The following is a 144,179-nucleotide window of genomic DNA, read 5'->3' as shown; positions in this document are numbered from 1 at the left end:
TTAAGGTCATCTATCTGCCAGTTTCTATGAGTCTTTTCCTCACTGCTGACTGTGGCACGTCTGCCACTGAGGAAAATATGAAACCTGACAAATGGATACAGCCAGAGAACTTCTGAAGCAGTGTATATGTCTTTCTGCATCTTTTCAGAGAAAGACATAAATCCAGGCTTACATAGGTATATATTTTGTGTACATAGAGACAGTTAAAATGTACCTAATATAGACAGGACAGAAATTAATGTACATTTTAATATACGTTTCTCACAAAGCAAGTTTATATACATTTTATAAATGACACAGTTTAGACATATGAAAATATAAATAGGTATCAAACAAAAAAAAATACCGATTTGAGTTCAAGCAAGCACAATTTAAAGTCTTCTTAGACATGCACTCCCCCAAAATCTGCCAGGATATAGAGAAAAAAATCTTTATATAAATTTTTACTACGGTCACAAGAGCTAGTGAAGGACCATACCAAATTGTTCTGACTTCCCAACAAATCAGAATAAAATGCCTTTTGAACTAGATGGCAATCCATTGCCTTAGAATTATACATTAGGGCTACAGCTACCATGTTTGGCAGAAATTCAAACCCTGTAAAGTCACCTTCAAAAACTGGGCATGACCTCCGTTTTCAAAAGTAAAGGGTGCAATAATTTGGGCTGCTTCTTTGATTTGTTCTCATGTGCCCCGAGAGCTCCAAAGGGAAACTGCAAAGGCAGCAGGACTTCCACCATGCTGATTTGCTGACATCCTACCGCTGATAGGAAATTAGCTCGTTGTAAACCAGCCACAGACTGGCCTCCAAGCCAAGCCTCTGCATGGCGGGCAGGCAACGTCACTGCGGCCGTCAGAGAGGGGGCTGAGTGGCAAAGATCAATGCAAATCTGATTCTTCCCAAAACTAGGAGCTGAGCTCTGGGGTGCTGGTTAAGATCTTGTTCTGGTGACTGTATGGTCGGTTAGAGCTTTCTCTCTTCTTATCCTTACATTTGGGAAGACGGGAAATGAGAAAGACGAGCAGCAAAATTCATGCACACAGAAGAGCATATTTCAGACCTCTCCCATGTTGGCTCCTCAGGCTTTTTTTATAACTCTACTGACAAGTTAGTTTTACAATGTTTATGCTACCTCAGTTTCCTCATAAATACTTGAACTGGCATGAGCAAGACCAAACCACCGCAGTTCAGACCAATGATCTGATCTTCAGTTTGTCTAGACACAATGCATGTTACAACCATTTGCAACTGCTTGGTGCAATGACATTACTGGGTGCGTTCATGAACTAGGGGCTTTCTCGAATGCTGGAAGTAGCTGAGATTATGCAGGGGCTTAATAGTTGGGACTCTGAAAGAAGGAAGTTCATCTTAAACTTGAAAAATGAGTCTTGGTGTAATTGCGATGTTGTGGCTGAAAAGCCCGTGGAGAAGAGGTACTGGTAGGATCCTAAGAGAGAAGCCAGGTGATTAGAGAATGAAGTGCAGCACATGGAGGAAAGTGTTATGGTCTTTGTAAGCAGATGATGGGAAGCTCACATGCAGGAGACAGTCAGACAAGGGCAAGAAAGAAGTTTTAGCCTCTGCATGAAGACACATGAATACCAAAACATGACGTAAGATTAGGTGCTCGCTTTTTATTGGGGAGCTCCTTGAGTTCTGGTCCCACCTAGTACTGTAACATCTTCTAAATACTTTGTTTTCAACTCAGCCTCTGTGGGACATGGAAAACGCAAATGAAATTACCTCAGAAATGAAAGAGTCCCTATTTGTGTAGTATTTGTAGCTGTTTAAAATACTTCTTATGTCTGTGTTTATTTGATTCCAACTTGACATGGCAGTTACTAAGAGCAGCATTTAAATGACTAAAGCATTTGCAAAAGAGACTGCATGCATCTCCATTTCTTTAGGCAAAACAACAGCACAATCTTCATAAGTGTTGGAACATCTAAACTTGAATTTCTATCCTAAAATGTCCAATTATTTCTCACTAATTTGTAAGAAGGTTTTCTAAGGCAAAGTCCTTTGCAAAAGGTTCTCAGATAACAAAAAGCCCCATAGCTCTGTCGGATTATTCTGTTTGCTGCAGCTTGTTACACCAAACACACACTCCCAGACAGGTTATGCAGCTCTAGGGGCTCCCATATTTAAATATTCTCTGCCCGTAGTTGATACTTCTCTGCTTTTAAAGTGTTGTAATGCTGCATTCTTTTAAGATCACTCAGAGTTGAATCATACACTCTATCACTTTAGCAAAAGAATAGTCTAATTAAAAAGTAAAAGGTGTTTTCTGCTATTTCATCCTAGACTAACAACAGAAATGGAAAAATGAGAAGTTCAGAACAGTAAGACAATGTAATGCAAAAAAAAAAAAAAAAAAAAAAATTTAAGGAATCCAACTTACCCCTCTACATCATATTTCACAAAGGAAAATAATCTATTGTCTTTCCAAAGACAATGGCCCCAACTGTACATCTCTTGTACCACAGAAAGAATAGCAATCCTGAAATTATTCTAAATGTTTCGCATGCCTATCGATTCCTTCAAATTACAAGAACTAAACAAAGACAGAGAATCACACTCTGACCCCTTTAAAAACATCAAAGTGCCACACTATCAGTCCTGAATCTTCCTTACAATCCAACCTTTGGTGATTATGTTACAGTGCAACTGATTATTCATAATCTGTCCTGAAACTACAAATTATTTATTGATTTTTCTCTAATATTATCAAGTTCTAAAGAATAATTACTGGTGTAATAGTTAGCTGAGTTGTTATGAGAATTGTAAGCCCTTTTGGTTAATGCATGGCATATGTCTGAGGCATTCAGCTAATTCACATATCTGTCTGCACTATTAATAGAGAAGGTTACATGCCAATTATCCAGGGTTCAATCAGCCTGTTAGGATACAATAGCTGCAGTGTTCACACACTTGATGTGCCACATTCCTCACAGACATTATAAGCAGCTGGTCCAGATAAGACCACTGGGGCTTTAATATTTAGGAATCACTCCTTCGTCCAACCTGTATTGCAATTTTTTTATTGTTACGTTAACTGTGGTTCTTTTGTTACCTCTAATATCTTTTTAAAAAATTATTTTTAGATTCTGCAGTAGCGAAGTCAACTGACATTTCCCTCCTGTTAGGAGGGAAAACAGACCATTGTAAATGGCTGTAGCAAACCCGTAGACACAATAGATTCGGGAGTTCTCCAAATTCCGCCAAACTAACAGCATTCTTCTGTCGTGAGGAGGCATGTTAATACCTCCCGTATCACCCAGATCTGCAAAAAGAAGCACGTTGAAAAGACTGTTCCATACTAAATGCTTAATATCATTTAATTATTTTGCCTGCTTTACTTAAAAATCAAAACAAATTTTAAAAAACCCTCGAAAACATTATTTTAGGTTGATCTTTGTCCTGCATTTTTATTTCATTATTATATTTTGGTGAATAGTAACTTTGGAAGAAGTATTCTTATTTAGTTCAGAAAAAGGTAAGAAACAGCATGCAAACAACCAATTTAGAGTGCCATGTTAGTGAAGCCACTGTGAGCTCGATTGGGGATTTCACCACATGAAAACCAGACATTCATCTGTTCCCATGGAGATACTCCTTCTCCCAGTCAATCAGGGAGCTGTTCAGGTCAAACAATAGGCAGTGGTTCCTTCTCTCATCCTACAAATAGATACCCCCTCCCTCCTCCTCCTTCTATTTATGGGTATTCTTGATAACATTTAAACACCTACAAAACAAGCAATTATATTTTCGAGTGATTAGGAAAAAGTGTTTACCGAGATTTTTTTCAAGCTTACAGAAAAATTAGTAGGAGCCTGAATCAAATAAAAATGAGGCCATCTTGGACTCTCGCACTCTAACCTTACATGCACCCTGAACTTTTTTCCCTGTAATATTTACAGTATTTATATGCAGATAAAATTAAGATTATCTTCACAGAACTTGAGCATCGTTTGTTACCAGGCCATCCTAAAAGTGTGTGAAACAATCTGAGATAATTGCATGTAACTTTTTCGTTGTCAGAACAAAGCTAAAAGAAAGGCACCACAGAGTAATGCTGGGGAAAATGCAAAGTGTGATTACTTACAGAGCTATTAGCTATTTCCTTAAAAAAAAAGGCAGCACATAGAAAGCAGTTCTACAAAACAGAACAGAAGGTGGAAATTATGTTTTTAACAATGCTGCTCCTACTCATGTATTTAGGGCAGGCTAAGGGACACCACATCAGAGCCTGTGAGTGGGATGCTTCGTTACGAACTCAGTCAATTTAGAATTATGTTTTTTCATCACTGTTGCCCATTCATTTCCACGAATTTGTACATTTAAACATATTATTATTTAATTCTATGTGTATTGGTAAAATTATATACTTTGATATGTTATTACTTAGGAAACTACAGGTGCACTTTTTCTACTCAAAACATTCTTACCTTACACATGATCAGATATTAAATTTTCCTCTCTCAAAATGCCTCTGTGTTACTAAGCTTTGCAAATACCCTAACACTTGAGCATGTACAGTCACTCCACCTGAGGAGGGTTGCTCATAAAACTAAGCTGTTTAGCACCCTCCTTCCCTTTATTGACAATTTCAGAACCTGCAGACCATTTTTGGCAGAGCTGCTGAAGTTTCTTAATTAATTTCTTGATTAATTCATCACAGTGATGATTAATCCCTTGTTTTTTATGCAAATGTATGACTTGGCAGAGGGGAGAGAGCACCCAGACCAAGGGAAAGGCAAGTCAAATTATATAGTTATTTAACCATCAGGTAACTAATCAGCACATACCTGCCAACAGCCTAACCCTGGTGCCCCTGCCCAGCCAGCAGGCAAAAAGACAGATACAAAAAGAGATGTGCTGGAGTTGGATGGGGAGAAGACTAGGGTTTATTGCACAGAGAGAGAATCAGAGTTGTGTCTGGTGTTATGTTGGCAGGATAGGGGGATATAAGAGTATGTAACACAAATACATATGAAACTGAAGTTCGTTAATTCTCCCCAGAAAAGAAATTCCTTAAAAGAGGGTTTGCACTGAAGCTTGTGCCTGAAAAGCAGTGTCACGGCTTTGCATATACATGTGTAAAAGTTAAGTGTCAGATACCGACACCCTGATATCTGGCTCAGTGGCCGTGCCTGTGTAATGGCAGTACTAGTACTTAATCACTTAATAAATATTAATGTGTGAAGGGAACTTCCCAGATTAAAAAGAAGAAAGGAATCAGCAAAGATGCTACCCTACTCTCCCCCAAGTTCCTCCTTAAATACCATCTCTACTGGGAGGCACCAGCATCTGTTCGACTGGACTGCAGAAACAGGCATCCTAATACTCTCGCTGTCACGTTGTGCTTCCCCTTGTTTTATTCACTAATTGTCTCCCACACTTCGAGGCTAAACTCCTTAGGAAGGCTGAGTACACAATGCCTGCTTTTATGAGGGATTCATAGTGGGCCTCTTGGTGATACTGTATTACAAATACTAAACAAAGGTAATCGGCTCCTGCCAAGGGTATGCTGAGACACAATCTAGCCCTTATAAAGTATGGCAGCGTTCGCCGATGCAAGCGGGTAGAATTTCAAAGTGGCATTAACCGAACTAGAAATGCATTCACAGCAAACCATGAAGTATGATTTTCCAACACGCTCTCTTAAGAAAATGATAGGAAGGAAATCTCACAGCATAAGGAGAAGATTTTTGTTCAGATGAAATCTCAAGAAGTAGTTTAAAGAATTCGCCTTCAGCTCACTGAGTAAGAATAGAACAGGAAACTGCAAATGACACCAGTGGTTTGGATTGTACGATTAAGTAACTGCCCTCCTTTTTAATGAAGTCACTCAAGTACAACTAAACAGCAAAGCAAAGCAGTAAAGTCAATAGAGTTAAACTCTCTTAGCTTTAAACAAGCCTGGCCAGTTATACAGCTTCTCAGAAAATTGCATTTCCATCCCCACACGGGGAGATTTCGTTTCTCTTGAACGACTGGGCTAGAACAAAGAAATGTGAGCTCGGAACTGGTCCTGAACCGACTCTGGAAATAACCGGGGCGGGGGGTGGGAAGGAGGAATAAATTATAAAGTCAGAGATAGTTAATAAACAAACAAAATTAAATTTCACACTGCAAATGTAACTTGGTATTAACTAGCCTTTGTGCCATTTAGCAAGAGCCCAGTGACTACCTATTCTTGCCAGTGATTTCTCACCTATTGAAAGAACACATTTGCAAGTGACTTACCCTTTGAAACACTCAGCACTGCTGAAAGGGGGCTGATGGGCTGGCACCTGTCGTTAAAAACGCTTTTATCTATTGAATAAGGCTTGACTGAATTAACCGTTTTAAAGAAGAGCTCTGTTTTCGCGTACTGTAGTTAACCCATTAAAGGAACAATATTATCACTCATGACTCTCCCTACGGGTTTTTTTTTCTCTTTCCTCCCTGTTTGGAAGAAACGGTCCTGTACAAAACGGAACTACTTCCCATAAATGCTGAGGGCTCTGTGTAACATCCTACATCACCTTACTCAAACCGAATACTTCCTACCGAGTAATTCTTGGTCACATATTCCTCTCGTGCCTTGATGCAAAGCTAAGAAATTAGATCATGACCTTTCATATCAGCAGTGTGGTAAACAGATACTCTGTCTGGGCTCACTGTCTGCAACTCGAGGGATGTAAATGAAAACTCAGATAAATATGTGTGTGTAAATATATTCAATGATATGTTATTAAATGATATTTTATGATAAGGCCAATGGTTAAATAACATTATTAAGATGGAAAATACAGTTGTGGATTTTATTTCCTTTCACTTCTTCCGTAGAGTATTTCAAATACAGTACAGTTTTACAGACAGCAGAAACTGTTTATCTTGCCATGGCAAAGCAGGAGGAGCTGACAACCATAAAAAGGAAGTTGCATGTCATATTAAAAATGAGCTAGAACTGTCTGTAGTATTAATAGACAAACAGAAAAAGGGAAAGTAGCAAACAAAACATTACCTGGAAAAAAAATAAATGTTCTCAAACCAAAAGCAGAACTTTTGAAGAGCTAGATCTTCAATTTGTGGCCATACCGAAGAAAAGACAAAGAAAATCAGTGGACTAATTAATTGATTCTAGAAGCAAACTGAATCCTCGTTAGGGATTTTATGCTTGCAAAAGAGAGTGGAGGGAAATCAGGCAAAAATAATCAGTAGCAAGAAACCCTTCCCCTCCCAGAAAAACCTGTATCAGGTCTGAAATGGAAATCATAAGAGAAACCCTGCTTCCACTTAAGTAAATAAGAACATGCCTATTTCTTTCACTAAGATTAAGATCTCAGCCTAGGTGGTGGGCTCATTTCTGTACGTACTGTCCTTAACATAGGAAAAAATCCTAAAATTACTAGTGTGCTCCAAGTGGAACTGGTGGAATTCTTAACATTCAACAGCAAAACATCTATTTGATGGAAGGAAACAGGCACTGCCATCAGAGGGACCAAGTTGGGGTTTTGCCAGGTGCAGTGTCTTAAACTATCGACGATGTCCCGATCTAAAATTACAACTGCAGATCCCAGGAGAAATGAGCAACAATGAAGTAAGCAGCCAGCAGAACACATCGATCATTTAAAAATAATATTTGCAGTTTTATTTTGCCCCCGTGCAGCAGAATAGCAGCAGGAGTGTGAGCCATACATGTTTAGTCTGGTGAAATGGGGGGCTAAACTGCAGGGGCCCAAAACCACACACCACCAGTGATTCGTATGAATTAATTCTTGTATGCAAAGTTTCTGATTTTTACTATTCCATTATCTGGGAAATTCTGGGGAAATCCTGAGTCCTTTAGCATCAGTAGCAAAACTCATTAATTTCAAGAGGACAGAGTGAGTATTTATACTAAAGCCAGATCCCCACAGTTACCATGTTCCATATTCAAGATTGTATTTCCAGGATGATGAAAATTAGGCTGAATTTAGGTATCTTTATCCCTGTGTGATATTCATTCAAACCAGATGCCTCAAATTCCTTATGAATGCTTACAATAACTATTAATCAAGTATTCATATTGTACAGTTTGTAATCGAGTGTTCAGATCTGCAGTCTGCTTCAGATATTAAGAAACAGTGATTTTTTGAAACTTCCTTCGCCAAAAAGGGATCAAAGAAAAATACGGTAAAGAACACGTAGCTCCCATGAGCTATCACACAGAATCAGCCTGGAAAATTCCTACAGAAGAGAAAATATTAGTAGTAATATTGTATATGACTTGTGCTGGGTAGTACTCAGGAATCCCAGTGATGAATCAGGATCTCATGAGAATCCTAATGCAGACTGAAAAGGTCCTGTCCCAGAGGCACCACAGTTTAGAGATTACAGGGCTCTAAATATTAAACTACTTACTGGGGTGTGTTTTCTTTAGGAGGCAGATAAGAAAATAATACTACAAGACAAATCACACGGTATGTGTTCTTTCCAGTGACACAGTACCCTACAGAGCACAGCTTCTGCAGCATGGGCTTTTCATTGACCAAACTGCGATGCTGAGGAGTCTTAAACTGAGTAACATAACTATACCCTGAGATGAATAAACGGGGCTGACACATACCTTATTCACACCCTGATGCATTGTTTGTGCAATCTTTAACTTTAGAAACAGTTTGAACAATAATACTAAGTGTAGTAGCATAGGGAAGAAGTATGCCATGGACTGCAGACCAAGGGCAAACAACAGACCTGATGACTGTTCGTGGTTTAGAAGAACATGTAAACAAAATGGCCATAAAGACCTGAGTTTGTGTGTGCTACATATTTACCTAAGCATAACTGCTCTATGGAACAACCAAATCCCAGTGTATGCAGGAAATAAAGTTGTCTAACAGGATATTATCAGAGGGAAATAAAATAACTCAGTTCCTTAGCTATACTTACTGCTAGCTGCTATTAATTTTCCTGAATACACACAACTGAGGCCTTCAACATCAGACCTGAACAGAGTGCTCTAACACATGCATTGATTTACTTTCAGGGAAAAAGGTAGTAAGTCAATTAGATGGCTAATTAGTAAGTTTAATTGTAAAGCAAGCTGTTTACAGTAAGAGCATTTCATCCAAAATATAATGAATAATAATAAATTATATTCACTAATTCTTTAAACTCAGATAATAGCCTAAAGAAACTGAGGATATTACACAGTAACAAAAACCCAACACTGAAAAAGCTCCTCATTTCCTCTCAGACCTTGACCCTCTCTTTGGAAATGTGGAAAAACATTTCTAAGATGAATGTCTTTTGTTACTGCAACATGATTACATGATTCTAGTGGTACTGTGAGAACAAGAGGAGAAAGAAGCAGTACTAACATGTGGTGGCTTTCATCACTTGCATGAAAGTAATTTTTGTAATACACATTTGTGTGAAGAAATTAAGATACTTCAGACAGGTCATTGATTGGAATATTGTATCTGAAGCCCAATTGTTACACTGAGGGACTTTTTATTCTAATTCTTTTGTTGCCTCATAGTCACTGTTTTTGTATTAAAAGCAAAATAAAAAAGATTAGTCTTCTTCTGAATTTTCTCAAGCGGACTCTTCACCCCATGAGTGATAATTTGGAAGGTTAACTTCTATTCAGCTGGTTTGGTTTTTTGTTTTCTAATTTGTACAACTGAAACTCAGTCAGTCGATAAGCTGGTACACCAGCCCTGACTCAGCTCTCAAGTACGTCAGTGTATCTTGGGTGTGACTCCACTGAAGTCAACCCAGTATAAAATTAAAGCAAAAGTGAGTGTGGAGGGTACTCTGAGTGCTCAGTGCATAACAGCCAGGGCAAGGTAGCAGTGATCAAGCCCATCCCAGAGGGTCCCCTCCCTGGTTTTCCTGAGGGGTGCAGTGCCCCTCAGCCTGGCAGAAGTGTTTCCCACCTCCCCAAGAAACAGAGCACGGGTGTAGTGGCAAGCTCTCAAACCCAGAGGATGTCACTGGTAAGACACGCACCTAAGAGAAACTAGCCGATAGCAACAAAGCCTGCTGAGTTTTTTAAAAAAAAAAAATTCTGCAAAAGGTCAGGGACAGAGGAAACAGGAATCTGCCAAGTCTGGCCTGCTTGGTGGCAGACACCCTCGTTTTTTGGTTTCATCTTCAGGCAGCTGTAAAAAACAAGCGCCCTCCCTCCCTCCCCCTTCCTGGCGATGCAGGCGTTTGCTGGGCCTTCTGCTGGGACATGAAGAGTCTTCCTCATTCAGTGCGCCGCAGCGGGACGCCGGGAGAAGCGGGATCCAATTAAGGTGGGGCCCAGCCTTACCCAGAACATGGGATTCATGGGAGAGGCAGTGACACTATTGAGCTCTTGCAAAATCATTAAGGAAACTTTTTCATATGAGAGGCTACTCCTGGTTATCAGAAAAGAAAAAATAAGTTCATTTAACAGCACAAGAAAGTGAAGATTATTTTAGTTCAGGCCTGCCAGTGTAAAACTGTAAGCATTTTAACTTAGACCTGCTTTGAAAGGCATAAAAACTAAATAGGATCACAACTTTTCATTAAATTGTTGCTTAAATTGTTCCTGTTTTCTGGTCTGCAGTTGCTCAGGCCCCTGAAAATTTGGCACCAGAAAGAACTCTCAAGAATATAGCTTTCCACTTATAGAAAGGCTATATATGTTCCCCACAGAGAGCCGAACCTAAAGCTGAGAGCATGCTCTATATTGTCATTAGATTGTCATCAGTGGTTGCACTGGGAACCAAAATGGGAGGAGTATGCCAACTATTTTTTTTTTTACTGTTTTATTTAATAAAACCCAGTGAACCATGTGCTTAAAGTTAAGCACATGTTTAAAGTGCTTAAGGAAATAGGAATGGCTTAACGTATGTCTTTGGAGGGACAGAGTTGATAAGACAGATTACAGTTTTACCACAGAACTGACACAAAAATGGATTCAAAACCCCTTTTGAACTAAAACCAGCTATAATACAACCTTTGTCTACACCAAAGACTTCTGGCTTTGTAACCAGCAAACTGGATTTTTATTACATAAATTTCCCCCAAAAATGTTAACTGTGCCCTCATACCATTTTTGTTAGCTCTTCTGAAAACAAATCATAAAGTCTGTTTTATATGGTTCTGACATCCTTGGTACGGACCAAGTGGTGACTTTAAACTACTCCAGTTATATTAATATAACTTCATTGATGACTCTTCATTTTGGAAAACAGGCAGTCAGCTAAGTACAGTTGTGTAATACTAATTCAGTAAGCTAGAAAAATTGCCCATGTAGGCAAGCCCACATGACTTAGTCTTGGCATATAATCCCGTAGTGTTGGCAAACAGGGTTTCTGGGGAAAAGGACTTGTCTTTCTCTTTTAGCATTTTACAGTGTCTAGCTCAAAAGCTCCTGATCCATGACCGCATGGATTAATTAATATTAATAATTTCATTATTAATAACATTATTAATTGGGAAGCTACAGCTAGTCCCAGCACATTCTCTCCACTGCAACCTACCAGAAGCCCTGCGGAGCTTCGCGCTGGCGTGTTCCAGAGGGACAGCACAGTATGTGTGAATAGAAAACCACACACAAAATGAGGGGACAGCAGGGTACCCTAAAGGAGCAATATAAGGAGGACCCACCTATTCAGGCCAAACCTGCCTGTCTCCCCTACTTGTGCTGCCAAAGCAATAGTGGAATGAGAATTTAAAGCATGTGGTGGGGTTGCCTGGTGTGATGTCCAAGCTCAGCAGGGCATCAAAAGACAGCAGGCACAATATGCCCAGCCCAGCCCCAATACACCAAACTGACCCCACGTAAGTAAGGAGCAAGATTAAGGCAGTTTGAGAGTGACCACACGTGCCACTATCTGGCCAGGAGAGAGCTAGTAACAGCCTCAGGTAAGAGGTAAGGAGCCTTGCCCACCAGTTCAGCCACAGCCAGAGCAGCACATTTGTCCACAACTTGAGTTTCTTTCCTTTTCTGCCAGCCCTCTCTCTCCCCTACCAACACCAAAAAAATGTCAGTATTAAAATTAGAGGTTGTTAGGCAACTTAGCTAAATTTATATCCATACTCAGCACTCTACTTCTTCCTTAAGGGAACAGCTTTCCTATCGGAGGGCTGTTGGCTTATATCTATCATTCTCTTTTCCAGCCTGCACAATGGTAAACACCTGTTCATTTAGCAGCTGATGGAAGACATAATAGCTGTGTAACTGTAAATAGTCAGCAGCTGTAAACGTTGATGCAAATCATACCTAAATGATTGAAAGAGCTGACAGAGCCTATTATGCATCCTGCGAGCAACGCCGCTCTGCTCTTGTGGCATTTCATTTTTCCTGAGCAGTGACAAGCCTGGTTTTGCTCAAGTTAGGGGATGGAAGTACATTCTTCATTAGATCTAAGAATCTGTAACACCTTACTCCTGTGGTTAAAGTTTTAAAGTGATCTTTTGATAAGAATTACTGTGCTCTGGCTCCTGTCCCAGCTCTGCTGAGGGCAGAGGCTGAAAGATATATTTGAAGTTCCAATGCTAGAAAATTAGTTGCGGGTGGAGGAGAATGGCGAAACCGCCTGTTCTAACTGAAAATGACACTAGTTTCAAAAATATCTATGGTAACACCATTCAGCAAAATCATTTTTAAAAACAGATCAATGCAGGCAAACTACCTCTCTCAGGAGTTTTTTGGCTCAATGCTTACTATGCCAAAACAGGGAACAGCTTTAACTGAAACACACACATGCACACACATCCCCTCCTGGCATACTGCTTTTCACAGCTAGTAGGAAGTAGTATGGTTTAACAGATAAATCACTAGAGCGGAGTTCAGGAAGTTTTAGCTGTATCAGTGCTATTAACTCGAGTTGTGTCCCGCTCCTCAGGAAAGAGCCCTTGGGGTGCTTGTGATGTGGGGGACGGGGCAGCACTCGCTCTGCTATCCTGGCTGCCTGACACTTATCCTACCTGTCTGCCTTGTCTCCTGAAGGCAATACTGGCAGGTTTTTTGTACACAGCAATGTTTTGCTGCTGAGGGTCAAACATGTTTTTCAAGCAGTTCCTCAGCTGTGGCCATGGCGTTTGTCTTTCCACGCCAGAGCCACTGGAGCTCACCTCTGCCAAACTCCTCTGCAATGAGGGGAAAAGCTGATGCGGCATCGCCAAAACACACTGGGGAGTTCACGCAGAGGGGACAGTGGAGGTGTGTGGCATTCTGCTGCAGCAGCTGCTCCCAGGGAAGCCATCCAGGGTCTGTGCTGCCACTGGGAGCGGTGGCACCACCTCTCCCTGTCCCCTCTTTCTTATGCTTGCGGGGATGCCAGACCAGGGAACTGATCTGGCAGAGGATGAACACAGACACAGGGAGGATTTATGCCAGATTAAAGCTACTGTAAAACCACAGCCTGAAGGCTTATGTTTACATTAAAAAAGCCACCCAAAAATGTCATAACCCGATTCAGCACGACTACACTGAAAAGTGTTTCTTCTGAAGACCTGCCCAGTATCTTGTAAACACCTTATAGAAATTAACTAAATTAATCTAAATTCAGAGATCCAGGTTCAATATGTTTCTGCATCATTCATTGCCCAGATAAAATATTTATGAGTAGGGATTTTATTATTGCATTACATGTTTTTATAAAGTCTATTTTAAAGAAAGAAACCTATAAAATAGGAAATTACATTTTTAAGCACACTTCTTTAGCAATGACTTAGAATCTTGTGAATTTTACCTTTTAACCAATGATACAATGTTATCTGTGACAACACAAAAACCTGTAAAACATAATTACTTGCAAAACATGACTTGTAAATATTTTTACACTAAATATTGCTTATTTAAATACCGAATAATTAATTTAATGTCATAAAATAATGTGCTACGTTATAAATAACTGCTTTGTCTAAGCTGCATGTCTTCTTTCTTTCTGGCTCCCTCTTCCTCCTACTCCAGTAGTGTCAAATTGCATTGAAGTCAATTAAGAACTGCTCATTTATTATACACACCTTGTTAAAGCAAGAAGGATAATTGAATGCCAAGACTCCCTTTCCTTCATGTCCATGATTTAAAGTAACACGATAGGTAATAAGGATTTTTGAGATTAGATGGCTTATAAATAGATGTATAGGATTTTTTTTTTTTAAAAGGCCCCATTGTAAGAAGGCCCATTTCTTTGATTTTAACTATTGAAGTGTGCATTAACCTGTGGGGCTGATGTTGCAGGGACAGGGGGATTAAGCCCTTTTTTTGAATTTCTGTAAGTGAAAGGTTTTACTGGAGGAGGAGAACGAGGAGGGTGGCAAAGGCAAAAAGACAGCTGGGGAATGAATGATGAGCAGAGCCCTTTGTGCCACCATTTGGTTTTAACACTAGGATTGCTGTGAAATGGTGGCTCTTGCTAATGCAGTGGCAGCACAAAAATATCCCAGCTGTGATCCCTTCTGGTTAAGCAAGGTGACGAGAGAAAAAGAATCTCTAAAACATCTTTCTGACAATTCTTGCTTTTGACAATTATGAATACAGAATGAAAAATAAACTTCTGTCTCTTATGCATACATGGGTCAGTCCACCTGTACTATGTCAACATTACCAAAAAGACTAAGGTTGAACTATTAGAAAGTGCTCTGTTGCAACACCCAAACCTGGATTCCATCTAACAACTTTGTATTATTAAATAATAACATCTAAGAGATTCTGGAGAGCTACCTTGGACCCAGACAGCCAGACTCATGGAAACAAGTTTAGTTTTACTGGCCTGAAAGCAAATGGAAAGCCCTGGTAGCCTTATCCATTGTAATGGAGAAAGCTGCATCTGGGCAGTGATGATTTGTCTCTGGGTATGCATGAGGAAGTCTCCCTTTTAGGAAAATCTCCTATTTCATAAGTGTCTTTTGCCAGAGAAGTAGAAAGATTTTAAACATAAAATAAAGGCATTTCCCCGCCCAGCATCTGTTTTCATACTGCTTTCTTTTAGACCACTTTCCTGTACAAGCAAAAATCTGAATAGTGACTCCCCCCCCCCCCCCCCGGAATGTGCATACAGATCAAATAAAATAAGGTTCGGACTCCTGAAATTTGCACCCATAAATTACAGTTCAGACAAGAAAGCCTTGCCCAAGCCACGGTGAAAAACATATCCTTAAACGTTTCTTCCTTCTAAGCAAGAGCAGTCTGGTTCATTCAAGGTGACTCATTTAAATACATATTTAAGGCCAAATGTCATTCCACTATTATTTATTAGCTGAACACAAAGTCCCCAAACAGAATTGGAAAGCCACAATCCCAAACTAGAGGAGTTTGCAGTGCACTCACTACAGATTTATTCTGTCGTTTCTGAGAGAGAAATTTACTCCAGAGGCTTTAAAATATTAATTCTCAGGTGTAATAAAAAAACAAATAAACAAACTTGAAGAACAGTTACCGGTTCCACATACCAGCTGTCTGGTACAGTTAAATATGTTGGATGTTTTCTGAACCAATACGAAGCAATTAGGCTCGATTGTGGTTTAATGATTCTCCAAATGCCTTTTTTGTTCTGTTCCTTTGTCCTGAGGGTTCTGCCTATCACATCGGACCCAGCCGAGGGCGGATGATAAAGGGCACATGTTTGATTGGGAGGTTTGAATAAGAATTCATTCCTCACAGCTTTTTCCCCTCAAGGAAATAATGGTATGAAGTAAATAAATAAACAAGCAAACAATTAAGAAACTGCCTCTGTCCTATTTCCTTCAAGAAAGCAAAGTTTTGGGTTTTTTTTTTCTATATTATTTTTATTTTCCTGCTTTTCCTATGGGCCTCTTCCCCCAGACAGCCCCTCCTGGGCAGCGGGGCAGTTTAGTGTATTAAAGGTTTCAGATGCTGATGTTTAAATGTTTTCAACGAATATGTTAATTACAATGGACAAGCCTTTAGCACTCTGCTGAAACAGCAGCCTGAACATTGTCTATTTAGCAGATCCTATAAGGTGATGACAGCTCACTAGGAGTTGATAAACGCCATTCCTTAGGAAGATAAATGTAAACCAAACCTCAAACCTCTGGCAATTTATTCACAAATCCAATTATTTTACAGTAACGTTTTACATTTAAGGGATTGTGAATTTTAAAAAGCAACAATAGAACTTGGGCTTGCCTTTTATTTGTAACCATTGAGAAAAACGTGATATAAAATGCAAAAGTCAAAACAAAAGAAGGTTAGGAGGAAGACATTAATATTCTCTACTTGTATGGGTCCCGGCTCCCTGCTGCGATGACTTCACATGCTCGTTGTAATAACTGACTCCAAGCAAGTCCAGAACTGCAGAGCAAGTCCCTATCTTTTTCAAAGTAATAATATCTTTAAAACACTTGAAGGAGCAGATGGATTTCGGAGCTTATCTAGCGAGAGGGCTACCACATAACTACCATGAGCACACTCACACGAAGGTGGACTCTTAGCTTCGCTGGGATCCCCCAACCCAGATACCCCACAGCCGACTGTAGGATTTGGTCAGCCACATAGCTTACAGGTGTCAGACTATGTTCATCAGACCCTGACAAACACAGGAACCACGAGAGGAGCAACTGAGCATTTTTTAAAGTACAAAACTTCAATTAACGTCCCATGCTACTGCAGAAGCAGCAGTTGCCCAAGGGTGTGAATATCCTCTCACTTTCCAGGTGTAAGGTCACTAGGGAGCTGGTGACATTACAGATCAGATCTTTCTTGCATGGATTTGCACATCACAGCATCCCCACCCAAATCTCTGGTCCTCAAGAACATTCGGTGGAGTTGGGGCAATACCTGGAAAATTTAATTCTATAAACCATTTTGGCAGCTTGGTACAGGACCATAATTCTGCTTAAAGATGTTTCAGGGCCATTATGCCCTTTTTACAGATAGATTCTCATATAATATTATGGTTATTTTTAAAAATGAGACGATTCATATTTTACTAGCAGACTAAAATATGCTTTAGTGGTTTTAACTTTCTGTGGAAACCTCAGGCTTTGGTCATGAGAACGCTAGGTGCAATTCTCTGTTAACTTTAGAAAATGACATTTGTGGGAGCCATGAAATGGAAATTGCTGACATGCACACCACACAAAAAAAAAAAAAAAAAAAAACCGACCATAACCCCTGCTGTTTTCTTTTTGAACATAACTGCATGTAAACACAGCGAGACAAAAGCCCAGCACAGGCACTGGAAGATGTTTGGTCAGTTGTGCTGTGTAATACTGTTGGCACATACAGATCTGCTCTTTTTTTCCTTCTTTTCTTTCTTCTCCAGTGTTCATGCACTAAAGTGCTCATAGTTTTTTGCATACCTGAATCTCATAAACTAAATATTTGCTGTGCACATACAATGTGGGTCAATGCAGGATCAAAAAGTTAAGGGCCTCAATTCAGAGTTTTCCTTTGTGAATCCTGAAGTTCAGTTAAGTGATATTTTTTGGCACTAGTTCTAAAAGAATAATCCTTTGGATTGTATATTTTCAGGAATACATCCCCTAGCAAAAAAAGCCCACTCCAAAAACAAAATGGGCTGCTTCTTGAGAATACTGCTCTCAATTATAAGAAGGATAATTGTGTTTTGGGATAAGCAAGGAAGCACTTTGTGCTGGGATATCAGGAACTGAAACCATGAATAAATAGAGACCCAAGATACATATAAGTGTGCCTCAAGTCATGACAACACGTTATTCTGTTATAGCTTTGATGAAAATTGCACCACAGATAAATCTGGCACACTGGAAGGACACATACTCAACCGGCTTTGGAAACCCTTCAACTGGTACTGAAACACTGGGATGTTCCACTTGTATATGCAATACACCATCACATAATTGCACGAAACTTTCTCAAATTCATCCTGCGCTATATTTTTTTACCTACTAAAAATAAATGGAGCTACATCTGTCTATCTGAGCCTGCTGGGAAAGGACGTGTAGGTGTATGAAGCTGTAAGGCAGTCTGCGCTTTGAACAGGTAGTGCTTGCTGCTATCCCAGACCGGCAGCTCAGAAAGCACATAAAAGAAAACCTGCCGTCATCCAGGGATGAGGTCCCTGAATACTCTTGCTTCTGCAGTGCTATCCCAACCACCAGCTATACCTCAGTTAAAATACGCTTTTTATTGATTCTCCAAATTGACAGTTATATATAACTGCATTTATATGCTTATATAAGTATAGAAGTGTTCATGCAGTCTCCACGTGAGGCTCCTACAGTGAAAATTCTATCTCAATTGATAAATTGAATTTAATTACTATATCTGTTGACCAAGCAGAACCACATCTAAGGCAGAAATTTCTTATTCTGATTTCAAGAAGGAGCATGTGATGAGAGAATCACTCGCTCTACATAGTTTAAAATTCTTTCATACCAATTGCTCTACTTGTTCGGCTCTCATGGAGGTTTGAAATAGGTGCCACACGCATGGATTTGATTCATACAGATTTCAGACACACATTGTGTGAAACCATTTAGAGAGATTCAACACTTTTTTTTTTAATCGGCATCTTAATGACTCATCTGGAGTGCTTGCACACAAACTCACACAAAAACCCCTCAAGCAATGACTTACAGTAAAAATGTTTAGGGTATGTGTCAATGACTGCAGAATGGGTAGCATTATAATTTGTTAAAAGCTATTTGGTGTCTGGGCAAGATTTCTGACTAAGAAATACTTCCTATTAACTAAAATATTTTGGGGTATTTTCATTGGGAAAATTTGAAACATATTGTCATCTACTGCATCGGCGTACAGAAGGGAAATTTCATCATTCCCACTGACGTTAAATTTGTTCATCTGCATGCATGAAAGGTGGGAGTCCTTCTTTAGCCAAAGCTCTACTGATTTCAGCATTTTTATTCTATATCAGCTGCTCTGACCATAGGCAGCAGAGCCCAGTTCCTCAAAAGGTGCTATGCAGAATTTGTTATTAAAGCAGTTTTATCAAGGAAGTTACCAGTGTCCCCATGGCTGAGGTAGAAACATTGAGGCACAGATTACATGATTTTCTCAAGATCACAAGTTAATTCAGTATCACAGAACAGAGACTTCCTAACTCCAATTACAAACCGTATGTAGTAGCCTATTTCGAATTAATTTTTAGTTGGTGCAGTTTCTGTATTCTGAACAATGGAGGGTCTCCCAAATTCCAGCTAAATATTTTGTCCCACTCAGGCACATAACTGCTTTCTAATTATCCACCCCATTTCTTGGTGTAATATAACAGCCAAATTATCTTCAGTTGTAAGCATCCTATTTCTGATTGTTGATTTTTTTCCACATATTAACACTTCAAACTTATGAAACTTAGAGTAAAAATTAACATTTATGCCCTGATTTATATTACATCTATTTTAATTGTAATGTAAGAATGGCAATAGACAAATAGCAACAAGAGCATCACAGCTGTAAATAGTATATTACTTTGCATAAAAATGTGTTATTTATTGTTGTCCAAAAACTCCCACTCATTAAAATATTTCTTAACCCTACTATCTTACAGAAAACATTTATAGAAAAAGCTTAATTTCTAAGAATGATATGTTACTTTTGTTTCATGCAAGTACTGTATCTAATACTGTTGCTGTTTAGGTCTTAGGTCATGGAAAGAAGAGAAAAGAAGATATTAACATATGAATGAAACACTCTCTTCAGGAGCCATGGAGTGGGAACAATATTTGCATCTACAGTTTGTTAACAGCACAGGCAAAACTGCTAGTGAAAATTCTTAAATTAGGGTTTAATGTGATGGTCTCTGTTTTCAAAAGAGAAACAAAAAGCCACCACAAAACCTATGTGCTCAGAAGTGGCTTGTTCTGTGTAAATATCACCATAAATCACCAGTGAAGACCTGAACCCCTTTTGGTTAGGTAGACAATGAACTCCTATAACAACAAATGAATCCAGAACTGCCTTGCTGCAGTCTTGGGCTCCCAACTAGGCAAATTATGCAGCTAATCAAAAGTAGAATTGCTCAAGATGCAGTAAATTCATTATATTATTTATCTGAATAAATTACTGCCTCATATAGGTACACAAATCACCATATAAAATGAGACCTCACTAGGTAAGCAACTTATCCCTAATGTTGGCCAATCTAATGTTTGGGATATTCAAGGATCTTGCAGAAGATCCCATCAATAGCAGATTTGTTTTCTAACCCACATCTGTTAATAGTGTCTTATACCTTGGAGCTTGAGAAGCTATCATTTGTTTTCTTGCCCTGTCTAACATACCTGTGGCTATTTCTGATACACATCTAACTTTTTTTGGCTTCAAGAACATCTTGTGATAATGAGTTCCATGGAATATTTGTGATGCACTGCAAAAAAGTATTTCCTTCAGCCATTTTAAACATGTCACTCATCTCTTAGCCACCTTTATTTATGAAGTACTTCTTCAAAATAAGATTGAACACAGTATATTCAGATGACATCACACTTGCTGAAATAAGATTGAACACAGTATTCCAGATGACATCATACCATTAACATTTTATATTTTATTTTCTATCACACTCCTTATATGGTCTAATATTTCAAAAAAGAAATTGAAATCCTGACTGAACGCTGAATAGAGATCCCATTAAACTGCCCTCAATAACGCTTAGGTCTTTTTTCACACTGGTAGAGCTCACTGGAAAAAATGGACCTTTTCTGTGGAACCATATGTCAATGGAATTGTTAGTGTATTCACCAACTGTAATTATATTTAAGGATGTTGTTAAAATGAAAACAAATATGAAGACATCAGAATTTTTCACAAAAGGGAACTGTTTTCTGGAGCACCCCGTCAGCTTGCTTCCAGCTTCCCAAACATTATCCTTTCCTTAGGACCAAAAAGGAGCAAAAGCTGAAGGGAATTCAGTATTTCTGAAGTTACAGCCACATATTTAGGAAAATACATATGGAATTAGGGACTATGCATTGCCAATCATTTCTGAAACTGTACGTAACGCCAAGAACTTAACTAAAATTTTAACTTTCAAACTCTGAGTTCGGGGCCCAATTTTCAGTGATGAGCACCCTCAGATTCTACAAAAGCCACTGTGGGCTATAGCACTTCATAAAAATCAGTCCCCATGTTGTTTATTTAATTTATTTTTAAAAGATTTTCTTTGCTTTAGTCCACTAACAACTAATTAAGCTGCCTCCAGATTAAGAGGCTGAGCCAAGAATTACAGGATATACCACATGCTTTCTCAAGGCAAATATTTACAGTTGTTTGTTGAGTTTATGTCTTTGACATCTATCTTCTACACATAGGCCATTAAAAAATGCAACATCACAAAAATCACCACATGACATTATGTGAAAGATTTGCTTTTTGAAAAGCAAGATGTATTCAACGCCAGCTTGCAAATTGTTTTGCAGATGCTATTTCTATAATGCTGGCATGGCTCCTTTTAGCAAGGGGGGTTAGTGGAGGGGGGAGAGAGAAACATAAAAGACTTAGATCAAAGATTCTTTTTTGGTAGGCAAAGGCTTCTGGCTTCTTTTTCCTAATAGAAAAAGTTTGTGATATCAGAGGAGACCGCACATCAAGCAGGGTTATGCAGCCCAGCTTTAGCATTCTCTTTATTCGTGCTTTGTGCTTGCTGCCGCTCCCTTGTCACTGCGTTGGTGTTCATGGGGGCCTCTGCGGGATATAGAGAGCGCAGGCAGAAAACGCTGCAGAAATAAAGACTTCTAGTAATTTGTTTATCATTCCTGTTAAACTAACCCTATGACTGACTGTCCTCAATAAGACTAATCCAGTGAAAGGCTCCAATGGCTTCTTGATGCTTTCAGTAATCAGAATGGTGGCATGGCAAATGCATCGCTGTGCAGGAGAAAGCAAGTTCCTCAAAGCACTGCCTGTCCTTTCTAAAATCACATACATCTCTGATTTCAACAGAAGTCAGTAATGGCTTGCTCCTTTGGAAGAATCAGTCAGTTGTGCAAAAAGGAATTTAAGGTAAGCAGACATATGTATAGCATGGGGCTGCCCAGAGCACTCCTCATTGCTTCAGTTCTGCAGCCATTCAAGTTTAGGGTAAAGCTCCCATTTTCTCAGTGGGCAATGCCTAGTGTTCACGTGTCTGACTGAGGCGGTGACCAAATGCTTTCCTGGCAGGTTGCAGACACGCAGCATGAGCAGATCAGGCAGTTCCCAGCATTCCTATGCTGACTCCCGCCGTGGGACTAAAGACTTGCTGAAGTCAGGCAGCTCCACTCAGACCGAGCCTGGATAACACAGGGGTATGTGCCTCTTCCAGCCAGCTCAGCAAATGGGGTTTGTCAAGTTACTAAACATATTAAAGTATTGACTTCAAAAGCCCCTGATCAGAAGATGGCGACAATGAAGGACACCATGCAAACAAATAATCTAACACTGTAGACCTGTTTAAGAGCTGGAAGAAGTGTAGAGAAGATTTTCTCTCCCTCACCCCCCTGGTTTTCAGGAAAAGGTCTTTGAACTTCTTTATCTGAACACTTATATTTTTATTACAGGAAATTAAGAGGCTGAATGATGTGTGATTCAACTGTGGATCCCTGGACATGAAATGAAGCCATAATAAAACATTTTAATATAAAATCAAAACCATAAGCTTGACTCTCTCCTACTTCTGACCTCTGCTCTAGGCAGGGGCAAGTACATAGTGGGAGCCAACAATGGCTCCTTCGCTGTATTTCCCCAGTAAGTCTTTAGACAGGTTATGTGCTGCTTTAAATTATAATACTGGCCATGAGGTTTCTAAGAGCAGATTTGTGCTGCATAACAGAAGGCAGCCCAGGGATGCCTGGCCAGTGTATGCCCGTGACAAGGTAGGATACTAGTGTGGTTCTCCATTAGCACATACAGCACGTGCACTCAGATGCCTGACTGGTTTTGAAACTCAAGCCTGTGAGTCCCAGTCCATTTAGTTTGCCTCCTCCTACCACAGTAAGATGAGACAGGGAGAAGGTCTGAGATACGGATTTTGGTCTATTCTACAGAAGGATAAAGTCAAGAAATGAGATTAGGCAAGAGAAGGTTGCTTCAAAGATTTTTTTTTTGCTTTGAATATCACTACTTGGGAAGAACAAATGCAGACACTCAGTGTCATGCTGCTGCTAGCTGAGCTGGGAGAGAAAAACATGTGAGAACTGTAAGCATTAGTCAGAGAAATCAAGCTAATGCTCTAATCAAGTACAGCTAAAATCTGTAATGTCCAATAAAAGACAATCAGCATAATTGGAAGAGTGCCAAACAACTGAACAATACAAACTTAGTTTTCCAGGGAGGGCCTCTCACATTAAACTAAAAAATTAACAAAGACTGCAGTCTGACGTTAAAGCTAAACCAGTCCAATGGCTCACCCCACTGCAAGCTCCCTTCCCCTTCCCTGTGCCAGCTTCTCTGACCACACTGATCTGGTTCAGGGAGCTAAACTAGCCAAATACTAACAATTTTTTCCTGACACTCAGGCTCCATGAAATGACAAATTGTCAGTGCCAACACAGGGAAGTGGCAAGAATACATATCTGGGCACAGATGAGGAAAACCTTATCATTAGATTTGGTACACTCTGATGTTACTGGCAGGGCAAAGAGGAGAACAGAAGCATCCTGCCTGTACATCGTTTGGGAAACTGAACTAGAATTTGCAACAGAACAGGCCACAGCATGTGTGCAACAGCACAACAAATTTACACTAACTGCTTTGAATTTATGATCGAATTGCAGTTTTAAATCTGAATAACTAATGGTAGAAGCAAAAAAAAAAAAAAAGGGGGGGGGGGGCGGAGACTTCCAGAACAGTTCTCCAGTGGGTCATTTACTTCTGGCTCCCTGGGCTGCCTGACCTCCAAGGGAGTGTTTGGAGTCACACTAACATTGAAATAGTGATCTGTTTCCAGCAGCCAAGCACAGTGTTTCTCTCGGTCTTTGGAAGTCTGAACAAGCCACTCTAAGAGTTCTCTGGCAAATAAATCAGGTGTACGTCTGTAAACTGGGTCCCATTTATTCATTAATTAAGACCGTAATGGAAACACAGGGGAACTCATGTGATGGCAGGAGGTTAGGCTAGATGGCTTCCTCAGGTCCCTTCCCATCTGAATTATCCTACAGCCCTATGATCCCATGAGAGTGATTTTTTTTCCTCCCTTTGATCACAACAGCTACTTTGGATAGAAACTATTCACCTGCCATCCTAGAGAAAACAGCTCTTCCACCCTCTTCATGCAAGTCAATGAGGCATACAGTGGTGAGCCTGAGGGAAAAAAAAAGCAAAGATTTTCTTCAGATACCTTTTACCAGGCATGGCTAGCTAAATGGGACACCTTGCTCCAGCTCCTCACTCTTCATAGGGCATTGCTCATTCTGCCTTTCATATCAAATTTCTGCTCAGAGATCTGCTCCATATTCATGTACCAGATCTTTAGGGCAGTCCCTTCCTTATTTTTTTATTAAAATGGAAATAACAAGGGTAAACAGGGATACCAGTGTTAAGCCAGTATTACATCACCTATACTGAAGAATTAGAAAGTAACAGTTCAAAACACCCAGGACAAAAGCCACTGTCTGGCACTCTAAAATGGAATAGTCACCTGGGCACATTATACCAGAAATGTAAATACAGGTGACACAATGACACGGAGTGGGACAGCCATCCCTTGTGCAAAAGTCCGTACTTCAGCTCACGTGGTATCTACAGAAAGTGTACATTACCGACATTACGAGCCTTGGTTACTCAGAGAAGCAACACCACCAGACTTGTCAAACCTGGGCGACAAAGGCAAGCTGTACACACCCTCTGCGGGAGGGATGGCAGGGTGAGAAAGCAACGTGAGAGATTGATTAGCACTGAAAAGTGATACCCAAAGACGGCAGAAACAAGACATGGAGAAGTGAAGTGATACAGAAACAGAGAGAAGGAAATAGAGGAAAACAAAAAACCCAAACCCAAAGGTTGTTTTTCTGTTACTCAAATCTGAAGTGAAGTTTGTTCTTGTTCTATGTGGTCTTTGCCTTCCTTTACACTCCTGCCAGCACATATGCTGTCCAGAGAGTTCAAATTTATGGTCAGAAGCCAAGAGGATGCAAAGGACAGCAGAACAGGGACTGTTGATTTTGATGCAGCACCTGCAACAGTGTGTCCAACAATTAAAAAAAAAAAAAAAAAAAAAAGACACATCTATTGAAAGAGCTGATACTACAGCATCTTTGTCACTGCTTCAGAATCAATTCATCCACCTGTAGCGTTTAGCTTTCCATTTACATTTAAAAGGATGTGAAATATACAGTAACAAAACAGTATTAGAACAAATAAGCCCAAGGAGACAACTGAAAGAGGAAGTGAAAGTCTTGAAAAATAAAAATGAGACACAGCATTCGTCTCTGACAGTATTTGCTGATACATTCAAATTGAAATGTCATATGGAAATGGTGCGATTTTTGCCTTAGATATGAGTGAACTTGTCTGTCAGTGCTTTCCGCTTATCCTCAGTAGTCCACACGTGAATGAAACTGAGGACTTCGAAGGTGGGTAACCTGTTATCAGCCTTCCAGACATAATGCCACAAAACCAAAGCTCTTCTATGCTATGGGAAATCTTGGAGTAGTTTTTATTTCCATTCCAAATTAGAAGTAAAGGAAATTTGAAAACATCAGAAGTTTGCCATGAAACCCAATAAACTCTCTATCAGCCAGCTGTGCTAGAAATGCTTTTCCCAACCATCCAACCAAGAAGCTCTCATGTGTAGCTCACTTAGTTATTTTTCCGAAGACCATAACCGTGTTGGACCACATGAGCAGAAGCACGTGGTGCTATGCTGGTTTGCGTAACTGAAACATGCCTTCTTCGCAACCTTCCGCTCTCACATGGCAGAGAAAACAGTGGCAGCTACTGAGCCAAGGGTACTATGTGGCCAACTCCCATCTCCAGTGGGGAGAAGATAGCCGGATACTTTATTTCCTTGGTGTACCACTTCGAAATGGCTTGTGTATCACTAGCAGATCTGGGCTTGTGTTTAGACATTCACAGTTTAGTTTACAACTACTAAAATACTACAAATAATACTATAAATAAAACACTACAAAATAGCCCCTAGAAGCCCTGAACTTGATTGATCAGAGTCCTAAGATATCCCAAGTCTTTCACGATCCAAATGCAGATACCAAACAGAAGGTGAAAGTCAGATAACAACCAGGAAAAGGAACCAGTCTTCCCCAAATCCCGGACATCGCATGTTGCCTAGATCATATCACCTGTGCATACAGCTTGCACGGACCAATCACTACAGGCCTTTTACTTCATGTTGGAGCATCTACAAGCTGTCATCAAGTATTTATAGCTTCGGCCAGACTTTAGTGCAGTGCGAGCAGATTGTCAGGTATTAGAGTGAGTTAATTTATTCAGGAGTTGAACTCTTCAAAGTCTGGGGAATTCTTCTCAATTCATCATCCAAACATCACTTCAATTCATATTGTGTATTTGAAGCCTCAGCCTGTTATCTGGGTTATCAGAAGTCTGTTGACCTTTTCTAAGCACCTCTAAATCTATCAGCAAAACTCAAGAACAGAACAATGACAGCTGTAATACAGAAGTTGTCTTTAACTTCCATGGATACATGCAAGATATGGCCTTTTTATTAAAAAAAAATATTTTAAGAAGAGACCTGAAAGCGGTCTTCTCCTGATCACTAATGCTATTTAGAAATGCATCTCCTAAACCTCAGCACTTTCTGATAGATACAGGCTTAATGAAGTAACTATCAAAATAGCCAAGAAGACCAAAGTGTAACAGTCAAGAAGAGAAGGGATTTCTACATCTAAATAACATACAACAAATGGTGTTAATTTTGTTAAACACTTTAAAAAAAGTTACTGACTTACATGTTAATGAAGGGACATCCTGGCTATGTCCAAACTGCCCTGCCACTTCAAGTAATGCAAGAAATTACAACAAACATTTTCACACTTCTTCAGACAGGACAAAAGCTTTGTTGCTGTTAAAATAAAAGCAAACACAAAACCAAAAAACCCACAAAAGAGAAGAAATTAAAGACAAAATATTTTTTAGAAGTGCCTAGTTCTTCTCAAAATAAACACAAACAAAAGCTCAACAAGCCCCTTTTGCCAACTGCCACTTTGTAGGCCTTTATAATTAGAAAGAATAATTTTAAAAGCCATTAAAAATCCTTTGCTGATATTTTCAGTGTCTTTTCAGTTATACTGTATAAATCGCCTGAACAAATCTCCTACATTACCCACCATCTTTATTTAGGAAGCTTTTCTGAGGTTATTTCTAGGAAAAAGAAACTAGGAAATTACAATATTTGCTGTTGTTTCAGTACCGTGGATTTTTTTTTTTTCCTTCTTCTAATGTGGTCATCCAGAGATGAGTGGAATGTACAGGAGCAACCCAATACTCAGAAGAATAAAGTTCAGAAATAATTTTATCACAGACCCCAGAAAAATGCAAGCCTGGTAATTTTTCCTAATTCCTTCTGCCACGAAATAGAAATGCTTTCTGGTTCATTGAGCAAATTGGTGGGTCTGAATTCCAGAAATTCAGATATCCTCACAAAGGCAGCATTATGACCAAACAGGTTACGTGTTCAGAATTCTGGCTGGCTGCCACTTTGTTAATAAATACAAGTGTTGAATTCAACTGGATTTAAAGATTGTGTTCTTTGCTTGAGCAAGTCTGAAAGTGCCAGAGTCGTAAAATTATCGTTGTAGCTCGCGCTTTGAAACTCAGAGACACCATCGCAGATAAAAACTGTCTCTGATCCTGCAAAGAGAATCAGATGGGCAGGTCTCACACTGAGCCCAGCTGACTTCAGTGACCTTAAACAGAGGTTTGCTGCATGGAACTATAAAAAGATTGCACAACTTGTAACAAATTAAACACTCAGATAAACTACAAAACATATTTAATCTGGATTTTAATTTTTTTACTACTAATTTTAAAAATAGACAAAGCAGTAAAAAACATGATTATAGATCAGAGCTAAAGATGTTTCTTTTTGGGTTCTCTGTGCTCTATTAAAAAGAATTTAATTTTATTCAATAAAATGGATTATATTCCATCATCAACAGAAATCAACTAGAGCTTCAATAAAACCCACCCAACAGTTGTTTGGTATTTTGTGTGGGGTTCTTTTTTAGTTAAAATGTGAATAATTGATTGATTGATTGATTTTTAAAAAATTCTTCTGTGTCTTAATTACACAGGATAACATTTATATTTTATATTATACAATGGCAGTTATCAGAGCTGAACAATTCCAGGCAAGTGATCTATTTTCCTATCTCCTCTAGTTCATCAAAAAAATCTGACTTACTCAAAATATATTCATTATTCAAAATTAGTCAGTAAGTACTATTTGCAATTAGTGGTTAATAACTAGACAGATTTTTTTTCCCTGTGTGCAGAATTACCAGATCCATTTTACAGATTAAAACCTGAGGCACAGAAAGGCATCTAACCCTGCACAAAACCAGCAGCAAATACCATCTTCCCGTTGAAGCACTGGACCACACTGGTCAAGAACGGTCAGATTCTTTGCAGGTAACTGCCTGTGCACATTTACTTAAGGATAGTCATATGTGGATTTTATGCATGCAGGTACACATATATACATATATATCTGTGCAACACTCAAGTTTTATCAATATCAGTTTCTATATATGCAAGACTGTTAACAACTCGAGCTTTGTTTTTAATTTTTGTTTTTAAACAAGTTTAAGTGACAAGGAAGTGCCATCACCTAAGTAGCCTAGAGGCAATTCCTCATTCATCGTACATCTCAGTTCTTCTAAGTGCTTTATGCTCTCTCTCACCCTTCCTAAAAAATTGAAACTGTGCTGGTATTAGCAAGAATGAGAAATTTTTGCCCCTCCTCCCCCCGAGTTCTGGTACGACTCGAGTGAAAGCATTGTTTCATGAGAAAGACAATTATTTTATTTGAAATGACTCAAATTAAGAACTCTGTTCTGAATGGCATTAGGGAAAACTGTTCATAAAATCCTCTTGTTATTAGCAAAGATAGTTTATTATTGGCATAGTGCAACAAAAAAAAAAATACATCTGGACTGTCACTGCCTGCAAGAGAGATATATGGCTCTTCCATCAGGTGCTGAATGCTCTGACTTCTAGATTAAAGCATGTTCAACACAGCGTAGCTCCCTGTAGAAAGCTGAACCGAATCTTTACAACCTGTAGTAGCAAGATGCAGACAGGCACCTAGTGGGAAATTTAGAAAATTCCTACTTTTCCTTACCCTTGAAATGCTTAAGTACAACAAGGAAGGGATACTGAGCATCTCCTAGAAGAATATGGTGAAAATTTCTGTGCTGAATAGGTCCCAGTAGTAAGGATGCTAGCTTAATTTTTTTTTTTTTTTTTTTTTTTTTTTTTTTGCTTTAAAAGTGGCTGTAAACTTAGCAGTGCCCTGATTCCTAGGACACATGAACTGGCTATGCACCAACACCATCCCAGAAACAGGCAGAGTCTGTCAGACTAAGAAGAAAAGGTTTCTTCCTTTGCTGGAACTGAGTTTAGAGCAGGAGCAAAGCCACCGTTTGAATTCTGTGTTACACGGACAGCTCAAGCCATTATTAACATCTCAGAGGTTCCTCACAGCCACTGAAGGATTTAATTGCAGCAGTCTAATGAAACTCTGCCATGCCCCCTTGCTTCTTCCTAGGGTCGGGACACATGGGGCTGGGGGAGGGGACGAGAGGAAGGGAAAAAGGAGGAAGACAAAAAGATCAGAAGTACATTGCTTATCTGCACACTTTGCTAGGTGCTTTTCATTACGTTGTGGTAGCTAATCTGGTCAAAATAATCCAAAACATCTAGTGAGGGAGATCACTGTTTGCACAATGAAACCTTGCAAGACATTTGCTCTTCTTTCAGACACCACCCACATACACCTTTGAAGATTTCCACACTTTTTCCCCAATTAAGCACATTTAAAGTCACAGATCCTCCAGCTGTACCACATCATTTACATTGCTACATGAAATCAACACTTTATTTGTAAATGAAAGTGCATGTAAATATACATATGCACATACTTACACACAAAATGAAATACGTTTGCAGCACTGCATGCATATATTTACCAAGCTGTATATTTTACTTCTGTATTCGTATAGCTGAGAAGGAACAGTGTAGCTTTAACACGGTTATCCTTACGATTTTAATTCAAATACTTGGGAGATGTGTATATTACAACATCTCATTGCAGACATGTTGTACTGTACTGTCTAAGAAGAGTGGGGAAGCATTTTTATCCATAAAAACATCACTCATGAGAGCTGTCTCACCAAAATGGTTTGTGCTCCTCAGGTGAGGATCAGTCACAAACAATAACTGGTTTGATAATTAATCAATGTCAAGATGCTGCTGGAAGTTAGTGTCTGTTCACATCAGGGATCTAATGGATCTATTTCAGCATTAAAAATACATGGAGAAACTTCTCTTACTCTAAGCTAGAACAAAAAGCTTTTAATCGCTTTACAGATGACTTGACGTTGTATACCACATCAGTGGACAGAAAAAAACCCCTGTAATGACAGCTCAGTGTCTATTTTTGTTCCAAGATACACTTGAACCTACAGGTTAAAGTTCTCAGATCTTGCTTTTTCCTTCCTAATTCACCTTCTACTGCTTGGTCTTTGCAGAAGGCAGTAGGAACTGAAAGGGGAATCAGATATTCCATGCAGCCTGGATGGAAGAATTTTGTTGCGGTATGCCTTTAGATAGAGCTTTTATGGTTAACCTTCAAAAATCTCTCACTTTCTCCCCACTTCTTATCCTTAATAAGATTTTCAGTATGAGCACCCTTATATTTAATTGCTGTAGTCAAAACAGAACTACAAGGATCTTAACACAGTCAAAAGAATGGTTGTTCCTTCTTTTATCTCTACATCTAAGTAGTAAAATGGCCTTAAACTAGTCAAAGATCATTTTCAGGGATGTAAAAATGTTCTGAGGTAAAAATAACTTTTGCCTTCTCTTGACTTCAGAAGGATCAGATCAATTTGATTCAATTCACTGTGAGAGAAAAGGTTTTGCAATGATTACACACACTGCAGACCTAGATGTCTTTCTCCAGAGTACTTCCTTAACATCAGACCACCCTTCTAGCTGCAGTCTGCTTGCCTGACAATTTGCTATATTTACTTTTTGCTCTTTTCTTCCACTTTTTCGCTGAAGTATAGCCCACTAAACCCAGATGAAAGGAATGAAGTTATTTAACTTTTGAGAGATTTACCAAATATAATGAGAGATTAACCTACCAAATATTCAACCCCTTAGCCAGCTGAGCACCAAGCTTCTGGTTTCAGCTGTTCTGCTACTTCTTCTTCAGGAAGTGCAGATTTTTAAAGTTTGGCAGATAATAATACACCGACCCAGGTATTTTTTTTACCCAGTGATACAAAGGAAGTGGTTTCGTTGCTAGCAGGTACCTTGTTTGGGATATTAAGATAATGAAAGTTCATCACCACAGACAAATTGTGACTGCACCCCATCCAATCTGACCTCAAGCTTGAGTTACTGAATGAGGAGACATCCATTTATAACAACCCTCCCTAATCCTCCAATAAATCAAATTCACCCTGCCTAAGCTGTTAGAAAAAAGATTGAACTTCTATATACGTAGATTTAGAGGAGGAAACAAAAAAAATCTTTGAGAGAAGAGGTTTCAGTGGTGCTATATGCACGCAAATAAAAGGCCAGTTCAGACTTTAATCACATTTAGCTTTTCTTTCTTCCAGCAATTGCTTGTTACTTTTAACAATTATGTTTCCAGAAAGGATGCACTGGGAAGGATATCAAGAGGCTCATTTATTCGGAGAGATAGGAAACATTACACATTGACTCCCAATTCTGCAAGACCAGTCTCTCACCAAAATATTAGCTGCTTCTGCAGAAATAATAGATTTTAAACTAGTATAGGGAAATACAAAAACATTAACATGTGTGTTAATCACAGCAACTGAATAACTGGGCTGAATAAATACCAATCAAAGCCACTCCTAGATTTTGCAGGCACGCCTATAAAAGGTCTTCTATTCAGTCAGTGCTTTTCTAGGTATTTAACAGTGTGTTTAGTGCCTTGCTGGAGTGGGTGTGGTAAACACATTGCGATCTTGCAGGGTAACCTGGTCACCTTGCTAAAGACACTTTCTAACCTGAAATGTTCACTTTTCCTGATTAAAATGGGTAAAAAATAATTTATGTTGGTGGTTACAGATTAAATAGTCTGGTATACTTCAAAAGCTGGTTTACCTGTGATTTAAAACCAGTATCTTTTGATCAAAGAGATAAGCTGTCTCCATGCTGTCTGGTGATCACTACTTTCCTAAGGCCTTTTCCCCGTTTAGTTACCTTCTTTTAGTTTTACTGAAGTATGAAAGGATGCAAGTTTCAAATTTGTCCATGTAAGTTTACATACAGTTTTGCTAGGGTCTATCATACTGCATCGGAGATAATGTTTCAGCAATTTAAGATTTAACAGCTGCTGCCAAGAATTGCAATTGGATAATCTCACGGCTGCTGTTACTTTGAAGTTGCCAAGTCACAATAAAACCCACAGCTTCTTGCAAATGCTGCGTTTGAGATTATTACTGCTTCATTGGAAGATCTTTTGAAAAGGCTGAAAAGAAAACACAAAAATGTGTTCATATTTTTCTGCTAAATTCAGCTTGAAACCTGCAGCAAAAGGAATCAAAACTTTATTCTTCTTAATGACAGCGTGGAGTAGAAAGGAAGAGATGAGAGTTTGACCTGACTTCCTTTGGTGCTTGTTTATATCATTGGAGCAGAAAGAATCTCAGTGCCTGGCAGCCCACTTCCTGAAGGCAGAAAAAAATAACCTACATTTACTGCAAATTGTATTGAGATTGTGAAGCTCTGATATCACAAGTCATTGATCTGGTCAAGTGTTAAAAGATAGATGTGAGACTTCCCCTTTTCAGTTACAAATTCCAGCATAGGAGACAAGAAAACAACTATTTTCCTTGCCACCAGAATGTGTTAAGTACTAAGGGAGGAACCCTGGGATGACATTTTTCCTCCTTGGGAGAAATACCCACGTTATTTTTTCTGATAGCAACAAACAAATTGTTAAATATAAAATGCTGTAATTGAGCCACTCAGAGGGCATCGACACTGATAAATATTTGCTTGAAAATATCCTTAGAGTTGAAACTTAATTGAAATGCTAAAGCTTTGTTTGCTTCCCCTGCTTCAGCACAGCTGAAACAACAAAACCAGTCAGACAACTTTTTTTTTTTTTTTTTTTTTTGGTCAGGTATGTGCTGAATTACTGACAAAAAGCTTTGGGGTTCTTAGAAGAGCTGCAACACCCAAGGGATTTCTCCCAGCTCTAGACAGAATGACTTTATTTAACTATCTTGGGTGCTCTTTTTGTGATTGCCTTTTACTGGCTTGGACTGAATGTGTATCTATTTTGTGGGCACACACAGAATTTAGTGTGAAAACACTGCTGGAACACTATTTTCCAAAACATTAAAAGGTTTACGAATGAGAGTTTAAGGTTTCTACATAAGCAGTTTGTGAGTGTAAAGGGACTGGGTTTTGTTTTTGCTGTAAACCTCCCCCTTCCCATAAATGAGTACTGTGGAGATAAAAACTGTGTTCTTTATACTCCACTCCCTATTTTGTTTGTTTTCTGGATAAAATGAAATTTCTGAAATTCCATGGTGGGTTGTAACATTTTGTAGAATCCTTATGTTTAGTAGCTTCGGTGTTTTAAGCCTTTAAATTTTTTTCTATAAAGCTTCTTAAAGAGATTATGTGGAGTAGCTGTAATTTCACAAGTGCAGACTTTCATAAAGTACTTTTACACCTCTTCTGCGTAAGTGTGTTAATGTCAAATAAATGCTACTGTCTCCACATTACAGATGGAAAACTTCAACACAGATCCTCAAAAGCTACCTAGACATTTATCTGTTCATCTGCTTCCCAGACTGTATGCTGTGAGTGGTTAGGCAAACCTCCACTGAGCTCATCCGGACAGATCCCATGATTGGGCATTTAACATCCTCCTGACCCTACCTGACTCTTTCCTTGGGTCTGGGGGTTCCAGCTGGAAACACAGCTTGATGGACACAGATGGAAGAAGAGGTTTCAGTGTGTAAAGGAGAAGGAGCAATGCCTTAGAGTGTCCTGAATACAGTTAGAATACTTTTTCTTCCTGCTGATTCTTCACATTGCTATTGTTTACCTGTGTTGCCTGAATTAAAACTAGCAACAGCTACAATATACTATGACACTATTCTTCTTTCGCTCTGGTGTAAATGTAGACTTAGTTTCTACGCCTCTAATGCTTAAAAAACTTCACTATCTTGGCCTAAACTAATCCAAACTGGAGAAAGCTTAAAGGTCAAGAATCAGGAAAATGAAGAAGTCTAAAGAGATGAACTATCCCCAGTATTCCTCGACAAAGTGATCTTCCAACTCAGATGAGGGGGAGTAGACATGTAACCTGCTGAGATGCTTGAAAAAACCCAGAACTGATCAAGTTCCAGAGTGTGGGAAAAATATATCACACTCTGAGTGTATTGTATACCCTGGATTCATGTTTTTTAAGTTTTCCTTTTAGCTCTGCAATACTAAAAACATACATAAACAACACAGAGACACAAAAAATCAAACCAAAAACAAAAAAGATGTCTCAGCCACAGCAGATTTGCTTTAAATTGAATACAAAGAGCTTCATGAAATGGTATAAAAGTCTTGAAAACCATGACAGTTTGAAAGATAGCAATCATTTGCAACACTAACGTGGGGCGTGGGGTGGGGAGGACTACAGCTAACAGAGCTTGTTTTGGCTTCTATAGCAGTTACAGTAGGTGAGAAAATGAAGAAATTGGAGAAATACAACATTTTTTTAAAGAACAATTGTATCTGAACAGCACACACACTAAATGGACTGAAGAGCATGCCATGTTCCACAAACAATACTTTTTCACAAAAGTTTTTGTGTAAGATTTTTGCAGTACAGGTATCTCACCCCCCTTTTCAGAAGGAAGGAGGAGAAAAATACAAATTATTACTCTGTGTGTGTCTGAGAATATATAAAGATTCTCTTCTGTTTCATACAGAAAATGTGGCGATGCATACCAGGATGTGGGTGACTCAAAGGTTAGCATTAATATTATGCAAAAAACACATGTAAGAGATGGGGAAATAAAATGTACAGAAAAGATGTATAAAAAAAAATTCTGGAACCATCATTAGAAATTCTCACCCACACAAAACCAGACAAATATTCATGTTTTCGCCTATTTTTCGATACGCTTTTTTTCTGTAAAGAGCTTTTTAAAAGCTGACAGCGTAATAACCACCATCATCAGAACGTGTCTCTCTGACTGCTGTTCCATGAGCTCTCAGGTAAGAGTTTTCAAATAAAGCACAGTAGAGGCATTCAGAGCTTCACAAGGCCATACTCAGCACAGTACAAGACAGGCCAGTAGACTCTGACCCTACAATATGAAATCATAAATCGAGATAATTTAGGGACAATTGTAGCATCTTATTCCGCATTTGTTGCCACCAACTGCAATAAAATATCTTAGCAAAATGATTAATGGCAGGGATGAAGGGCTTCTGTTGTGAAGTGCTGATCATATCAATGCCTGAGTGTTAGGCAGTGTCTAAAGAAAATGACAGCCACAAGACCTGGATAGCCAAAGGGCAGCGGAGGTGTGCAGAGGCAGGGGATGTGTCGTCTGCCTTTTAGACAAAACTTTTGGTATATTAAGAACGCTTAGCATCCAAAAAAACTATCTTTAATTCTCCTTATGAGACTTCCTCTTAGTGTATTCACACCTCATTCTGCACATTTACAATCTTCTGTATTTAAAAATGAAACTACAAGATTAATGCTATATTTGTGGCAGTTTTTCAAGAACTAACAGGTTGTGCTGGGCCACATCAGAAACTTGAGAGCAAATTTATAGAGCTCTGAGTTTCTACTGTTATGTTCATAGGAGACTGTGATATGTTTAGAAAGTGGAATAAGTGCCTTGCCATTTTGGAGAATGGCTGTAGAAACCTACTGGCATTTTGATATACATAAATGTATTTGTTCTCTGTTTTGAAGCACTTCAGATTTCTGAAATGGTAGTGTAATGGTGGAAACTGTAGCTTTATGTTGTATTTTTGGCCAAAGCAAAACTAAAACCCAAACTATTTATTGGTGGGGGTTTTCCCCATCCACCCAATATACTGGGGAGATTATGGCGATATATAGCACGCTGGAAGATTCTCCACCTGCAAGTAAAAAAACTAAAGGTAATGAGTGGGTGTAAAGAATCACCACTGTAAACACTAGACTACAGAGGAAGGTAGTCCATCTTGATAAGAAAAAGTGAATCAAAAAGCACAATTTCAGAGGGTTAAACTGTGCAATCTCAAGAAAAAACAGCATGTTGTAACACTCTCTGAACACTGGCCCCAGAACAGGGAAATCTGTACTGTCTACCTACATCCTTCTCCTACCTTCTCTTTTAAAGCACTTCGTTTGCCATTCTTAACAGAGTGAAAGTCAACCTGCAAAGAGCTCCTGCAAATCAATCCCCAAGCTAAACACCAGTTACAGCCGTATGCATCCTGTAGCACAGGGGTGAATTTCACTCCCATTGCTGGGCTAATCAAATAGTGTGGCACAACTGGAGGCTGAAGAAAGGTGTTAGAGCCCCTTTGTGATATATCATTTGTCAGCAGGGTCTCATGTGCTTTTGATGCCATGAAGATGTAGCTAACAGAGGATAAGGAGGGCAACTAGGCCTTAATGATTTATTTTTCATAATTTGAGAATGTCAGTTGTACCTTATTTTCCCATGGTGGGAATCCATTATTAATATTTACAAGCAATTCTCTAGTAAGCAGGTAAAGGCTCATAATCAGAATCAAATTACTGTACTCCTCATGATGCTTCACGAGATGAGCACTTTATTAGGAAACAAAAGCTTCCAGAGAGACTATTTAATGATAAGTACTTCAGTTTCTTTAATACTCTAATGGTAATTGCTAGTGAGACAGTTATTTTTCTTGCCCAATGATTTTTCCCCCCCTAGTGAGAATTGTTGTACTCAATGCTTAGAGCATAATATAATTATTCTGAGTTCATTAATAGTCAATATTGCTTTTCCTTTCATTAAACCAGATTTGTGTATCTGTTTGAATAAGGATATGTAAGTCATCAACTATGCAGTACATAGTTCTTAATTTTTTTTAACTGTTAAGGAAGGAACGATGTGAACCTGGCACTTACTATTCAATGAATTGAGGAAACCTGACCTCTAGTTACAGCTTGCCATTCATGGTAGCGTGAGCAAGTCTCTATCTCTCAGCACATCTGCTCCGCTTCAGTTTCCCACGTGTCAGACAAGGACAATTCTTTTCCAGCTTTGTAGGAAGCTTTGGGAATTTAGAGATGAACGATAGTAAATGAGTTACACTCTTTTTAAACTTCTGGGAGGCAGTATTGAGGACAACAAGAAGTGAAAAGGCATGATAATATGGCCGGAATGATGGGACGAGCCTGGTGGCTCTGTAATCCCACTGGCCTTTTGGTAGCAGGAGAAGAAGAGCTATGGCAGTGGCCATCATTTTGAAGTGCCTTTTGCCAGTGGCACTCCTTTCCACCACAGGATTGCCTTATGAAGTCTTCCTCAGCTGGATAAGCCCCTGTTATGAACACAGTGGTTAGGCTCCTGCACTGGATTTAGATGGATGGAAATAATAGTCAAACTTTTCTCCCTTGGCACACCAACTCCACTGTCAGCCACCCTCACATTGGGTGATACTAACGAGAAGCAAGGGCTAAAGAAAAGCTGTGTTCAAAAAGGCAATAGGCAAATCAAGGAAGTGCCCTCATGGATAATAACAGCACAGTGTGCCTCTCACTAGGGCATGAACAGAGTCAGCTATATACGTAATTTAAGGGCCCGGCCCTACTTCACCTTGAAACATCAAAACAGTCTTCTCCCCTTGTTTGAGCTCTCCTTGTGGCAATGCAGATTAGCTATCGCTGTATGATTAAAGACAGCGTGTACCAATTTTTCTAAAACCTTATAATTTTTCTTAAAAGAAATGTATTCATTCTGAAGTCCTTTGATTCAGTTTGGCCTGTTTTCCCCATAAAGCCCTAGTCTTATTTAAGTCAAGTTAAGCAATCAGAGTAGTGGGAAAAGCAGTTCTGACGCTGAGCAAGCGGACCCAGGCAAGTACTTTTACTGAATGTTCAATGTGGTGTCAGTAATGAGGGAAAACAAGCTAACGCATCCATCTGCAGTTGTATGATAGTACCGCAGCACATAAAACTGTTTGAGTTTCCCTTCTGTATGTTTTTACATGTTAGGTGCTGATAAAGATCTTTTCCTCTAGTTTCACATTTGCATTGTATTCTTGTGTAATGGCCAAACCTGTTTGGTTGCAGATTCCTCTGTCTGTCCAGATTAATGTCCTCCTCTTTGGACCCCATGAGGGAATCTGGGAAGCTTTTGGTGCTTTTTAGGCCATTTGTTGCATTATCTGGGCTGTCATTCTCTATTTCAGCTGTGGATTGCTCAAAACCCAGAGGTCTACACTGTGCATTGCTTGAGGTTTTACTTAGCTTCTCTGTTCTCCAGAGCAACTTTTCTCTGAATTGGTACTGAAACCAACTTTAGGAGTAATTGCTGTTACAAGGGTATAATGTAGATAACCTAATGTCTCTTCAGTCAAGAATTTCCAGTCCCATATCTGCAGGGAACCAAGAAAAGCACAGCTGTTACAAACTCCATATGATTCTGTGCTTGTGAATTCCCTATCATCTCGTAGTAGTGAACAAAAAGTCCTGGATGCTTGTCAGTTTTTTAAATGAAGAGACAACATCTAGTATGCGGTATAGCAATGAAAGGAGCATAATGTGCAGGCATTCCAGTCCCAGTGTGAGGCAAGGCAGTGGTAGCAAAGTCTCTCCTGGGGGACAAACTACCAGAGTGGTTAGATATTCATTAATTCCTATCAACCTTAAAAAAATAAGCTCAGTGCAAAATGAGTTACACCTGTCCTGTGGAGTACTATTACTTTAACCTGAAGAACCTGGCTGTATGGGAACACTAGGCACAAAAAGGTGAATTAAATAAAGTTACTTTGATGTGACATCCCCATAGAGACTGTTGCTACAGCAACAAGACCTTTAGTTCCTCAAGTCATTTAAAAATAAATAATACTAGGAAAAAGAGACTTTTCTTCCCTAGCCATTATGAAGTTTTCAAAAAAGAAAATTTCACTTGAGAAGAACTCAGGATGAGTGTTGTATTTGCTCATAACACATCCAGCAGGTGTACAGCATTGCAGCACTGTAATCACAACCTTTTCCCTGATCCTTATTCTGAGGCAATTCATCATCCTTTTAATTAACAGCATATATTACACCCCCTCCCCAAATACAAGAGGAAAAGAAAACAATGCATTTGGCTACAATGTACCATTTTGAATGGCTAATAGAGAAATGGGGGAGGGTGCGCGTGTGAAAAGTGAAAAGTATATTTATTACTGATGCTCGCTATTAAATTTGACAGATAGCATTTGCCTCCAACCTTTCAAGCCAGAAGTGGAACAGATGTTCATGAAAAGCCAGTTAATTTCCTGCCATTTGTGAACTGATTAGAAACTGAAACATTAGCACACTGACACTTCTTTATTTTTAATCTTGCTTATGTTTTGAAAGGAAAAGAAAAGAACCACCAGGAGCTAAGGTCTGGTTTTCAGATAGGAATGGCTGCACATTTTTGTTTCCTCTTTTAACCTAAACCCTCTCTGTTAAGGAAATAGAAAAAAAGCAAAACTGACGCCACACAGCCAGTAGCAACTTGGTGTTGCAAAGTGCCTTCTTCTGCATAGCTGATGCAGCGCTGCCAGCACAGCGAGTGAATGAGGAAGAGAGCAGCTGCTGCTTTCTCACACACCTATCTATTGTTACAGCTGCTAAGTAAATGAACAAAGGGTCTAAAGCTGTTTTCCAACACTGCTAGTAAACAGGCAGTTACGCTTGTACAGGTCATTGTCAAAAACTAAGTGTTCTGCCTTATAAGAGGAACAAGAAATGAGGAACTTTTCCAGTTTTAGTTTTCAGAAGTGTTACTGAGCTGCATTCATAAGAGGCCAAACGTCTTCTTTAATAGTTCCTAGAACAGAGATTCACACCCAAATACAAGTCTGGTGTAAGCACGTTCAATTCCATTCAAAACTGAATGGTGTCTCCAGATCTAATTCAAGGACAACTCACTTTTGTTATAAATATTTATGTGCTATTATTAATCCCAGTGGGAGAACTTTGGGCATGCATTATCAGTTATTTATATACTCCCTGCCCCAAGAAAGCCGAGGCTTTTACTCTCTTGGGTCAGATGTAGCAAGTTACTCAAAAGTAAAGCCGGTCAGAACCTTCTGACAAAGCGAGGTTTTGTTGGATAAACCAATTTGCTAAGCCTGCAACATGTTATTTAAAACATGGTGGGGTTTGATGAACAGCCAGCGAGGCTGGGGCAGGGTGCAGCCAGTTTCCCCGCTGTGCTTGGCCCTTGCCCCGGCGGGCAGCAGAGCCCAGGCCGGGCGGCAGCGGCTGGGGAAAACTTCATCGTCCCAGCACCCAGAGTGAGCTCAGAACGAGCAAGCAAACAAGGGAAGGAAAGAAATCCCTGCAAACTGGAAACCCTGCTTTTCAAGCCAGCTGTACTCAAGAGTAATTAAAACAAAACAAGATCTCGGTATTTGAAACCAAGATTTAAGAGGAAAAACTGACAGGAAAGATTCTCCCCCAGGTCAGCACGCTGGTCAATATTATATATCCTCTGCCTATGTTGTGTGTACATCTACAACTGCAAAAGCACATGCTTTCAAGCATGTAAGGTATACTTTGCTTATCTACAGACTGAACAGTGCAACTATGCTCAAACAGAAGATTCAGCAAGCAGTGATTTTGTCCGAGTGTGTGCATGCACGTATGTGTGCGCACATGCGTGTGCATAAAGTCAGAGTACAAAAATCACAGAAATGCAAAGCTGGCATACCGTGAGAGCTGTTGGAAAGGTTTCATGTTGAAAGACAAAAGCTGATGTGCTCCCTACAAAAATTTTCTTGCCTCTGCAATTATTTCACCCAAGGTGTGCCTTTCTGTATGCATCTGGAAAGGTATGTAATTGTTTTTCTGACTGAGTTTCATGTTTTAGTAACAGGTGGTTGGACTAATCCTCAGTAAATAGCATGCAACACACAGAGCTTAACTCATTCTGAATACTGCTTTTACCATACTGAATCAGCACACACCCAGCTTAAAGGTTATGAAACCTCTTAAGTGAAACTATTCAAGTTACTTACCGCTCTCCTAATATATGAACAGTGAGGATGTTACACGAATATTCTCATCTGTGTTTTATCCTAAACCTTTAGGCCACACCTTCAGTTAGAATAAATCGGAGTAACTAAACTGGTATCAGCAGGACAATGCATATGCTTAAAAATAAAGTAAATGGCTAGCTGAACCCAGAGTTTTCATTATCTCATAGAATTTAGCTCTCTTTCCACAGATTCGCTGAAAAGTGTACAGTTCCCCTTTAAATTCCTTTCCTTACTCCACTTTCAAGTTTTCTTTACTTTTTAATTCCTTTCTTCTTCCTACTTCTACTACCACTCCTCTGCTTCCTCCCTCTACTGGGGGAGGGGAAAGGGAAGAATAAGTGCTTTGTTGTTACTCCCCTCCCCCAGCTTGTAAAGTTTTCTTCTCATATCCTACTGGAAAATAGCATTTTCCCAAGCATTTGAAAAAATACTGTAATTTTTAATTGACAATTAGATGTTTGAAAAAGAGAAGAAAAAAAATAAAAAGAAAGGCTTTGTGGGGAGAAAGAATGCATAATTTTTTTTGTGTGTGCCTGTGTGTCAGACACGTGACGTGTAACTCCGCAGAGTGGGACTCTGCACCACGGTGTCTACATTTGTGCTCGTATCGCTCCCACCAGTGAGAGTCGAGCAAACTGAACTAATTGAACATTGAGAGAAGCCACTCCCTCCAGCTACTGCAGCTCCATCTTTCTCAATTACTCGCTTTTGAGGCCTTTTAGGGTTTTACTTCTCTATTCTCTATTCTGCAGGAATTTCCTATTCCCAGCTATTTCAGTCCCTTCCCCTGCCCTTCCACTTTATAAAGTGATCAGCTGTTAATTCCCACTGACAGGAAGTACCATTACTACACTTGAACACTTAATGTTCCAGACACGGAGGAAATGCAGGGCAGCCTGCACCAGCCTCCCTGCCTACTCAAAGACCATCCTAATATCAGTTTAAAATCCCAAGCAGTCTCTTCGGTATTATCTGCTTACTCCTCTTTCAGCCTTAACTACACTCCAAAAGGCAGTCAATTGTTTGAAAGGGGCAATTTATTGTCTCACATAAGGTCAACTGCATAATTAATATTTTCACATAAATCATAAATGTGCTAAATTAAATCACCATTGAAGACCCTGGAAAAAAATAACATAAGTCACCAACTAATTTCAGAATCATACAAATTTAACCACTGAAAGGAGCTCTGAACTGACGGGGAGATGTTTAAAAAAAACAAAAACCAGACTTAATTTGCACAACAGTTGTAATCTTTATAGAGAGCCTTTTATCTAAAAAAACCCTTAATACTTTCAATTAAAAATAGTTTATTACATTGATGAGTATATTTTAATATTTCTGTATGAACTCACTTTGATTTCAAAAAATACCCCCTTCTCCCCCTGCCCCCGCAATGTCCATCTGTTTATAGGGTTCTATTGCTAAGTCAGGGAATAGAAAAATAGGATTCTGGGTAAATTAATTTAAAAATAAAAGAAAAGAAGACAGCAGAAAGGTTGAATGCATGTAATTTGGTACAATTATGACTAAGGGAGGATATGATAACAGCCTAAAATATTTGACGTGTGTAAACATTAAAGACTGGCATGAAATAGTGTGGGCTGAAATGAAATTAGACTGAATAGCAACGCAGTCTCCTAGACTATGGAATATTTTTCTAACAGGAGTGGTGTTTGAATCACTTAAAACTAGACTGGACAAGGAACCGGAGAACATGCTACATGGCTAGAGACACAGCTACATCAAAGGGTGATTTTCAGTCTATGAGTCACCGTGACAGCTGTGCCCCGCTGGGAAAATGCAGATCACAAAGCTCAGGATGAAGCACATGAGAGCCAGAGACAAAGCTTTCTCTGTCAAGGGGAGCTGGCTACACAGCGGTCTTCAACGAAGAGATCAGGCAAATCCAGAGTCTGAGCATCTTTAGGACATGCTGCAAAACTGTCTCCCTTAAAAAGTCTCTCCACTGGTAGACAAGCACAATATTGATACTCCCAACCAACTAAAATGAAGGAAAGAAAAAGAAACCCCAAACACACCACGAACCCAACTTCTCTGTAAATAAAGATCTTATCCCAGAAGAACTTTGATCCTGAAATGCAAAAATGACCAACACTCTATGAAGTCCACTACAGACTCTCCTGTGCAGTGGTACCCCACATACTGACCTCTGAATAAAACTCCTTAAGCCAAAAGAAGACTTATTCCAGCAAAATTGTTAAGTACATATTTTCTAACAGTTGATTTTCTCATATAAATAACCTCACAGGTTCAGAGCACCATTTGCTCAAACTTCTTTCATTTTTTATTTTAAATAGCAATTTAAAAAATCACACATACAGTCTGCCCAGTAGAAACTGCTGTTTAAAATCAGGGTATTGAATGAAGAACTGAGGCATATACTGATTTACACTCAGAGTCTACCTATCTGTCACAAAATGAAGTTTGCTAGCATTGTTTTATTATATTCGTGTTGTATAAATCCAGCCTAGTCATCAAAGCCTCACATAATCAGTAAAGTTTGCTGTGATGATTTGTGATGTTTATATACTTCAGGTAACTCTCTCTCTGTTTAATTGACCAAAGGGAAAGCAACTGTTCCAAACAGGCTCTACAAAACTAAAAGCTGTAACAACAGAAATCCCCTTTCTTCATCCAAAATAACTGCAGCTGGAAATTACCCATGACCAATTTCATAATTATGAAATTCACTTTCATCTGAAAGCAAATGGGAATTTGGAAACAGACAGTGGTCATTCTTATTGTTTTATTGAGACAGAGCTACTCCTGGTGCACTCCCAGGAAAGCCCACCCTGCTGTAACAGTGATGGACATGGCCATTTAACAGGCATGAATTTGTGCAAACAATAATATCATGTACTAGCAAATTCAGCTAAAAACTAGAAATATTTATTTCATACACCGTAGTTTTAAGTGGTAGCATTCTGTTCTAACCAAATGATAACAAAATTCATTTAGCCCTTCCTCCCTTCCCTAAAACCACCTAAAACCAGAAAATAAAACTACAGTTCTGCAGAAAGTTTGACTTGACTTTGGGTTGAGAGATACCGAATTACTGGATTTATTCCAAATGTTAAAAAAGTCTCATATTTTTAGATTTGATAACTCTGTTTTTCTTTTTAGAATAGAAAGTAATGTAGTCGAAACTATAAAATAAATAGACAAAACCAAGCACCATGTTTTTCTCCTAAAATTAGTTTAAATGTAGCCTTGTCAAACCTTTCTGTTCAGGTCCAAACCAACAGAATTCTGGTTACATTGATGTGATTTCATAAAGCACTTTAACTCCAAGATCCCTGCATATAATCAGCTCTTGATTTCCTATAGGTGAATTATCCAATCTGCAGATTAAAACAGACTCTGCCATCTCCAGGAACACCCCTTGCTGCTGAGTAAGTGACAGAGGGTATGTGCTACGCTGACTGGCCTTATTTACTGTTTGATAATTTATAGGTTGTTAAAACAGGAATTCAATGGATATTATTCTTATAACCTTATAACATGATGGGTTTTGCTTTATGTAGATGTCTCCTCCCTACCCCTTAGCCCCCTTAATTTCCAAAGGTAACAGAAAGTGAAATACAATCAGCAAGTATGATTTTGTCTAATGACTGTGAGTTTGCTGACAGATACCGCTTGAACATTTGCTTTTTTTCTCAAGTATCTTCTTACTAAATATACCTTTATAAAAACGTCTTTCTATTAGCAGACAGAATTAGTTTAGCGACCTTTGTTTTTTGTGTGATCTTATCTTGCAGTCTTTCATTTTCATTTAAACTAATGTTAAACGATGCGGCTGACATTAGAAGAAGTGTTATGTAGGCTACAGGAAACAAATGTGGGATTGTTTTAAATCTCTTCCTCAACCATCATTCATTTGTACTATTTTTTTTTTCTTTTTTGGATCAATTACTAATAGAAAATAATGCTAGGACCATAACAGCATGCCCACTGCAACTGAAAGGTACTGGTTTTGTATGGTCTGGCAGGCCTGCAATGTTTCTCTGGCCTTTGCACAGTTTCATATCTAATTTAAATTATATTAGTGCATGCAGTTAGTTCCAGTGTGGCAATGCATAGCCACTTATGCATGTAGCTGCACAGTCTTTATATGAAATCCTCGAACTGCATTTCTACAGGGAGATGAAGAAAGTGGCCCATGTTGATACATCAAATGAACAACTGTCCAGCTCCAAAGTTTCAGTGTTTTAAACATAAAGCATTATCAAAGAAATAAAGCAAGGCGTATAAATGCAAAGAAGAAAGATTTGTGCATCATTGTTCTCCAGAATACTGGAGAGAAGCGTCATGATTACTGATGCAAAACGCATATTGGGTCGAACTGTCAGAAGGAAAAGTGTTGGAACAATTCTCAAAAGCTGGGTTTTTATTTGCATAATAGATAGATAATTTGCAAGTCCTGCCATCTCTTACTTCTGTCATCAAACAGGAAACAGAAATAACAGAATGTGACTTGTGACCAGTCATGTGACAAAAAAACTGAACAACACGAACCTCCTCCTGGACTGTCTATGGAAAAATCACAGGACACGGTTTGTTTGCACAAGCTATTTGATGAATCACTGTGAACAAATAGACTTGAATCAGGTGATTTAAAACCAAAAAATGGTTAAATTAATTATTTAACTGTTAAATTAACTGTGATCAAATCTGTAAGTGGCTTATTTGATCTCATTCCACAAAATATTACTTTTTATCTAAACAGATTATCCAGTGCCTAAGTTTAAGGCATTTAAGTATTTTGTGATAAAGTGAGCCACACTGAGCAATATTTTGAGTGATGAAGAAGAAAGTTTTGACCCTCCTGTAGTACAGATTTGGATTGCTTATTTGATTCAGCCTAGTCTGCTCATTCCAAACCCAAACTTGACTCTCACTGACATTATAAATGTTGCTTGCCCTACTCCAGATACTGTGAGTCTTTTTTTTCTTTTTAAGCACACTAATATTCAAACATCTTCTGTGTGGAAACAAAATCAGCAGTTTCTCTTTCTATAACTACCTCTGACATAGATAGCACCAACGGCTTCTGGCACAAACAGGCAGGAGCTTTTAGATAGGTTATCAGTCACTGCACACAGGCTGGGTATAGATCCCCAAATCTTCCTGGACATATCAGGTTCCAGAATTAGAGTTTCTGGCTCAAATACCTTGTCACTTGGTAGGCTTTGAAGAAGGAACCGCTGTTCCTGCTTCACAGAATAAATCAACCTGCAAAATATCGATCGCTCGGTTCCAATAAACCCCTCTGTACCTTGCAGACTATATTCTTAGCTGTACTTGGTAGATCACTCTTCTTTTCAGAACTCTCTTTCTCCCTCTCTCTCTCCAGAGTTTTATCGACAAGACTAGAATAAGTGATTTCTCAGAGCACAGACATGCTCTTTCTAAGAACACAGATATCTCTTAAGAAAATCTGCACCAAGATGTTCAAAAAGCATTGCTGCATGTGGGAAGTTGCATTTCACAAGCCTCTCATGACACTGCCTCCATTACGCATGCCAATAAAACCAGGGCATAGGCCCTTGGAGGTAAGTGCTGCATTTATTTGGTATTTAAGCTTTGATAGAGTATTAGCTGCTGTGTGATCTTTATTAGAAGCAAGGAAATGCTATGTAGTTTGTCAGGCAGTGGCAGATGTGTAGGGTGTGGGCTTTTTTTGTTTTGTTTTTTTTACTACTAGAAAGTTCTGACAGCCATCCAAACATTTGACCACATACTGTGTATCAGTGTACAATGTGCACTTGATTGCGCTTTTTATTTCAACCTTTCATTCACTATAGTGGGTTATGGTCAGAAAAGAACTACCTACAATATGCCCTTCCTTACTATGTTCCTTACTGTCTTATTAACCACAACTTTTATTGTAGCTGCTTGTACTATGCAGGTGCATGAACACTGAGAGGGAAGCATATAAACTAGATTTATGCTGGTTGCCCAGATTGACCCTGACGACACTCCCTGTTTTATATAATAAATCAATACTACCCTGTGGAGGAAAAGCTGGAAGTAGCTTATCACTGAATCTTAAACCACAGGCAGATCTCTGTCCCCACTCAGCTGCTCATTGCTGCCATCTCAGAATTTGCTGGCAAGCTGCTTTTTATGGCTGCCTCTGGCTCATTTGGCCTGAAACCAATGAACTTGAACACAAAAGCGAGAAGGTTTCTGCCAACCTGGCTCCTTTTGCCTGGGGTGGGGTTAGGACCAATCCCATAAGCAGCCTGGCCCCCAGGGTGGGCTGGGGCAGCCACTCCAGCCTCAGCTAGGTGAATATGTGCATCCATGGCCCTTGCACATGGGTACACATCATCCCGCAGTGGAAGGGGACGCCCGAGTCCATCCTGGGCACTGCTCCATACTCCCCAAGTACCCCAGAAGCTCAGAGCTCCAGCCTGTGCCACCTCTTCCCTTCCAAGAGGATGACTGACTTGCAGGAATGGCACTACTGATAATATTTGCTTGACAGAAATGCAACAGGAAAACCTAAGCAGGTTATCCCAGCCTTCCTTATGCCAGGCAAAGCTATAGGGAAATACAATTCTCTTTACTAGGCCAACTGATAAATTATTTTTCTCTTTCTCCTTCTGGACTGTGTAAAAAATATAAATAAAAATCTTTCTGGCTCTGGCAACTAGGCCTTTGTCTGTCATAGGATTCAAATGCATGGAGAGTCAGAAATATATACCAAACTTTCCAGGGATGAAAACACAGCCGTTGTAAGCACAAGGACCACAAATTATTTTTTTTTTTCCTGTTATCTAAGTATCTGTCCCTTTCCAATAACTTCTCTTGTAACCTTCGGGTTGTGATTAAAGGGTAAACTGCTAATTGCTTCATCCAACACGCTTATCACCAAAGAAATCTCAGTGCAGTGATATGCCTGTCAGAACCAACTAAAGAACCTGAACATTTGCCTCATTTACACAAAAATTTGATCTGGATCCGTGACTCATATCTGCCTGAACCAGAATGCTGACACCGAATACCAGGAACTTCAGACACCACGTTGAGTAGGAACCATCCTTTATCTTTAAAGAGAGAGTTCAGAATACACTTTTTCCGTTATTAAACTGAAATTTGTATTAGTCAGTTTTAGAAGAGTTTCACCCTTTTCAGTCTCAGGAAATATCATAGTTCCTAAGAGCCGCAGGCATAAACTAGAACCCCATTGTTTGAACTGTTGTACAAAAAGACCAAGATACTTTACAAAGACAATGCCTTCTCAGATTTATAATGAAAGTAGGAAATAAAAAAATTTCCTTTATGCTGAAAGGACATAACTGATAATGCACCCTCTATACAGGTCCTGCTGAGTGTGCTTTTCAAACCCAGATGAATTTGCACTAGAAATAATACCAGAAGTGCTGGCAAATAATTTCTCAGCTTCGGCTTAGGGCAGGGACCGTGAATACTTTGGACCGGTGCAGACTGCAGGATAAGAATACTTCCTTTTAAAAGTGACTGATTCTGCGGTGGCTACTCTGCTGAGGTTACACAGATGACAAGTTAAGGATCCCAGCTGTCTCAGTATATGCAAGGTTTTCTCATTAATAACTCAGCTGTCTGTCCAAGCTCAGCCTATTGTGACAGGTATGACTGCACTCCTATTTTATTCATGCAGTTACGATTGCATACGGTATATAATTAATTATGTACATAACTAGGCAATTATGTATCTCACAAAGCAGTTATACAGTTATCTGACTTATACATGAACTGAAAGCACAGAACTGACCGTGCATCTGTATATACACTTACGACAGATGTAAATCACAAATCGGTTGTCTTTGCTTAACTGTGTGGAATTGTCAGCCATCAACCCTATTTATATTTTGTACCAGACATGCTTCAGTTACTTCTATTAGGTAACAGCTTTCCCAATTGGATGGCAGTGTTAGGAGGGAAAGGTTTACAGTAAGAGATTTCACTGGTTTCAAGCAGAAAATTGAAAGTTACTTTCTGAGAAAGATATGGTAAGAGTAAACAGTGTAGTTTTTCTTCAAAGCAATGTGGTAAAGTACACAGGTAAGCATGTTTCCTCTCCAACAGCCATCTGGCCCAGCGCAGGCTTTGTCCCTCTCTTCTCATTAGCATTGTTTTTATTTCATTCTCAATATGAACAAGGCAGTAAGAGAACAACAATAACACATCCACAATAGCACAAAAAGTGACTTCCGTGTTATGGTGTCCACCAAATCTCTCTTGACCTTTTTGTTTCTTCTGCATTTGAAAGAGAAAGAGAGAATGGAGTGGGGAATATGTCTTTTCATATACATAAGGCACTTACTCTCATTTATCCTCTCTCTTTAATTTAAAAGCACTTCTGTGGCGCTTGCTTAACATTCATGTCACACTATGCATAGATACATTTTTAGGCAAATTATTGTTTTTTTGTCCTAAGTACATTAGTTTTTACAAGGCAGCAGATGAAGAAGCCAGAGCCCTCTCATTTCCCCTTAACCATCACCCCTCTCCCCTTCAGTGACACTCCTTCACTTTTGTCTGCCCCACTCCCACAGTCACACACCCCACATCACTTTTTAATCAGTGGGATCCCAGAAAAGGTATCAAATGAAACCCCATCTCCATTGATACTCTGAACAGTGCTGAGTAGGAGCTTTCCTGAGCCAAATATTAAGAATTAAACCATACAGTGGCATTGCTTTATTCTTTGTGGAGGAGGATAGGATTAACAGGAAACCTGAACAGAGATTACTGGACACAACATCCAGTTTGAGCTGTAAATCCTGAAGAAAAAATATCAAAGAGTAAACAGGAAGAAGCAGGGAGGTTTGGAGGTGCGCACTGTTGTCCTGTGCTCAGCACTAAGCTATAGTTAGGAAAAGCCACCATTTTGCTGAGGCTGCAGAAGTGTTATTTACCCAGAGCACTGCTGTGAAGAAATTGCTCTGAAAACATTTTGGAGGACCCTTTCATTAGCCTCCCTCCATGATCAGAAAGATCCTCTTAAAGAGAACGGATGACTTGGAGTTTACCAAAATGGTGTCCCCCAGTGTCTTCCCCTGCAGTGACAGCCCCATCCCTGGCACATCTGCACCTACAGGCACCCTCTCTCCTCCCTGATCTCTATGTAGATGTTGATCATGTAGGTTTGGGTTTGGTTTTTTTTTTTTTTGTTTGTTTTTTTTTTTTTTTTTTTTTTTTCCCTGTGTGTGTCCAGGTTTCTATGAATGGGACGACAGGGAGGGAAAAAAAACAAACAAACAAAAAAAAATCCCAACCCAAACCAACAACCTGCAAGTGCAACTGCTTGAATAGTTTTAGCGACTGAACCGTGCAAGAAACTAAGTCCAAGTGCCCTCTACTGGCACTGGAGAGAAAGATGCGGCTGGATAACGGGGGTGGGGAGAGAAGGGGGTGGCAGAAAGAGGAGGGAAGTGATATTAAGCAATAGTAAAAGGAAACTGTGTCAATAAAGTGGGTATGGCCTGAAAACTATAATCGCATAGCAGAGCTATTAAATTGTTGGCAGGCTGGGTTGTTAGTGTAACGTACAGTACATGCCAAAAAGCATATTGCTGGTACGAAAGCACCAACAAGCCAGGATGTTGAAACAACTTCTGTTTTGGGGGTGGGGAAGGGGGAGATAATGAAACTCTTTATAATGTAAAGTAATGTCTGTACTTCTGATAAAGAAGCTAACTTTTTTTTTTTTTTTTTTTTTTTTTTAAATTTTTGGCTTTTAGATTTCACATTGGAAAAAATTAGTGAGGGAGGTAAGGAGGAAATCTTTTGGTTATTTAGTACTTAATGTCTTTATTTTAAAGCTGAGAAAAGCAGTTGTGCAACAATGACATTACCACATGAATCTGGTCCTGGAAGAAATTATATCATGTGTGCTTATGGGAACTTAATCCATGAGGTCCCAGGAATGCCGGGATTGTATGTGTGTACATGCACGCACACATACTGACAAAACAGTTCATGGAAAATCTGTTTCAGACAGTCATTTCTGGACAGAACAACTCATTCTTGCCCTGTTAGCAAAGCAGTATGTATGATTTTATTGGTACCACTGTGCTGACATTTAGTGAATTTGCAAGATCAAGAAATACTGTGTAATACACAATTGTAGGGCATACAGCTTTTGCTGAGTTCAGTAATCCCCAGGATCTTATCAACTGCCTCAATAAAAGTTAAAACAAACCTAACATTATTATAGACAAACAGATAAACTGCAGTAGAACAGCAGGGCTGTGTAAGAAAAGAGAGTTTAACAGAAATTCAAGCAGCAAACTTTGATAAACTAGTGGTTAAAGATACATGTAATTCTGGGAAAGTACTTTTCAATTCTTGTAATAACAGCAGTGACTTTTTTCAGCTTTACTGAAGAGACCATGTCAAGAATGGAGTGTCACACAGCATTCACAAGACACAAAGGCGCTGGGGAAGTGAAGCCCAGAACAGGAGAGCTGGACGGAGATGGGATTCAGCTGCCGCATGAGGAAGCAACTTGGGGAAGTGACAATTTTGTCTGTTTTTCTGCCAGGAAGGCAGGGGAGGAGACTGCTCTGTACAGTCTGAATAGAACTGGATGGGATTGCGAAGAAGTGGAAGATTGGTGTGACGACTGCAAATCTGTGTACAGTGTCCTTTCTCCCCTGCTATGTCCAGAATCAGTTTCAGAAATGTCATATGCTAAGTAATTCAGTAAGTAGCTGCAATATTTATCATACTGGGAGAAGACAAGCACCACTCAAGATTTGCAGCATTGCATCTGTTCTTCACTCTGCGATTCTACTAAATTCAGTTTAGGTAATCCTAATGTATACCCATTTAATTACAGTAAAAGCAAGTAAATTTTTATCATCTAAATTATTCTAGTGCATGTTGAAACCTACCAGAAATGGTGACAAGACCTTGTGTGAAATCAGGTTCATGTATTGTACTTTTTCTTAAAACACATGTATCATGCATTTATTAGACTGGAACTTGAGGTGAGGATCACATCAAGTTCCCAGTAACCACCACCAGATCAGCCACACAGCATCAGCCTAAAAAATCTTAAAATCTCGGTCACCTTTCTGATATAAAAATAAATAAATACAAAAATTCGCCTGCTAGCCAGTTAGCTTCAGGTCTCTTTCTGTATGAAACACATGTTGATATTTGATTACTCCCTTTAATAGTGTCCATCTGTGGAAAGGGCTGCAGTGCCAATACACATGCATGAAAGCAGTAATCTTATTTTCAATACCAAGGATTGTTTTATCTGCTTCATCTTTAATATTTCACTGCTGAGAACAGGTTGTGCATATGGTTCTGCAGCAGCTTGTTTGCAGTCTATTTCGTTGCGAACACCTCCCTTTTCGCACCTTCCCTTTTCTACCTGAGCTGATTCTTTATACAGTGCAGCAACATTAGCTTTTATATAGTGTTCATCATCTGGCCCAAGCCTAAACCTCCTTGTGGGCCGGATATTAAATCCACAGCTCTGGACTAGTTCTGATAATGAAAGTTAAATATCCCACCAAATGCAACAGGAAAAAAAAGAAAAATAAAAAGTCTATCTTGCCTAAGTGTGGACATCTCTCACTTGAACAACGACCACATGTGAATCAGAGCTATGGTGAGGCTGGAAACATTGTCCACTGGAGACAGTTACCAAACCTATCTTGTGAAGAAATGTCTCAGATGTAATATATGCTGGGAAAAGTGAAATTAAACACATATCTGTAGCTATCTTTTTACGTGTTCCTTGCATACTGTTCTGGGAAGAACCTGGCTTGTCCCTGCACAGTTCAGGGTCTTCCATTTGGCATGGAAGTCCCAGGTTCTGCAAGCTCCCATGAGAAGAGCAGCAGAGGATAAGCAAGCCCCGCAGCCCCATTTTGGCCCTTTTGTGAGAGGTGATGTGTAAGGCCTCCATCTGTCTCACATTCCACTTGGAGGAGGCTGAGGAAAACAGCCATCAACAGGGAAAGGCCCTAAGGGTGACCTGTGTTGCTCCCACTGCACCTCCCCTCTGTTGGGCATTATTTCAGCGCTTTCTGTATCTCTGGCTTTAATGTAAGGAAGCCCAATTACATCTATGAAGTACAAATAAGTGTAGGAACAATAATGCATTATGTTACTAGAGGTGTCTATTTTGAAGGTAGACTTTGCATTAACTTGCAAAACCCGATCTTTTTAGCCAGAGAAGATTTTTTACTCCCTGTATAGACAGTTAGCAACAAGATCCAAATTCAGACTAGCAACTGGAACAGAGATCTCACTTTAAATATTCGAGATGTTTGTTGGTGATAACAATTAGATTACAGTTTTAATTATCTCAGATTGCAAAGTGAAATCTTTCAGAAGTACTTCAATACTTCATGTTCTCTTGTTGGTAGGGCAGTGATCAACTAAAGGTATGAAGAGGAAGTCAGATATAAAAAAAGTACTTAGATAAATGTGATCAATGCATGGAGTCTGACAATAAATTTTTGAGTCTGAAAACATAAAAAATATTCCTCAGAAACAGATAGTAAATTTTCCCCAAATTTACAACTCCAGTTCCAAACTAACATCGTATTTTTCAACTTTTATAGGAACTAACACTACTGTCTCATGAAGAGTCAACTTGGGGGAGTAAATTCAAAATAAATGAGAAGGTTGAAAGTATGCTAATAATGTCAATTTGGGGTGACCTTTACAATATTTCACTGCCAAAGAATCAGCATTCATAAAAGGTTAAGTTCTTTGAGAAGTTACAAGCCGAATACCCCAAAATTGAAGCATGCATAATCATTAGTTGCTTAGGAAATTCTTGGCAAATGTGTGTACATAAGAACAAAGATACATCTGTGAACAAAAAGCTTAAGGAACACTTTCTGCAAAACCCTAAATACTATTTCCATCCTAGAATATAGACATTTACAAGTAATTCTGCCAGTAACCAGTAGTAATTTTAGTACAATGTTTGTTTCCAAGTACTTGAAAGCACCTACTCTTGTGTAATGGACTAGGAATAGTAACTACCATCTTTACCCTGTCTACAGCAATTACTTTTTTTTTTTTTTTCCTTGAAGCTAGAAAAATGAGGCACAGACTTGATGGAAAGAGAGTAAATTTTTCTAAATTCTTCCACTTTCAGCATATGGTTTAGTTTCAGTTTTCTGCAAGCTAGAACAATATGCTTTACAGGAGACAAGATGATGAATGCTTAATTTTGGGTTCAGTTAAAACAAACAACTTTCTCTAAAAGCACATGCTCTGTTTCAAAGTGACATTTGTTAAAAGCCTCAGTGTCCATATTATATTACATCACTGCAGGTCAGCTATCATGACTGACACAGTGACATGGGACAATGAAAGAAGGCAGATTTGCCTTAACCCTTACCATGCCACATCTTCTGTACACACCACAGACTTCAGGTTCCTTTTACACTGTTTCTAAAGCTCTTTGCAACAATCAAGATAGTCTACAAGCATAAGATATGTCAAGATTTTTGCTTGTTGAGAAAGAAAAAAACCCAAACAAAACCCCCTGAGATTAACCCAAGAAACAATATTTCATGCTGTCTGGCACAGGCAGGCTTTCTGATGCTGACGTGCCAAAATCCACCATCATTCTCTCACATCAAGATAGTTCATACAAGCCCTGCTCAGCGAGGCTTTAAAGTGACATATCCCCTACTTACAAAACACTAGCACATTTTACAGGGAAAGGCAGCCTTAAAAAGTAAGCTTGTTATTTCTGTGATGAATGTTCCTATGTACTTCTGAGCTTCAGCAAATTTACATTTTAGCATTGCCATTCACCTTTAAATAAATATTGATGGAGGTCGAAGTTGTTTATGTTTTCAGGGTTGAAGTTAGGTGGCTAAATCCACATTTAGGCTTCTAACAAAAAGGCAGGAGAGTGTATTGCTTCACTGGGTTACAGGTGTGCAACACTTCCGAAATGTCAGTTTTAAGGGAGGGCTTGAGCTAAGGCATTGCCACAGCACTCGCAGACAAATCATACCACAAACTCCAGAGAAGGCTAAACCCAGAAAAGTTTATCAAAGGCTGCTGTCACCTTGGGAGGCCATAAATGGACTCCATGTGAAAGGCTGAGCACATACTCCAGTTTGAAAAGACAGCAAAACAATCCACACTGACCCGTCTGCCTGAGGGCTGGTTCAGTAACACACAGCTCCTACCTGGTCCTGTCCAAACCTGGCCTTTCTTCCAGCAGCTAATGTGCTAGCTCCATCTTACTTCCCAATCCCTTTCAAAGGAGCCTAAACCTTTTCGGCAAATCACATATGAAAACCAACTGGGCTGACTCACCTCACTGCAGTAATTAACTCTTGCTAGGTCTCTGTGGGACCTGCAGACCCACTGCAACAGCAGACTGATAGAAACAGAAACCTAGGTTTTACTTGGCAATTTTACTGTTGGGATTGTGTGGAGGTGAGAGGGTGGGAGAAGAGAGCCAAAAATGATTTTCAAATATAGTCACAACATCGACAGAAGCCTAAGCATGGATTTAATCACACTGGAATTAAATTTGTGTAGCTCAAGTGTCTGGAAGGGTGCTCTGTTAGCACAGTTGCAAGCACTTAGTTGCAATCACCAAAATGCTTCTACTGTGCACCATTAGTGGGTTCTCTGGCTACAGGGAATTGTTTCTGTAACATCTAAGATCAAGTTCTGCTTCATGATTGGGGATTGGAATATAGATACAGCCATTTTGTGTCAATAAATAGGTGCTAATAAAGTTATCTAGCCTTGATTACTGAATCTGATGAAGGATGCCTGCTAATTTGTGCTGCAGACATTTAAGAAGTTACTGTCTCCAGCTACTTGCTCTCCTATTATTCTGGCAGCTGAGTGAGAGGGCATCTTTCAGTAATCTCAGGTCACACACAGGGATTTTAGTTTACAGAGATAAATACCCACAGCTGTAAAATACTTTAGCTGAAGATCTAGCATAGGTTTACTTCTGCAAGTCTCCCATAGTACTTCCAGTGAGAATCACCAGGCTTTAGGAACTCACTAGGTATCTTTTTATCTAATTGTTTATATGAACCTGATCTCAGCAACAAAGCACAATGTGCATTCATACATAACATGGTATCACCTCCAGAGTGGTGGCAACAAGCACTTATCTTCATATATTTACTAGAAATAGTGTAAACTTTGCAGAGATAGGAATTTATGGTCTCCTATACAGAGGCTGAGCGAGAAGGCTTTGAGAAGGAACAGATATGGGATCAGCAGCAGTCAGCAGGACATGCGCAAGCTAAACTCTTGCTGTTCCTACAAGCCTCCCATTGTAGCAGTGATTACAGTGCTGCCCACTGCCCTGTTAACCCACGCTCCATCCCAGCCCACACAGGTGGAGGCTGAAGCCAGCTGCTGGCAAGATCCCACGCTTTCTTCTAAACCCTCTGTTTGCGCCTGTGAAGGGAGATGCTCTCTGAATGCAGCACTCTATGACAACCTGCCTGCAGAGGAATCATGACAGCAGTGTTTTGATTTGGGCCTTCTAAAGTGAATGAGTGATAGGAAGATTTTCAGTTCTACCAGACAGACATATGTTCTTATTTCTATCAGTCTTTTGCTTATCAGGGGTTATATATTATCTATTATATTATCTATTCGTGTAGGAACAGGACATTTGATAATTATATGCTTTTCCAATACTGTGAATCAGTGGTTAGAAAAAAAAAGAAAAAGAAAACAAGACTGCTTGAGAGGCAAGCTCAATTTTACAAGCAAATTTTTCACTAGCAATTCTTCTCCTCCGCTTATGGCAGCCAGCACCAGTGCTCAAAAGCTGCAAAGAGAAAGCTTCCTGTGATGACAGTGCCTCAACATACTGGGTTACTTAAATCTCATTTACTCAAGTAATACAATTTCAGTTTATACCAACTAAGACTCTATTTCTCCAATTGACTAGAAACTGCTGACAGAAAAAAAAAGTGAAAACTCTGCAACTTAATCCTCACTTCCCTTATGTTTTCCAAACAACTCTAATAAAGTAATCACAAACATCCTTAAAATTTGTGAAGTACTGCAACAAAGATAAGTCTGCAAAATTCTAATCATGTTTTAAATGTCCTGAAGATTGTGTCCAGGGTCTGTAGCACTCCCCATGGATTGAGATAATCATAAAGGACCTTACTCCTACTCTGTGTAGAGGTAGGTGAAGGGGTCGTGTCGAATGCCGCATCACCTGCTTACAGTGGGATGTGATAAAGAAGGAATTCGGACTTTGTACCTTTACGGTTTAAAGTCAAATCCCTAATGCTTCCCGTGCAGGAGGCTGTTCTCCTATGCAGTTTATTAGGTGACAAATTTAATAGGAAATGATTATGTCAAAGCAAAGGGAGTTGATAAGTGTTTTATTCTTCTTCAAGGCTTTTGATAATTTGTTTTTAGAAAATAATACAATCTTTAAGGAATTTATACACATCTTCAGCCTCTGTCAAGGCTGTGGCAGAATTTCCTGTTTTTGTGTTCTCAGAACTGCTAAACTGCTGAAGTTGCCAGTAAAGACCTGGGTGTGTTATCCAGAAGAGGTGGAGTCTATAGCAAATCCAGATTCTTCACTGATATTCTCAAATGAGTATACTGAAGTTAGAGCTATTCTACCTCTAACCTCACAAATGGGGTCAGTTCCGACAGCCACAACTCACCTGCGCACTAACCCTTCCTGTTTATCTTCTGTCATGGTATCTTTTCTATGTATGAAACCATGGATTTTGTTGCATAAGTTGCCTCAAAGCCAGATGTAAACATTTACATATAAAAAGGGATTAAGGTAGTCTTAAAAGACATTCTAAGCCCTGGGTGCATATCTAGCAATATGAAACACACAAACCCTGGAAGAAGCCCTGTTACTCCCTTAGATGTCAGATCCCAGTCTCAATGTGAGCAGACTGACCCTTCATCTCCTAAAGTGAAGAATCTTGTACTTACAAGGGGCAAGATCCTAATCAGATTCCCAGCTGGAAAGCTGCTCCAGCTTAACACCAGGCTGAGGGTAGATACAGGTCTGGCATGGTCAACAGGGAGAAAGTCTGTACTTGCTAGATACTCTCAGAGGTGTTTATCGCTTTGCAAACCTCCCAGGGAATGCAAATACAGCATGATTGATGGATGCACACAATTCAACAGAACAAACGCTTTCAGCAGACAGGTGGCCCAACAGGAACCTTGGAAAATCCTATTACTCAGAAACAAGAGTGTAATTATTTTTAGGCTATTCTGCAGGAGCTGGGACCCACAGAAACTCCTCAGCAGTCCCCCCGCTTTGGCTGGGGCAGGAGCAGGAGGCAGAGGAGGCCAAGGGGGCTCGAAAGCATGTGGACGGGGTCATGGGGCGTTGAGGTGTGGTGCCTGCCCACACAAACAGCTGGCACTGCTCTGACACCAGCTTTTAAAATAACACTTCAGCCCCCACAGGTTGCATGCAGCAACCCATCAAGTGATTCCTTATACTTTGTGGCTATTTTGCAGTCGCTGTCCCAGCGCTCCTGCCAGAGGAAAGCCAGGCAGAGTCACAGCAGCCATCACAAACCTACTGTCCTCAAGAACAGACACAGGTCAGGACTGGCCCTCAGCACTGCCTCAGTTTCCCTCCATCCCCTAGAATGTGTGGGGAAGTGTGACAACTCTGTCAGACCCCTTCCCCACCCTGGGGACAGGGATAGGTGACTTCGGGCCAGGGGGTCAGCTGGCCATGGAGACAGGCCTGGCCACGGAGACGGGTCTGGCCATGGAGACAGGCCTGGCCAGGCCTCGCTGCAGCCACCTTAGCCATGGCCTCCAACGGGGCCCCCTCAGAGACACCCCCCCTGAGACACACACCAGACAACCAGTGGACAGGGCAGGCTGAAAAACCACCAGGCTTTTGTTTTTGGTTTTTTTTTTTTTAAGCAAGGGTCTGTAGACAATGCTTACACCAAATAAATAATAGCTGCTAAAGTGCAATTACCTGTTTTGTGTGTGCTGGTAATTAACTGCTGGTTATGCGCACAATTAATGGGTGGGTTGTTTAACACCGGAAATCACATTGTTCTACTTGGGTTGTACATTGTAAGAGTCGGCATAGGGCAGTTTTGCCAGAAGTTATCTATAAAAATCTTCTTGAAGTGCAATGAAGTTAAGCTTCTGGACAGCTTCCAGAGAAGAACAATTGAGCTCAGATATACTTCTATGGGAGATAATTTACTTTCAGGTTACGAAAACCTGCGGCACCCAACCTGCTACGAAGCTGCTCGCTTCTGCGTGCTGCGCTGGTGAGCTTGGCTCAGTGAGGGCTCGTCCTGGAAACAGCGGGACACTTGCGGCTGAGCTCTGAACCTCCCCTGGGAATGTGCTCTGTTACGGAGGGTGGGATAAACATCTGTCCATTGGCGGGAAGCATTTCTTACACAAAAAGTAGCAAATTTAATCCATTCCCTGGGATTTTTATATTTACGAGATTGCGTTAGCTTCTTAAAATTCTTCCAAAATGCCTGCATGAAACACACCTTAAGATCGTTGAAGCAGTCTGATCTGCTTCAGTTCCCCTCAAAACATCCTATGCATGAAACCAGAGCTTATTTGTTGACAACAGAGTCTAAATGCAATGTATTGCTTTGGCTGCTCTTTTCCTTTGTCTTGGATTGCAGCCTCTTCCCAAACTGTGATTTCCAAATGACTTGTTAAGCTTTACCGGGCCTGAACATAAAAGCTGTACTTTTATGTTTCTTATATGGCATGTGGAATGCGGAAGCTCAACTTAACTGTGGATGCATCTCCTAAGACCTTTCTTCCTCTTGGGGCTCCATGTGTTGCTGCTTTATGAGAAGGCTGACTCGCTTCTTCAAAGCTTGTGTTGTTCCTGTTATCAGAGAGGAATCAGACAAAATGGGGAGTTTCTATGTGGGAGGCAGTGCCAACACTAACCGTTATTTCATCTGCAATAATAGCTCAGTGGCATAAGGGGCATCCACAGCCAAACTTACTGTTTTTCTTGTTTTTCTGCCAAGAGGATTTCCTGATTCCTGAAATTAGTCCCATTGCCAAGCGATATAGTCAAATCACATGATCAGCAGTCCTAATTACCTCAGGAATACAGAATTCAGTCAATGCAGACCTGTTCCTAAAGTGTGCACTAAGGAAGAGATGTTCTCTTCTACAGAAGGACTGATCTATCCATAATATAATATTAATATCTACAATGTCTAAATATAATAATATATATACAATCTATAATATAATTAATTAGCCAGAGCATATTTTTATTTGAAAATTGCTTAAATACTATTCTAATACAGAGGCAATTATAGCAGTATGAAGTCAGCAAACAGCATGATAGCTTATTCCTCTTTTCTGATAACACTCACTATGCTGACATCTGGTACTTTCATACCAGCATGTAACCATGGTGGTTGTCTCACTGTATGTAGCTTTACATGCACTGATTTAATTAAAGCTGTATACTCTTGTAGTGTAGACAAAGACTAAGACTTTTTTGTGGAGCAAAGCCGGATATAACAAGCCTAATTCTTCTCTCATGCTACCATAAATGCAGATGCACAGAAGTCACTGGTCCTACACAGATGCAGAAGTAGGTCGTTACAAATCAGGTTTGAAATCTGTAAGCAGTCTTGATTGATATCACTTTATATGGCATCAAAGGCCCATTGTGCTAGGGAGGAGAACAGAAAGTACTATTATAACTAAAGGACCTTTTGTCTGTGCTCTCTGCGCATAGAACCAGCAGCAAGTTTTGGTCGTCCACTGTAAGTCCACAGGTTTGCAGAGGCCAGTGCAAAAATACCACCTACCTACAACGGCTTGTATGGAGGAACAAGGCTCTTTTACCTCTGTCTTCTATGACCAGTTAGAAATGTCATTCTTCAGATTTTACAGAATTCTTGCTTGGTTTCCAGTTATAATCTTTACTCAAATAAAGAATGACAGCTCTTCACTCTGCAAGCAGGGTTTTTATGTGTTGATTTATGCCTTAATATCACATCAGAAAATATCAGAAAACAGGGATGTAAATAACAGAACTTTGTTTTAGGATTAAAGCAGCAAATTATTTTTTGAAAGGATAAGTATTTGTTTATTTAATCATAAGAAGGTCAAAATATACAGTTCTGTATCATTCAGATGCTAGTGTGGATTAAAACATCAGGCCCACGGTTCCCTGTCCAGGTTAGCCCAGGGCTGAATAAACAGAAATCTTAATTTTCTGTAAAATTTATTAACTAGTTATTACAGGAGTCTTGTGAAGCAGGGAGATGCCTGGACAGCCTTGATTTTGGTTTTTATTAGGATTAATTACAAGTATGGATATAAACAAGTATCTCATGAAACAACTAAGTTTCCTATCATCTGAAAAACATTAATAACAGGATTGTAGGTACAGCCTTGGAGTTAGGACTATGGTGGGGACGCGGGTGCCCCCTTGTGTTCCTATTAGAACCTTAAATAGTTTTTAATTTGTTATCCCACCTCACCAAGACAAGAGAGAAGTTGTCTCAATCATGTAAAGCCTTTGCATTTTAGCATTTTAATTTACATTAATAAACAATATGAAGCATAACTTTATAACCACTGATTCTATTATACTGCAGACTTTTTGCTAATTTCAGCTCTATTGAAAACCACAAAAGGTGACTTGGTTGTTTTTACATTTAAGTGTAACATTTATCAAAGGAGATTTTTTTTTTTTTTCCTGGCTGCTTTAAAGCTCTCTAAAACTGAGGATTTGTTGCTCATGCCTTGCTGCACAAACTGCATTCCTTTGTCACATGCATTTTTTTTCTGCCGTTTATTTAATTCACTGCCACTTTCTTACCTTACATACTCTGCCCTCTATAGACTTAAAATCATCCACATGACCTTTCTTTAAATATACTACACGCTGCTTGGTAATCTTTAGAGTTGCTTTCTAACATCTAATGAACAAACCCTGTAAATGATATACCTTAAATGATACACCAATGTTTGCTTTAGCCTCAGGCATTTGATGACAGCCATGTAAAGGAAAATAATGAGTCATCTCTACTGCAGTGGAGCTTACAGAGAGCTGCTGATCCTTCAGCAGCCAAGAGTATTCATTACTTGGATTTCCCCGCAGGTAGGATAGACACAGGATCTGTTTGCACTTCCGCATCAGACATCCTTTTGGAACCCTGTGGAATAAGATATAGAAATTTATAAAAATTTTCAAATATTTCAGAACAGTTAAATCTGGGATTATGTGTTAGAGTTTTGCTACAGCTATTTTCCACTCATTTCACCTCTCTGCTTTTCTTAATTTGCCCTTTCTTTAATATGCATAACTACATGAGCACCATCTGTATCATAACAATCTCAGAAAGTTACTGCTTGCGACTTTGCCTAAATGTATTGGTTGTTTTAATACAATTTTCCCAGTCAGCATGGAAAACAATTGTCTTTAAAAACTGGACTACCATACCAGAGACATGATGCTGTGTACTTGTAGTATTGTAGTTTTGGCATAACTTTCTCTAAAATTTCCCTGGCCTAAACGGTTCACTGAAACCATGCTAAGAGTCCTTCAAGCATGATTAATAGTGTATTATAGCCAGCCTTGGTCTGCTCTAAGTTAAAGGAACATTAAATACTTTTATGCATGACAGGTATTTGACAATGTTAGAGTGATAAAGCTTTTTTTGCACTACAAATACAATTCTGGTTTTGGAACCAGTTCAAGACACTAATCCAGCTTAGATGAAGAAAAGGCATAGCTATACCAACTAAATTTTTGACCAGTAATTGATAAAAACTTGGACTTAGTTTAAGATGCCTTGACCTAATTTTACTGGCCTTGAAGCCACTGAAACTTCAGAACATGACAGCAAAATGGATCCACAAACACTGTTTCAGAGGTCACTGTTAACATTGTGTAGGATGCCAATCCTGTTTATAGCCAGATGCCTAAATCGTTACATGCTAAACAGAAAAAACAGCATGACAAAGCTAAAGATGACTGTTACGTGCTTTCCCTACAATAGGAACTGTGCAGAATCATATGCGAATTGTCCTTTCACACAGTACATTTCACACTGGAAACCTGACTCATCACTTCAGGTCACCATAGGACTATTCTGTGTCAGACTGGGAGAGTGAAAGATCTCAACTTCCTCATCCCTTTCAGGGAAGTTAAAACAGTGGGTTTTTTATACTGATTAGACTCCACCTCACTGACATTCTTTTAACTTTTCACCTTTGAAAATCTATGTATAAAAAAGAGCATCCAAAAATCACAATGGACTAAAAGAATCCCATCTACACTAACTGTAATCTTGTGGAGCTGGCTGCAATGGGATTGCTTCTGCTTACACCAATGTTGAGTTTGGAAGACAGAACAGAATTCTAGAATTCTAGAACAGAATAACATTTTTTGGCCATTTATATGTAGCAGCAAATGTAAGACATAAAAAAATGTAATGGTTTTTAATATCCATCAAACAATACCAAATGAGCTAGTCATTCCAAATTTATCCAGCAATCCTAAAAACCTATACATCAGTTAAAAGATTTCCCACATTACAAGAGTAATGGAGTCTGTCAACTGTAGCTGTTCCTGTCTGATGCATGAAGATATTAAGCCATTTTTAGACTGATCTAGGAAACAAGACGATACTATTTCCCATTCTTCTTATAAATGGGTGGAGGGAGGAGTAGAGGAGGGGGAGTTCATTTGAGATCATCCCCATTTTGACTCATTCAGGACATCTGCAGAAGTGTCATATGTTATTTGCTTATACTACAGTCTCCCTGCTGCACCCATTTTCAAGGTGGTTGTTGATTAAAGCAGGAAGCTTTGAGGGAGACTGGCTGATGATTCTTGTTAAACTGGAATTTCCAAGCCCGCTGTGAAATAAAGAACTTTGTTCCTGCCCTTTTAACGGACAAATTCCAGCTCTGTCTCAGATTCAGAAGCATGGGTACCACCGGCTCACGCCTTGCTCTCTGTTATGCTGCATAACCCCTTTCAGTGCAGTGGAAGTTGCCTGCATTTGTGACAGCTAAGCTGGAACATATTCTTTTGGGCAGAGCACTTGAAAGTGCACACACAGGAATGTCATGGTATTGGAGTGTATTTTTTTCCAGCTTATGCTGAGGAGTTTATGTCAGTATACCAGATACTCTGATCAGAATAGGTCAGAATAGTTTCCACATGCTAAGCACTCCCAGCTTCTGACAACTTAAGTATGAGTTATTACAGCTCAGAAAACAATGTCATTAATCTTTTTTTTTTTCCTTTTTCTTTCTAATCTAATCTTTCTAAGACTCACTAAATACCTTTGCATTTTATATAGCTTATAAATTAATCTCTTTTACCATAGGAACAACCACTGGACCTTATCATTTGTGCTAAAGCCACACAGCCAGCCCATAACACTGTTTGCTTGCATAAGTGGCTCCATTTGTATTGAAAGTTTTAGCATTTGTTAGCCCAAGTGGGAGCAGATGCTTGAACTGAAGTGTTCTCATCAGCTGCATTCCTGCACTATGACATCCTCTTACTCTGTGCCCTTTCCCAGAGGAATTGACAGATTCAGGAGAGTGTGGTGTTAAAATAGCTGCTATTGAAGTAGCTCACCAGAATTTAGGAGGAGCTCAGTGGGCACAGGTTATGTGAGCAAGTAAGGTCTGCTGGATCCCCTGTTAAATATCTCCTGCTTCCATTTTATCAGCATAAAGCTTCATATTTCTGCTGAGTTGTTACCAGGTATTTGAGCTGTTATCTTGAAATGAAAATCCTGGCATTGGTTTGTGTGTGATCTAATACTTTTAGATTAATGATTACACCTTCCTGGGACTTAGTATGATCACCTACGAGATGTGAAGATTATTTTTTAGAAGCATTGGAGAACTAGGTTTCTTAGGTGTGGGCAATCTTCTTGGGGATATTCAAAAAGAGGTAGTAATTTTCTGTGAGATATTTTTCATACACAGACCTCATTGTTGTGGTTTTTCTCCTCCCAGTTCAAAAGCACAATGAACTGACCAAACCAGCTACACTGTTACCAAAAACTTTTTTTTTTTTTTTTTTTTTTAAGTGCCATCTTCTGTTAATGGGAGAGGGAAGCTCTAGGAATACTATTGGCCTCTATAATTACAACAGAAGATAAGGGACTATACAGCCATAAGGGACTATACAGTCTGGCATACTACTCAAGCAAAAATATCTCACAGAACATCTCTACTTCCTCTATATTTATTCTGCATTTTTTTTCCCCAAATGGTCTTTTTACCTCTTCACAATCTCATCTCTTGATCAAAAAGCTTTTGCTTGCCCTTTGAATCAGAGACACCTTTCCTGCCTCTCTCTGTGTGTTTCATGAACTTGCACTTGAAAGTGTGTTTCCTTGCTAGCTTGTACTTCCTCATATCTCCCTTTCTGGAATAATTCTAAATCCGTATCTATTGTTAAACTCTGTGAAAGATTTTTAAATACAGCTTGGATGAATGACACCATACAAAATAAAGTGCAATTATCAACAGACAAACCCTTTCTCACACAGTGGCTACAGTGAGAATTTTGACAAAGGAGGGCTGTCAGTGCTTAATTTCAACAAATCTCCAGACCAGAGAAACAAATCTCAATTATCTCTAGAAATAATAGAGGTAGTTAACATTTTCCTCATTTCTAGATAACCTATGCCAGAAAAATGTGGCTGTCTTCCTCCTCTCCATTTAATGTAAGAGATCTGTTACCATCATCTAAGTGGTTTAAACAACAGAACTCCTGATTTCACTGCTGGGGGCAGGTTGCCAATACCCAGAGGAGGATACAACACCTACATGCCATGCTTGTGAGCGTGGATCAGATGTTACGCACATGCACCGATGTTGTGCACAATGGACATTTCATACAGAATTTGGATGCAAAGCGGGTGAGGAGAGAAAAGTGCACATGAGGATGCACGTGTTTGATGATTCATGGTGGACCAGGATTTTACCCCAGAACAATTGGGTGAAACAGAAAGCAGAAGTGGCTGAACTGTCGCTAATCAATATTGCAGAAAGTTATTCTTCTTTTGTTCTTAATTCCCCTTCTAATATGTAATTATTTTGGTAATGCAAATCGCCCTCTGTAGGACACATAGTAATCTTGTGAAACGCGTGCAAATTAAACACTACTTATGATGTGGAAAAACATCTGCCTCTGAATGAGTCATACTGGTCTTCATGGCAGCCTAACTTTATAACCCGGTGTCCTAACAGGGTTAATTTTCAAATCTGCATTACCATTTCAATCTCTATTGCTTGATTTTTCTTCTTTCAGACCTGGAGATTGCCAGGCTCTTTTTCCTGACAGCCTTAAAAGTAAGGTAGGGAGGAAGGAAAAAAAGTTGTATGTCTCTCAGGGGAGCCTGATTCACTAGCAATCATTTCAGGTAACAGTCAAATCTGTTTGGGTTCTTTACATCACTTGAAATTTGTGATGAAGCTCAGTTTACACACAAGATTTCCAAAAGATGCTAAAAATGACCCCATAGCTCTGTGGATTCATTGCTGTTGTGGCAATGTGAGGAAAGAGGAGCAAACTGCATCCTTCCACTTTATTTATAAAAGGCAATGGAAATCTGCCCTCTTGCCAAGCCTTGAGAGGCAGTCCCAGGTCTAACCTGTGCTTCTGTTTCTATATTGGCCCCTGAATATGGACAAGGGGCAAAAAAAAAAATTTCATCTGATGCTCTGAGGAACAATTAGTTGCATCTGTAACACTAAGCCTTATAGACACTCAGATTTTTAGTATGCTGAATTCTTTAATTTCTACATTTCAGGTTTCAGTGAGGGGGGCATAGCAAATTTAGAGTAAGATTTAACAAAAAAAGTGGGAAGAAAAAATACCATGTGTATTTTTTTGTGTGCTTTAACTAGTCTATAACTGAATGCTAACACAAGGTCCCTACCTTGTAACCACTATGCTGGTTCCCACCCACCCAGTGGTCTACCTTGATTTTTTCTTGCAGGGATGTCCCAGCTGCTCTGAAGCAGCAACTGAACCACCATCGTGCCAGGCAGATTACTCTGGTAAACCGGCACCACCTCCACTTTTCCTTAATAAACACACTGTAATTTGTAGGTGGTTCAGTACCTGCTACCAGAACAGTTGAGTCATCCCAGTAGCCAAGGCATGAACCTCTAAAACAGGGGTGTGAGAACAATTAGAGCTCTCCCATAGTAAACCGTACCTGCCTGTGAATCAGTACCCTGAGGTCCAACTTTTCTTGCCTTTGCCAAAAAACTTGCTGTTGTTTGGCTTTAGTCCTGCAAGCTGCTTGTGAAGTTGCACTCCTTCTGGCACAAATCTCACACGGTTAACAGCTTGCAGGACGGGTGCTTAAAAAAGCTGAAAAATTACTAAAAAGATAAGATCAAGATAACGTACAAGGCCCTTAAAAAACCCTCCAAGTGACTGCCTCTTCTCTGTCTTCTTGAAGGAGGGTTCCTTTGAAGCGTCTCCTCCGTTCTGGATGGAGTCGGTCTCGGCTGCTTGCTGCTCCCTGGAGTCTGGCTGCTCCCTGGTTTCCTGTTTGCTGCCTTTCTGCTTGCTCAGCTCCACTGTAGACTTCTTGTCTTTTGAACTCTCTTTGCTCTTTTGGCCCACAGGTTCACTTTCAGCTGGGGCAACTGGCCTCTCTGTGGAGTTTAATGTCTAAAGCAGTTTCAAACAATGGTTATTTTTAGTGTGAAATGTAAACATTTTGGAAGGCGATCCATAAATATATTAAAAAATGAAAGGCCACCTGGCAGGGAGAAATCCTGCTGTCCAACAGGTTTTCATTTACAGAGTTTGGGATGAACTCCTGCAGCCTTGATTTAGGGAAGGACTCCCAGGGAGCCGATAGAATTACTTACATGAGCAAAGACTGCAAGATCAAACCATCCCTGCATAGACTTGCTTTATTTATGTATATGTCTATGCTGAAGCTGTTTTAGGAGGCAGAAAACATGCATGGGAAGATGCAGAGTCACAAGCATGCACTGCCAACCGAGACTCCCCCAGCTTTTGCATCCCAGGCTGTGAAAACACCCAAAAGGTGCAAGGGAAAGATTTGGGAGAGAAAGAAGTAAAAGACACCATAAAGCAACGGATAAAAACAACTTTGCTATAAAACTGCAACACTCCACCAAAAAATTAACAACATAGGGTTTGGCTATGGAAGGTCACAGCATCATAGAAAATGTCACGTACAAGGGCAAAAGAAGAGATAGCAAATATTCCAAAGACAAACACAATGACAGAGCACCTATTTATAGTAAAGGAAAAGATTCTGAAACTCAGAGAAATATGGGATATGTTTGAAGTTCGCAGGAGAAAAATCAGACCTGGCAAACAAAGGATAAGGCAATGAAACTCTCACTGTTTGCAGAGTAGCAAATGACTAGATATATTTTTGCTAGGAGATTTGTTTGCAAATGGGATTTTCTTTTCTTCTTATGGAAAAAAATCATATTGACTTATTTATTAACATAATAATTAAAATAGCACATGAATTTGCCATGTTGAAAAGCTGGAAATCTTATATTTTCCCCCAGGGCACAGCCCAGAGCTTAATACTGTGTAATTTTCCAACTTTGGGGATTTTACCATTACTCTTGAAATATTTGGTGTTCTTCTAAAGGCTTACGGTTATACACTTACGTGACAGTCTTAGCTTTCATTAAAAACAAATACATTTTTAGACATCATTTCAGGGAAAAACCTGAAAGCAGAAACTCTAGAGAAACAGAATGCAAATACACCTCTCATATCTATTCAAAAAACCCCTTCAAGCCACTGTAATTTTGGGGAAACAAGAATGAGAGGGGGTAGCAATACTACCACTGACCTTTTTCACTTGATTCACCTTTCTTCCCCACATAATCTTAAAAAAACCCCACATTTAAGTTATAGAACCTGCAACCATTTAATACATTCAGTCTTGACCAGTTAGCTTAAGTCCTCAGCAAAATATGTGCTTGTATTTAACTATTTCCTTTTCAAAAGGACAGACGTATGTAGGTATATATTTGCTTACATCTGGATTTGTCTGATTTTAGACTTAAAAAATGCAGTCATGAATCTAGTTTTGGCTCTAGTTCTGCGGGAAGACAGCACACGAAACCTGGAGATGCAGGTGATCAGTAGCCACATACGCCACAGGCAGGCACTATCTGTGTGTCAATAGTTTATTAAAGCAAATTCAATAACATCAGAGCACAGGAGAACTGTCATCTGGGCTGCTCAGACACCAGACACTCCCTGTGGCTCGTGCACCCCGCCTGAGGACAGACAACTGCTCAGATGCACTTCTGAGTGCCCAAGTGATGCCGGAGCTCTCCTAGCACAAGGATGAACGGAACTTCATAAACCCAGATTTAATTCTGTCTCTTTCTTTCTGACTCATTTTAACTATCAGACGGGAAGCTCTCAGCGGCTGAACCCATCAGTTAGTTCAAGAATCTTCTTACCCTTATTTGCCTTAGCTTGCTTTTGAAATGTTTCTCTTTGGTACGACTGCAGATGTGAACGTTCAATTCAAAAATAACCACAGCACCCAAAATACAGCTATGAGACTGGATGTGTCTGAGTTCAAAGGTGCCAGAACAACTTCTAACCCTTATTAACGTTCTGTGAAATCTGTGGGTTTACTCTGTGGGTGTAAAATTAGAGCTGAGTCTTCTTCATCACACGTGTTTGATTGTGATTGTGTAGGTGCCTGATAGTTACAGTATTGCAGCCAAATCCGAACTGGATGCAACAGAACTATTTCTGTGAGCAGGTTTCGGCCTTTGATGTTAGTCAAACAAAACACTTTAAAAAAATATTCATAATACATTTTCCAGGCAAAATAAGAAAAAATTCCAATCAGATAATCTCTTTGAGGCGTTTCATATTAACCTTGAAAGGCAGGAAATTGGCATATTTTATATTGATGGGAGCAGCTCAGGAAATACAAAGTGAAGCCTATGAATAATGAAACATGTTAATGTTTCTTATTCTAAAGGGTGATCTGCACCTGACAGATTGCTTTTACTCTTTCAACATTAACAGTGCCACTAAAAAAAAAAAAAAAAAAAATATGAACAGGAAAGTATTTTTCCCCATCATGTTATAGGAAACCTTAATCCAAGGCTGCAAAAGGCAGAGCCCTAAATTTCCACCGATTTTGGATCAGTGTATTAATGCATTTCTGTAGCGTACAGAATGGCAGTGATGAAAAGCAAAGAAGAATCACAGCATTCCAGAGATGCGATAGCATAATTTAAGATCACTTCACAGAAATTCTAAAAAAGGAAGAAGTCAACAGCAGATACAGTCTTCCTTGAGCTCTTCTGTGTAATAAAACTCTGCCAATTTACACCAGTGCAAGTCAGAGAAGAAGGAAGACTAATAAATTGATTTAAAAAAATGGAAGGAAACTGGCTGCTAATTAAAATAAAAAGTAGAACCAGGACTGTAACTTTTAGTCACTTTACCCAGATCATTTCACAAGTCTGTTGTATGAAATAAGGAATAAATGCCACAAGACAAGACCTTCTATATTTGGGATGCTTTTAGAATAATATTTGGGATGCTTTTTAAATAATTCATAAAGATTAACCTTAATATCATAAGGCATCATGAAAATAAGAAGAATGAGAAAATAATTTTACTATTAATTAAAAAAGGAAATAAAAGCAGAAATTCTTTTAGGTCAGTTTTCAACACAACTTCAGTTTTGCTCTCAGGTTAAAGGAAACCCTGTGTCTATACACAGAACCTGTGTTTTATCTCTCATTACTGTATGTAATTATTCTGGATATCTTGACTCACAACAGATGAGGTTTGACTCTCAGAAAAGGTAACAGTATTTGTATTTCCAATGAAAATGTGAAGTCTTGGAAGCATTTGTAAAGCCATAAAGAATATAATGCAACATCCAAAGTTTTGGTTTAGCTTTTATGAACATAGAATGAAAGAAATAAAAAGAGAATAAGAACAAAATATTTTCATGGCTTTTGTTAAATTGCAGTGAACGGTTTTCATTCTCACTTTCATTTCCCTTCTATAAAGTTTCCACCTAAATGATCCTTTCCTCAGCAGACAAGTAAATCAACAAAGTAAAAATTATTCTAGCTGTGTGTATTTAGTTTCACTACCTAAGCCAAGGTACATGCAGAAAGTAAAATAATAGCAAAAGAGATAGGAATAAAATTCAACCTAAACCCACTAATTATTGTAAGAAAAGGAACACACCTGGAAAAAAGCATTTTTTAAATCAGATAGTGACTCTTTAAAAACTTATTTAATAGTTTGAATAAGTAAATAAATAGATAAGTAGAGAAATATGTAAATATATGAAGTTTAGTGAGCATATAGCACTTTTTTTGCAGTGATTTTTACATTTTTAGATGTAAAAGCTAGAGTTGTATGGATGTAGGTGACAACAACCCATCACCAAAAGATGAAAAAATCCAGGCACTTACTTGGTGACTGGGGCTTGGGTCATTTACCTCTTCTGAACTGGTTGTCCCTCCATCACCCTTCACTGACTAAAATAACAAAGGATTATAGGACTTCTAACTGGGTTTCTGTTTGAAGCATTATTTCAATACGAAAACACACATGAATCAAAAAACGCAAGGTTTGATTTAAGGATAGTCTTTACAACACTGAAACAAACCCAGACATTTTAGAAGCTCTGTTAACATTTTTGAAATACCCACATCTCCAAGGCAGGTTTTTGCTAGTTCTTTGCTATGTGAAGTGATTGTCTCTTGTAAGCCAATTTTCCCATTAAGGCCTGAGAAATATGAATGAGGTCTCAGGGGACCAGAGATCATATCAGCCAGTAAACAAGACATTGCTACCAGCCCTGCCACTGTAGTTTTCTAGGAAAGAGCTCTTGCTCGCTTTTCAGAGGCAAATCTGTCTTATAAGATCTAGTGGGACTTCCTTTCTATTTAACGATCATACTAAGTGCATTTCCCGTGAATAATTAAAACCCACTCAACTTTATGGATATATTTTTATATTATCATCAGCATCCATTTTTCACAATTTTTGCTTTCAAGTTTATGCCTTCTCTCTTTATACATCTAAGTAATGGACCTTCTTAGTGCCCATTCTTCCCAGCCAGGACAATCAGAGCAGACCCTGAGGCTGCAGCACTGGTGGGTCATTCAGAACAAATCTTGACTCTGAAATACGTTTTTTAAGGTACGATCCCCTGTACTGAAATTTAAAAATGAGAAAAACCTGTTTGACAAAGCTAGCTCAATGAGACAAGATTTATGACAATTAGATTAAGGTTAGGTACAATTAGTAATATAAAAGAAACAAAAGGAATAGTATGTATGTGTTTAATTAAAAAGCATGTTAGAGGGTTCAATGTGGTATTCTCCTGAGTACCATATAAGCCACAGAGCTTAGCAGAAAAGTATAAAATAAACTCCAGAATTTCAAAGTACCCAAATTTAAATGTCATTTTTCATTGCATAAGTTCAATGAAAACAATGAAAGGATGTGACTTTTGTTCTAAAGATAGATCAGGCGGATTTGTGGTTTTCTGCAGCTTGTAGATTTGTTACTTGAAGCACAATAGTATCAGCCTGATCCTATATATGGTGTTATTTTGCAAGGACCTACTTCAGTCTCTGATTTTCCTATAAAACCACAGAAAATCAATATGTAGTAGCAGCAGCATGATAGAAAACTAAACCACTCCATGGCAATTCATTATTTGTCACAAATTGTGGGGAAAATTATCTTTCTGGCACGTGCTGCTGCACAGTCTCTTGCATGTTTATGCTTGAGACTATCTGTGTAAGAGGTTGCAGAAATGGAGGGGAGGAAGCATAGTGTGGTCTGTCTTAACATTACAGGATAGAAACTCAGTCCAGAGTGTATGAAGATGTATTGTGATAAAATCTAGTTTGCATGTCTATTTCAGTAAGTCTTTAAATGCCTTCAGGAGAAAAAAAAAAAAAGTTTATGCTATAACAGCAACCACTTTGTTACCCTTTTTATTCCTAAAAAAGCAAACACCACCACCCACCCCCCCCGCCCCACTTTAGACAACCTTTAGTAATCCAAGGTTTGTTGTTTTTTTTTTTTTAACCAGAACATAAATAACAGAGTAAAGACCTTGAGGTCTTTGCCTAGACAAAGTTTCCTCTTGCCTTCAGTGAAATGCATACGCAACCATCACAAGGATTTCTCTCTAGAGCACTGCTGACCTCTTATCCTTGCCTTTGGTCATTTAGGATTGCTGCTGCTGAAAGCTTCCTGAAAGGGTTTTCTGCTTTCTGTGGCAATAAGAGTGGATCAGCATATTTTTAAATGGAGGAGGGTGGGGACAGGCAATAGAATTGCTACATTTTCATGAATAATGAAGGAAAATGAAGTTGGGATAACATAAAATAGTTATTCTTGATTCCAAATGCTATTTATTATGTAAAAGTTTATTTACTTGGGGCAGTAGGCCAGCACAGGCACTGCAGACAATTTGGAAATAATATTTTTCATTAATCCAGAAAGATATATTCTCCTTCAGAGCATCTTCATTAATCTAGAAATAGGATATTTGCAAAGACCATACTCAATGCTATCACAGACCAACAGTGCTGCCAGTCAACTTCCTGACTGAGGACAAATGCTACAGCTTCAATTTACATTCTGATTAAAAAAATGCCATTTTACACCTTCTTATCTCCACAAAATACCTCAAGACAGACATTTTTAAAAGATTTATCTTACCTAGCTTTACATCTGTTTATTATATTCTATAGAAAAAAGCAGGAACTTTCAGGGCTCGCAGCAGCTGACATATCCTAGATCTTAAGGGGCTCTCAGACCTGCTCACCTCTACTCAGTGCCTTTAAAAGGAACCTGGGGTGACTAGCTCAGGTGTAGCCATTTCTGTGAAGACATCTGTATTGGGTCTGATGTATCCTACCCTGTAAATAAGATAGCTACTTGATTTTGATTAACGAGGCATGAGTGACTTTCAATTGGCAGCACAGGATTCCACATCATATGGGAGTGGCTTAGTTAGATATAAAAGAACAGTAGTATTTCTTCATCTCTTATGGATTTGAAGGGATTTAAACTAATACTTTATATGTTTCAATAATTTCCCAATAGCTTTTATAGCATTAGTTAACCGTCTCCTATTTTCATCACAGCAATGACTTTTGTGACCTTTGCAATTGCAAACAATTCATCACAGATAAGAAGAAGCATCTATACCGAGCAAGTCATCAGGTAGTCTTTGAGATACACACTGCCTTTTCCAAAGTAAATTACTTCAAGTTCTCTCAGTGGCTATCCTTGTGTCAATAGGGGCAACTAGAGTGCTAAATGTCTACTTGCTATTGGCCTGTGCTTGTGCTCTCTGAGCAGAATATGTCAGAACTGAGGTACATGGAGAATAACTGACTTGCCTGAGGCTCACAACAGAGGGAAGTAGAATTAAACTTAGTTTCCGAGTCCCAGTCTTGAATCCTAAGAAGAAGATAAGCGACCTTTTCTTGGGCACCTGGGTGGTTGAACTGTGTAACATAACTATGAATGCTATCAGAAAACCTTGGGATCATCTTCAGACCGAAGAGAAACCCAGTAAACAATTATATTAATGTAAAATTAAAAGTCAATCTCTTTCAGCAGCCAGAGCAATAATGCATCTATTGCCAGAGTGGAGACCAAAGTCTATCAGTAAACAGGAGCCTGGGTTTTATCAAAGAAGTCCTGACACATTCCTTCTCACCAACAAGCAGGGTTTGTTTCAGAGACTGTAAGTCCCTGTGCTTGTTAAGAGCATATCTTACAAGAATTCACAGCCCCCTCCATCTGCAACGATGCAGGAGTGCTCCAAGAGGGGCTGCTGGGTGAGCCAGTGACCTGCATCATGTGGGTGGCATGGTTTGTACAGGCTCTGATGCCACTTCAGGGCATTTCTCACACCTCCAGGAGCCTCCTGCCCCAGCGTTGCCTGTGGGAGGTGGAACACCACAAGCTACATTTAGGCATTGGCTGAGGTTTGTCCAGATTTGTAAGGGAAAGAGGTTGAACAGATGCAACCACAGGAAAACATTTTATCGCCAGGGTTTCAGGTACGAGGGGCTAAGGACTGCATTCCTCACACAGGTAGAAAGCAGAAGGAGATGGTCTGATGTCAGGGCCTTTGCTGTGCTCCTCAAATATACGTTCACACTGTGGCCACAGCTGCAGTGTAAATTCTCGTGTATCTGAGTTTAAATTAACTAGCATTAGTATGAAGAGCAGACTAATGACATCAGCATGAGGACTAGTGAGGCTGTAAATGGCAGCCCCCCAAAATGTGAGAATGACTGTGCTCTGAGCTTCACGGAGCCAGAATTATGCTGCTACCAGGATGTGAGCTAGCTATGGCAAAGCTGACTCAGGGATTCCTTACTTTATGGCTGATACTGTAGGGTAGCCAGACCTGAAGAGAAAACTATAGAGGAAATGGACCTTTTCTGAGTGGAAATTATACCTTCCAGTACACAGTCTGCCAGTATAGCTATTCTGAGTAAGAGAGCCCTATTAGACATCTCTACAATTCTCATCTCAACTCAGCCCCATAGCACTGGAACTTTCCCACCCATTTTCCTTGTGAGAGAAACGAAGCCTGTGTTGGAGCCTAACATTTCATGCATTTTCAGCACTCACCACTAGTTCAAAAGCTTTACAGAAGCTAGTTGTTTAGCAGTGGCTTAAAATCCTTCTGTCTGCCTTAGGAATCAGAAATACTGTCTGACCAGTCAGCACGAAGCTGTAGGGCAGCTACATAGCTCCAGTTGTGTGCAACAGCATGGCAGTGATCCACAAATCCAAAAGTTATTTGGAGGAAACATCCTGGGACATACTTCAGGGACAATAAATATTTTAAAATAATCCACAATCTGTTTGGAAATTGATAGGCAAAAGTAAAGCAGATGAATACTAAAGGATTCAAAAAGCTGCAAAACCAGTTACATGGTTAATACAGTTCTGTTTCCCATGTGGGTAGATGTTTGCCTACATACTCATCATGTCTTTCTAGGCCAAAATCTGGATTAAACCCCTGCTCTGATTAGAGCAGCATTACATCCACTGCTTTTAACACAGCTCTGTTTTCTTCCATGGTGACTAAGATGGGTGTGGATCAGCTTTATTTTTTAATCCGTGCTTTTTTTTTTTTTTGTAGGGTGACATGATTTGAAGTCATGGATGCCACAGACACCAGTGTTTGATAAGCATTGCTCCTGCATCACCTTCTGCACACCTAGCATGTGCCATGGTGACAAGCCTCTATGCAGGGTGACCACAATTTCCCTCGGATTTAGGAATAAGGTCGAGATTTTTCCAAACTGACTGATTTTGTAAAATCTTATGTAGAATTAAAGGAACAATGGGTGCACAATTATTGGCTGTTACTAAGAATTTTAGCTTGGATCCTCAAATACACCAGAGTGGCTACATAGTAAAGTAACTCTGAAGAACAAAAAGTAAATGCACCCATTGGGCTGAGGGTAACAAACAACTGAAAATAAAAGAAACACCAATCTTTTAGAAGTAAAAAATGAATCAGGATTTGCGTTGTTGCATGTACCTTCTATGGTCTGACTTACAAATTTTACCCTTTGACAACGTGACCGTTCACAGCTGTATGTACCAGCATGTGTATGTACCTGCGAGCAGACAACCTGGGCTATTTATTACATCGTGTTAAAAGAAACTGTGTTTTTCACATTTTAATGCACAAGCTACACTGACACCCACACCATATAGCTGCCTGAAAATAAACCAGCATTGATTAAATATAGAAATCTTCCATATGCATTTGTAAACCTTGCCAAAATAGATCAAATGCTATATAAATCCTCAAGGCCTGCTACAGTTTTAATCAGAGAAGTGTTAATTCTAGACTTGGGTTATTTTCTTTCTTGGCCACTTTTCTAGACTGTTTTGAGGAATACTGTCTGGCTGTCGTTTGTGCACAGATCCATCAGGATAGCTTCTTACCTATACCCACAAGACGATACCAGCCTCAGTGGTTTCCTTCTTCCCTCCTGTCTTCTGGGAAGGAGGATTAGATTCTACTTAGTGCCTTTTTCCATCTAACACGTAACATCTTTGAAAAACCAACTGGATCCTTTTACATGCCAGTTAGCTAACCTACATAAACTGCCAAGAAAAGTTTCACTACTAAAAATAACGACTCCGTGAACGAGCACGGGATTCGGGACGGTGCAGTGCAGGGACACCGGGTACCGCCGTGGCCCACAGTAGCTGGTTTCCACCCGCAGCAGCGGGAGCGGTCTGGGAGGCTGGAGCCTGTCCCGGCGGCGGCACGACCCCCCCCCGTCTGCCCCGGGCCGCCGCGGGGCGCGGAGCTGGCGCGGGGTGCGGAGCCGGAGCGGGGCGCGGAGCCGTTCCCGGAGCAGCCACGAGAGGGAGATGCAGAACGCGGAATGACGGCGGGGGCGCGAGGGGGGTCAGGCACCCACGGGAACGGGCACAACTCCCCTCCTGCGCGCTTAGACACTTATTTTCAAAAGGTTTTGTCAAGAATTGCCACCCCAGCCCCGCAATGAACACGCCGCGCTCAGCCCCTGGCAGGGGGTGTCTCGCTTACCAGTTTAAAAAACTTCCTCAGGTTTGCTTTGGGGGTTTTACTTTCTTCTCTTCTAGGTTTCACTTCTGCGGCTTCTGGGCTCTTACTCTCATCTTTGTCAGGAGCCACAGCTTCTAAAGACGCGTCTGCTTTTTCATTGCTTACGATCTCCGCTTCTTCCGATGCGTTCTGGGGTTATTTTTGGTAAATATTAAGAAAGTGGAAAAAACATTCAGACTTAATCAGTGAGGTGTATTTTTTTTTTTTTAAATAAGTCACAATCAAATGCTCCAGCAGTGCAGTAAGTTGGTACATGAGGAGCAAATGTGGCACGAAAGCATTCTCAGCCTCATTGTATCTGTACGTGTTTCTTCAGGAATTTGATTTATCCCAGTTAAAAAAAGTATATAAGCTGGTGGGATTTTAAGCACTTGTTTAAACTGAAGAAATAGCCTTTCTTGAATTGCAGTACCAGTTCCCAAACACAATAATTTATCTTTAATTACAATTTAAAAAGAAAATTTAAATGACATTACATACAGTAATATGTCCCCTGAGCAGATGATACTCAGGTAAAAACAGTAAAAATGAGAAAGATCATACCCACGAGTTTCCACACAACATCAGGAACAGGATTAATTAAAAGACCATGGACATTATTAATTGTTAAAACTCTGTTTAGCACCCTTAGTGAAATACAGAAGTGCAACGTCCCAGCCACAGCGTTCTCAGGCTGGTCACATCCACAACACTAGCTCCTCTTCCCAGTCGCAAAAATATAAATGACTTCTTGAGGTACAAGGTAGTTAAGTAGCTCATCTGTTTACTTCACCTAATCCCACAGGTCACTGCCACCCTCACTGATCGTGTTGACCCTCATTTGAGTTCAAGAAAAGCTGCTGGGTACTTGGCAATGTTGCCTTTATAGAAGGATTCTAGGTCCCGCTGAGCTTTTGTGAATTACTGGAAAGTTCCTTCTGTTATAGCAGTACTTCAACCAGAGACATGTGGTTTGGAAATTCCTCTGAAATATGGATCCCTGTAAAATTTATTGATTAATCTCCTGCATGTCTCATTCCACAGCCTTCTCAAGGCTATCCTGGGAATGCTCAGTGGGTTTAACAGAACGAGACCTGTGCAGAGCACAATATGTGAACAGGAGGCACATTTCTGCTGTCGGAGGTGGAGGCACAGCCGGGCAGGAGGCTGAACAGGCGTTTCCTTAGCTGGCTAGTCTGCCTTTTATAAACGCCCTGGTAAATAACATTCTTCTGTGCCCTCAAGAACCACTAATTAATTCCCATCCCACTGTAACTGTATAAAGAAGTATGTTCCTTTCTGCCATAAAAAGAAGCTATTATGCTAATAACCAGGTAATTTGACCTGGAGCAAGCCCTTATAATTTTTCAGCCTATTACAGAAAGGTGCAGAACATCATAAAGGCAGGATAAAGTACACCCTCAGCCTCCAATACTGAATCAAACAGAAGCAGTTACTCTAGGTATTGGCGTTTCAACATGCTGCTGCTTAAAAATACAGCACAGTTACAGCTGAAATGTGTACTATGGTTACGAGAGGAAAGAACTGCTGTAAATAAATCTCAGAGCGATATTTCACAATTTTTACATGTACTTACAGGAACTCACATGTAATTCATACTCATAGTTATTCTGACCAAATTAATTTTAGTCACATGAACAGGAGAACAATGTAAAAGACAATACCAAAGATTCACCCCAGCCCCAGATCCTGACTCTGGCAAAAACTGGATGTGTCCTCCAGCAGCAGTTTACAGTACTACTGCCCTCATATACTTTTCCAATTGTCTTCAACCTGGTGATTCCCATGTAGTATTCTCTGGTTCAATAGCCCTTGATGGAATTTTTCCTACAGAAATTTAGCTAAGCATTTTCTGAGTTGATATAAATTCCTGACATCCAGCAGCACCCTGTGGCAAAGGATTCTACAGCTAAAGTATGCTTTTTTTTAAAAAAAAATACTTTATTTTTGTCACCAAATAATTTTATTTGATACTCTACTGCTTTTATTTTGAGCAATGACTGATCTTTCCTGTTCACCTTTTATGTTACAGTAGTCATTCTGTATGCTGCTGTCATCTTCCTTTCTGCCAACTACTTTCTGAGGCAAAAAAAAAAAAATCTTAATTTATGTAGTTCTTCATACAGAAGCCATTCAATATATTTATGCATTTTTCTCTCAGTATTATACCTTTTAGTTATATCATATTCTGAGCTGAAGGGGACACCACATGCAAGATGGGGACTCACCATGGACTTCTACAGCAGCATAAGAGATTTTGCTTTGTTCTTTACTCCTCTTTTGTGGAAGAAACAAATATTTTGGGGGTGGGTTAGGGGGGAGAAGAATGATGAAGGAATAAATTCCTTGTCCCCTGCTGCCTGAGATGACTGCAGCACAGCTCGCTTCCCCATGGAATTGTAGATTTAATTTATATTTATGAACATTTTTGAGATAATCAATCTATAATAATTTTAATCTATATTTCTGCCTATTCACACATACATATAATCAATTCACCATCTATTTGCTTCAAGGAAATGATTCATTGCATGAGTTGAAACAGTGGCTCAATAAAGCAGCAACCTAGCTTCTGGGAGCTCATCAAAGATTACAGTTTGGGATCATATTACTGCTACGCTGTTACAGCTGCAACCGAAATGAGTTTTGTCTCTCAAGCTACGTCTATGCAATGGCATTAGTGTCACTGCAGATAACAAATGCATCCTGGGGTGAGATGCCAAACTGTGAAAGGCAGTGTCTATTTAAATAAAGAGCTAAGTGATAGTCAACTATTCAGAGAGACTAGTTTGTTTAAAGTAATCGGTGGCTTTTTGTACATTTCTCGATGGATTCCGTAGGAGGCTTTAGGAAAGTTTAAATCCTGTTTTAGAACTCCTTATTTTTACTTCTTTTTTTCTTAACTTAGATATCCAAAATACCTATGCAGTTACTTTAATTTGGTACTATTAAGCATATCAGAGTTGTTGCAGAAGTTACAGGTTATCTTATTTGAGATCTTAGGCTTGCTATTAAAAATTTTATGACAAATTTCTTATAATTATCTCCAGGAATCATTCTGGTATACCCATCTCCCTCTGTAAGACTGAATTAACTGATGTTGAAGATTCTCTTTTACGATTTCATGATCTCAGAGATGTCTCTGGAGGCCTGGTCCAACCTCCTGCTCAAAGTTGCTGAGGAACCTGTCAAGTTGAGCTTTTAGAATCTCCAAGGCTGGAGGTTCCACAACTTCCATGAAATCAGATCAGGGTATTCAGATATGCTGGGACAAAAGGAAACTCTAGAGGCATCACAAAATCCTCTTCTCAAATAAGACTGATCAAGGTGACACATTCTTGGAGACTGATGACACAGGACCGTGGTATATTGTGTACTTCAGAGATGCTGAGGATGCCTGTGCATGGTATTTCAGTAGAAGGGAAAACTCCTTTCAGCTAAGGTTTTCTGACATACTTTTAGGAAGAGAGTTTTTCATTTTTTGTTCCTGTTTCCCCTAAGAAACTGAAAAAAAATTTTCCATTTATACATTGAAGAGAATCACCAAACTGTTTCTGGCAGGAATTGAAATCGTAATAGGAAGAACTTGACAAAGCTAAAAAGTCAATAAACTTTGAACAATGTTACATTAACCGAAATGGTTCTCTAGAGCAATGACCTAAGTTACTTCTTTACATCACCTGGAAGAAAGACAAAATTATATCAAGTTTTGTGACTAGTTTTAGGACAAAACTGCAGTTTGTATATAATAATAATTTGCAAACAGCCCAGCTCTATCAGCTTCATGAGTCTTTAATGCATAAGTATTCTCATAAATGCAAGTTATCACCTAATTGTATCAACTGAGGTTGCTGGATTCATGGGTTCAGTTTCCTTAGACACAAATTGTAATAAATGCACCACAGAGAGTATTTTACTTTTTACTAGGCTTTTTGTTTCACTGTGTTTGGGAAGCATTTTTCCATCTGTTAAATGACAGTGTCCCTAGTTTTCTCCTAGTAATAAGATTACTTGAAACAGTTATGGTGGAAAGTTTGTGTCTACTCTTTGAGTTTTCTAGTTCTTGTTTTGGGGAACTCTTACTACACCATTTTCTTATCTAGGCTCCTGACTATACAAACTGTTGCCTTATGAGAGCCTAACTTATTTTGTGACCTGGATAACTTTGATAGGAGTTTTCCTTTTGCTCGCTGCATCTTTCTTAAAAATTGAGGTAAACACTATACCCTGCTTTGATCTTGTGCTAGAGTCTGAACTGGCACTCTCCACTGCATTCATTAGACTCAAGGAACAGTTCTTCTCTTTTTCCTGGGTCATACCTTCTTTATGAAGCAGCTTTTCTTTCATCTTAACAATATATATGAGAGATGACCTTTTGCTCAAGAAATTTCCACTTAAAAGAGCAGTCATGCTTGAGATCTGTTCCTGCCACTCACAGACTCACAGGCAGGAAACAAGGAGGGTTAGAGAGACTTTAACCCACCTTCCTGCCCTGCCTTGCCAAGGCAAAGGCGATAGAGGTTGCTGCACCATCAGTGTGCTCTCAGACCTCCACCCTGAAGCCTCCTGTGACCTGCAGCTGCTGCCTGAAGGTGCCACTCAGCAGATCTTGTGCTATAACAGCTCAGGCTATTAACTAATTAGCATCAACCACTGTCAGCTTATGGTTAAACCACACTGGTCTGCAAACAGCCCAGGAGCATGATTCTGACTCATAAGTCCTATTGGTTTTATTCCCTGGGTTGAGGAGGTTAAAGCCCCTCATTACCATAAGGATGACAACTATGCCAGTAGTCAGGTTGTGAAATGGCCCCCAAAAGCCCATTACTTATCATCCTCCCCACTCCCTCAACCAGGGGGAATTCTTTTTCAAGTTCCTTCATCCATTTACCTGGAAAAAAAATGGCCAGAATCTCCTTCTCCCCTGCCTGATAGGTAGTATATCCTAGGATGGGAGCAGGTAAACTACTGCAGGAACTTGGTAAGTTCTGGGTAATTTTAACATTGATCTCACACACTCAACCCAAATATTTATCTTTGCTTTCATATGGCAGCAGCTCAGCAATAAAAGGTGTTATTCTGCTTCACTTAATAGTTAACCAGTTTGCTGTTTGTGTTATCAGTGCGTAAATACCCCCCAGTAAAAAGAGGATGATTTTTCTGCATTTGTATGGCAACAGAATTACAACAGCTTAAAATTCTCATTTTTAAAAGGTATATCAGCTTTTAAAGATAATTCAGAGCGGTCTAAGTAATACTCCGTCAATCGCTTTCCTCCATCATTTACTGGCATGCTTTGATCAGATATAAATGAAGCGTCATGTTTCTCTGCCCTGATCAGATATGTATAAGGTCTTGAAACCAGGTTTCCAAAACAAATATGGGAAATTACTAACTGAAATTTTCTATTAGTATTCCTTAGTATTTGCAAAAAAACCCAACCTGCTAGCATGAGAAACATTTGAGTTATGAAAATTCTTGCGCAGACTGATCAGGAAATGGGGCAAATACAGTCAAAGTGGTTTCCATCTGAGCTGAATAAAGATTTTTTTCCTTTTTCTTTTACATATTTATTCGTCTGTAGTCAGAGCAGCAGCGTTAACTGCAATGTGTTGACAGGCACTTCATTAGCTTTACTTTGAAGTGAAAGCTCATCAGAAGATAGATATTTAAGAGACTGCCTGGAAAGAGAGAATCCTGGATCTATTGAGTGTGGTGGTTGCTATTTGTTAGTTCAAAAGAAAAACTACACATGACTCTGAATTATACACCTATTTGGAACAGTTGTTAGCTTCGATTCTTTATCCTAGCAAAAGGGCAGTACATTAAGTGAGCCAGAAAGAAAGATAAAATCACTGCAGAAGAGACACGGCATCTTTGAACCAAGCTGAGTTTGAGGCTAACCTGTAGTCTAAGGACTTCTGTGTGGTTTTTTGGTTTGGGGTTTTTTTTTTTCATCTATCCTCATTTTTTTTTAGCTTCAACTGAGTCACCAGGGTCTTTCATCAAAGGAAATATAATATTCTCCATCAAGAAAATCCAGTAAAACATCATCAGCATTTTATAGGTAAGGATTCAATGCTCAAAGCAGGCAGATTTTTTTTTTTTTTAAATTCTTATGACCAAGTTCAGTTCTCTACTGCAGAAGTTTACTCCAGAAAACTTGCAAAAAGATTTGATCTCAGCACAATTCCATTCCCAAGAAGTTCTAACTAAGCAGAAATGGGCTCATTTTACAAAGTTCAGATTTCACATACTATTGTAGTTCAGTGCATTTGCGTAAATAATTTAACTGGCCCTTAATATTTTTGGTAGCAACCCAAACCTGCTTGGAGTTCTCTACAACACTTTCCATTTACCGATGTAGGCAGCTGATCATGATATAGGATAAATTAAACTCAGCATTATGAATAAACAGAAGTGAAAGACAGTTTTGGTACAAGGTTTATACTCCTGAGATGTTTGAAATCCCAGGACTTCACATGAAGATTGTTTAAGACCTAGACCTAGTTTAGCTTAGCTCTAGTATGAGATGAGGGAGCTGTTCACTGTGGGCAGAACCTACATTACACAGAGCAGTAAAATATCTAGAACTACATTAGTTTGGGTTAATCCTTCAAAATCAGGTTTTGAAATCTTACTAAAACCTTATCAGAGTTTTTTTTTTTAAACCATCACCACCAATTTTTCTTCCACAGCAGTGATTTTCACTTTTTCTGCAAGAAAATGTTCCTTCTTACATGTTTTTTCTTTTTCAAACACAAAAGACCTTGTTCATTACGAAATTACTGAACTTCAGGCCAGATTTATTACCCTCAATTTTACACTGAAACTGCATACAACCATCTGCCAGAAGGCCTCTTTTTTTTTTTTTTTTATTTCATCCTGATGTTCAGCATACATCCTGCTTCTCCTCTCTGTTTTCAAATAAGCCAGACTACTCAGAGGAGGAGATTTCTGTAGTAATAATAACTATATAAAAAACCTCCCTCTCCTTTTTCTTCACAACTTCCTCTCATTCCAAGTACCTGATTTGCCCAGCTCCACAGGAAATTAAGTCCCAAGTAACAACTGTTTCAAGCTTAGATTGTTTTCAAGCATGTTTACCCTGTAAATATCTAAACAGCTTTTTTTTAAATTTAAGTAACATCCCCAAGCTATATCTCCAGGATCATTGCTCAGTAGGGAAAATACAGCTAAAGAAGCTGCAGGACTAGTCACTCAACATCTGTGTGTTTGGAAGCAGTTCATTTCTGGGATTTGAACTTGAACAGAAGCCCAGGAAAGCAGTTATTCAACACACAGTGATTCAGTAAAGTTTAATACAGCTCTTCTCTTAAATGAAACAAGAAAAGAATAAGCCTTCAGCTTATAAACCACTAAGGATCATGGAAACATGTTTTCAAAGTTAGTCATAATTTTAGTTGAAATCATTATTTAACCTGAGGAAAAAAAAAAAAAAATCTTCCCAAGCAATCAGCCTCAGTCCCCAAATTTAAAGACTGATCCACGCTCATATGAAACTTGTTCTATTGAGTAAGGATAGACCCACCAGATTCCAGGTTTTCAGACATTTAGAACTAAATCAAACAGTTCTCAAAAATGATTTTTTTTTATAGCTATATCTCTATTAATGATATAATTTGGTAAAGAATACTATAATCTCTGTGGGATTTTTAACAAATACATTGAATTCACAGAATAATATTCCTTCTTCTATAATATAATTCAAAAATAGTACAGACAGGTCTAAAAGACTACAGTTTTATAAGATTCTTCTACAGGAGTCTAACTGCCATTATTAGCCACGTGTACATGTGACTGCCCAAAGCTCATGTATGCATTTATAACTGCATATATCATTTATATCCCTGAGGGTGGGATATGTGGGATATGCTCAACTTTGCAGATTTGACTGCTTTACTGTAACTCTTGACGCTGTGTGAAGATGGAGCTGTGGGATGGACCAGCTCCAAAATCCAGACGTACCTTTTTCCAAAAGAGCTTGCTCAGTGGCATGGGAGTGGATGATGCTTTCTCCTTCATCACCTCTTTGGGGGCTTCGCTGGCCGCTGCCTGCTGTTGGGCTGCAGGCTCGGGGCCTTTTGTATTCTGCTTAGTTGTCTGTGGCTCTTGGGAGGAAGGGACATTTTTGTCTGATTTTACAGGGGTAACAGGCTGCTGTTCCGTGCTCTAGAAAGAAACGTGAACACATAGGCTATTGGAACCACGTGAATGACAAGAAACTCGCAGCACGTTCAGGCATCACCTCGACAAGAGGTAAGGGCACAGCAGACCACCACACGCACAGCAGTAAGGTGCAGCTTACGAGCCGCATCCCTGGCCTTTCGAATGAAGTAATGTCTTGAACAGAGGAAGCAAATTACATAGCAACCCACCCTTCATAACAGAGATGATGAATCGATAAAGAAATTAAAACACTGTCTTTGAGACTGAAAATGACAGGGAGAATAATTATCCTTTGACTGCATTATTCATACAGATAACTTGAATCATCCTACTCACTTTGCTAGTAGTTGTCTGTTGGGTCTCTTTTGCAGCCTGAAGAGAAACAAAACACAAAGAGAAGTCTGTGTCTGGCAATGTCAGTGCTCACAGTTACACAGTTCAGGAATTGTCTGTGTAACAAATTATTTTATTTTTAGTGAATGTTTGTGAAAGTCCTGGCTCCTGCAACCATGGAAACTGATCTCTGGCAGAAGCAAGGCTGCCTGAAGGGACTGCCAGCTTGAATCGTTCTACCTGCAGCAGCATCGCAGCCTCGTGCTCATGCTGCTGTGCTTGCTGTCCTCAACTTGTTCTTTAAAAATATGTATTTGCATATGCATTCCCAGTTTCTTCAGGTAAGACATTATGCAGGGTTTTAAGATACTAACAGAGATTTTTGAGCTGGGTCTGCACGTGCAACTTTCAGTGCACACGTACAAGCCAGAGCTGGGTCTTTTCCACTGGGGGAAATCACATACCAGTCAGGGACATGCTAATGTCGCCTTTCAAGCGGGAAGCTTTGCTTTCCGGGATGCAAAACGTAGGCAGATGACTGTCTGGAAGTGAAGTGCACAGAACAGCAGTGGCTTTATAACTTAGAAGGAAGAGTTGCAGCTCTACAAAGAGAAGCTCTGCAGGTGCTGGGGGTTGGTTTAGTCCATCTGCTCACACTTGTGTGCGTTTGGTGGGATTTACTCTTTTGTAAAAAGTCATTCAGAGTGATGGGTCTCCTGGTTTCGTCAAAATACACGAAGCCAGGAGGGATCCAGTTTGTTAAATTCCTTCCTGGCCAGCAATGTATACCAGAATCTATTGACCCTGACATCCAGCATAGCTTACACTGAAGATGAGTATCTGAGCCGTACAAAAAGAGGAGCAGCAAGCCACAAACTCAAGTAAATGTGAGCCCAGCATTCCTGGGTTTAGGCAGCCTGCTACACACTTTACAGATTTCTTGAAAGAATAGGTGAGAGTTATTTTGCAGGAGCCAAGAACTACTTTTTTTTTTTTTTTTTGTGGTTAGCTCTAATGAACAAGATCCAGAGTAAGTGGTATGAAGTACTGTAATGCCATGAACTGGCTTCGGTAATAATGCTGAAAATAAGTGATTAACCCTTCTCTGCCAGATAAAAATTCCATAAATCAGTACAGTTATACTGCAAAACTGGCATGCAATGTAAGGCAAATATACATGGATGGAAATAAAAAAACCTAACAGAGATTCAACTGTCAAACACCATTCAAACACAGTCTTTGAGGTCATATGGCCAAATTGCATTTCATCAGTTTATGTTATGGATTTATATTAGGATGCACATTGCTGTTTGAAAACAACATTCACATGTTGCTTTGAAGTTAGTATTCATGTAAACACAGGACACTGAAAAACAATGTTTCTGTTAACCTAATAGTCAATCTATTCTTAAGTAAGGTACAGAGAAGTACATTTTGGAAGACTTGCCAAGAAAGAACTTTCAGAGGAGACAGTGAAGTGCTTAAATATGAATGTGTATATTAAAATGATAATTTCAAGTAAAGGAATTCATTACCGAGACATCTAGTTGACACATCATCCTAAGGCATTTCAAATGGAGAGAGATAAACAGAACTACTTTTTTTACTAGAGGTGATAACTTCAGGGCTTGCCCATTACATCAGTGCTCTGATTTGAATTTCCAATTTCAATCAGCCTTACAAGCAAACTGTTGGCACCATCTTAATCCATCTCCTTTATTCTTAATATGCATAAATGATACCTCAGTTATTGGTTCTGTATTTTGTATGGGAAAAACAAGCTGGGAAAATAAACTTCAAAACAAGAAAAAACTCAAAAGTAATGATATTTTAAGACAGATTTTATTGGTGTGAAAAATTTAGTGCTGTTGCATTCCTTCATAATAACTGCTTTCATTCCAAACCAAAAGTCTTTAAAATTCTGTCAAACAGACTAATGAAAACCAATCATTTCTCCCAACAACTCATTGCAAGATTTTGAACTGTTATAGAAAAGTCTTAGCACCTTAAAAAATGCTAGCTGGGTATATTTTTTACCAGGAAGCCTTAATCCATTATGAACAAGTAATTCATCAAAACTTATTAGTTATCAATGTAGTATATACAAGATGAGATCTTAACTTTAAACTGTGGACAAGAACTGTAAACTTAAAACCATTGAGAAGATTATTATTTCTTCAGTAATATACAGATGACATCTCAAGAATGAGACAGTGGAAAACATATTTTTGTTTTGAAAATATCTTGAAGAACTCCCTTTGCCTTTTGCCCTTGATTATAAAGCCCCCTACTCACGAGAAATTCCATGTGGGTGTTTTGAGTGAGCATTAAATATTAATTACTTTCCTCCCCCAGTGGAAGGGTCTCTGCTTCTGCATTCTTTGGGCTAAAAAGCTACAATTCTCTGCTTCTCTACCACAGAACATCCTGGTAGGTTATCTTCAGAGAATGTAGTAATGCCCAAATATGGACCTTGAGACCAAAAGTTTTCAGTGATTTTTTAAGATAAAAGCTAATGTCCTCTGAAACAACCATTTGCACAAAAAGCGTGCATTTTGAACAACTTTAAATTATCCTTGAAAACCAGACTTTTCCCCCTCCAAACTGAACTTAGAATTTGATCAACAATTACTTTTCTCATTTTCACTGAAAAGTAACTATTTCTGAAGGAAATTTCATGTTCCAGCCTTCTCTATGCCATATCAGATGCTGCAGTTCACCAAATCACCAATTTTAACCACATGACAGTGCATGTTAAGGCAATGTAGATCATAAAGCCTTAATTGGAGTTGGATTGATCTCTCAAACCTGTTCTATAATTGCAGGTGCTGCTCATCTCTGCATAATTCATTGTTTGTCAGTACCTTTTATTTTATTTTAAGTGGCCAGAGAAGTTTAGTCAGCATTAGTATGTGTAACTGGGAAGCATATAGTAGGGAAGGTTAGAGGAATTGTTTCAGAATCCTGAATTCACAGATGGTATAACAAGAGAAACATTGGGCATGGATTGTTTTCATCATGCATGGCACAGAAATGCTCACACCAATAGTTTTCAGAGCACTGCACAGCTGGCCAAATGCTGATTTCAGTTACCAATTAAATAACTTTGCTCTGTGACAGGAGCCATCTGTTACTGCTCAGGGTTCTGCTCTTGCTAGATTTTCATACAGACCTTATGCTTAAAGAGTTTACTAAATGTGCTGTGTCCTAGCTTGGGACTCTCTGCCTTCTTTTTCTTGGCTCCTTTAGTTTGAGATTCTGCCGCTGTCTTCGGAGGAAGTTGCCCACCATGGCCTTTTTCTGCTTTCGATCCCTTTTGTACAACAGCATTTGAAGTTGAATATTTATCGCAAAGTTTTCATTTGGTTCATGAAAGACAGTCAAATTCATACATGTAGGGGTTTCATAGTTTTAAAATAGGCAGATATATAAATCTTTGAAAATACCTTCATTCTTTTTATTGCAGTGTTATAGGGACTTTAAAATGTTTTGCATAATGCATTATATAGGAAATAAGAAATACAAATATTCATGATATATGCTACATAAAACATTTCAAGTTTGCACTAATATGTATGAAATTAGTTAGAAATGAAAGTATCAGAAAAATAGTGATGATAGACTGATACTGAAAGTATTGAACGAGCACTGCTTCCTTCTCATGCCATTCTAAATATCTGCAGGAGGCACTCATTTTGGGAATCATCACCCACTGATGTTAGAGACTGAATCTCTAAAAAACTAGGGAGCACATTGAAAAAATCCACTGAATAGCTATAAAATAAATATTGATAGATGTCTATGTGGGAGAAAAGCAGTATCAGACTATTTTTAAAAAGTGGTAGCAGACTACCTGCAGCTCAATACAGACTGGGTAGAGGTGGGTCTGTTCAAATACATGACTTTTCTACAAGTCTTGGAAAAACTCAAGTAACATTTGCTAAATGTTCCATTTAACTTTTCACAGCATTGGAAAAAATTTCAAAATCATAATTCAAGTACCTCCTGAAAACTTCACTCTTCAAGTCACTGCTGTTGTCACCCCCTCATCCCCCCCAGTTTTCAACACAACCCTCAGGATTTATCAGTGCAGGTAAAGAGCTTAAGTTTTCATGTTATGAACAATAGGGGTTTTTTTTCCTTCCTTCTCCACCATTTTCATCTTTCCAGTAATAAAAAAAAGGAGGGGAGACAAAACTAAAAGTGTCTGAGGTTGGTTAACCGAGCTTCAACACACAAACAAGTTAACACAAGAGTCTGTTCTATTGTAACTGCACTGTACGTATGCCCATAACATGTGACTAATCAGAAATAATACGGGGTAGCATTCTTCACTCTTCAGTGTCAGGTTTTAAAGCAGTAAGATGCCTTTGATCACCTAGCACAAAAGGAGGATATAGAATTTTTTACTAACTACTTGCTAGTATCCTGGACTTCATTCTGATCTCCCTTGGGCAATTTATTTCCTGATTTAGTTAAGACTCAGGCCAATATATAATGAAGAAATATAAACTTTAAAAATTTTTTTTCAATGACAAATGACTCAAGCATTTGCCTTCCAGGTAATTAGCTTGTCCCTTTGCAAGCTTTATTCCGGTTTTTTACACTTGAACAAGGCAAAAATAAAAGCTTCCAATCAGAAAAAAGCTTTAAAATAAGTTGACAAAAATTTCCAGGAACTATGGAAGCATGAAGAGACTCAAAGTCCAAAGAAACAATGGACCTACAGTATTTACAATGTGAAGTATCAAGCACTGTGCTTGACCACAAGTAACAGGGTAGGAGGAAAGGTCCAAAGTACAGAATGTAACATGTATGAGCACATGAAGTCGACATCTTGGTCTCAAGATAATTTCATGCAGTGCGGTTACATGCTTCCTACAAAGTGCTTTGTACTGTGAAGAGGCTGTGGCCAGTCACATCAAAATTGGCCTTTTTCCCCCTGCAATCCTCTACCATTATCACTGTTCCCAAATGTACAGTGCTGCAGGAGCAAGTCAGGGTCTGCAACAGAAGGATAAAATAGGTGCTGGGTAGATCCAGTCCAAATGCCATGTCAGTTAGTATAAACTTGCAAAGGATCAATTCATCCAGGGAAGTATGACTCAAATTATATTTGACTCCTGTGCTTACACGGATGAAGTGACAATCATTAAGGGTGTGCCCAGGCTGCGGAAAGCATACATGCCTTTAGCCAGCTGATTAAAGCTGGAGGCATCACTGCTGATAGCCTGTTGTTGCAAAAACCACTAAGTTCAGCTTTGCTGATGCCATACACCTCTGCATTTCCACAGGAGAGAGTTTGCTGTCGTGCTCTGCAAAGCTGAAGTGGCCTGTGGCTATTTCCCAGATTTATGAGAAAGCTTGTCTGTCCTCTTTGTCATGGGAGAGCTCTGCCAAGACACACTGGGAACGTACCAGCCCTTGTGTGATAAAACCCAGCTCCTCCCTGCAAAGGGGGTGCACGAGCAGCCAAAATGAAAGTGCGACCAGGATGCAAAGGCACAGCAGTCCCTGTGCCAGCCAAACCACGTGAAAGCCCCACGGCGCTCAGGAGAGGCTCGGACTGCATGAAGCAGAAAGCCTCACTTAAGAACACATCTTTACTATTAAAAATATTTTTCAGGGGAAAGTGACCCTTATTTCATTATATGTATCAGCTGAAAAATTTGCAGCTTTCCTGTATGACAGTTGATAAATTAACCTTTTAAACATATTCTTCCTTTAATATAGTAAAAATGTCATTCTTTTTATCAGGAAGATAGTGAAGATAAAGGAATTCTTAACAAAAAACCAACTCCCATTTAACCTCTATATAATGGCTTTGCATATCCTGCTAGTCATCTGGATTTGTTTACCCCCACAGGTGTGATAGCAAACCAAACCCAAACAACATATTTGTTTCCAAATTACAGTACGCCCGCACCAACAAGTCACCTGTTACAGAAGCACATGGGTGCACTTGATAAGGTCAGGTATGCAAGCAGGACTGAATAACTGGATTTTTCAGAAGCTGTTGAAAGAGCTACAAGTCTTGCTGAAAGAGTGCAATTTGATAACTACCTTTTCTGGGTATCTTGGAAGACCTTAGCCCTGGTTCACAATTTCCAGAATTATTGAGCTATAATCGGGGAGTGATGTGTGTCCCCATGTGCTCACCAAACTTTCCAGAAAGACTGATTTCACCATTTTCGTACCAGGCTATATAAAAAAAAAATCAAATGGGACAAAAAGGATAAAAAAATAGAATAGAAAACAAATATTGGTGCTTATAGTGATTTTGACTGCCTAACAGTTACATGGAAAGACAATTTCCTTTTTAGGGTTTTATTCTTTATGTGTTAATTAAATTTTATCACAGGCATTACAAGAAAAACTTTAGTTATTATAGTCATAACATGTAAGGAGATTTAATCTGGAATATCCCAGTTATGCAGTCAGTGATATGCCTGTAAGCCACTGAAACACTAGAAGATAGAAAAGAGCTTAATACAAGTTGTCTCACTTCTGCTTCTGTTGAAACTATTGTAAGTTTTGGCACTAACCTACATCTTCCCATTTTAGAAGATTATGTTTACAACTTAAAATTTTTACAGTTTAGGTTTTTCCTCTTTTTTTTTTTTTTTACAAGCTTGTTAAATACATTGAATCAGTCAGATATTTTCAATATCTCTAACAGCAAATGAATGCTATAGTAATGAAGCTTTTCTGAATTCACATAAAGGACCACGATTGCTCATGGATGCTAAAACCAATTTTCCTCTTGCAAGTGGAATCAAAGAACAAATGGTTTGTAAAAAGGAAATCAAGAGGCCACATCTGCCTGTTACACAGAGGAGCATTTCTCAGGCTGGTTCTGTACCTGTCCAGTCAATACAGATTTTAGTTCCCAGTGGGAACATCACACATGCTTGCAGTCAGCCTGATGTATTGCATTAGAACAGCTTGAGTGTTCAATTCACCCCGCTTAAAAAAAACCTGATCTTCATCTCTGCACATAAAGGGAAGAATCCTGAGTGGTCAGGAAAGGGCAGCTCTCCCTGCAAGTCCCAGTCCTGCTCAGACCAGCTCCATCACCTTCCTGAGGTTTCAGCTGCTGCATAGGAACATCCCATCAGCCCTGACTGTAGCACAGCCCATGCAGGGATGCTTTAGCCAGAAGAATCCCAGAGAGGAAATGTTGGGATCTCCTCCTGCTTTTCATTGATTTCATTGGGAAGCTGATCCTTGCCCATCCTCCTGCACCCCGAGGGGGGGACCCAGCAGTAGCTGTGGATGCACTACAGGGCAGGAGGGTGGGAGCAGGCTCCTGCCCCGCCATGCCGACCTAGCCACAGAGCTGCCACAGGCCGGGGGACCTCCCATGACCTCCCACCAGGATGTGGCAGCTCCAGCAGGTGTGGAGGAGGATAAAGGAGACATGCATATACACAACTGGAAATGAAAAACCAGAAGCTCTATGAGCAAATGGAGTTTTCTGTAGACTCAGGAGGATTTCACCATGGGGACCTGTAGTTTTAGATCAAGGACAAGTCAGAGTAACAAGCAAAAGGGTTACCAGGTCATCAACCTTGCAGAAAATGCTACAGTTCAGATCTTGTTTGTAACATATGATATGAGGAATTGCACTGTTTATGCTCATCTTCCTTTCAAATTTATTCAGGGGAAAAAAATATTTTAAATAACATCAACTGAGGAAAAAGCAACACAACAAAGAGGAAATATCTGTGTCAAAAACACCTAGTGACCAGTGACAGAATGAGGAATCTGCTTACCTTTTCTTCAGAATCACTTTTGGCTTCAGCTTTGCTTGGGGAGACCTTAAATGTATTTGAGATAAACAAACAGTCACACCCAACTCAGTCTTTCAAAAGATCTGAAAGATCATATATTTGAAACTCGCAGTTTTCTAGCACAAATGTAAAAGTACAAATATTTCTTTCTCCCCCATGTGGGAAAATTTGTAATATAAATGTTTCTCGAGGACAACTTAAAGTCAATGGCTAAAATTAAATCTGGACCAAATATATATTACTCAGTCTTATACATCAGATTAATCCACAAAATTAACTTTTAGAGGTATTAAAAATAGTTTCATTGTGCAGAAAATCCTTAAGAAAGCTAAATACCTCCAGGTCTACATCTATACAGAATAGGAAGTTTCCAGGGTAGGTCATCATCATTCGATCATAACTGCACTGCTGCACATCGCTATCCCTCCCAGGACATTCTCCAAGGCATCTGTTTGGCTTTGTTACTTCTCAGTGCCCATGAAGTGAACATGTTACAGTTAGCTCAACATGTCCATATGGGATTTTTATAACCAATATAAAGCATAGCCTAAAGATGAAAAGGAAAAGCCAAAGCTTACCAGTGTTTTAAGGAAACTCATGACGGAGTTATCTACTGCAACAGCTGGCTGGGGGTTTTCTTGTTTTACCTCTGCCTTTTCAGGTTGCCCAGCAGTGAGACTGTTGACACCTGCCGAGTCCTGCCGTAGGTCTTTTTGGTTGCAGTCATCTATCTCCTAAAAAAAGGGGGGCAAAGTTTCCTCAGTTCTAGCTTGCTTAATTTCCAGTGGAATGCAAAAGTAACATTTGTGACTTGCATTATGTTGCTCTGAGAGTCACAACCCTAATTCCAGCCATACTTCGCCAGCCTACGTATTCAGAACAATCGAGCATTTATACATCTCTTTCCCCTCGTTTCTAATATATTCAGCATTTGCCGTTGGTTGGAGGAACATTGTTCTCTGCTACCAAGTATAACAAACACAAGTAAAGTTGCACACGGCATCCCAAACAACACAGCTTTTCTCTTTTCAAGGGTGAACTTGTGAATAGGAACAAACACTGAGATTTTGGCCTTTGACACCTCAGTGTCTGATTGTACCATACAAAGATTGCTTCCGATATTCTGTATTCTGCAATTCCAGAAATAATTTTTATCTAACACAAACATGGTACAGATTAAAAGAAGGAAAAAAACAACCACCAAAGTAACTCTTCTGAGCCAGATGGAGCTGCTTCCTCTCTTCCTGGAATTACAGTTCCCAGAGCCCAAAAATAGTTTTCCAGTACTCAAGCACTCACAAGTATGTAATATTAAGTTACTCAGTTTCCGTATAGGCACCTAAACAGGGTCTGGCTTTAAAAAAAAAACCCCACCTCTTTTTTGACCAGTTTTACACTGAATTTGCCTGCCCTTCTGGCCACTTTCACCCTGAGCCTGCACAGGTAAAGCCAACACAAGCGTTATGCAGGAGAGAGCAGCTTGAGACAAGTCCTCATGTCCCATTCAGCATTTCTGGTTTTAATATTTAAGAGTACATCTGGCTGGTAATGTCTGAGTGTTACCAATAATCCTCCTCCCTTTTGTCTATCTGTCTACATTGTAAGTACAGGGCTGGATCCGTCAATTATTAAAGTAAATTGAACCTAGCATGATGGTGGCCCTGACTTTGGTAGGAGATTTGAGACATTATTGAACAATCATAGCAGTGCCATAATTCCTCAGCAGAAGTTACCATCCCCAAGTATTTAGACAGCCATACACATCTGGTGACTTAGGAAACAGTGACTAGAGGAGCAGTTAGGATACTACATGCCCAGATTACTCCAGAGGAAAAATCAGGACAAGAAATAAAACTGATGAACCTGTCCCAGTGTCTCCAATAAACAGCATCTTTGAATCACTGCCTGGAGGTCTAAGTGACATTAAGGGTTTTTTTCCTAATCTGCTAATTAGATATAGTTGTTCAGTGCCATTTTTACTAGGAAAAGTTAAAATAAAATTTTACCCTTGAGATCCTTTTCCTGTACTGAGCGATTAAAAGACCCACAATATTTGTATAGGATTTACAGGACATAAGTTTCTGTAGGTCACTGAAGGAAGCAGACTAAAAATACATAAATGTTGTAAAACTTCAGAGGGCTAATTTGGCATCAGGAAAGATGAGCATGGAGTGGCCAGTCTCCATTCAGCATTTAAGGAGTTAAAATATGCAAGGTATTACTTGCAGAACAGACTTCTGTCTAATTCTCCACCCACTGTTTTCCAAGTTTACCCAGGAAGAAACACAGCACAGTAGTTCAGAGTGCTTCAACAGGCTATTTAGAAGTTTCTTACAAGGGTCTAACACACCACTTTGTCCAGCTGCCAGTTACGGGCCCGAGTGGCTCCAAGAACAATATGTCCCATGCAGAACATGCGTGGCCACGCCAGCCCTGCTTCCAGGGATGCCATCTAAAGAGCTCTGGACATGTGAAAAATGCTGGCTCTATTTCAGATATTAAAGGGGTAACAAAGGCGTGAGGCAAGAGACTAAAAAAGCAGGAGGCAGAAGATATGTTACTAAACAAAACCTAGCTTCATAACTGAAGTACGTGATGCTATCAAACTCTTTATTACTGGATGCTATCAAACAATAATAAGCAAACTTTTTTTTTTTTAACACACAGAAGCCCAAGCTCTGGAGTTGGACTGCACTCTGTTTAAGAGGAAGGGATCTTCTTGCCAAGCACTGTAGCAAGCAGCTCTTAGCAGCAGCAGATGCCACCTGGGACAACTGCAGAGGTGACAGGTACCACCACCGGCAGCACTAGCTGTTCCAGGGCATCTCCCTGCTAAAGCCACACATTTGCCCTCCAGAAGTAAAAGCTATTGCAGACTAGGCAGAGCGTGAGGCACAGTGCTGTCCAAAAATCCCTGAACTCTGACTTGCAGAGCACAAACAGGCCCTGTGATGACCCACTACTGCACAAGGAACCCAACTCCAGGATTACCAAGCCAAGGCTGCCATTAGCTACCGAGATACAACTCAAATCTGGACTTAGATAGATGCTGTGATCCATCTTGCACTTTTGGGGGACTACTGCTGTAGGAGGGAGCACAGACTCAAACCATCAGCATATAGATCAGGGATAGATAATATGGAGTCATCAATATCACATTTCCAGAGCCATAGTCAAATAACCACAAAAACCTCTGTAGCAGCTCACTGCATTATATGCTGTGCAAAGCCCTGGAGGCAAATAATGAAAAAACTCTAGAAATAACAGAAGAAACTCAGTATTAGAAGTTAGCATATACTATATAATTGTTCAATTCATTTCTCTGAGGAGCCAAATTTGGGGGTAATAAACACCTTAAATACTTATACTGTAGTTTCAGTTCAGTCATTAGAAAAACGTATCAAAAGAATGTATTCCTGCCAGCACTTTTGTTTGTATGAATCATGGCTCAGTGAAACATTTCAGGCATATAATTTATCTTTTCTTTGGCTTACATAGTAAATGCTTCATGAATTCATGAATTCTGTCCTTGTTTTAATTATGCTGTGTTCTGAATGTAGTTTTGTAGACCACAAAAATAAAGAGTGGCTCACCAAACACAGAATGTTTGTGCAGCTCTTAAGCTACAACTGTGGAGCCTCTCTCTTACTTACCAGCAATGCTGTTTGTTTTGTGTTGGCACTCAATTCAGGGAAACTTTGCTTTGCTTTTAGCTTTTACAGATACAAGTCATAATCCACCAAAAAAAAGAAAAAACTGTTGGCAGCAATATCTGGATTTTTAGTATGATTATTTGGTAACAGTTTGTAGTTACTACAGTAACAGCAATTAAATTAGACTTGGTCATTCTCCCATCCTACATGAGAACTAGAACTTCAGAGGGAACAGAAGGCAACTGTGCTGCAAGGCAGAGCCACAGCCTTTGTTTTAGAAATGGAGTTAAAGTAAGTTTGGCAACATATCAGAAGGGCTTAGTTGATACATTTTTCCCAAAAAAGGTCCTTAACTCCTCTCTGCACCCAACATATACTCCTTTTCATATGTGAATAATGAAAGACAAGAATTATAGTCCAGAAATTCAAGGATAAAGTTGAAATTCCACTCTCCTCTATGATACAGTTCTGCTACTCATTTACAGTGAAGAGCTTGAACCCCAGTTTTGTGAATCCTCAAAGACTTTCAGTGGTACATCTTTACGCACGCATGCAAAAGACGTACAGGCACTTTTGTTAAATAGGAAACCTGTCCTCAAGCAGGCCCCCAGGCACCAAAAAGCTGTTGTGTGGGCTGGGATCCTGCAAACACTTCCACACATACCAAAACCTACAGCTCACGGGTGCCTGGGATTTCCAGATTATTCCCATTAGTGAGGTTCAGGATGTGGATAGGTATAAACCTATCCACAGAACTCAAAATTAATAAGAAAGTTAGGCATTATTGATATTAAAAAGCTTGTTCTAAATCAACAGTCCTTCTAATATCTGTTTGAACTGGCAGAATAAAATTTAGATTATTTTATCCTGTCAACTGATGGTTGCTTGTTACAAACACTTGCTTACTTGAGCTTTCCCAACATGACTATTTGCTACCAGCAAATGTTTAACTCCAACTTCTGGTTAAAGCTACTTCAGACTTATTTCATTACAGAGAGTTTCACACTGCTACATCAACAGCACGAACCTTTCACGCTCCATAGTTTACAATCACAGCAAAACACAAAATGATGAATTTTGCATTTGATTGTAATAATAATTCTTGTGAGCCACAGGCAAAACTTACTCTTTGTGTGTATTAGTCAAAAATATCTGCAGGAATTTACAGTGTTGAAAAGATTCAATCTTATAAGCTACAAGCAGGAGCGCCAGTATGCACTGAATAGATTATTCATTCTGAATTATTCACCCTGTTCTGTTTATGTAGTGAATGACTTGATATTTTGTTAGGTTGAGACTACGAATTCTTTAAATGCGCGTATATAACTGTCTGAAATACTAGTGATGGGTGCCACTTTTGAAGGGCAATGATCAAAAATGCAACTGTTTAGTCTTATAAATAATCTTCAGAAAAATATTACAATTTGTAAGTTTATACAAGAAATGTGATCTTCAAATCTGAGGAGGTATAAGATAGAGAAGACAAGGTAGAAGAATAAAAATTGGAGAGACTTTTGGGGACAACCTGCAACGTCATCAGTGCAAGCAGTGAGCATCTTGTGAACTACGTCCAACACTATTCAAAACATTAGTGATTGTCTTATTTGTAAGTTTGAACTAGGGCAATAAAAGCAGTTACTATTAAAATGGCATTTACACATAGATTCTGATGAGGCCATGCAGCTAGTTGCTCCCTCCTGTTCCTGACGTTGGACAGGATTTGAACTAGCTCACCAATTAACATATACTGGCACCTCTCCAGAACTGATAAGAGTTGTGCCACTTATCCCCATCCAGGGGATGGACTTTTTTAGTAGTTAATTACCTGAAAATTAATCCTATAGTATACCTGCTAATATCAAACTTTGCAGGAAGTATAAAATTTAAACTCATGTCTGTTTCCAGCTCTTTTCTTTGATTAGCATGCTCTCAGATAAGTTACTTAATTTCTTATATTGCATTCCACCCTGTAAAATCAATTCTAAGGGACCATGTTTCCTTGACTAAAAACATAATAGTTAGGAGTGCAAAAATTGCTACTGCATATTCCTTATTCCAGTATGTAGGGTATGCAACAAGCAGCTATGTCTCAAGAAGGGTGACTGTTTTAAGAATGGCACAAAACATGCTAAAGAACTTCTTTAAAACCATCCAGTGTCAAACTCCAAGATCCTAAAGCATAAGAAACAATTTTACTTTCAGGTATTTTTGCTTTCATTTGTAGCTGGCTGTTGTTCATCATCCTGGCAATTGGAGCATGAACATAGCTATCTTGCCCAAACCTTTCAGAGAAATACAAATGAATTTAAACTCAAGGTCAGATGCCAGCATTTAGTCAGGATGCACACGCTGGAGCTATTACCGCTCCACCATAGGTTCTTCTCCCACACCTTTACTCAACCACCCCTGTGGGGGATTACCTGCAATAATTTTAAGAGCAACACCGATTCATTCACACAGCCATCACGGCATCGAGTTGTCCTGTGCTATTAATATTCCTAAGAGGTTTCATTAAGAGCAAAATGGATATTCCTACTCAAGCACTTGCCTTCCCCTGCGGGACACTGTTTGATGTGCTCTGTAATCCAGCAGCCTCTGTCGCTGTGATGTGCCCGTCAGGAAGGTCTGAAGTCTGCCTTTCCTCCTGGGTGTCAATTTGTGTTTTACTCCTTTCCTTTCCCTTCTCCAGTTTGAAGATCCTGTCAAAGAAGGTTACTTGTTTTGGCTTTGAGGCAGCTGCATCCTCTCCCTCAGGTGTCACTGGTGCCGTGAGATCGATGTCACGAAGCGATGCTGCTGGCGGGGCCCAGGTCAGGTTTTTATGTGCCTCTTCCTCCCGCACAGCTGCTGCGGGAACCTCCACGCTGTCACTCGGTGCTTTGTTCACTCCGGCCGCCTCTGAGCTGACATCAAGTTTCGCCGATCCAACTGATGAATCTGTAGCTGGATCTTCAGTACGCCCTGGTACAGACCATGAAAACGCGAAGACAGAGCGGGATTTAGCAGATGGCAGAGCTCTGCTGGCAGCATTCCCGAGACTCTGCCCGCCTGCGTCGGGAACGGGGCTCTGCTCCATTGTCTTTGGGGAAGAAACAGCCACATTATCCCGTGCAACACTTGCCTTTGCATCCACTACAAACAGAAGCATAAAACAGTAATTATCAAGCACAGCAAAGAAGTTATACTGGTTGTACAATTAATCATGACGACCTCACTCTTTAATAAACTAATTCTGAAACGTGGAGCCTCAGGGAGGACCACACAGAGTGCAGCTTGTTTAGAGACCCTGTGGTCTTCCTGTACTAAACATGAGCTGCCACTCATCTGTCAGACTTGCCCATCTGATTTTCTCTCCTGTCATTCCTCATTGAAGTCGGTGCAAATTTTATCTTCTCCACAGCCCCCTCTCAGCTGCTGAAGTCCGATAACAGCCCAGGTTTTTGACTATTTAGCCCAGTGGACATGCTGAGGATATTTTACTTTCCAATTCAAATTACAGAAGTGATATGCAAAAAAAAAAAATCCATCAAACTTGACAAATTTATATATTAATATATTACACTTTCCTCTGTCAAAGCTAAATGGGAAAAAAGAATGGAAACTACAAGGACTGATTTCATTTCCTGGCTTGCGAAACTCCACACAGGACTTCGCAGTCATAACTTACTTCATTCATTTTTCCAATGCTGTTCCTTGCCTTGCTGCCTACTCTCCATAGTGCAGTTTCTACTTGTACTTCTCCTATTGTCCGTAGTTTAAGTCTGATTTGAATACTTATAAAATCACATCTGAGGCAGGTTTCTTGTCCTTACATTTCTGACTTTTTACCCACAAACAATATGGTTCTTAGTCATATTTCCCCCCCCAAATTTCTCACAAATAATTCTCCCTGTATACACCCATGGCCATCACATTGAGATGCCAAAAAGTCTTTCATCTTAAAAGTATATTTTATGATTTTATATTACAATGGCACTTTGATAATACAGCTGAGGTAAAAATCCCTAATACTGTATATGCAGACAGGAAGAGAAGGCTCCTGCTTTACAGAAAAAAAAAAAAATCTTTCTTGTACCTGTTTTGTGGATGGGAGAATGAATTACAAATTATGTGGTGTGAAGCCCCAGTAAACAAGAGGTGGCTTGTCAAGAGGTAAAGCTTACAGCTCCCCCTCAGTTCTCTTCACTACTTTGACTAGAATATATATCTGATTTCCCTGTCAATCATTGCCACAGATTTCAAGGATGAATTTAGATCTGCTTAATTATAACTGTGAAAAACTGACGTGAAAAACTGACAGTCTCAAACTGACTTGTTAAATTGGAATTTTAAAATTGTCAGTTTCAGTGTAAAATTGAAATTATTTCGAACGATAATTGTAACAGTCTAGTCAATATTATGCCCTTCACATTTTACTTTAGCAGAAATAAAACCCCAGATACCAAAGAAACCTAAAACACCTGTCTTTCACAGCACAGATCTTTAGTGTTCAGTTTCATTTTTTAAATTCCTTTAAGCAGAACTTCTTTAGATTGCCGCTTTCAAAACTACCCCTTAGCTTTTCACAGCAAAATTACCCCAAATTTCCACCCTCCCCAAGGATTTTGCATAACACCACGCAAGAATTAGCAGGCACTGTATAACGTGTCTGTATCCATTTGATACTGTCCTCCTGTGGCAGTACCTGGGGACCCTGGTCATGTCCCTGGGCAAATGCAGGAGGAGAACAGAGCCCCAGCATCCAGCTGTGACATCCCCTTCCCTATGGTCTTAACTCAGTGACGGAGAGTCCCCACTGGACCCTAGTTCAGGGTTCAGCTCAAGGTTGGCCCTGACTAGCAGGAGGTGGGAGCTTCCATTAACCCAGGAGATGAGAAGTGCCGGAGCATGCTGACATGCCAGCGTGGATCTCAAGTGACTTTACTGAAATACTTGTCAGCAGTGGAGGCAACAGCTGACAAAGTAAGGGCTGTGGTGGCAGGATTCACAACTGTGGCCAGCATTTTACCAGCTGTCAGGGAGCTGGCTCCTAACTTCTCTACTTCTAACATTTTAAATCTTCCATTTGCTTTCTTAATTGTGTTTGGGGCATATGCAAACATACAGAGGGGCCAGAGCATCTCAGTACAACCTGTTCTGTCCAGGTAAATAGATTTTCACTACTTTGTGTACACTCTAATAGCAAAAATTTCCTTCCTGGATTCTCTGTAACTATTCATGTAAGAAAATAACTCATGCTGGCAAGAATCCTTTGCCAGTAATATTCTTCTGTAATATTTCACGAACACCTATTTTAACATGCTGGCATGCAAAGAAAAGGTACAAATAACTAGCTACTCTAACCACTTATTCAGCTATTCAGTCAGGGCCACTAAGTATCACTTAGTTTCCTAAGACTCCTGTAGTACTATATGAAAGAGAACTGAAGGACCAACTTCTAATTATAGTTGGAAACTTGGGAAGGAAGCAAAAAGCAAACCCTTCCCCAGCTAAAGAAAGCAGAAACAATATCCATTGGAAAATAATTGTAATAGATGCTGAACTTCTGCTTTATGTAACAGACTAAAAAAATGAAACACAGGAAAACTCTCTTTAGTATAAAAATAGGAATATAAGCTCATCATTAAGAAAACCAACCAAACAAAAAGTAGCTCATGAACTTATAAAGCTCCTTTTATCTCTAATTATCATGGAAGGAATGAAAGACCTGGAAAATATCACCAGCATGAGCTCTGCAGCATGTCTCTTGTGTCAAAACAGTTCAAACTATTTCAGGGAAAATCTGCTCAGACACCAAGCAAAGCAGATCCCACCACCAGAGAGGAGACACTACTGTGGTGGGCTGAACAGAAGAGTTTGACTCATGCCATATTCACAGCAAACTGTGGAGGAGAAAGGCTTTGAAACTGCAGTATTCAGATGAAAAGTGCATGATATTTTTGTTTTTAAAAGAGACACAGAAGTGCCATTATTTCAAAAGTTATTCCACAATCCAGAGGCAGAATTAGGAATAGAAGCAAAACCTCCCAAATTCTAGGCCAGGTCTGCAAGTAGATCAAAGCTGCTCACTCTGAATGAGATTAATAACTGCTGTGAAACTAAAATCAATACACAATTTACAGCACTGCTGTGAGATTGCATTTTATGCTATTACTACTACACAGGCATTTTCCTTTCAAGTATTTAACAAAAGACAGTCGCATTATAAAAGATTTGTCCTTCCTTTCCCTTCACTTCATCAGGATATGTTAAAAAGGCAACACTAGCTGGCTCTTTTGTAGTCCCTCTTCTGTAAGAACACACTCAAACCAAGGATATTTTTTCCTGAAATTTGCTAGATTAGACCAACATTTTTTCCTTGATTTAAAAGAAAATCTGTACAGAGAAGAGCAATGGTTAGTGCAATGTTATGTCAATGCCATCTCCCTGCTCAGGACCAACTGCCAACAGACTTTCTCCCCTTCCTTTCATACCCTTGACTTTAGCATTTTAAGCACTTCCATAGGCTGAGGATGAAGAACAGCACTATGTTTGCTGGCACAGAATGGGACCAAGTCTGCAGAATTAGCACTGAATTTTATAAAGTGCTTAGGTTTTAATAGACAAAGCCAGCAAATGAAATTATGGGCAAAGCCTTAAGGCAAGCACAGGCTTTAAGTTGACCATGTGAGCTGCAAAACTGACCATATAGGTATGGAATTATTTCTGCTCATTATGGGACCTAATTTACCCAGAACTCCCTGGGCAGGCAGCAAAGCATCAGTGTAGGGTGCCTGCAGCAAAGCACTTATTTCACATGTGTTTGGGACCAAGATGCAGCTCTCAACCAGAGGGAACAGCAGATGCAGGCAGGAATCCTGAGGATGTGACTGACATGAAAGAAATTCAGATCCACCAGTCCAACATGAATGCTGCCCGAGCTTTTGTCAGCTGATTTGCTTTTGCTAATCAGTGGGAATGTAATACAATCAATGAATATAATATAATCAGTGGGACTTCAGCCTGGTGCACGTAACAGATGGCAGCCAAACTCCCCCAAGTGGGACCAAAAGCAATTCTGTCCAGCACTTCCAGATTGCCTTTCCCTTCCTCCACTATAACCTGATTTTCTCTGAAGCTGAGTTTGCTCTTTTTATTCCTGGCAACAGCCTAAGCCATGTACTTGCTAGGCATCTATTTTTGATGCTCAATTTGCCCAAGTTAAATCCTTCACATGCTTTCTTCAAGCATGCTCCTTTTCTTTAGCCTTTGATTGCTAGTCTGTTTTCAGCAGTTATATGCACCCTCATGGCTAATACATATAGGCAACATATAAAATAAGATCCTGTGATGTCTTACATCAGCAGCTTCTCACCTCCTGCCATTTATCCTACTGACTCTTTCATACTGCAGGTCATTTTTAGCTGTTGAATGAGGAACAGCTTGAATTGGCAAGGTCTTCAGCATAGATACCTCCTCCTGTAGGCCACTAACATGTGAATATGCTGTAAAATAAATGCTAGGAGAAAATGTTTTCTGATGCCGTTGCTTTTGACAATAGAAAAAAGTTTTTTTTTTTAAACTGAACTGAGCAAGCCATTAGCCACAAATACAGTTTTAGTATCTTTGACTATTTTGAATACAAGCCAGTTAAACAGATATTCTGTTTAGCAATGTAATTATACTACCACAGCATTATCTTGTTCCCTGGAATTCAGATAATCATGGAGACAATAGATTTTAATGGCCATGAAGGAACCATTAAGGGCTACAAGGCAACATTTGGCAGAAAGAGGTCCATCAGTATAGGCGATTATAATAGCCCTGAAGGAATTACTGCACAAATACTAGGCTTAAAAAAATCTAAATAGCTAGCAACAAAGAGTGAATTTCCTAATTTACATTTCTCATATTTTTATAGATATTGTATAGGTTAATTTTTGCTTCTATTCTTTAGAAGAGAGTTGGTATCAATGCTATGATGTAGAAATTTCAGATCTCCAAGTATACCTTGTGTTTGTGTGGGAGACCCCCAAAAACTGTTGTGACAAGACTAAATGACTGAGTTTTCAGAAGCATTAGAGAATTCCAAAATAAGATATTTTCCCCCTTTCTTGCTTGACTATTCCATGCAAATAAAGTTGACAGTATATTTATGTTCTAAGAATAATTTTGTTTCACTAAGTTTTCTAACATTGTTATTTACCTAACAGATCTACTGAAATTAATGGAAATAGGGAAAAGAAACTAGCAACAAGAATAGCAATAACCGTTCTTTAAAGAAATAACCAAAATGTGTTTCACACCTTACAGATGCACAGAGCTACTGCAATACACCCATTTCTGTAAGATACTGGCTAGTAGCAGAATTTGCTGAATCAGATTTATAGAATCTATAGAACAAAGGAGTTTGATCTTAATTGAACTTTTCTTCCTTGTGTAATTTTTCTTTTTATGAGCAGGTCACTGTTTTAATCTGCATGTAATTGCAACCCAAATACAAACAAAATTTTTTCCATTTTGTCCTCCTGATACATTTCTGCTCTATATAGTACAAATGTCAGAGATATACAGCTTTTAGTTCTGGCCTTCTTCCCTTTGCCTGTTGTCCACCAACTACTTGTTACTTAAAGTTCAAAAAGGCCAACACAAAACATTAGGAAAAGTCAGGATTAAATGTGATATCCTTTTGCTTGCAAAGCAACATTTCAGGAAGCCACAGTAAGGGCACCACTACTATTGAAACAGCATTACAGGAGAAGGTGGGTGCTAGCACTCTGTGCAATGTCTGCAGCCCTGATCATCAATAGGAGCAGGAAAGGCAAATCATGGAAAGAATCCCCAGGTCCACACATCTGTCAGCCTGTTTGAGCAGAAGCAGCAAATGTAGAGAGCCAGTCACTAATCTGCTCACCCAGATGTGAAGCAGATGGTGATGGGGCTCTTCCAAATAACATTACTTCCTCTGGTCATATTAAGTTAACTCTCTGGATTCTTTTTTCATTATATTGGCAGATATAGATTTCATAGACTCATTTATCAACTATACCATTTAATGCACAGCACATGGTCAGATCGCTGGCAATCACATAAATGTGAACTAACAAGACAAAGACCACAAACATACATCTAACACTAATAAAATCCTCTTGCTTCACTTGCCTTTTTTGCAGCTCTTTTGTCTTCTCCTGTAGTGTTCAGTTTATGACCATAAAATAGATTACAGTACTATTTTATTTTAGAAGTGCTATCAACTACATTTTCTATAGGAATAACTTCTATCTCCACACTGCACTTGCCCTTTTATTTCACCAAGACCTTGATTACATTACACAAACCAGTGAGATTTCAGTGGTATCTAAATAGTTAATGATTTTAACTGCTTGTAAAACATTAATAAAGTTAAAATACAAGTAATATCAACACAGGACAGTCCAAATTTTCAGCTTGCTGCTTAAACTGATTTAGTAGTTACATTAATTAGGTAATCCATTTAAGTAAAACAGTGCCATATGCTTCATTCTATATATAAAGAGTAAAATGTACACTCATTTTCTTGGTCTTCAGTCAGTGTAAATCATCTGGCTTTTATTTACTTCCCAGAACTCTGCTGGTTAGCACCAGCAGAAACACACAGCTACAGGCTTTTATTTTCTAGTAGGCAACCATTTAAACTGCCTTATTATAGCTAGATGGCATTAGGAAATTAGCCATGGAACAGAGATTCTGAACTGTAATCAATACCATCTGCATGCTGCCATACCAGTCTTTGATTATTTTTGTTTAAGCTTAGATTTTTCAACAGGATGTAACAGGCTGAGAGGGTTCTCAACAACGAATAATAAAATAATATTTTCTTTCCTTACAGAGATTGGAGAGAGTTGTTGGGCTTTATTGTATTCTGAAAATAAAGAAATCCAATGCAAGGAAAACACTGGCAAAATTAACAGGGCTGAATCTGCAGAGATGTGAACTGAAACAATGCTGCTCCAAATGAGTGCTGCCTGAATGCTGCTCAAAAATGCTCCAAAACCAAAAAGAGGTAGAAGGAGAAATTAATGAGGTGCTGAAAGGTGAGAAGAGACACACATGTCTGTGAATGAGAGCAATCACCCATGATTACATGGAGATAACTTTTCAAAACTACTTGGAGCCAAATTTTTAATGCTCAGGCCATGTAGTTCACACTGCATTTTGAAGATGTCAGCACTGGAAGCACGGCTCAGGTGCCAAGAGGCACCTTTCCATGGGGACCCCAGGGTCCAGCCTGCCACTGGTGTGATCGCTCAAAAACACAGTTGCTGTCCTGCTATGAACACCACCCAAATAGGTCTGAAATGGGATTCACGTACTGAGTAGTGATTTTACCTATACCCCAACCGACTATTCAACTTCTACATAACACCCACAGGTTATACATAATAAGGGCATATCGGTTTTATCTCATTAGTGTACAGAGAAACAAGTTATTGTCATCCCCCCACACCATGCTCTTGTTGCCCTGGCAGTAGTTGAGTAATATCTAATACATCCTATAACAGTAACAGGAGAGAGGTGGTCCAGGGTTACAACATCAGTCTTGTGACACAGTTTGAATAAATTCTGGTAAATAGGACTGACCTCTTGGTAATAATGTTGTCAGCCATGCTGCATTCTCAGCTGTCACTTATCTAGCTCTATAATTACTGTGCTATACCCTAAATTCTCTAGAATTCAAACACAGGCAGTTGACAGGTAAATTTTGTTGATGAAGATCTCACTGCAGGTTACACATACTCTGCTCTCTTCAAGAAGGTCTGCTACCTCTAAAATGAGAGCAAGGTAGGTTTCTATAGATGAAAGGTACCACTAAGGCCCAGCTCAGGATCAGAAGTGGCATTTCAGTGCAAAACCTCAGGTCCAGAGGCAATTATGTTCTAACATCACCACGGCGGGTATAATGCCTACCACTTTACAGTACTTTTCCCAGCCAATCACTTTTTCTAAATGACAAACAGGACAAAAAAATGGCCCTACACATATTTCATTGTTAACAAATAATTGTTTGGTATCTTTGAAGTCAAAGCAATTCACTGAAGAACACAGAACCAGAAATCAGAGAACAAGATGGAAATGTTTAAATGAACAAGAAGGTGCTCACATTTCTACATACGATTTGTTGAAATTGCTTCTGAAAGGATCAGAAATACAGTTTCACCAAAAAAGATATGCAGAGTTGGTTTTCTAAGACTTTACAGTCTTGTGGATGAGAACCAGTAGCTAGGACCTGAATTTTATTTTATTTTTAATGTTATTTCATTTTTTGTAACCAGCTTGCAAAGAATTTCATAAAACTTTTAACAAACTGCTCAAAACACCCCCAAAAGGCTGAGTGCATGCACAGTGTTTCAAAAGAATGTGTTTTACTGCAGCTGCTAAAAGAATTCCTCCCAAAACAGGTTCCTACTCTTCCTTTTTCCTTTTGTCACCTTAATACATAATTATTTTGGGCTTTAAATAATATACACTAATACATTTCTTTCAGGCCTACACAGTTCCATCATCCTTTCCTACACTCGATATTGTAGCCGCCTGGGGCACTTGGTGAGCACCCCTCAGTCATGGAGCCAAAGCGCCAGATCAGCAGGGTGAACTCCTGTTGTGCCAACCTCAGGTACCCCTTAAAACACCTTACAAAACTTAAATCAAGAGAGACTCATTGAGCTCATCGGTAGGCAGATCAGCGATACAATAGTAATTTTTCTGGCCCATCACTGTCTTACTTCCTCTATACATCCCAAGATGCTCCATTTCTGCAAAGCTTTGTATTGTTCTAGCCTGTCTATCTTTAGGCATCATTATCAGGTAATTTTGGGATAGACCCTTAAGTCTAGGGCACGTTGTTTCTTTCTTTTATAAACAGAAAATTATAGTGACTCTCCATGTAACAGCCCAGTTTCTGTATAGTCCCAGAGTTTGACACAGCAAATCAGACTGATGAACGGCACAAATATTTGCCTCACACAGGTTAGTCTTCCACAGTAGTTGAAGAATATTTTAAAGTTCAACAAATTTAGTTTCTAGCCTGCATAAGTTTACTTTTGTCAATGCATTCAGTCCCCTTGTTCTTTTGTGTTAGTTGTTTTTTTTTTTTTTTTAAATCGTCTCCTACATCCCCTCCAGACTACCAATTTCCACACCAGTGGATATTTCAATCTGGCATCAGAGGCACAACATCACCTGGTAACTCCCTGCCAGCAGCAGGGATGCCATGACATTATTTAAAGACAACTTGCTCTCTCTTCTAACACATGAACTGCAAAACATTTCACTGTGTACCCCACAAACATGAAACTTCACTAGCAGGCCACTAATCCTTGCGTTGGTGCTGTTGCTGCATCATGCCCCATTCAAGAGCCCCAATTTGTACTCCTTGCATCAATGATTCCTCCAAGGCTTGTCAGAGGCACTATTTCCACCAGAGCCTAAGCAGAGGTAGTTTATTACAGGACACCCTGAGGCTTCTGCAGCAACCTGAACAGGACCAGTGCCAAACCACTCCTGGCCTATAATACTTCACAGTAACACTCTTCAGTCTATAAAACCACTTTTTGTGGACCAGATGCAGAATGAGAGTCTCAGAAAAATCAAAAAAACACCTTCCAGAGCACTTTGGAAATATTTTCTTGTTTTACTCTTTGTTACCTTTAAACCTTTAATCTTCTGAAAAGCCACACATACTGATTCACAGGTAAGAGCTGAAATATGGTCTCACCTTTTAAATTTGAGACTATGCACTAACATTTATTGTTGCTTCAGTATAAACCTCCCTCTGCTTGTCTGGTGGGAAAAGAATTGCAAATATGTCACTGTTTCCTGGTACATACCTTCACCATTCATTGCATGAGAATGAGTCTGAACTGATGCAACAGATCCATTTTTAATATCATCGGGAGATTCAGATAGAGCCTGAAATAGCAAACAATATAGTTTTTAGGACTGGGTACATCATGGGATTAGATTATTGCAATAGTCAAGAAAGATGAGAGCTAGCAGCTCTTACTTACCTGATAGCTCTTTACTGTACATGTATTATCTCCTTCAGCTTCCTCCAAGGTGCTCATTGTATTCCCCATAGCTCCTGTAACGTAGAAGGCAAAAACCCCAAAGAGTCTTTTCTTTCTCATCAACATGAATTTACTGCCTAATTCAAATTAAGAGCAGCCAATGGTGACAGACTTTGACAGATTGTTTAAATTCCTAATAAGCCTCACCTTCTTTCCCAAAAGCACCTGCCCTAGTCATCAGTCTGCACCAACCAGTCTTACTCAAACCCAATTAAGCAAAGGGACTCACAGCTGCTCACTAAAAATGGTATAAACTAACAAACTTTTCTTGTTTGTTGAGAAAATTTGGATGTAATCACATCTGCATTGCTCATTAGGACTTAGTAGATAGTAACATGGAGTTAGTGGCAGAATAAAGTTAAAAGAGACCAAAATATGTGAATAAATTACAGCATCTTGGTGAGGTTTTATATTCTTGTTTGATATTTATTTTAAAAAAACAAGAGAGGCATGAGGCAACATGTAAAGACATCATGCATGTAAACTCTGAAAATTAGGCCCTGTATGTCCTGCAGTTGAGTATAACAAGTCTGGAGAAAAGTCTTGCCTGTGGCTGTGGAATTACTTGGCTGGCTCTAGACAGCTTCACAGTCAACTGCAGCTTATAGAAGTAACCAGACTACATTTCCTTGTCTAGTTCGAGCACTGCCAAGACTATAGCTGCAGCAAGTCAGAGCCACCATGAACCAGCCAGCAGCATTCATCTGTGGCCCTAGATGTGTTTTTCGAGCATCTTGTGTTGCCACAGGTGCAGCACTACTGATACACAAGCTAGGCAGTTTAAAATGGCTTTCTTATGTTCATGCCTCCTGGAGTCACAGCTCTGACTACAATCCAGGCATAATCTTAGCTAGTCAATTACTGTTAGTCCATTAGGTAATTCATCACTTGGTGAAACTGTTCTGATTTCTTTAAACTTTGTTTCAGGATCAATGAGTTTGATTCAATTTTAGCTCTTTTCTATGCACAAGTACACATAAACCTATGAGGTTTTTTGTTCTGGTTTTTTTTTATTTTATTTTCCTCTTAATTTAAAATACATTTATGTACCCTCTCAGCTTGCTTTGCTTTAGGACTGTAAATTCTTTGGGGCCAAACACACTCCCTGCAACATGGTTGAAGGGCGATCCAGACTGAAGTCAAGAGGAAGATTCCTGTTGACTGTAGCTTAGTATATATATGTATATATAGTGTTAAAGCTACACAAATAAACAAGAAGAAGAAAGTATTCTGAGCCACACCTTGAAAGAGGAAGGTCTCCAACGAGAGGAAGGCAGAGGGCTGGAGCCGGCTCCAGCCTCAGTGCTCATCTTGTTGGGTGTCCTGCACAGCCACCATGGGTACCAAGTGCTTTTCTGTTTTATTATTGCTCTTGTTTATGCCTGTACAAATCAGTGAAGCTACAGAGGTATGGATGAGAGCAACTTCTTTAGTATTTTATTTAAACGACCCTTGGCTACTGGAGAAAAGAAGGAAAAGAGTAGTTCTGCTAAATCACGTTTACTAGAATTTGAATGCGAGAATTGGGAACAGCTCTCCTTTCAGCCCACAGCCCCAAGTGTCTGTTTTCAGCTACTGTTTCCAGAGCTCAAGCTGGTTGTGGTTTTTTCCTAACCCCAATCTACAAACCTTTGCTTTGGGATGGTCTAGATCTGGCTTCTATTTTATGCTGCATCCTAGCTGACATGAAATCCAAGCTGCGCCTCTCTCCAGAGATGGTTATTGTTCTCTGCTAAGTGCCTAGTGCCACGCTGGACACTGACCGGCCCCCACTGATGCTGAAGCATGAACTGCAGTCGTGCACTGCCGAGAACTGCTGAATAAATAGTGGCTGTAGGACTGAGCCTTGATTTCAGAGTGCAGAGTTATTTTACAGGGATTTTATCTTCTCAGCTGATATTTCCACTATAAACCAGAACTTCTGATTTATGGTGGAAAACAGCCAACATTTCCCCATGGATGTATAATGGCCTCTTGTCCTTGCTATGTAATTCTGTTTCCTAGCAACTTTAAGCATCATCCTATCGGAAGAGATGAAAACAAGATTCAAATCCTACTGCTTAGTCTCGATGGTAAATTTAGTATCTGGTTGAATCTGGAGGATTTACTTTTGTTTTCCATTCACAAGGCCACCTGGTTTATGCCAGGAGACAACTTAAGCAGAGAATGGAATATTTGCAGGTTACGTGCTTCCTTTTTCACATGTGCTGTAAAATCAGTACATATCTGCAGGGACTGAGAGAAGCAAATTCCATTTTTTTTCCTTTTTGACAATGATTTGTAGTTTGATTCTGAATTGCTCCAGTTTCCTGTTGATGCAGCTCTACTCACGTCAGGTAAGTTATCTTTAACTGATACAGAGCAGAGGCTCTGATCTCTGGCATATTTTGCTCTAGGAGAGATTACCCATTCTCTACAATCAAGTTTATAATTCTCACTGAAATAAAACACACACAGTGGTCATGTGGAATTTTTAAAGATTTTCACTCATCAGAACCCTCTCTGTCATAGAAAGCTGGACAAGACTTGGAGGCTATTTTTGCTAAAAATGGGACAAACCTTCTCTCAAGAATATGATCCCAAAACACCAAATGCAGTTCCCCACCATGCACATATATGTCTTCAGACTTCTTCCCTCCTTGCAACAGTTATTGATTAATTGTATTGCATTGAGTTTTGCATTGTATGAGTGGAGTGGTATTAGAAGTGCACATTTGGTGTGCTCTGGGACAAAGTGGCTACTGAAGAAAGGTGACAAGTCTGTGGCCATTCCTCTGGATACAGAGCTCAAATCAACAGCACAGCCTCACAGTCCTGGCCCAGATCCTTCAGTAAAATTATGAAGATATATATGTATGTATGCTTCTGCCCTATTTTAAAGAAAAAATGAAAGGTCACTGCCACCTATAGACAAAACTGAGTATCAGCAGAAGTGATAATATACAAAATGGTATCAAATTGGCAGAGTTTCAAGTTAACAAGCAAGTAATGTCACAGCTATTCGCTTCTGCCATCGCATCTAGAAATTGCTGCTGTAAAGACTATTGCATCTGACTGCGCCCATATGTGGCTCTAGAGCTGCATAAACGAGCAACTCCAGCTCTGTCATTAACATGAAATGGTTACGTTTTTCCCAAAGTGCTCAGGCCTTTAGTTTATATGAACAAATCAATTTTTCTCTCATTTGAAACACCTTTTCTTGAAGGTAAAATTATTAAATGTGGAGCCGAAGAGGTTTTCAGAAAAATAAGGGGCTCCCACAAGGCTTTCATTTGGTGTCTTTTTTCACCAGTGCGTTTACAAAGACCACCATTTTGAATGTGGGCTGCCAAAAGCTAAGCAACAAACTCCATTTTGGCACCCAGCTAAAATCCTCACATGAGCAAATGGATTTTCAAAAGGTGCTGAGGACTTCCAGCGTGCAGTGGGTTGCCTGAGAACTGTGAGTCTTCGGGAGCTCTCAGGATCTGGCCACGCGCTTGTTCCTAGAGGGCAGAATCAGATATTGTCAACCACTGAGGACCTCTGTCTGGCTGTGAACCCCACACTATCTCTTGAGACTTGGTCTCTCCATTGGGTGTTTTTACTGTCTCAGTTATTAATCACCATTATTTATTAGCGGTACAACCACCAGGCAGGACCTCTTAGTGTCCTTTGTTCTACATCTGAAAAGCACAAAGCTGGTCTCTGTAGTAAGCTGTGAGTATGGAGCAAACCTCCACCAGACCTGGGAGATGTTGCTAGCAAGATATCTATTTTATGAGAGAAGGTTTGGCAACATTTACAGGGACAATACAATTTGGGGGGATTGAGAGGGGAAAAGAGATTATGCTGATGCAAGAATACTTTATTCAAAATGGGAAGAAACCCCTTAGAAGTTGAGAGGAGCTGGAGAAAGCTCATTCTCATCCTTAGGCTTTCTTTCTAGATAAGGGTTTTTTGATTAAGTTTCAAGGATATTATCCTTGGGGGGGGGCTCATTCAGACGAGCTGGAATGCAGCCCGACTGGTTTAAAAAGGAACATGAACTACCAGCCTCCAGATCAGACACAGCTCAAACAGTTCCTTTCCCAAACTATGCTTCACTGCTTCTATTGTAATTGAGAAAATAATGCAAAAGAAATATTGTATTTTTAGATTTTTGTTTATGTTATCTGAACTGTAGTATGTCCTGAGCATGAGCTCAAGGCTTGGTAAAATTCTCTTGCTCTCAAAAATCGTTGTTTTGGTCCTGGAAGAGTGGTAAAAGCTTTGAAAACTACAAGAGAAAATTACAACAAAATCTGTGACCTGCTGTGTACTCTGGCTAAAGCCAGATAAGCCTGACCTTTCTTATGTATTGACCAACCTAGAATATTACAATTGCCTGTGTCACAGTGTCTATTAATAAAAAAAGTACACAATTAATGCCTCACTAAAACTTGCCATATGTTGCATTTAAATGTCAGAAAAAATAATCTACTTAGTTCTCCTTGCATCTCATTTCATTATAGAAAAGTCCACTCTGCAGGTGTTGGGGAAAGACTTAAACAAATTCGTGTATATTCCAGAGGCAGAGGAAGGACCTAGCATGCATCAATTCATGCAAAAAGCAGCCTGCATTGTGGCCACAGGGCAAGGACTGGAGCCTAAGCCCTTTAATACATCCCTGCCCTTTATCCTGCTTCTTGGAGAACAGGTGAACACAGGGACATGTTGGTGTCTAGCTAGAAAGGCAGAGCTCCTGCTCCAATTCATGTGGAGCCAAGGAAGGACTCATAATAGGATAGGGTTTTAGAAAGTCTTCTTACCTTCCTTCAGTGCAGCTCTCAATTGCTCTCCTGCAGAAAAAGATAACTCAGACACGTGTTGGGTATGATGAAACCAGGGGACAAATGCGTCTGAGCATTGTCAGTGGCTAAGGAAGAGAAATGGACACACAATAGACAGTGGTGAAGGGACAGGAGAAGGAAGAATTGAGATGACTCACCTAGAGCAAACAAGAAACACCCAAGAACAATTTGAATAGCAACCTGGCAGCTGGCCGTGCATCCAGGGCATGCAGAATTACAGTCCTTAAGGCTCTAGGGGCAGTTTTCAATACAATTCTTTCAGTCACTCTGCACTGTAGCCAAATGGAAAAAGCCAAATAGTTCAAACATTTACACCCTGGGGTTTCAAGGAGGGAACAGTTCAACAGTGCTGCAGAGGTGAACAATCCCAACCCGGCTGGTAGAAACGCTCTGTCAGAAAGCTGATCTTTTTATTCTTCTGCTCTTTTGCAGAAAAAGCCAGTGTACCAAAAGGGAAAATTTATGCCAGTCACTTTAAAGCCCAAACAAAATAAGCCAAGTGCTTGCAGGAGCTCCCAAGATCATTTAGCACAAGGACTCTACTCAAGCGTGTGACAGAAGTGGCAGCAGAAGAAGAGCAAAAGCAAAACCCAAGAAAAGCCAAACCAACAGCAGCAGCACGAGTTACCTGGGGGAGGGCGGCCAGGGCACCCAGCACCCCTGGGAGCCAGAGCTGGTCCAGGCAAGGTGCTGCTCGCCCAGCCCCGGCGGCTCTGTCCCTGCCTCTGCCTCCTGTAATCAGCCCGGGGAGTGCTCACAAACACTGGGCGCAAACACACAGAGGGGTGGAGTAGTCCACCTTCCCAGCCCTTCTCAAAATATTTTCCGTTCTTGAGCGTTCTGGTCACCCAAACCTGTTCAAATGCATATTGACTTCATGGCTTTGAGGCAGCCCATCACGGGCTTTCTGTTGGAAATCACGAATTCAGGCTGAACACTTGAAAACCCCTTCCAAATATGAATTTTTCCCACAAGTGGCAGAAAAAACCAAAGCACTTTAATGACATGGCTGTTTGCTGCAGTCAAAGTGTATCTTAATATCCTTCCATAATGTGCAAACTGACTAAGTGTTTATATTTTAAACCTATTGTCACAATTCATTGCTCCCTTGTGTGAGTCACTAAGCCCATGCTCGACTGGGGGTGTCTAGACCAGGTAAAGGCTTTTTGTTCTAAGTTTTCACACCACCTCAGCCAATAAAACTTGGTTTCAGGAACTGGGGTTCCCACAGGCTGTCGTAATACTAACAAAAAATTCCGTATTTTATAGTTTGAGAAAGCGATAGCAAACTGTTGTGACAGGCTCACCCCAGGTGATACCATAAACCAGTTTGGGGACTGGCTGGAGTTCCTGCTGCAAGGCTCTGGGAGAGACCACGCTCCTCCCCAGAACAGCAGGAGACAGCAGCAATGTTGTTAACACTGTCATGATGTGAAGATACCAAAAGCACAATGTCAACTTCTCCTTAATTATTAATGAAATATCCCGAGGCCAGGGGTTCCCAGAAGTTCTCTTGATGCTTCCTTTCATCCAAGCCTGGTGTACATAGATCACTTGACTGTCAGCTTCAAGTGTTCAAATATATTAACCAGCTTGTTTCAAGTAGTGCATTGTCTGCACAGTATGTGTCTCAAGATTCAAATAAACTGGAACACCATTGCTGTCCCCACGATCTTTTTCCCTATTGACTTGCTTATATCATCCAGATGACACTTTTATTTCTATGTTGCTTTATGGTTTTGAATATAATTCTGTTATTAGCCATGATAAAGAAACAGAAACAGGTCTGTAACAAGGGTGATGTGCTGACTGTGAATGGCGTTAGATGCTTCAGAAGACGATGAAGAAACTGTCAGCATGGAAACAGAGCTTCTGATCACATCCACCACCTCCACAGTGCATGGGAGGATGAGTGGATATTCTGATTCTCTCAGGTCTTCAAGCACTGGGACAAGCATTTTTATAATTTTTCCCTTATTTTATCACTTTAGATATTGCAAATCCTTGCCTACTACAAGCTCGGATGATACCCCACAAGTTCAGTCTCATAATCCTGTCCAGAGAAAGAATATGATTTTGGGAACAGTCTCTGGATGGCACATGTGGGGGTGGCAACAAAACTTATCTGTGGGCTAAGGCACAAAATACGAACCTGGCTGCAAAACCAGTCACCCATTCAGTCATTCTGGACTAGTTTTCATTCACTACTTTTTTTTTTGAGTGCGTCTTTATCCTTGGGTTTAAATATTATCATGCAGTAATTTTGACATGTAAGGTGTAAATATTTAATTTCAGAAACACTTAATTTCCTTAAGAAAATGTCATTAAGATTCAGTATATGTTTGCACCATAGTTTGCTTTCCATGGATCTATTTGCTCCTAAAATGTCATCAAATTAATCTTTCAAAACTTAATGTGCATCATGAAAAAAATTGGGATGATCACTTACTTCACCTTATGGCACGTTCTGTGAATATAAGAATAAAAATACTCCTTTTCCTCAAAGGCTGCTATTAGAATTGAGCCCAAACAGATGGTAGTATTGCCGAAGGATGTTTGTACACTTTCCTTTATTTTCCACAGAATTGTGTTTGCCATTATTCATCCAGGCATTTTTTCCCCTTCGTGACTTGAATTGAGCAGGAATAATTTAGATACTTTTAAAAGAAAAGGTCACTGCCTGGCTTTGGGCGTTTAACAGAAGTGTTTAACTGAGGGGACAAATCTCCTTTGGATGCTACATAGGCTGTGCCGGACAAATCAGGAGGTGGTTGTGACCTTTCTCTCTCAAGTCCGATCCCTGAATTTTGGCAGCTGAGTTGAATACCTGCAACCAGGCAATGTGAATACTCTTGGTGTCCCCATGCATCTTTCCACAGTATCAAGGCTATTTGTGTTGAGATCAAAACTGTTTCTCCCCTCCTCCTCCTAGCTCATCCTTCTCTGACCTGGTTTGGCAGCACTTACAACAACAGAAATAACTACAGCAAATATCAGAGGAAATGTCTTTCTGCTGTGACTCCTCCAGCATCAGTGCAATTATACTGAGAGCTAATTTGCTGTGCAGTCACTGAGATGCTTTTCTCCATTACACTGGTGTAACCTTATTAAATTAGAGAGATCAGAGCAAGGTTTATACCGATTTAATTTTTCCCAGTTATGTGATCCTAATGGACAATTAACTACCTATTCTTTGAGGTATATTTTATCTCTGCTTTTATTATTCTTTTACAGCCGTTTCAAAGACATCCCATGTATTATCAAGGACAGACTAGAGGGGCACATGGTGAGTTTTGTTTTGCCTTGTGCTTGGAAATTGTTTAGCTGGATGTCAGGGGAGGGAGGATGACAGGCACAGAGGAGAATCCTCTCCAAAGCAGAGGAAACAGTGTGCTGCTTTCTTGATTTTTCAGTGATCAAAATGCTATTTTTTCTATCTAAAATCTATAATGAAACTGTCACCAAATGAATCTTTCTCCCCTGCAGGAAATTCTCAGCTTGTGCATCTGACAGCTGCATAAAACTTCCTGTTAATTAATGGCACAGAGCTCCCAACAATTATATATGATTAGCCAGCTTCTTTTATTACTGTCCAGAATGAGAGCCAACACCATTCATATATTGGCAATTGAAGACCAGATTAATATTGGTCTATATTTGCATCTGCTTTTACTATATGTAGTGTTGAAAGGGGCTGATGTTAATTTAAGGTGAGAACTTCCATCTGGCTGTTATGGTCAAGGTTTATTTAGCAGAGCAGGAGGGATGAGCAGCAATACACCCTTAGCAACACTAGAGAGAGCTGAGAGAAAGAACCTGCAGGAGAACAGCTGAGGAAAAAAATAATTAGGCATAACTCCAGTCAAATTCTGACAGTTTCAGACAAAACACACATGAAGCTTTGACTCAGCCTTTCCCATTGCAGTCCCAAGAGGATGGATGAAGTGAGTCATGGACTTTCTTCTTCTTTCAGACGAGGGAAGACCAGCCCAACATTAGCATTGCTTAATTTACCTGGGATCCCAAGCAGGGATAGCCGTGTGAACCACTTAAATCCCAGAGCCAGGCCAGCCCCCGGCAGGACCTGCTTGCCCTCAGCACCCGGGCAGGTTTGGACTGACTGCCTGAGGGTTGACACACGGGCCTCTGAGGTCTGCAGGGTTTGCCCTGCACTGATGACTAACAGCCATAAACAGGGATGAGTTGTGAAATAAAAGATGTTTTGTTTACAGAGAAAAATTCCAAGTTCGTTGAGTTCAGTTTCATTCCTGTCCAAGAAGACCATGGAAAGGGTAAATTAGGTTCATTTCTGTCTTCTTTGGTCAGAGCAGCAGGCTGAGGTAGAAGGAATCCAGCAGGGATGCAAGTCTGAAGTAGGTGATTTGGTTCCAGTCAGTGCTGGAAGGAAGCAGACACCAAAGTAAATGGAGCTGGTGACGTAGAGTTGTTTCTCATGGAAACTCAATAAATCCATCAGGAGTTACATAATCATCTCCCTTTCCACCATTCTGTGGTTTCAGCTTAATCTGAACGTCCAAACCACATTTAATATGATCTGAATATCCCAGTGGGAATTTTCGCCAATGAAAATGTTGACCAGATGCGTCATTTAATACCATGTCTCATGGAAGGCTGTCCTGGCAGTGAGAGCTTTTGCACACTGGTACAGTCGTTTCAGAAGGAAGGAAGAGACTCTGTCGCAGAGTGGCAGAGGGCGTACAACACACCAACTCCTAGTCTTCAGGTGTAACCTTGCATTTCTAAGAAACTTCGCGCGAGACCTCTGAGGTTCAGATTTATAAGTTACTTCAGTAATCCACTGTAGAGTAGGTTTCCAGAAACTCAGAGGCAGTGCAAGGACTGATGTTGTTACAGACCTGGGGCTTCAACAACTGACTTACCCCAAAATAAGATGCTGGCACTCCTAAACACCTGATCCCTGGAGTGAAATCCATCCTCTTTGGGACAGATATGAGCTTGAAAGATGGTGCAGAGGTAGAGTCGGACACATCCCACCAGCAATGCAAACATCCATCTTTTGGAGAGCAGGTGCTGTTTCAAACTAGACAAAGCACATCTAATTTATGTGCCTCCAGAACTGAAATACCTGACTCAGAGTTATAGGGAAAACTGTTTCTGCTTAAGTTCTGCTTAAGTTTTAAGCTTTATTGGATCTGGCTCCTTTACAGTTAGTGATTCCTAGTGATTACTAAAGAATTATGTTTTCAGCAAGTAGGTTTTCCCCACTGTCTCTTATGGAGTTCATATTAATTGTCGAATCTGTCTTGCATTTAGCCAATGCGGTCTGAATGGGTAATGAAAAGGAGAGAATAATTGCTTCAGTGCGGGGAGCTCCAGGGAAGCAGAATCATCAGTAATTATTACCATGCTCCCATACCTCTCAGCGGGGACTGCAAGCAAGACTGCAGCCTGAGTTACTGTGGTCTCGCTCTGAAATAACTCCGCCAAACCCAGTGGAATCCTTCCAGATTCACACTAATGTGAAAGCAGAATTTGGCTCACACGCTTCAGCTGCAACACCACTCTGAATGAGAAACATTTGCTCCTGCAGCTTACCAGAAAGAGCCTGAACATGATTTTTCAAAATCATGTATTGCAACCTCTAGTTTCTCCAGACGCTGACTGTGGTTCACAGTGTTGATGTAGGAAGGGAAATGGTAATCTGTTATTGTCTCTCCTTCCCCCATCACAAAAAAACCAGGTTCCTGCTGTCACTTTTTTTTTTTTTAAGAGGGAGAATTACAAAATATATACCAGCTATTTCTTCATGTGGGAGCTTCTAGAACAGATAGAAGGTTACTGTGTCAGGATTGAAACAGAGGGTTATTGTATACATAGTGCCTAGTGGGTGGGACAGGCATTTGAACCACAATTATTCTCCTGTATGAGCATTTTATGTTTCCATCAAATATGCACTGATGATAACAATACTATGTTAAATATTTCACTTCATTAATACAGCTTCTGCAAAGGCTGGGTCACAACTTTTGCCAGCTGTCACAACTTTGAAGGCTGCGGGCTGTGCTTTCCCCCTGTCAGTCTGTGACCCTTCCCCTTCCCAAGCCTGAATATAAAATGTGAGGAGCTTGGCTTACCAAAAAGAAAAAGCAGGGGGAAAAAAGGCTTATTGTAGAGCATGTATTTCATTCTTCACTTCAGTGAGAAACTAGCCTGGCCACAATCAGCATGAACCTGAAGCAGTCTTAGCAGTAATTATCTTTAAGAGGGTGCTTGAACCATGTGGATCATATCTATGGTGCTTTTCTGTCCTGAGGAAGAGACAGGTGTGGGGTTAAGACTGTAGCAGCAGATGATGGGATGGGCTGAGCTGGGGATAAATGCTGGCTTTCGGGCAGAGGGCAAGTCCCCACAGTCAGGTTTTGGCTTGGCAGATGCCTGGTGCCAACTGCCACAAAGGTGAAGCGGTGTCAGCAGTCCTGCCTTTCTGTCACGGCGTTAATTTTAAGCCTTTATTCCACCACCAGCTGCCCTTATGGCTTTGGGCTGAGGAAAATATCCAAATTCTCTTTTCTTTTCTTTTCTTTGGACTTCTCCCAATAAAACAATATTGACTGGCCTCTTAGGCACCTTGTTTTGATGCTTTGTGCTCACAGGACATGATCTGGGAAAACTCTATGTACAACTCCAGTTGTGAATTCCTGCAGCTGCCAAGGTGTACAGAGTTAATACTCCTTTTCAGTGCAGGAGAGGTCCCTTAGGTCACCGCAGGATTAGGACAGCTGGAGCAAATCTTTCTTCCTGGAAAAATATGATTCGCTAAACTTCTGTCAAGTGAAAACATAACCATGCATAGCCCTAACTTTACTACACTGAAGGAATAAAAGCTTTAAACTATGCAAGGAAACATTGATTTCATGAATGGCTGTGAAATATAAGAATATTATATAATTTTATTGCTACCACTGGAGATGAGCTTCCACTGAAATATCAGATATAACCTCTGCCAGCTCCTGAACTGTCCCTTTCCCTTTCTGAAGTCATCATCTCAGCACTTCAGTTAAGCTCTGTGACCCCGCTGTATTACTCAGCAAGTTCTTGATTGTTACGAGCTAAAGCTTTATTTCAGGATAACTCCCAGCTTTAACAGAATGGGCCTGTCCTTCAGCACAGCTCCACGGCAGTCAATGACATTACACCAGCAGATTAGCTCAGCTGATAGTGAACACGACATAAGTCAGCTGGGAGAAATAAAGCAGGAATTTCAGGCAGCACGGGAGGACCTCTTGTAAGTCCTCCTGGTTCATGACACCAGTTGTTCCATGTACAAAAAAAATATGACACTCATCCTGGGATTTCATAGTTTTATTGATTCAGTGGTGCTTGTGTTTGAATACATTTAGAAACATTTTGATTTTTTTTTAATTAATTATCAGCGTGAAAAAAATTGTCAGTATGTAAAAAAGAGGCAAAGAGGAATTATCAAATATTCAGAATTTGTACTGCAATTCAAGAGATCTACAGTCTAATTGTAACTCATCAGTAAAATCAGTAATACTCAAATCTATTAATACTATACAGTTTTGAAGGGGATTATATTACCAGATAGTAATTTCATAACTAATTTAAATATTTAAAACTATAAATTCTCAAAAGCAAAAGTGAGAGCTGTGCATAAGAAAGCTACCAGGTAAACAAATTTCTTGCATTCACAGTTCTGAAGTTGCAGTTCAGCTCTGCCCTCCCAGTGTGATTCCTCACACAAGTGATCAGTGCTGCATGAAAGCTCGTTGCTGTTGATTTTGTAGTGGGGAGCAATACTTCTGGGGCAGAAATTAAATTGAGTTGATTTTAATTTGTCACATCTGAATTCAAAATTAGTAAGAAAAAAAAATAGATTTCTAGGCCTGATGTATCTTGGAGCAATTACTTCTGGATGCAAAATCATATATCAATTTTTGAGCTTTAAATGAAGAAGATTCACCTAATTTAAGTAGAGCTCTCCAGGAGGGACAGTTACTATCTGACACACTGTGCTGTTCAATGACCAGGGTATGACCTGACCTGTCCTTCCTGACCAAGGCTTGGGATTTGTATTTTCCATGTGACCTTCAACTTTGTCCTTCATTTTGTCCACTTGTAAAATGGAATGACACCTTTACCTCCAACCACATGCTCAACATCAGTTTGCAGAGGCTTGGGATATCACTGCAAAGGGACTCTCAAGTGTCCAAAGAGAAGCCAAACCTTAAGTCCTTACTCTTGGGCTTCAAGAAAAAGACATACAGACTCTTGAAGAAATGCAAAAACTTTTGTTCTTTCCCCATTTCAAAGACACATCCCAAACACTGTTGATTGCTTGCTCTTCAATAGATAGTTAGATTGTGTTCCTTCACAAATTAACCTGAAAATGTCTAGGATGCAGTTTTTTAAGGTGAGAACTTAATGTCAAGTCTTTTCTTCCCTGTTCTTCAGGACCCGTTGTAATGACATTCTCCTATCTGTTCCCCCACTGCAGTCCTCATAACATTCAAAATTCAGTTCACAGAGAAGCTTGGAGAGCAGAGGTGATGTTCTGACTGCAGTTAAAAACCCTAGCAGGTTTCCCTCCAAGGGCAACAGTGGGGATTCCTTCCTGCCCTCTCTGCTACGCATCAGAGGATTTGTTTGACTTCAGATGTCTTAATTTGTCAACATATTCTAGAGTATATTAGCAATTGAATTAGAGGTGCTGATATCACTGTGACAGAGGTCTTTCTAATGCAGAACAGGTGACTATATGGTATTTAAAAAATACACCTTTTGCAGTCAGGCTGTTTGGAACTAGCTCATTGTACAGATGCATGACCAAAATAATGTTCTCTTTGATTTCATGGACTTGTAAAGTCATAAACTTTAAGATTCTCTCCCAGTATATGTCTCTAGCCAGTACTGTCCAGATTCCTAATGCTTTGGTATAGTATCACAAAGTCTTGCACATGTCTAAAAATCAACATTGAGGAAATATAATAAAACAATCCAGGGGATAGCTGAATGAGTAACGCTTACAAAAGTAATCAAATTATAGATCAGATAAACAAAGCCTGGAAGCAAATGTGGGTTGGGTGAAAGCACCTATCGGTCTTGTTAGCACAGAGTGATCGCACTTTGCCTTTGGGAGTGGTGCCAAAGGGAATGCCTTCTGGTGGAAAAGCATGTCTCCTGGCTAGCTTCAGTACTGGCTTGGGGTGAAACTGTGCAGTGAATGCCTCCACTCGTTTAATCCTCTGATGGGGAGGTGAATTGTCAGCAAGTTCTAGGCACAGCTGATTGTAAGAAATGTGAATTAGCCCTCCCCTGGCAATAAACACTAACTGATACCTGGAAATGGCCAGAACATCTTGGCCAGCAACGCCATGTACAATGAATCCATCTGTGTGAGGGCAGGACAGGACATCCTCCTGCCTTCCTGTGGACCCCGATATGTATCTGGCTGCACCCAGGTGCTCACATTGATAATTAGGGCTAATTAAAAATATAACTGTTTGGAAGCAACTGTGCCTAAAAAACCCACACAACAACATAGGGTGGGTTGTTGTCAGAGAACTTCAGCACAATAGGAACTATATGAAGGTAGATGTTGTAAGATGGTGTGGTCAAAACGCAGCAATCCTGAATTTACAAGCACTTATTCCTCTCTCATTTCTTGCCCACACAGTTGCTCAGCTTTTACAGTCCCAGATGGGGCTGTTTGCAGAGCTGGGAGTTGGTGCGTGCCAGCATCCAGCCCTGCCTTGGGTTGTGACTAAATTGGGTGGCACCCGCTCAGAGCAGAGGTCCTTTGGTGGCCCCCAGGTAGCCTCAATGCGGGTGGTTCTTTCACATGAAGGGAACAGGGAGCGTGTGCCTGGATGTGGCACTGGGAGCTGTCCTGCACAGCACGGTCCTTCAGGAGAGCCAAAACCCTTCCAAAAGATTCCTAGCATTTCCCCCATTTTACAGTAGAAAATAGGCAGTCCAGTTTTAAAATATTCAATTAAGAGGATTTCCTTACATATCTTAAAACTATGAAATATGGAGTGCAAATATCTGACTCATCTACCATTTTTTTTTCTCCCAATCAACCCTTTGTAGGAATAGCTTAAGGGCAAGAGATGTGTAAGAGACTGTTTTTTGTTGACGCCTCTGTCTTATTGCTTCTCATAAACACTCAAGAATATGTCTTCTCCCTCCATGATTTATTTTAATTTAATCATCCTCTGATAAGCACAGACCACCCAACCTTTCCTTTGATACTTAAACACGGAAAGCTCTTTTACTATTTCTTTTTCTGCCAAGCTCCAGTTCATTTCAAATGTTATTCTTGGGCCTTTCTCTAATTTTCCAATTTGGAAATGATGCACATAGACTAAATGCATAAATCACACCTTAATTCCGAAGGAGACTACAAGAAGTTTAACTTGTTTTTATGAATGCAACTTGATATATATTTAAAAGTTTTTATGTACTTACCCTGTAAGTCAAACGATGAATTTGTTATTCTTTGCTACTTGTGCTTTTTCATATTGATTGTATCCTGCTTTTCTTCTTCCCCATAGGTCTCTGCTTTGGGGCATGTTTTTTGACACTTAGGTCTGTTTTGTTTTTTTCTAGTGTAAAGTATTCTTTATCCTCTGAACCACTTCTTCATAGGCTCATTATAGCAGTGCAATAAATGGTGGCTGCTCTCCACATAATTTTTTCCTGCTAATTCAATAAAATGAAAGTTTACCTTGAACAAGGTGAGTCGTTGTCAGGTGAGTCAGGGCTAGTAAGAAATCACATGAATTAAACAAAGCTAATACCAAAGCCAGGCTTTCTATAGCTCTATTGTGACAAAGAGGAAAAAAAATCTTTGTGCACCAAGAGTCTCTAATTTTTGTCTTCTGGGTATTTACAAGCTCAGACAGCCCTCTGACAGAGAGCCAAGAGACAAGAAGAATTAATTTTTCACTAACCAATACCTCTTCCACTACAGAGGCTTAAGCATCTTCCTGTTAGTAAGCTTATCCAACTGTTAGTAAGCATATTTACTTATGGAAGCTGATAACCTCTGGCATCTCTTTTCACAATTATAAGAGGCCCGTTGCCTGCTTTGCACCTTTTATTCCTCTCTGCTCAATTCTTCTATTGCCTTTAGTCTCACATTAAGATTGAACAGGGCAGGAAACAACGTGGGCTGGTGTTTATATGGCACAAAGCACAGGGAGCTGCAAGTCCAGATCTGTAGTTTGAAGGTACTACAACATTAAAAATTGTAAACTCTCCTAGCAGCATTTTAAAAAGAGATACTGGATTGTTTTATTTTTATTTTTTTCAAAGAATAAGAGCACAGATCAGGCTGTTGCTGCTACTGATACAATTCATTCACGTGTAGAATCTAACTTACCCTATAGATTTTATTTGGAAACTATAATCAAATTACAGAATTACCCACACTACTTTTGTAGTGGTGCGGTTTGTTGTTCTTTTTAATTATGAATTAGGGAGGTGATGGCAACAATAATACACGAGACAAAGCAAAAATTATAAAAAGCCCCACACCTTCCATACTGCAACAACTCTGAAATGTAAAAGCAGGGCTGAGAATTCACCCTGCTGGAAACCTTTCCCCGGCCCGCAGCCCGGCCCGGGCAGCCCGGCGGCAGGTGGCGGCCTTAAGCCGCGCTCAGCGAGGAGCCGCGCATCCAGCTCAGCGCCTGAGCCCAACGGAGGCAGCACTGAAGCGGTCCGTGGGACCTGAAAGGCAACTTCCCCCTGAGAGGTTTTAGAGTCTGAAATCTGTTTTGGAGCCGAACCTCACCGCGCTCTAAACGTTCCAGCCTTCCGACATGAGTAAAACCACGCTGCGGGCTGATGCTTTGGGGTGCAGATGCTCATTTCTGCATCTGAGTTGTTCGACCTACTCAGCGCTATTGTGAAGGATCAGATTTGAGCTATTAGACTAAAAGAAGGGAACCCCTTTTTTCTTTTTGCGCATAGTTCTGTCATGCATTCACCAGCAACTTGGGAAACATCTCTTAACAATGAGCCTGGCAGTTCAGTGAGTGAAAAAATTACTTACAGTTGACTCAAAATAAAAATATTTCTCAAAAAAGTGAAAAAGAAATCCTCAAATGAGCTAGGTCATCTGGAAGGTTTTATCTGATCAGAAACTATGCATTACATAACCTAGTCTAATTCATTTAAAAAAAAACAGATGTCAAGAATTTACAAAATGAAAACAAAACTTCTGAATCTATTAGAATACTTTTCCCTACTTCTTTTTTTTCCCCTGCCAAAACTGTTCACAGGATTTAAGCAGTCTCATCCACATCTAAGAACAATTTCCCTCCCACTTTATTTGCCAATGTGAGATTTACCTGCTGAAAATAATTTGCCTTAATCCTTATATATAGGACTATTTTGGCTAGATGCTCACATTCAACACATTTATGGCTGGTAACCTTACCTGAATCACTTTGTATTCATCTATTTACAAATTGTCTGATCCCACACGTTGCAGTGCAAGACCTAAACATTTGAGCCAGACAAAAGGTCATTCTCTATTACCACTGCTGTGATGACACAGTAACTCTTGCACTTACAGAAGGAATTCCCTAAGTCAATGGGAGCCTGTTGTCTGGCAATGCCGGTATTAAGTGCCACTACTGCAAATTCTGCAAGTGGATTTGGGAAAATATGTGCCTCGCTAGTTACAAGTGAATGATGTGGGCAGCTGGAAGAAGCATGGTCTCTCTGAATTACAGATGAGGATTCTTGGAGGCCAAACTCTTGAGTCGCATGCTGGCACTTCTCAGTCACTCCAAAAGCTGGTGGGAGCTGCAGGCAGTTGACTGACAGGAAGGAGCTGTTCAGAGGAGCACGTTCAACAGCATAAGAAAGAGAGATTTGTGAAGGGCAATGTTAAGGAAGCAATATGTGGGGAAAGAATGGAAAATTGGCAGTCAGCCTTTCTCACTGATGTTGTCTGGTGCAACAGTGACTCACTGGGGAGTGCCTGGAACACTGTGTCTGGTTTGCATTTCACTTTCCCCATCAATCTGATTAGTAAGGTCAGCTACACATGTCATGGGGTGAGCGATCACAACTAGCATTTCTTATGAACCTGGGGTTTTTTGAATTTAATCATTAGAGCGACCCTTCAGCTATACATAGCTGTGTCATCATTTGGCTCCTTTATATCCCTGATAAGCTGTAGAGTTTATCCGTTTGGTAAATGCTGTTCCTCCTCTGCAACTTCACGCCTCGCACTTCTAGGCTTGGCATCTCCTTTTTTCAAATGCTGGTGTGTTTGTGAACAGTGACCATTACAAATGGCAAAGCTTGAACCACAGCATGTATGAAGCCTTCAAATGAGATTGGCTGCCATAGGAAAAAAATAATCCAGGATAACAATGGTTACTGCTGATGTGCTTTTGAAATAGTATGAAATTAAACATTTTAGAATTGAAGACAATTTCTTACTAGAGATTGAGACCCCTAATAAGGAATAACATGTTGGTACCTAGTTTAAACCATCTTTCTCCTGCCTTGCTCACTCCTGGAGACAGCAGGATCATTGGCTGACCAAAGGTCTCACCTGAAACAGCAATTCCAGTGGTTCAGTAATTTAGATGGCATCTAGGTAACTACAGTAAAGGAATTCCTAGCAACAAGCTGCTTTCTTTCATATTATTTCCACCAAATGAGACTTTTGTATTCACCAAAAAGTTCCATTGTTCCAGCAAGCTTCAATTTTGTCCATTATTTGGTATTTTCTTCCAATGCAGGTTCAAGTTCCTGGAGGACATTACAGTGATTACAATCTGAGCGTGTGGACTTCTGGCCTTTTCAACTCATCCTGTAGGTATGAATTTGGAAGTTTGTCTTTCCAAACCTGTTTGGTCTGGTTCGTAGCTGTCCACTGTGTTTATCTTTGCATAATTGTTTTGCAGTTAGTTTATTAATGCTGGATTAGAAAGAACTCAGTGCCTCTAGTGAAGTCCTGTTAAAACCACCGAATTTTTTCCAACCAGTATGATTTGCATAATTTCCCCAACAGAAACCACCTTTCAGCCATATGCTGTCCTTGACACCAAGCTAAAGACTATCTGAAATGTCAGACCGAGGATTATTTGAAACAGATTTGGACTGTCTGGGAATTTGACAGAGGTTACCTTGCCATGGGATCTCAACTTATTTGGCAACTGGTATAGGGTAGTCTGAAACTGATTTTGCCTAATCTGTCCTCATATCCGAGTGTCAGCAAGGGGCTGAGGTTCAGGACACACTTTACACTACTGTTTCTGGCATCTGTGTCCTGCAACTTCCAGTGCCAGAAAACAAGCCGTCCCCTGCCTTGTCTTTTCCTCACTGATAGCAGATGTCACAAGGTAATCAACCTAATTTTTAAGTTTCTGAGCATTTCTGTGATTTGAAATGGGGTAGTCTCATGCAGTCTCTTGCCTTATAACTCTTCACGGGTACTTCCAGACACTTCCTCCCTCCTGCAAGAGAATTTTCTATCTGTTCTCTTTTGCTTTCAACCAAGGACAAACTTGTCTGACTAATTGCACATGTATTTGCATGTTTGTACAACTCACACTGGAAGTGACATTTCTACTATTTAATAGCCAACCCTGAGAAAGACTCATCTTTTTAAGCACTCTGGTTTTTCCTCATGCTGCTACAATGCACGCTGTTTCCCTTGTGTTATTAAAATAGACGAACTGTGGTGACTGTGGTGACTGAATGGAGAGTTTGGCTGCAAAAGAGCTGTTCCTGTCATGACAAACTCATGGCTTGGTCTGTTTTTAGCATCTGTAGTAAAACCGTAAGTCACAGCTGTGAAAATAATATGTAGGTATCATCGGGTCAAGGACATACTCATACATCCTTAAAAAAAGTTGGGTATTCCCCACAGCATGTTATCATTTTAATGGCATTTTAAAAAAGGAAATACAACCAAAACCCAGGAGAAGCTAAGATTTTTCTTTGACACTTGGCTAATTAGGAGCAACTTAAACATTTATTTAATTGACTATCAAATTTCTCTCTTTTGCATATACTGGACAGGACATGAATGTGCCAGCTGTTATGATCAACTCCTTGGGCAGCCAAACTCATTCCTATTCTAGCCTCATTCCTTTGTTCTCATTTTGAACAGAAAGTCCAGTTTAGGTATGAGAAACATTCTGAAGATGCATCTACCTCCTCGTCTTGTCCAGCCATGGCCCCACTGTGTGTAAGCCATGGCATGACTCAGGCTGTCTCTCTGGGCACACAACTGACTATGTTTGGTCTGAACTAGTCTCATTCTAAAGTTAGCTTTTTTCAGATCAAGTTTTTGTGTTGTTAAATTTGTTCCCCGGGGTCATAGAGTCCATGCTGATATTTTCAGGTGGGGTTAATGATTTAATATGACTCATATGTCAGTGCTAACTCACTCAGATCTCACAACCAATCCAACTGATGACTCAGGAAGCCTTTTTATCATTGTATTTAGATGATGTCTGCTTGCAGTGCCCAAGATTTCTAAAAGAAAGAGTAGTAATATATATTTGGCAGGGTTTTTTTTGTCCCTACTATTTCTTTTCAACTTTGTGAAGTGATTAGATAGCCCTTATCAGAAATAGACCACATCCCCCAGAAAACACCAGGTTATGGCCTCCCTGCTGCTGATAGTGGGTGGGTTTAAAGAGGACATAGTGGTTAATGTTTTTGCAGTTAACATGTGACTTCAGTCAGAGGGGACACACAAGTGAGAAAGGGGATTTGTGTATCATGTGGCATTGTCAGGGTTGCTGAGTGCAAAAGACAGAATCATTTCAGGCCTCATCTAAGCATGTTCAAACCCAATAGAAATGAACTCCCCAGTTTTAGTAAGCTTTGGAAACCACCTTTAATGTGCATGAAGATTAATAACAAGAAAATTATAGAAATGCTGTTGTGTTTTGCAGGTGATGGTGTGCACAATCTTGGCACTCAGATTGGTGCTCAAAGAGAAGAGGAGCAGCCCCCAGTTTTCATGTACAAGTGCATCCCTGGTCCCTGCCAGAATGAGACCTTTGCGCAACTCTTTTCTCCCTGCTCCTGATTTCCCTGGGGTATGGTACAAAAAGAAGCCATAGGATGTTCCAGGTAAATGTAGTCACCACCTGCCCTGCAGTTTAGATGTAGCCAACAAGAACTCCTATTTCCACTGGAGAAACATTTATTCAGTAGAACACCTTCAAATACATTTCCTTCTTCATTTCTGAAAATGAGCTATAATAACTTTCTCTGGATATAGCCAAAAGGCCAGAATGCTGCAACTAGACACTGAAAGCTTTCTTAGCACCTTTTTTTTTTAACAACTACAAAGTAAAAACTTGGTTATGAAGCATCGAATTGAATTAATTTTTGAATTAGCACTGAGCAGGCGTTATGGTAGATATGATTACCATATGTCACTGTCCCTGTTGATTAGCCAAAGGTGGACATAGTAGAAACAGAAGCTGAGCTTTTGGTCAAAAGTAAAGAATGAGCTTGAAACCTGGAGTCATAATAGATACCACATAGGAAAAGTATGGGCGCAGAGCTGAGACCTGGGGTGGCTCATAAAACAAGACTTCTTTAGCAAGTATTAGTAATAGCTTAAATATCATCTTATATAAATGTAAATATTTGTTATGCTGGTGAGAGATAGGGACTACTTTTTTCCTAGAAAAAATTTGGTTGGGAATTCTGAGAGCATCTTTGTTGTATTTGTGGATCCTGCAATTTCATATTAAAACACTTCCGAAGAGTGATCATGATACTTACCTAACTCCGGATTTTTAAGAGTTATAAATAACTGGTAGGAAGTACTACACGTACCACTGGTTTGTACAATATTTAAACGAGGTCAGTGTGCAGTGAACTCTTCAGGTAACGGAGTCCAGTAGACAATTATTGTCTGACACTTCAGTTTTCTATTTGGATAATTTGACCTTTTAATTGAGCACTTAACCTGAAAGTTTACACAGTTTGGGGCCACTTTCAGGGAAAAAAAAAAAAACATTATATATATGCTTCTCCAAATATCCAATTAAAAGGAAAAAAATGAAAAATGTAAAAGTTTTCATTTAGCTGACAACTGGTGTTAAAGATCACAGGAAAAATACAGGGGTGTTTTTTATGTCAAGCAGTAGTGCCCATATTTTCTGGCAGGGCAGAGTGGGTCACGTACTCATGTCAGTGTTGGGATAGGCTGCACTCTTTGGCCTTTCCCTTATCATGTAAGGGATTCGTGCTGTAGATTTGTTCTGCGTGTACATAGTAGACCCAGTGTGAGCTAGGTTTGCTGTGCACACATAACATGACTATATTTTGTGTTTTCCCAAAACTAGATACTTTCCTGGAAGCACTGGATTTTCTGTGTATGTGCAGTTAATTCACTCAGCAAATTCTTAAGGACATGCTGGGAAAAGGCTTGAGGAGGCAGCAGGCAGGACTGGACTGTTCTTGCTGCCCATACAATCAAGCCTGCCTGCAACCTGCTCCCTGTGCATTCCCAAATTGCTCCCAAGAAAAGGCGTTTCCAAAACTGGGCTGAGTGATCTTTTAATTGTCTTGATGGTCTAGATACTGACTGCAAGTTGTAGGCTGAGTTGCATACCTGAAGATTGAGAGTGGTTATAAAAGAGAGCTCTGCTGAAAACTATTTGTTAGAAAAAACACATCTTGATTAAAAATATATAGTTCTTTGTGTACTTTCTGCAGCAGTTAGTTAATTTTACAGCTCTTATGGGCTGCCCAGCTGGTAATATGGGTTGTAACACTACCAAGGAACTAGCACAGGGTTTCTGAGGCCTCAAATTCCAATGTTTTTTTCCACCCTTAATAGTGTCTAATAAAAGATAAAGGATGAGAAGCAAACTGTTTTCCTTTAGATCAACGATTGCTGAAAGCAAGGGCAGTGCTCTTACTCATAAACAAGCTTGATAATCCCAGCAAACTCACTCATCCATTCTCTGAGATGAATTTATTCCAGTTCAGATCATGCAGTTCATTGCTGGTAAGAAGGAGGGACAAACTTTTGCAATAAATTCCTATGAGCTGATTGTCTTTTTCTACTAACTTTTTTCTAACAGGTTGCCCAAGAAAATTAAAGAAAACCCCAACTAGACTTTTGCACACCACTGACTACCCAATGCTTTTGTTGGCTGCAACAAACCTGGACTTGGAAGACTTTGTGCAACATGTAGATGGAGTGGGTGGTGGGGAGAATAACTGAAAATGCAAAACTGAACTCAGGGTTTAGGATGTGGAATTTAGGATGCTTCTGCTTTGGGTGAGAGAGAGAGAGAGTGAAAGAGAAAGAAGTTTGACACAGAACAGGTTCTAGCAGAAAATTCACAGTGAAATTGTAGGGAACTCAGGAAGAAATGATTGTTGGAGATAATTTTTATAACCGTTCTCAAAACATTGTCATGGCAAAGGAAGAACAGCGGCTAGAAGGACTTGGATGTCTTTGTTGCCAGTTAGACTGAATATTTTCAGTATCCTCTGTGCAATAAGAAAGTGGTCTCGACCCAAACCTCACCGGACAAGATGTCCACAACTGTCCTTATTGGCAGTTCTAGCTGAAAAAACAAGCAATTAACACACAAAATTGATTATAGTCTCTGTTCTAGAACGAGACCATGGAGGTAAAGGCTAATGAAGCTTTAATGATGTCTATCTAGAAAATGGAAATGGTCATTTCCAGCACAGCCAGACATATCCCATTTACCATCAAAAACAGGAAATAATGTTGTGCATCTGGGATATTGTATGTCACAAGATGGAGGCATACAATTAATGGAGACATAAGCTTTAAATCAAAGTAAATGTAAAGAATCTTGTGGAGCAAATATAGTAACTCAAACCTCCTCCTGCTGTGGCTAGTGACAATGACCACATGCATTTCCTTGTACTTGATTGGATTTCTTCAATAATAAACCATCAACTAAACTATAAGTGGAAAACAGAGAAAATGGCTGAAAAACACTTTTCAAAGAACAGCACGTAGCTACATTCCTTTTTTCACACACCACTAATAAATAACTTGCACTGACTTTCCCACTGAGAGTTGGGGTCCTCTGGGCTGGCTCAGAACAGGCAGGGGCTGTCTGTCAGTCCTATGGAAGAGGGCTACATCGACTTCTGCTTAATTGATTGGAGCCACAGGAGTTCATATGAGCTAGCAAAGGAAAGTCATAATCTACGTGTATTTATTATACTGTCAGTCAACTCATTTTGGCTCCAGCCTAGCACCAAGACACAGCCGCCCCAAACCTTGTGCTCCCACTGTTCCGGCTGTAAGAGCCTTTTCACCTTTACCCAAGGAATGGTATCTGTGTGCTCTGAACTGATAAGAGCTGGTGGAAATCTTGCTCTGAGAGTGCCTGTGAGAAGGAATGTTTGACTTGTAAGAGCAGGGAAGAGCAACCAGTTATTCTGTATGTTTTCATTATTTGTGTCTTACTCCTGGCAGTTTGGAAAACTTAAAAACAAAAGATACTTTATTTCTTATGTGAACATAAATATGGATTAATCCCTCTAACCTTACAGGAAAACTGGGGGTGTAGAGGGATCAAAAGGAGGGGAAATCCACACGGGCCTAGAAAAATGTTAACATTTTTTACAGATAAACATAATGTGTAGTCAGATGATCAAAGTTGCTGGATTAGTTCAAATATTATTCTTGGAACAGAGTAGCAAACACTCCATTTCTGTTTCTCACTTAACCTTTCAAGTAAAAATACCATTAGACATGAGAGTGTCATATGTTGCTCTGAAATAAATGCAGCTCTCCTGGCCCAGTTTTCCTACCGTTTTTCCTCCTTTCTTCTGAGGTCAGACGGCTACAATGTGCCAGTTACCCACAGGCTGACACTGGCTCCCACTTGCTGCACCATAATCCATGGTGGAATTTTTAGTTTACACACAACCGACATTGTCTTTCTGCAACAAGGCACCTTAAAATGATATGGAACTTTTTTTTCCCTCCCAAATCATGACTCTTCTCTGCTTTTCAGACTCAAACCAGCTCCTAACATGCTAATGTTAGGGACACCGGGAAAAATGTGCAGCTGAGACTTGTGAGCCTGCATCTGGCACTTGTCCCTGTATCCCGGTCCCTGGGAGACATCGTCCTGACAGCCCTGTGCTGCTCCTCTCCTACATTGACAGGCGGGTTGAGGCAGGAAGCTTGTGGCAATTTGGCCACAGTTCTGAATATTCAGGCTGTGGCTGCTCGGTCACCAGCCAGGGGAAGTTTGTCACCCCGGGACCTGCCAGCCCGGGCTGTGCTCCCGCACGCGGCATGGGGCTGTCACTGCTGCGCCGCCGGCAGCTCTGCAGGCACCTGCTCCTCCTTGCTCAGGCATCCTGGCAGAGCCCTCTATTGTTTTTTAAGTGCGTATCAAGTCATAAAGTTCACAGAAGCAGATTGCAAAGAAGTGGGAATGTATTCTCATGCACTGTGAAACTGGTTACTTATTAAATCCTTTTTCTATTAATAGTAAAACACCATCAAAAGGTTAGGAGTGCAAGCTCAGCCAGTGCATTTCTCAACTGAAGGATGCCAAAAATAGACACACAAAAGTCCAATCCTGATAAAACTTTAATTTTTTTTTTAGTAAAAACCACATACTATACTAACTGTGAGCCCTGGAGGCACTGATCCCTGATACTCACTTGCTAGTTCATCGGAAGCTATAGAATAAACATTGTGTTAAAAAAAAAACCAAACAGGTGAGCATCATCTACTTTATTTGTAATCACTCTTTTGGTAGTATTCCCAATTTAATATATAACAAGGGTTTCTTCTACTTTTCATCTTATAAGTTGAAATGAAGTTCAAGGATGTTTTAATGTATTTTATTAACTATAGTCAAAATGAATACAAAGTAATTGTTAAGTCAATTCTAAACCAAATAAAGTATTAGATTTTGGCTTCAGTGTTATGAAGCTGCCAGTATTAATCCTGTAACTGCTGTAATCCCTAGTCTGGCATGTGCTGATGTAGCTGAGAATTTACCCGTTCCAGAAGATATTCCACTTAGGACTCAAATCTACATTTCTTGGACACTTCCTTATTTACAAGCAAGTTGACAAATATTTTTAGCATTCGAGAAAGACAGGACTGAACATTGCAGTATATAAAGACTAGCCAAAAAGTTGTTCTCCATGTCTGAAGAACTGTTCACCATAAGCATGGGGGAAACAACATCAGATAAATGAAAGAGAAATTGAAATAAAACTCTCAGACCAATCAGCAAAGCACATCTAAGTAGCAAACTGTTGACATGAGGGAAATACTTCCTCCAGCTGGAGCTCAAAGCAGTTGCAGAAAATGGTTTAGAGATGGCATTGCCAGACATATCTTCATTCAGGTCTTCCTGCACAGTTGACTCTGAGGTTGGCTCACTCAGTAGAACAGTTTTGAAATAAGCCTCTTAGGATGAAAGAATTCAGCAGGTGACACTAAGTAGTGTCACAGGTTATTTTAGGAAAACATTTAGCACAAGTCAAACCAGTTTAGTGAAGAAGATATAACAGATGTGGGGTTTTTGTTGGAGAGGAAATGTGCACCACCCCAGCTCATTCAACCTAGGCTTATCACATGGGAATTATAAAGTAGCTATCACCTGTATCACTAGCAACCACACAATAAGCCCCAAATTAAAAACACAGTGAAAATACAGTATAAAGTCTCAAGACCATGCAGCTGAGATGCACAGGTCATTGTCTGGCTTTCCAGTTGGCAGCTCTTATCTCCTGTAAGAATCAGTGACAGTTAGACTTTCACCCAATAATTAATGCCACTACAGCACCTTCTGTGTTTATTCAGTTGTAGGCCATCCAAAGGTATTTCATCTCAATGGCAATGCTTACACGTGAAGTCATGCCTCTGTTCTCTTAAAATTCAGTCAACCATGGGACCCAAATCTAATGAGAAACAGGCTACGTTAGTAATAGTTCTCATACAACTGATTCATTATTATCCAAACTTTCAGGGATTAACAGTGAAGTAGGTAAATCTTCTGTTTCTGGGATGTGCTGAATAGCATAAATATTTGGCATAAGAGCTGCTCTGATCCCTCCAAACCCAATCCTGACTAATTTTTCTCCATGCCCTTCCACAGGAAGAAACAGTGACAAAACCAAAAAGCAGAAAGGGCCTAGAAGACAGGAGTCATACTGGCTATACCCTGCCTCCCCCCAACAGTTGCAAGACATTGCAGAGAATATGAATCACTTTGTCTAGACACATTCTGTAAATTTTTCCTCTCCTTGAAGAAGATCAAAAGAAATGCTATGTGGCACATGTGCTTTTTTTTTTTTTTTTTTTTTAATCTCAGCTATTGGATGTCATTCATCAATAGCAACAGGTTCATGTTCTTTTGCAGTCACTCTCCACTCAGGCTTGCTGGGGCAGTAACTGCTAAAACAAGCCTTCTGGCCATAATTTGGTAGTCCAGTCATGCACATGGGCAGAATGTGTTATCTTCATTGCCCTGACTGTTTTTTTTCAGCTTGTCTCAAGGAAGATATGGTGCAGGCTGAGAAAACAGCCCTGGGAATGCTAGAAAGTGGGTAGTTAGGTGAAAGACGCATGTGGAAATTATCCAGGAGCAAAGGAGAAAGGCGTCTGACAGGCTGAGATAAGCACTCAGGGTGAGAATTGATGGATCCTTAATTTCTGTCCAATGGCACAAGATAAATCTGGAAAGGTGCAGCACGAAATGAGAGGACAGTACTCTGAGGGGAAGCAAAGGAGATAGAGTCTGCCTGCTTTTGAGCAAGTACAGAATTAACTTTGAGTCAAACACTATTACCTGGGCTTTTAAAATATCTACCTGCTTTAAGTCACTAATAATATCTTTATTATTTCTATGCAAGCTAAGAATATAAAATTGTGCACAGACTGTTGGAAATGGTTCAGAGGACAGGTTTCCCCCATGAATGACACTGCCTAATTAAAGTATGGTCCTCCATGCCAGGTGTCATATAAGCAAAACTCTAGCTCTGGATTAGCAACTGAAAATAAACTAGTTGATTCTGTGTGCACATGCTAAGACAAGACCATGTAGGAAAGTCAGAAATGGTTGAATGTTTCTGAAGAATTAATTGTTATCCACACACCAAAAAAAGGTGCAACCTTTGACAGAAGTCCAGCGTAAAGTTTTCTGATGAATACTCTTACTCGGGTCAATGAATGTCTTCTTCCTGCTAGCTCAAACAGTGTTTATGTGAAGACTTGCCTGACAAGCACAGTTAAAATTTTCTGCATCTGATCACAGATGGTGTTTCACTAGGGTCTTCTCAACTGTACGAACAGAGAAAGGTTTCACGGGGCAGGTCGTCTATTCAGTCATTCAGAAGTTTGGTGCAGAAGGAGCTAAGTACACCAAGAACAAACCTGTGGAGGTGTATGGCGTACCTGGTCTTTTCTCGCACAAAATATCAATAGTTTAATCAGCATCTGCAAAATCTCAAATGGCTGTCATTCATGCTGCAATCACTAATCAGGGAGTAAAGGAGTGTTTACCATAAAGCTTGCAGAGATTTAAAAGTCTTCGGGGGAAAGGGTGTGTTTTAAAAGCAGGCTCAAGAGTTTCTTGGACGCTTGCTGCTCAGAGTGACTTGGTCTGAGGTTTTTACACAATTTAATGTTGCTGAATTGCACCTGATGATGCTGCGCCTGAAGGTGTTTGGACAGAACTACTTTCTTAAAATCAAAACATGCCATGAGATTAAGGCAGTTTTCATGAAATGTCCTTTCAAAATTAAAATAAAGAGTTGTTGACATAATAATGTTGAAACATACCAGTTAGGAACTTGACTGGAAGAAAAATCTTTGTCTTGCCATAATTTCCTGTAAAAGCCCTGCTATTTCTTAAAAACAATTCCAAGTTTTCTAATAACTAATAATTTCTATTATTTTTCTAATAATTTCCATACTATTTGCATTCACCCTGATGTATTTTCTCTCTCCCAAACTTGATTTTGCTAAAAAATCTTCATTTTAATTTGATATCATTCAAATTTCCAAACACAAAAGAATTTTAAATTTCAAGATTGTCCAAAAAAATAACAAAACTAGTTCCCATTCTCCTTCAGCTGCAATTAAAGGCACCAGCCCTATCCAAGGTGTAAAGCAAGGAGCTGTCAGCTTCAACACACATTGCACAGAAGTACAACATCCCTCCAGAAAGAAGAATAACAAGTGGAGGAGTTTGAGCAGGGCCAGCATTAGGTATGTGGGCTGCACAACTACTTTGCTGTCAGATTTTGAGCATCCTGTGAGACCGTTAGGGAAGCTAGCAGATGTTCATGCTCTGAGCAGCGCGTTTCGTTATGTCCCTACAATCACGTTTCGCAGCAGTTTAACTGTCCCCGCGTGTTTGTGCCGTGCAGGTCCCGCACCCTTCTCCCCTCCCGGGGCACCCTGCCCCTGGCCGTGCTGGGTGGTGGGGAGCTGTTGGGGGGCAGAGCCCGGCCGGGGCTGCCCCACTAACCAGCAGTGTCCTGACACCAGCGCTCGGGCTGGCGGCTGAGGCAGCCAAACACAATATCCATTGCCTGTCATGATCCCCATCATTCCTGTACTTGATCTCTGTCTGTTGAGACAGGCAACAGTGTTAGTGTCTGCTGTGTGATCTGTCTGAACACCCTCTGCTTTAACTTCCCTCATGAACGTGTTATTTTCATCACACAGAATTCACACCTTTGTTTACTTGCCCAGGAGCTCTGATTTTCCCCAGAACTGCAAGTTGCTCCTTCTATTGTTTTTCCCTGTATTCCATTGACTTCAATATATAGCACAATACTCTTCATGTCCTCAAAAATCTTGCCTTTTTCAGTGAAGCACATTGGGTGCCAATCACAACCAAAGAGGGGCTCGGAGGAAACAGTAGCTTCCTGAGGGGCTATTGAATATGCAGAAAAATGTGTGCTCTGTTTTTCTAAGGGCACCTGCCAGAACCCTGTTGTTGGATCAAAGCACAGATCAAATATTTGGCATCAGCCATATCCCTCCCCAAACATCTCCACCTGCAGGTAGTATAATATGCTATTTTTAAATGTTTATTGCATTCATTTGTATCTACACGTAAGGAAAACTTCTCTCCCCCTGCAGTGGATAGTGAATATCTGCACATCCTTGGCTGACAGCTAGCTCTTTGATTCCTCAAGCAATGAGCTGATCTATTTTCTCTTTCAATTCTGCCTCTGGGCAAGAAAAACTTTGCAAGAGTTATGAATCAACTCTATTTGAAGCTACTCTGCTTCCTGGAAAACGTCCTCAAGAACATCTTCCCATGCATTAGTTGCCAGACTTCCCTCTGAGTGTACCCCTTTGCTGGAAACTTGTTTTGCCACAGTTCAGCAACAAGGACATCTTTTGCAATTAGTTCTTCTTTTCTGATCCTCCTGGATTTAGATGGCTTAATTTCAGCTAAATATTTAAGAACCTGAGGGTCTGCATCTCAAACTAAATGATTCAGCACCCATATTTCTCTCAAGAGTGATCTTGGGAATCACTCCCTAGGTCGAGCTGTGCAACTGCAGGTGCAGCTATGCGGTTCCTTTGACTACTACAGAGCTCTGCTGTGGCTCAGAGTGGCCTTGCCCTTCCCAGCTCTGTGGTGTCATCCCGCAGATACGAGTTCATGCCACTTTTCTACTGTTGACTCCAGCAATTTTGTAGCCAAGAGGTGAGTCAGAACAGCTCTCTGATCCTACTAAAATGAACCCTGCAAAAAAGGTTTTTGTCTGGATCCAAGTCTCATGGTTGAGAAAGAGAAGGATACATGGTCATGAGAGGGGTGGAGGACAACAGCCCATAATTAGACTGTGAACCCACAAAGTTCCCTTGGGGTGCAATCTCCACAGGGCTTTTATTGCAGGTTAGCTAACCACACCTAAAAAAATTCACACAACTACCCTATTTATTCTTTTGAATTGGTGTGAATGGCTTCTAGGGACAAGTGCTTCCCATTTTCAGAAGAGGCTGCAGAGGTTAACTCTCATTGACAGCTTGTTAATGTAATTGAAGCCCTAGAAGTCTAAATCAATGATGAAAGCATAATTTTTAAAGAGGCCTCCAAAAAGAAAATATCATTACAATTATGAGCCTGCATTCTTCTTGTAACTCTACTCACTTTTCTCTCCTTGAAAAGTCAACCTGTAAATAGGTATTTAATAGACAGGTAGGTTGAGCAGAAGCCTCCACAAAGATGCAGCACCACTTCTGGATTTAATAAAGCTGATAAAGCAATATTTCACTTCACTGCAAATGTTTCCCTCAGTCTGCACTTCTTATCAGTCCTTTCAAGAGAAAGCACTTAAACGTGAACTTTGAAATATTACATTTTCTTAGGAAAAGCAAATGCCTGATACCTTATGGAGCCAAATTCCCATCATATGTCTTGAGTAACATATATTTCAATTTTCCTTTTTTCTGGGAGTGGGTGAGAAAAAATAATGTAGATATTCTTAGTCTAATTAACATTTATTTATTTTATTGAAGCTCTGGAATGGATAAATCGTGTATACTGAACATTTGTATGGAGTACTGAACATTTGTACGGGGTACTGCTTTGAATTGAGCTGGCTACCATTAACAGCAAAGTGTGCTTGGATCTTCTCACTAAATAAATAATACATGGCCAGAAATTATCTTTTTCTTTGTAAAAATCCAATGTTTATTATAAGGCTTCTCTTCAGGGAGGTATACTTTTGACCTGTACCAAAATGTGACTTTTTAATAGCTTCCTTGATAGTAACCCACATTATTTTGCATTATCTAACAAATTTCTGTTCCTCCAATGATTTGTCTGTGTTGCTCAAAACTAAATGTCAGACACTGCTGTACACCTCCCTTACTAAAATAACCCTCAAATTCTTTTACTTATTACCTCACAAGTAATCTCTTCCTCATTTACTGATGAATACTTTGTATTAAAATGTAAAAGTGAATTTTTTTTAGCAGAAACTCTATTTCATACAGAATTTTATTTGGTCACTAGCCTTGCTTAAAAAATATCCTGAGTTTTTACTATTTTTAGAGATGTTATCCATGCTTCATTATAGGCTTTTGAATTTTTTATACACACACACACAAATGTTTCATTCACTGTGATTTTTGAAAAATATCGAATCACTGTTATGAGAAAATATGTGTCTGTTTCATCCTGTAAAAATATTTAAACAGAACATTGGTTTCAATTTAATTTTAAAGCAGAAAAACTTCAAATTTTTAAAGCTAGAAATCACAGTTAGCACCCAGAATTAGTGTGCTATTTAATATAGTCAAGGTATGTTACTGTGGATCAGATATCATTAGCAGTTCAAATATGTGAAGTTTTTTTTTAAAAAAGGAGCACTTAGTTTTGTCTTCTTTGAAGTTATTTTAAGATTTCACAATTCTGCAAGCTGCACGACCTGCTTCCGTCAGGTAGAAAATCCAAGATGCTCCAGGGTTTAGTCTTTAATGATTAAAAGCACCTTTCTGTGGCATTCCAACCTCTTGTACACTTATTAAAAGGGAGAAGCTACAGTGGAAGCTCTCAATGAATGTAATAATACCTCCAGAGTGTCCAATTACTTGAGAAATTTATCTCAGTGTGTTCAGCGACTGCATACAAGATAACTCCTTTTTTGTTTTCTGTTTTTTTTTTTTTTTAGTGGAGTGTGCTTTGAAGCTTTTCACTTGCATTGAAATGAGATACTGAATGTGTGTGTCACAAGGAGCAATGTATATTTAAAGCTTTTATTTTCTATTGCTCTGACTTGCAAACATAGCCAGAGGGAAGACAGGATCGTTCCGGAGTAACAAAACTTGGCATCTTCTGAACCGAGAAAAAGATGTGTGTGAACCCAACTATCTTCACGTCATCCTGCCCAGAATCTTGCTCCCAAAGTCTTCCTTATTCTACTTATGCTCTGCAGATCTGATTTAAAATTAATAAAATTTGATCCTAGCTGAGGCCTTCTCCTGAGCTTTATGGTAGGACAGTCAGTTTAATCCTACCAACTTGCAACCTCAACACAATGAGTGTGATAACAAGTGCAGTTGGGTATCTGGAGCCTGTGGCCAAATGTTCCTGCAAAGCCACCAGAGCAGCACCAGTTTTAAGACTGAGGATGGCCTTTGCCCATGGATCGATCTGGATCTTGGCTAACCCTGATCAGATGTGGGTACCTTTGCCCTGAACCAAATGGGGCTGATCTTGATACAGGCATTGACCTCATCTGCAAAA

General features: G+C 39.8%; 1 protein-coding gene and 2 long non-coding RNA genes across 3 annotated transcripts; 2 read left to right on the top strand and 1 right to left on the bottom strand.

Moving 5' to 3' along the window:
* Positions 1 to 10,181: 10,181 nt before the first annotated feature.
* Positions 10,182 to 22,520, top strand: LOC141931487 (uncharacterized). The gene is made up of 3 exons (XR_012625594.1): positions 10,182 to 10,275; positions 22,083 to 22,207; positions 22,460 to 22,520. It is a non-coding gene; the product is annotated as an uncharacterized LOC141931487 (long non-coding RNA).
* A 24,070-nt stretch (positions 22,521 to 46,590) lies between these two features.
* LOC141931384 (uncharacterized) lies at positions 46,591 to 53,117 on the top strand. The gene is made up of 2 exons (XR_012625559.1): positions 46,591 to 46,942; positions 51,757 to 53,117. It is a non-coding gene; the product is annotated as an uncharacterized LOC141931384 (long non-coding RNA).
* Positions 53,118 to 60,616: 7,499 nt separating this feature from the next.
* Positions 60,617 to 111,103, bottom strand: BCAS1 (brain enriched myelin associated protein 1). Its single transcript, XM_074843115.1, has 12 exons — positions 111,035 to 111,103; positions 110,855 to 110,936; positions 105,387 to 105,493; positions 100,558 to 101,193; positions 94,935 to 95,090; positions 94,339 to 94,383; positions 89,736 to 89,876; positions 86,567 to 86,602; positions 86,030 to 86,233; positions 78,002 to 78,169; positions 67,783 to 68,049; positions 60,617 to 62,542 (listed from the first exon to the last, which is right to left on the bottom strand). The coding sequence occupies exons 1-12, from the start codon at positions 111,101 to 111,103 to the stop codon at positions 62,468 to 62,470; spliced, it is 1,986 nt and encodes a 661-aa protein (XP_074699216.1). The 3' UTR covers positions 60,617 to 62,467.
* Between the last annotated feature and the right edge of the window lie 33,076 nt (positions 111,104 to 144,179).

Source organism: Strix aluco, chromosome 17 (assembly GCF_031877795.1).
Source record: "Strix aluco isolate bStrAlu1 chromosome 17, bStrAlu1.hap1, whole genome shotgun sequence".
In the NCBI taxonomy this organism is placed as follows: domain Eukaryota; kingdom Metazoa; phylum Chordata; class Aves; order Strigiformes; family Strigidae; genus Strix; species Strix aluco.
This window is presented reverse-complemented; position numbering and strand designations above follow the sequence as displayed.

Coding starts and splice junctions, on each gene's coding strand:
- BCAS1 (XM_074843115.1), bottom strand. CDS start 111,103: ATGGGGAATACAATGAGCACCTTGGAGGAAGCTGAAGGAGATAATACA. Junction 95,091..100,557: donor ACAGTGTCCCGCAGGGGAAG/GCAAGTGCTTGA, acceptor CCCTTTTTTTAG/GAGATAGATGACTGCAACCA. Junction 86,603..89,735: donor GTAAACTCTTTAAGCATAAG/GTCTGTATGAAA, acceptor GTTTCTCTTCAG/GCTGCAAAAGAGACCCAACA.